At 41.9% G+C, this 128,632-nt stretch overlaps 1 protein-coding gene across 6 annotated transcripts; it reads left to right on the plus strand.

Moving 5' to 3' along the window:
* Positions 1 to 25,412: 25,412 nt before the first annotated feature.
* On the plus strand, positions 25,413 to 104,369 carry FBXO25 (F-box protein 25). 6 transcript variants are annotated; one of them, XM_005289665.3, is made up of 11 exons: positions 25,413 to 25,547; positions 30,745 to 30,891; positions 55,668 to 55,771; positions 56,853 to 56,902; positions 65,407 to 65,499; positions 80,045 to 80,138; positions 80,945 to 81,129; positions 84,769 to 84,951; positions 91,998 to 92,141; positions 97,495 to 97,521; positions 103,077 to 104,369. In XM_005289665.3, the coding sequence occupies exons 2-11, from the start codon at positions 30,752 to 30,754 to the stop codon at positions 103,164 to 103,166; spliced, it is 1,110 nt and encodes a 369-aa protein (XP_005289722.2). In that variant the 5' UTR covers positions 25,413 to 25,547; positions 30,745 to 30,751; the 3' UTR covers positions 103,167 to 104,369. The 6 variants fall into 6 exon arrangements, with proteins under 6 accessions (XP_005289722.2, XP_005289724.2, XP_042704710.2 ...); XM_005289666.5 differs by having other exon boundaries at positions 25,519 to 25,637; XM_005289667.3 differs by lacking the exon at positions 97,495 to 97,521.
* The last annotated feature ends 24,263 nt before the right edge of the window (positions 104,370 to 128,632 follow it).

Below are 128,632 nucleotides of genomic sequence, written 5' to 3' on the forward strand. Positions count from 1 at the left end.
TCATATGGATTGAGAAAGCGCAAAGATGGGCTAACCTTGTCCCCCATCCTCCAGGCACTCTGCTATGCACAGCTTGTACAGATCCAAGGACTGGAATCAGACGATTCAGTATGTTGAATCCAGATAACTTCCTTCTTTAGATTTTATTTAAATTGGATCGAATATCTAAATATAAACATATTCCAAAGCATACAAAAATAGTACCTTGTGTATGTTGACATTTTAGAAATTGGAGCATTTGTAACAGAAAATTCTTGCTTTAATGCAAACGAATACAGGAAAACAACTACAGGCTTCTTAAATTTAACATTGAGAATCTTCTCCTTTATTTTGCTGAAATGCATAATATCTTTCAAGTTTGTAAATCAAGAAGATGTGATGAATCTAATTATCAATATTTAATTGCTGCATCTTTCCAAAGTTGAAGAATTAATATGATGGTTGAGGTTAATGGTGACAAGTTCTAGTGTAAATGTCAATATGTTCTGTTAAACATATTGATTTAAAAATAAGATGGATCACATACAGCAGAATCCAATTAGGGCTTGATCCTGTAGCTGTTACTTAGGCAAAACTCCCGTTAACTTTAATATAGGTTTTCCTTGCTCCAGGACTGCAGAATTGGACCCTTAACCTTAAAGATAATAGCCAAATCAAGAGGATCAGGTCTTGCCATCTTTTATCAAGTTGAGTGGTATCTTACTCTATGTGTAGTCTCATATTACTCACCTCAAGTAAAGGTGGCACATCCTGACCCAAAGTACAACCCCCTTCCCCAACCTCTTAAGGGTTGTATAAGAGGTGATATGGTGAGAGAAGGAGTGTGAGGGAAGCTGGTCTGGGGCAGCCTGCCCATTCTCTCGGTAGGTTGATGAAGAACAGAATCCACCATGGAACCTAGAGTATGGCTACACTGCAGCTGGGAGCAAGCCTCCTAGGGTGGGTAGACGGACTCACGCTAGCTTAGCTCAAGTTAGCATACTAAAAATAGCAGTGTGGACATTGCACCTCCAGCAGAGGCTCAGGCTCCCCACCTGAGTCCAAGCCTATCTGACCCCCTGGGTCTGAGCTCAGTGGCTTGCCCAAGTCACCACCAGACCCACAACATCCACACAGCTATTTTTAGCACACTCGCTCAAGTGAGTTTGTTTGTCTGTACTGGGAGACACGTTCTCATCTGCCATCAACATGACGTTGTCTACCTGCTATAACATAGAGAGAGAGATTGAGAGAGAGAGGGTGTGTGTGTGTAAAAGCTAGGGGGTTCCAGCTGTCAAAGAGAAGACAAGAAGAGAATGGTAAGCTATTAAATGTGGCATCTGTCCCTCACCTTAGACCTGTAAAGATGTGTTTATGCATCCTTTGGGAGTTAAGAATTTAACCAGCACTTTCACAAATGGTATGCTCACTTAATTGGGATGGAGACAAGACAAAAAATGTAATGTAATGTATTTCAGTGGCTCTAGACAGTGGGAGAACTGTATATCCAGCTGTGCTAAGTCAGTTTAAATAGCATGCCTGATGCTATCTGCATGCCTATTCACAGTTGTTTATTGGTGTTTGCTAGCATAAATTTCGTACTCGAAGGCAATTTGTTCACTTCATGCTGCTTCTCTGTTCTAATATGTCTGTAAATGAGTCAGTTTTATTTTAATAGTTTTAAAAAATAATTTAATGTTTTGCACATTGCCGTATTTAAAGGAATTAATGAAGTAAGAGTGATTATCTCCTAACACTAGGAGCCTTTGACAATGAGATATACTTAACTGGCACATTTTCCTTTCTACCAAGGTGTGCCAGGGAAAGGGATTATACTGTATAGGGCCAAGGCAACTGGATTGTCTCCCCTAAAGGTTCCTAAGCCTTCATTTCCATTTAATAAGATAGTGATTGAATATTTAAAAGCTACATGTAAAAATCAAATTATAAATATTACCAATTGAGAGGGAGAGAGAAGGTATATTCAAGATCAACTGCTATGGACCCTTGTTTAGGGCTACAGCATGGGAATCATAGAACTGGAGAGACCTCGAGAGGTCATCTAGTCCAGTCCCCTGCACTCATGGGGGATGAGTGTGCCCTGAGCTAGGTGCAGCATGTATGTGTGTGGCCCCAGGGGCAGACCAAGGACCTATTTGTGACTCAGAGTCACAATTTTGTCCTTGTTTCTGCATTGCTCCTAGGGTGAAACAAGCTTTTTAACACCACCTGAGTCTTGTCAACCCTACAGATTTAGGGTAACCTGATGCCCCGATTTTATAGGGACAGTCCCGATATTTGGGATTTTTTCTTATATAGGCTCCTATTACCCCCGACCCCCTGTCCCGATTTTTCACACTTTCTATCTGGTCACCCTATACAGCTTCCACCATTGTTGGGCTAGTGTTGAATTACAGATACAAAGTTTACTAGCGTAGATGCAACCCAGGTGTATCTTAGGGCCAGGCACTCAGCAATGAACTGCAAAAATAACCCATCTGTGTGTAATTAAGTTTATTACACCATGAGCCTGATCTTGTTCCACTGAAATCAAGGGCAAAACTTCTACCGGCCTCAGTGGGCGTGGGGTAGTTCTTATGAGAGTACTGGATGCAAAGTGGCGATCATATTAACACAGTAAGCAGAGAATAAGCAACTAAAACCCAGGGAGTTATAGGTGACTTTTTTATTGGACTCACAATAATAATAAAAAAGCTAGCTTTCTACACTCTTCAGTAGGCAATGGGAATTTAGAGACTGTAATTAAATGGTGAATGAGGCTGGGAATAAAGATAATAAATGTATATTGTATCCCAATTTTTAAATGTATATTACTTGAAATGCTTTCTCGATCCAGCACTTCCAAAGGGGAACTCTATTCCAGTTGCAAGAGTTTATAGGGTTAGTAACCGTAAGTTATTACTGTATTTCTGCAGTGGGTTTTGGAGCAGTCTAATTAGCTTCACATACAGTAACTCATATCTTATTTGACCTTCAGGTTTTAATTTCATTCTAATTAGAATCACTTATCTTCATGTCTTTCAAAGAGAGACTAAAATTATTCTGAGCTTCTTCGCTTTAATACCTTCAAAGCTTATCAGCCACAGGGCTTGTAGGAACTGCATCTATCAGCTTGCCTATTCTCTCTGTGCTTTCTCATCTCTGGTGAGATTGATATTCCACTAGTGCAGCTCTCCTTCTGCAGCACTACAAGTTACTCCTTAAAAAACAACTTGACAATGTTAATTATAACACATTTTATTTATTTTAAGGACTAATAGTTGGGTTTATATGAGTGGAAAGATCAGATATACTTAGTCTCCCACAGCTGTCAGGGACTGCAGGGACAGTGCACTCAGCTTCAAGAGGGAATGAGAACCTCTTTATATTTGCAAGTGAATCCTCTGGCCAGTGCCCCTAACGGTGTTGAAGAGCTCAGGAATGAGCTAATCTGCATCTCATCATTGGAGGGAAGGCCATCATAACTCCGCACCTTCTGAGAAAAGAGAGAGTAAAAATGGGAGGGAAAGAGGCTTCAAAGTGGTTCAGTGGACTCCTGGATGGTGAGGGTTGAAGACAAACTATGTCTGTCATTGCATACAACAGCAATAATGCATCCTGAAGAGCAGCAATGAAAATGAATCTGAAAGATACTGAGATATCTACAAGACAGCACCAGCACTCACTGCTCCCTTTCCATTGAAATGTCAATTGCATAAGGGGTTGTCACAAAGTCATCCAATCTGATTTTTTTAAATTTTAAGGTGAGGTAATAAATATAACTAAGGGTATTTGTTACCTTTCCAATAAAATAAAAATGATCAGCAGCCTAAGTCTGGAGCCCATGTAGTACATACATTCAGCAGCATAATATAAAATGCATTAGAGTACGCCAAAGGTCTGAACATCAAAAAACCTAACTCTACCACTAATTTCCATCAAAGGTATTACCCACATTTATAGTGACAGAACTGCAAAAAGAACAAAAGAAACTACCAAGAACTAAAGAAATTATAGCCAAGAAAGAGGAGGGGTAAAATGCATGTCTCCACATACCACCTGTATCCATTAAATTGCACATCCAAAATTTCTCATTTATAAAGAATGGTAGAAAATTTACCAATTCTGATAAATCATTTGGGTGTGACAGTGAAGAGGCAGATGAAATAATAAGAAAATAGATTAATTCATTTAGGATCTAATCCAAAATCCCCTGAAGTCAATGGAAAGACTCTCATTGACTTAAATGGGCATTGGATCAAGCTTTTATTATACAGTCTCTCTCCCTTCCCTTCCTCTTTCTGGCTCCATGCCCATTGTTTACTTACATTAACGGACATTTGAAGGGGAACACTTAGGCTACATCTACACTACGGGGGGGGTGGGTGTCGATTTAAGATACGCAAATTCAGCTACGCGAATAGCGTAGCTGAATTCGATGTATCGCAGCCGACTTACCCCGCTGTAGGGACGGCGGCAAAATTGACCTCTGCGGCTTCCCGTTGACGGTGCTTACTCCCACCTCCGCTGGTGGAGTAAGAGCGTCGATTCGGGGATCGATTGTCGCGTCCATAAATCAATCCCCGAGAGGTCGATTTCTACCCGCCGTTTCAGGCGGGTAGTGTAGACCCAGCCTTAGAGAACTAGGGCTACATTTCATTAACATCAGTGGGGCTGTATTGCTGTAATTGACCCCATGTCTAGACTGGGAAAACGGATGATGTTTTGACATGGGTTAGTAAACATTTTAATTAACAGATTACAAACAGGACTTTCCACCCAGTGTAACTAGAACAAGTCATCATCGAAAATCTGTGAATTTGTTGTCATAAACCTTAGGGATAAGCCATAATACCTGATTCTATTCCCACAGATCTGATGTAAGTCAGGAATAACTCCACTGAAGTCAATGGAGCTACATCAGTGGAAGTGAAAGCAGTAAAAGGCTCATAATCATGTATCCCTCCTGCTATGTTGCATTGGCAGCAACAAGGGCCAAATTCAGGTTCCTCTTAACATTACAAAACAAAACTGGCTCAAACCCCCACCCAGAAATCTTGGAAAACTAAACACCACCCCAGAGTGCCTCTAAGAGGCAATAATTCCCCACTTGCAAGCACTTACTAAAAATAGAAGATGTAGCAGGGTGCTGGTGCAAAAGCACCTAATTAGCCCCTTCCCAGTCAGCTCCAATCAAGGGAAGCAGATTGGGGCTGATGGAAAAGGCCTGATGCCGGCCTGAGGATTGGCAACACCTGCTGGCCTGACAAGCCAAGGGCTATAAAGGCTGGGAGGGAGGGAGCTAGAGAGAACTGAGGGAATGAACTAACTAACTGCCTCCTAGTTGAAGGCTGACTCTGCCTGTAAAAGAGGGTGAATAATCCTGTAAAGCTTGTAAATAGTTAAGACACTAGTGGTGGGATAACTGTAGGTAAATAAAGACATGGGTGTTGCACAACTCTGAAGCCTCTCTGAGCCTTATTGGGGCAGCAAGCGGGCCCCAGGAAGAGGGGTGGGTTCTGAACCCTGTTACACTGTGTTAATTTGGGAAAACACTGAACAATAACTCAAAAGTAAGTAAACAATAATAAAGTAACAATAAGTAAAACACCTGCCCCACATTATCTTGGGCAGTATCCTTTGCCTCAGTTTCCCATCTTGTGTGTGAATGTCCCCTTAACACACCACTTCCCTTTTCCCTCTGCAGCATCCCACTCATGCTTTGTTGTCTAAGGTCAGCAAAATCCCAGAATTCAAGAGTGCATTTACAGGGTGGGGGAGTGTCAAGCAATGCCTCTACTGCTCATGCTGCCTGTTACAATGCCATATTCTGAGGTTCCACCACTTAGCCTAGCTCTTAGGTGATTTCAGCAGGTAGTGGGTAACCTCACTGCTACTGCAGCCTCTGCGATGTCTTTCACTGCAACACTCCCAACACCAAGTCTAAGGTTATGTCTACACTGGAAACTTCAAAGCGCTGCCGCAGGAACACTCCTGCGGCAGCGCTCTGAAGTGTGCATGTGGTAGCGCGTGAGGGCTGGGAGAGAGCTCTCCCAGCACTCCTGGTATTCCATCTCTACAAGGGGATTAGCTCTGAGCCAGCAAGTTAGAGCACTATAAAATGTAAGTGTAGACAAGCCCTAAGGTTCAGCCCCCTAGACTTGTTCATCAGTGATTTCACCTCTAGTTATACCTGAGCAGAAGCCAGAAGTCTAAATTGACTCTGATCAGCTCTTTCTTTAAAGACTGGAAGGGGAGTGTAGATAAATGGGGCAAGGATGGTACTCAAACCGAGTTTACACTGCCAGGTAGGAACACCCAGTGCTTAATTTATGCCAGAGCTGACTCCCGGCACCTCTAGGCTTGGCAGTTCATAGCCCCAGCACCTCTGGGCTTGCTGCATCAGTTATGAATGTAAAAAAAAATTGGTTGAGCTCTGGTACCTAAGTGCTTGAGTCCCAGCACCTCTTTCATTACAAATTAAGCACTGGGAACATCTCTCTCTCTGACTTTCAATTGGATTTGCATGACTACCACACGCTTAGTGAGTGAGGTTACATTTAAAATTACCTCCTCAAGTAGAGCATATTAAGTATGAAGCTCTATTGCCCTTAGTCATACAATAAGGATAACAACATTTCATTACCCCTACATCCACGACTAAATTGAATTTTAACCCAAATCAGTCAAAATTGATCACTTTAACAAAGCAGGTCTATCAGTTGATCGCCTAGGTAAATATGGTCTGCTCCTGTGGTCTTTTCCCACAGTTTACCAACAGATGTCAGGGAAGAGCTCATTCAGCCCCTGATTACAGCTACAAATGTATTTTTCCATTGTGGTCAATTTGCTTCCTGTCTGATCCTGTTTATCCAGAGAATGATTCTATTGTAACAGATATGGTTACAACCTTTGAGACATTGATAGCATCACTCATAACAATACTTATCCAGTTTGGTTTTACATTATTCTATTAAGCAATGATTATTTTAGAAGAGAGATTGCTAGATAGGAGATAAACGTGATATGGTTAGATACTTTAATTATGGCTAGATATAGAAAGTAATACAGTATGAATGGAAATAAATTAAAATAGTACCTCTTGCAGGGGCTGGAACACAGGAATTAAAAGTGTATGACTGTAGGAAGTTGAAGTGATTCAAGGAAATCTTAATTATAGTGCACTGTCTTTGTTACATACTACTTTTTTGTTTTTAATTGTCTCTTTAAAGACAGAGAGATGTCAGATAGGAAAGGAGCGGGAGAGAGAGAGAAGATAAAATATTATATTTTAAGCACAACCTGACACAATATAGGAACACTCACCACACCACTAAAATCTATTGTCCAATGTAGGCCCTGCTGCTGCCAAAACTGATATAATTTATTTCAGTAAAGACCCCTCAGGAAATCATAATATTTAAACAGACAAATTACAGAAAGGGAAAGCTTTTAACCCTGCTTCCTCATTAACATCATCTCCAAAAAGGAAGAAACAATTTCCCAGCCTCCCAAAGAGAAAATCTGTAGTTTCAGACCCTGCAATGCCCAAAAGTAATGGGATAAAATTGAACACTGCCCTCATTCTCCCATCACAACCACATTCCCCTCTTGCCAAGCAGCTTTAAATGGTGTTCCCACTGCTGATAAATTGGCCTCTTATCATTCCACCCCTCCATCTTGTAATCTAAAGCAACATTTGACACAATTTTACCAGCTGTTAATGCTTTAGAAACACATTTTAAGTCTTTGACCATAAAATAGATTTATTGGTTCACAGGATGAATTTTTAGAATCAAATGTGTAAAAATCTGGAGGAAGTAGTCAAATCCAATCAGATACTGTAGCTCTAAGACTCTTTATTGGTATCTTGAGAGAAGACAATATTGTACTTTATGTAGGTCACCAGGGAAGCTCCCGCTATGCTTCATAAGCACCAAAACCATGAATCTGGTTCTCTTAGTAACTTGACTCCCATTGATTTCTCCACTGAATCCAGCCACAATCCACCCAGCATAGCAATTTTCTAGAAGAATGTATTACTGCTCTTAAAACACAGTTATTTCATTACAGCATCAGTACAGACATTAATTTGGAAAGTTTAAAATTTCTGCTCTAAATCTTTTCTCACATCTCATTTTTTCCTACTTTGAATTAACCAGTGTTACCATGCAGCCTGCCTTTTATCAACCAGTGCAATTTCTGTTAATTTCCCAGTACTTTCATTTTAATATGTCTCTCCAGATAAATACTCACTGTACTTAACATTTTCTCCAGTGTTTTACTATCAATATTCCTCTCAGCATGGCTTAAATTCTCATAGATTATTTTCCAGTGGGGTTGAAAATATTTACCAGAGCTCCACTCCGGACAGCTCTGGCTGAATTTAAGCCCTGCCTCTCAGGGAGGAACCAGGGTTTCTAATGCATTACTGGACTCACTCTGCTTCACCTTTACTACTATTTCCCTTGCAAATTGTTGCCAATTTACTCTCAGAACAATAATCAGTTCTCAAAAATCTTTGCCCAATACTTACCTCTAATTTTTCCCACCAGGACAAGTCAACATCCAGCCATAAGTTATTTCTAATAAACCTCCTTTTATACTAAATCCTACCTACAATACTTTTGTTTATGCATCATTACCAAAAATACTTGCATCTTTTGATAACTCTTAGTGTCCCTCAGGACAAAATGTTTATTAGGATTTAAAACCAAAAACAAACAAAAAAGCCTACAAAGCTCTAATTTTCTGAGATGTTGCTTTCTTTGGTATGTTTGCTGTTACTTATTTTCCTCTTAGACAGCAGTTTCTCTTTTCTTTAAGTAATTTTTTTATCCTAGAAATTTTTTTTTGCAAAATTTTTATATAAAGTTTAGAATTCCCTGGATACCCCATTTCCCTCTCCGTTTACAACTCTTAGAATTGCAGCACAGATATTTTCAGAGATTAGAAATTTATGGAAAACTCCTTTTTTCACTTTTTAAGTGTCCTGTTTTGTTGCTGCTTCTTTCATAGAACTCTAACTGAATTCAACAGAAAATCTATGGGCAGAGTGGTGACAATATTGGACCAATGCATTATGGGTAAACTTGGATTTCTTGGGACATATTAGATATGAGGACAAACTTTAGACTAGGCAAAGTTTTAGTTATGTGTGTGTGAATCTGCAGAATATTTCAATTAGCAAAGAAAAACTTGACCATAAAAACTTAGAAAGAGGAAAGTTGAAATTGACTAGGATAATCAACATAGTTGTATATTGTTTCTTTGCTCATTATTTCATTTTGAAATGTTAACATATGACTTTTCCTCTGAATTATATAGAGAAAAGGTGCATCAAGGGTCTTACCCAAGAAGGGATAGAGGGCATTGCTGACAATCCTGACTGAGTATCATGGGGCAGCTCTGCCCTGAGCACCCTTCAGAGACAGAACAGGTGCATGTCTGCCTCAGTTTCCTCAGGACCTACACACAGGCTTTCTTGTCTTAATAATACCCCTCTTTGGAGCCAGTTTATTACCAAAATATAGTTCAAATAATCCATAATAAAAGTTCCAAACATAGTCCATTTCTCACACCCAGAGTATATAGTCCTTAAAACTCCACATCCTCTGGTCCAGTGGTGGGCAACCTGCGGCACGCGGTCTGCCAGACAGTTTGTTTACATTTGCACGGCCGCCCGCAGCTCGCAATGGCCGCGGTTCACTGTTCCCGGTCAATGGGAACTGTAGGAAGCAGCACAGGCTGCAGGGATTTGCTGGCCGCCACTTCTCGCAGCTCCCGTTGGCCGGAAACAGTGAACTGCGACCACTGGGAGCTGCTGGCGGCCGTGCAAATGTAAACGAACTGTCTGGCGGCCCGCCAGCAGATTACCCTGATGGGCCGCATGCAGCCCATGGGCCGCAGGTTGCCCACCAGTGCTCTAGTCCATGAACATAGCATAACCACACTCCTGCATCTTCCACCACACCTAGGCTCTTCTTCAGTCCTCTCCTGTCCTTTTTAAAGAACAGCCACTCCAGCCCTTCCAGCTGGACTGCAAACTCGCTCTTTCCAATAGGTACTCCCCACAGCCTCTCATCTGTGAGTTCATCTTCACCAGGGGAGCATCCCTCACTCCCGCTGGTCCTCAGACCTCTCTACCCCTCTGGCACCAGCATGGAGCATCAGCAGGTAATCCCCTCTGCTGATCCCCTTCCTTCAGCCCTCTCCATCTTAGAAATCAGCAGGTAACTCCCTTTGCTGCTCTTTGGTCTTCAACCTCTCCCCAGAACAACCTACAGCTTCCTTCAGAGCACTCCTACAGACTCCTTTTCATTTCAAAAGGGCAGAGTTTGGGATATTAAAGGGATTAGATAAAGAAGCCAGCTGGACTGAAGACCTCAAGGATTTAAATGTGCAGGAAGTTTTGAATTTCTTCAAATCAGCTATATAAAAACTATATGAAATTTGCTTCTCAAGCAAGGGAAAAAAATTTGTAGGGAAAGGCTCCAGACCCAGCTGGATGAATAAGCACCCCCAAGAGGTTATTAGGAGTAGGCAGAGAGCCTGTTTGGAATGGGAAAAAGGGGTCAGTCAGCAAAGAAAGCTGCATTGTGGAGATTAGGAAATATAGGAATAAAGTGAGAATTGCTAAAAGTCAAGGAGAATTAGCTCTTGCCAAGGAAATTAAAATAAATAATAGTTTTTTTAGTTATATAAATAAAAAGAAAAGACAGAAGGATGAGGCTGGGCTGCTAAGATGGAAAGGAGATTAAAGATAATCTAGGTATGGCCCAAAAAATAAATGAATATTTTGTCTCCGTTTTCAATAATGAAGATGATATGGAACATGTGCATGAAGGCAGTCCAGCTGATGGAAATGAGTGTCTAGAAATGGAAATTATCATATCTGTGGTGGAAGAAAATCTTAAAGAGCTTAAAGCACTCAAATTGGGGGGACTGGATAATTTCCAATGCAGACTACTGAATGAACTGGCACATGAGATTGCTAGTCCAATAGCAAGGATTTTTAATGAATCTATCTTTTGGGGGTGATATGAATGGAGAATGGCTAATGTTGTACCTACATATAAGAAACAGGAAAAAAGAGTGATCAGACCTGTTAGCCTTGCAAGATTTTGCAGTAGTAATGCAAGGTTTTAGAACAAATTGCATCAGAAAGAATAATTAAATGCATAGAAGTAATTAGTAAAGAGAATGTAATGCAATATGGATGTACATACCAAATATAGATCACACCAGACTGACCTGATCTCCTTCTTTGAGAAAAAAACTGATTAGATAAGGCAGGTGCAGTCCTAATATATTTGGACTTCAGGTAAGCATTGGACACAGTACCACCTGGAGAATTATTATTTAAATTAGGGGAGATGGGGATTAGTACAAGCACTGTAAGATAGGTAAGGATTTGGATAAAGGGGGAAAGGCAATGGGTTGTGCTGAAAGGTGAATTATCAGACTGGAGGGAGGTTACTAGAGGAGTGCCTCAAGAATCTGTCTTGGTACCAATCAAATTCAATATTTTTATTAATGTCCTTGGTACAAAACGTAGGAGTGTGCTAATTAAATTTGCTGACGATACAAAATTGGGAGGCATCATCAAGACTGAGGAGGATCAGAATATTATACAGAAAGATTTGGATGACCTTGAAGTCAGGAGTGACAGAAATGGGTGAAATTCAATAGTACAAAGTGCAAGGTCATGCACTTAGGGTCTAATAATAAGAATTTCTGCAACAAGCTAGGGCTCATCAATAGAAAGCAACAGAGGAGGAGAGAGACCTATGTGTCTGGGTTGATCATAGGATGTCTATGAGCCACCAATGTGATGTGTCTGTGAAAAAGGTATATGTGATCCTACGATGTATTAGGCAAGGCATTTTCAGTAGAGTAGTATTAATGCCATTGTACAAGGCACTGGTAAGACCTCATTTGGAAAACTGTGTACAATTCTGGTCACCCATATTCAAGAATGATGAATTTAAACTAGAACAGGTACAGAAAAGAGCTACTAGAATGACATGAGGAATGGAAAGCCTATCTTATGAGAGCAGCAAAGAGTCCTGTGGCACCTTATAGACTAACAGACGTATTGGAGCATGAGCTTTCGTGGGTGAATACCCACTTCGTTGGATGAATACCCACTTTGTTGCATCCGACGAAGTGGGTATTCACCCACGAAAGCTCATGCTCCAATACGTCTGTTGGTCTATAAGGTGCCACAGGACTCTTTGCTGCTTTTACAGATCCAGACTAACATGGCTACCCCTCTGATACTATCTTATGAGAGGAGACTGTAAGACTTGGCTTGTTTGATCTAAAAAAAAGAATGAGAGGGGATATGACTCCTCTCTATAAATACATTAGAATGATAAATATCAGGGAGGGTGAAGGTCAATTTAAGCTATTTAAGATAAAGGACAATGTTGGCACAAGAGCAAATGGATATAAACTGGCCATGAACAAATTCAGGTGGGAAATTAGAAGGTTTCTAACCATCAGCGGGATGAGGTTCTGGAACAGCCTCCCAATAGGAGTTGTGAGGGAAAACAATCTAATTAATTTTAAGACAGAGCTGGGTGCAATTGTATGAAGGTTTGCTTGTGAAGGTAGGGGGCAGGGCTCAACAGCTCTGGGCTCACTTCCAGTTTATGTCTTATGTTCCTAAAGCTCATGCTTCAGGGTTTCAGCCAGCCAACTACTGGGATCAGGAAGGGATTCTCTCCCCTCACCCCATATATTCTGGGCAGGTTTTCTTATCTCCTTTCTCTGAAGCATCAGGATGGCCATGGCTGGAAATGGGACACTGGGCAGGGTGGGCCAGGGCTCTGAGGTGGCACCGAGCATTTCTTCTCTCAGGTGCTTGGCTGGCTGGTACTTGCTCACATGCTCAGGGTTTAGCTGATCACTGTATGTGAGATTGGGAAGGATTTTTCCCCAAGGTCAGATTGGCAGTGACCTTGTGAGCTTTTCACCTTCCTCTGAAATGTATGAGTGCATGTTACTTACCAGGATTATCTGTATACATCCCACTTAATCATTTCCTTGCCATTATCAAGGATGCAGGCACCTCCTATTCTCTGCCTGTGGCATGTAACAGTTTAGTCTCCTGTGGGTTGTAATATTTTGGTCTCATTTTGGTGTCAGATTTAGTGTGCGGGTGCTGGGTGGTGTTGGTGGCCTGTGAGAGAAGGTCAGACTGGATGATCTAGTGATCCCTTTTGGTCTTAAACTCTATGACTCCTGATCTCTGGCAGTTCCAATCTCTCCCCTCTAAGGCCCATATGTCCCTTTGAAGCCCAGTTGGCAGTCAGCTGACCAGTCACAGGTGCACTAGCCTCTTCTCTCTTAAAGGGCCATTGTCACCCTTATTGTTTTCTTAATCTGTGTGACCCAGAAATATTACGCTATCGTAATTTTGGCAGATTGGTAATATAGCATGTTCTGACAATGACGAAACAGTGGCAAGATGACCCTGGGTAGATGATGCTGATGGGAAGTGTTTGGAAAAGTTGATGCCAGCAGTGAAGAAAAGTTCTGAGGAACTGGTGTGATAGGTTGGAAAAAATACAATAAATAATCTTCAGGACAAATAAGGCTTTTGTCCAAGCTTTGTTCTTGTACTAGTTTGAGATTTTTCCTGAAAAAAATAAACACCTGTGCCAGCAAATCTTCAATTCCTTGGAATAGTGAAAACTTCCTGAATTAGCAATCCTTTTCCAACTTTTCTAGGAAACCCTAAGATATCTGTCTTTATAACTGCCATGGACTCTCTGCTGCTGTTTCCTGTTTTCTTGCTGCTCCATCACTTCCTTGTTTCTCACCAACTATAAGCATCACACGTCTTTGTGATGTCTTCATCAATCCCCTGGGGTCTGGATTTAGTCCAGTTGCTAAGTAACCAAATCAGCTCATGTTATTTTCTGCAGTTTCTCCCCTTATTTAAATATAAACATAGGTGAATCAACAGAATTCTTATAATATCAGCGGTGACTGTCTCAAAAGCAGTGAGGCTCAGTTAGAAATGTCCTAGGGGCATTCACCATAGACCTCATTCTCAGAAGGCTGGTCAGAAAATCAGGGTGACTATCCATCCCAATAAATCAGCAGTCAGCCTGATTTTAATGTAATCCTACAGTCTTCTCTGACCCAGCAAAACCAAAGGCTCTTGCACTAACACAGGGATCGGCAACCTTTGGCACATGGCCCACTAGGGTAAGGACCCTGGCGGGCCAGGCCGGTTTGTTTACCTGCTGCGTCCGCAGGTTCAGCCGATCGCAGCTCCCATTGGCTGCAGTTTGCCGCTCCAGGCCAATGGGGGCTGCGGGAAGCGGCACGGGACAAGGGCTGTGCTGGCCACTGCTTCCTGCAGCCCCCATTGGCCTGGAGTGGCGAACTGCGGCCAGTGGGAGACGCAATCGGCCGAACCTGCGGACGCAGCAGGTAAACAAACTGGCCCGGCCCACGAGGGTGCTTACCCTAGTGGGCCGCATGCCAAAGGTTGCCGATCCCTGCACTAACAGATCTATTGACTCAGCATTCCCCTCTATAAGCAATGAGCACTTGGGGAAACTGTAGTCCCAAAATGCTTTAGGATTTGATCAAATGTGATGGGTACCAGGAGAAACCGCAAGAGTGGGGGGCTGAACAGTGGAGGTTGGCACAAATGTGATGGCCATCCAGGGACTTGGGAAGTAGTGGTTGAAAGAGGGTCAGAGTCTTTCCATACCTTCTCCAATACTGTCAAATTCCTAAATTCCTTCAGCATACCTTAGGAGCTTCATGCTGTTGTTAAGTGCTAAGGAATGTTGTTGCTGCTGCAGCACTGTTACTGTTCTTGGAGCACTGATGTCAGCTGCACTAGCAGACAGTGCAGCATGGTAATTCAGCAGACCTCACTGTTATTCAGAAGAAAGGCCACGGGATCAGTTCAATGGCAAAGGCACTCGGCCAGGTTTATTGTCGACAAAGCACAGTATTCGTGCCCTATACGAGCTACAGGTACACTAACATAGGGTTACCATTCGTCCGGATTCCCCCGGACATGTCCAGCTTTTTTGAGTTAAAAATAGCGTCCGGGGGGAATTTGTCAATGTCCGGATTTCCCCCCGGACATGTCCAGCTTTTTTGAGTTAAAAATAGCGTCCGGGGGGAATTTGTCAATGTCCGGATTTCCTCCCATGCAGAGCGTGCGCGGCTTACAGGGCAGCCGGCCGGATTGAGCCACTCGCACGGGGCTCCGGCAGCCTGAGCCCTTCCTCCACTTCCCCCTCCTCTCCCCTGCAACTTGACACCACTCCCCTCCTCTCTCTCCCTCCCCCTCCCTCCCTGCATTTGCAGATGGCCGGCCGGCCGTTCGCCTCGGGCAGTCTGGAGCTCTGACCCTGCTCCCCTCCCCCGCTGTCGAGCACGCCGCTCTGCAGCACGGTATGGGGGCCAGAGAAGCGGCAGGGAGGTTCTGGGGGGGGTAGTCAAGAGATAGGAAGCAGGGGGGAGGGTTGGATGGGTCAGGAGTTCGGGGGGGGCTGTCTGGGGGTTGGGGGTGTAAGGTTTTGGGCAGTCAGAGTACAGGTGGGGGGGTCTCAGGAGGGGGCAGTTAGGGGACAAGGCACAGGGAGGCTTAGGTAGGGGGTGGGGTTCTGGAGGGCAGTTAGGATCAGGGGTCCCAGGAGGGGGCAGTCAGAGGACAAGGGGGGGTGTTTGGGAGTTCTGGGGGGGGGCTATCAGGGGGCAGGGGTGGGGAGAGGGATCGGAGCAGTCAGGGGACAGGGAGCAGAGGGGTTTAGATGGGTCAGGAGTTCTGGCGGGGGCTGTCTGGGGGTGGGGGTGTGGATAAGGGTTGGGGCAGTCAGGGGACATGTAGGGGGTAGGGTCCTAGGAGGCCAGTTAGGATGTGGGGAAGGTCTCAGGAGGGGGCAGTCAGGGGACAAGGAGCAGGGAGGCTTAGGTGGGGGGGGGAGTCCTGGGGGGCAGTTAGGGGCAGGGGTCCCAGGAGGGGGCAGTCAGGGGACAAGGCGTGGGGGAGAGGGTTGGGGGTTCTGAGGGGGCGGGAAGTGGGAGGGAGTGGAAGGGGCAGGGGCAGGGCTAGGGCAGGACAGGGGTGGGGCTAGGGCGGGGCTCCTCCCGTCCTCTTTTTTGATTGTTGAAATATGGTAACCCTAACTAACACATGTTTGCCTGTGACAACAGTACCAGCTCAGTCAGCACACCAGGATGCTGTCCCCTATGCTGGCCAACAGTGTCCTTTGTAAGACGTCTCCTTTTATACATTGATACAAACAAGTTACACTCCTTATCTGATTAGTTACCAATCCTACACCTTGCATCTCTGCTAGTTCAAATAAAACATCCTTATCCATTATCCTGTCATCCCATCCTTATCTTACAAGAGGTCGCTGTGCTCCTGTACCATGTCTTAAGAATGTGTTTACTTAGTTACTTGGGAACTCTGGGTGTTCTTGTACCGTCCTCTCTGGTCAGGAATGTGCTTATTTGGTTAGCCAATACCTAGTGTGTTGTTATTTTGCCAAAACCAGGCCTACTCTGGTTCACAGCCTTTGCTTCACACTGTTAGTTATGCCTAGGGCTCCAGTAAACCTACACATGCTCACTGCTATGGTACTGGATCAAAGGGGAAAGAGGAGGAGGAGGAGAGCCAAGAAGAGGCTGGAGCAGCAGTCACTGAAGTCAGGAAACTGATCAAAGTGTGGACAGGGGCCAAAGGCTATTCCCCAGTTCCAGCATACTGTGGAGCTCCTAAAGTGAGCAGAAAGCCTTCAGAGGGATCCCCATTCCTGCAGGGCTTTGGAGCGGAGCCCGGAGCTGGAGCGCGGAGCAGCTTCGGAGCAGTGGAGCTGCAGGTTTTTGCCTGGAGCTGGAGCGGAGACAGAGCACAGCTCCAAAGCCCTGCGTCCTGAAAACTTTTGTAAGTCTATAGTAGGATTGCTACACTCCTGCAGACAACAGAAAGTCCACTGGAGGCCATCCCATTTCTGAGAACTTTAGGAGGTTTGCAGAAGCAAAGTCTTTCTTCCATGGAGCAGGGGACTCCTGGAGGTTAGACCCACACCTGCGGACCTTAAATGGCTCACAGAAGGAGAATACATGCGACTGAACCTCAATGGAAGAATAGTCACTAAGTCTCAGAGCACTTGCTCCTTTGGAGTTAGGAGCTCCAGGATGATTCCTTCCTCCAGCATGACCGAAATTTCTGTATTATCTGACTCCTTAGGGCTATCCAGTATCCTCCCATGCTCACCTGCCCCAACCTAGCTCTCATATGGATTTTAGGAGGGACACTAGATTTAAGACAAAGGATTGGCAAATATTATAAGGAATCAGGCAAATTTCCTAACGCTGATTGGAGCCCTCTTAATAATTTCTCAAATTAAATAGACTATTCTTATACTCCCAAACTGAAAATGAATGACTTATTAAATTTGCTTTTCTACATCCCAGGCATTGTTCTACATCTTGCCAAGATCTTTCAAATACATTTTATTTGAAGACTCTCAGACAAATTGTTTTGTAGCTAGGAGTTGGCAAAAAAGTATTAGAATTTCAAACATGAACATGATTATCACTTATTTTTTCTACGTCCTATCTCTCAAAAATGACTTTTCTGAAGAATGTCAAATTTAGTCAAAATATTGTCAGATGGTCATAGAACAAACATGCCAAATTTGAAGCCAAAAGGACTTTTATTGGGGTACAAAGACTGCCAAAATTATCCTTAAAATGGAAAGGATGTCTCAACACTAACTATGGTGTTGGCAACAGTCATTCTATAATAAGTACATTTATTCGGTAAAAGTTTTTGATCCATTTGGATTAAAATGCTGGACACACAAAAGGTTAAAGTTACTGTCCCAAACAACTAACATTCTTGTGCTAGAACAAATATAATTACCAAAAGAGGCACGTTGTTATAATTCCCACAAATGTATAACTAGGGTAAAAAGGCTGAAGACAAGGGAAAAATACTGTAATAGTTGGCACCAAGTCAAACCTCTTAATTATTGTCTACAATCAAGGAGGAAGGGAGTTGGCACGTATGTGTCACTCCAGCAAGTCAACAATTAGTAGCAGCCACAAACATATTAATTCAACAACTGTCAAAGGAAAAAAAGGAAAGCATAAAGCATATTATCCTATAAACAATTTGCCAGCTTATATTCAAATGTCAAACATATTATTCACTTGGGTCCCTCACAGTTCTACCAAGATTATAACAAAGATACAATTAAGTAATAGCCTGTTCCAGATAATTTAAAAGGTAGCATACAATGTGTGCAAGAATATTATATTCCTGCTTTCTTCACAGTTATTGGATGAAGCATAAAACTATAAAGCAGGGATCGGCAACCTTTGGCACGCAGTCCATCAGGGAAATCTGCTGGCGGGCCAGTTTGTTTACCTGCAGCATCCGTGGGTTTGGCCGATCGCAGCTCCCACTGGCTGCGGTTCACCGTTCCAGGCCAATGGGGCTGCAGGAAGCAGTGGCCAGCACATCCCTCGGTCCATGCCACTTCCCGCAGCTCCCATTGGCCTGGAACGGTGAACCGTGGCCAGTGGGAGCTGCGATCGGCCAAACCTTTGGACGCTGCAGGTAAACAAACTGTCCTGGCCTGCCAGCGGCTTTCCCTGATGGGCCGCGTGCCAAAGGCTGCCGATCCCTGCTATAAAAGGTGCAAACATCTACCTTTCACCTTACCAGTTATTTGGGGCATTTGTTTATTTGGTTATGACTGGGAAGTCTGACTAGAAAAGGTTTGATTTTAGCATGACTCGATCACATTTATAATGTGCAAGCAGAATAAAATCCAGACCAGTAATAGATATATTTATATATATATAATTGGCTTTAATAGGGCCAACTGAACAAAGCTGAAAACAATTATGAGCTAAATCAGCTGGGAAGAAGAATTTAATCAGAAAAATTTGAATGATAATTGGGAAATGTTTAAGAACACTTTACTAGAAGCCCAAAAATCCACAATCCCAGAATCAAGGAAGAAGGTTGTGCTGGTTAAAAAACTGACCTGGTTTAGAAGGAAAGAGAAGGCAGGTGTAAAAAACAAAAAACATATATATAACAAATGGAAGAAAGGGGAAGCTGATAGTAATTAAATCAGAAGTTATTAATTATAGTAAATTGATAAGGGAAGCCAAGGAACACAAGGCGAACTCAATGGCCAGAAGTGTTAAGGAAAATAAGGAGGTTTTTTAATATATTAGGATCAAAAAGAATCCTGACAATGGTATTCATCCCTTACTAAATGGAAATAGTAGAATTATCAATAATAATGCAGGAACGGCAGAAGTGTTCAATAAATTTCTGCTCTGCATTTGGGGAAAAAACAGATGATATAGTCTCATCATATGGTGATAATACTCTTTCCATTCCACTAGTATCTCTGGAGGATCTTAAACAGAAGTTACTGAAGTTAGACATTTTTAAATCACCAGGTCCAGATAACTTGCATTCAAGAGTCTTAAAAGAGATGGCTGAGGAGCTCACTTGACCATTAATATTGCTTTTTAATAAGAACTGGAGCGATGGGAAGTTCCAGAAGACTGGAAGAAAGCTAAAGTTGTGCAAACTTTTTTAAAAGGGTAAACGAGCTGACCTGGGTAATTATAGGCCTCTCAGCCTGACATTCATCCTGAGCAAGATAATGGAGTGACTGATATGAGACTCAATTAATAAAGAACTAAATGAAGGTAATGTAATTCAATGTTAATTTACATTGTTTATGGAAAACAGATCCTGTCAAACTAACTTGATATATTTTTTGATGAGATTATAAGATTGGTTGATAAAGGTTACAGTGTTGACATGCTATATTTAGACTTCTCTAAGGCATTTGACTTGGTACCAAACCGCATTTTGATTAAAAAACTAAAATGATATAAAATTAACATGCCACATTTTACATGGATTAAAAACTGGCTAACTATTAGGTCTCAAACTATAACTGTAAACAAGGAATCGTCATTGAGCAGATATGTTTCGGTGAGATACCACAGGGATTGGTTCTTGGTCCTGTGCCATTTAACATTTTTGGACAAAATCATAAAAATCATCAGTGATAACACATCTGTGCAGATGACACAAAAATTGGGGGAGTGGTGAAATAATGGAGAGGACAGATGACTGATACAGAGCGATTTGGATCGCTTGGTAAACTGGATGCAAGCAAACAACATGCATTTCAATACAGCTAATATAAATGGATACATCTAGGAACAAAGAATGTAGCCATAGGTACAGGATGGGACTCTATTCTGAGAAGCAGTGACTCTGAAAAAGATTTGGGGGTCGTGGTGCATAATTAGTTGAACATCAGCTCTCAGTGTGATAGTATGGCCAAAAGAGCTAATGCGATCCTGGGATGCATAAACAGGGGAATTTCAAGTAGGAGTAGAGAGATTATTTCGCCTCTGTATGTGGCACTGGTCCAACCAGTGCTAGACTACTGTGTCCAGTTCTGGTGTCCACAATTTAAGAATGATGTTGATAAATTGGAAAGGGTTCAGAAAAGAGTCACAAGAATGACTGAAGGATTGCAATTACTGTAGTGATAGACTCAAGGAGCTCGCTCTATTTCACTTAACAAAGAGAAGATTAATGGGTGACTTGATTACAGTCTATAAGTACCTACATGGGGAACAAATATTTAATAATGGGCTCATCAATCTAGCAGAGAAAGGTATAATAGAATCCAATAGCTGGAAGTTGAAGGTGGACCAATTCAGACTGGAAATAAGGAGTAAGTTTTTAATGGTGAGAATAATTAACAATGGTTACTCACTGACATTTTAAAAATCAAAATAGGACGTTTTTCTAAAAGCTATGCTCTAAGCATCATTTTGGGGAAGTTCTATGGACTGTGATATGCAGGAGATCAGACTAGATGATCATAATTGTCCCTTCCAGCCTTAAAAATCTCTGAATCTCTGAAATGGGACTGGTGCTAATTTCACTTACACCAGTATGTAAGTCAGTGGAGTCACTTCTGAATTACACCAAGATAAGTGAGAACACAATCAGTTCCTTTACTTTCTGTAATAACAATACCCTCTGTAATAAGACAGTTTCTATCCTCTGCATCCCATCTCTTCCCCTTCATCGCCCATAATATCCAAGGGAATTATAGTTCTGAAGACTAAATATTAATAATGGCCACTTAATCACTGGCTTCTCTGTTGAGGCATCCACCATTACATCAAATATGAGGGTGGTTTTGATGCTAGTCCACCAGGAACTAAGAGTGAAATCATCAAACTGTTTCACATCAGCCACCAAAGAGCAACAGCTTTCTATCTTTTGACAAGGATCACCTCTGGACTGGATTTAGAAAATTATTATAAATTTACAAAGCAGGAAAGAATAATTTCTTCCACTGCAGCCATTACTGGGGGAGGTACTGTGGCCCATGTGATGCAGGAGGCGTGGATTTAAAGGGCCCAGAGCTCCTGCGGCTGCGGGGAGCCCTGAGCCTTGCCGGGCTGGGGCCGGGATTTAAAGGGCTTGGGGCTCCCTGCTGCTGCGGGAGCTCCGGGCCTTTTGAATCCCCGCCCGAGCCCGGCTGCTGGGCTGGGGCCGGGGTTTAAAGGGCCCAGAGCTCCTGCCGCTGCGGGGAGCCCAGAGCCCTTTAAATCCCCGCCACGGAAGCTGGTGCGGTCCGGCACGGTGTACTGGCTCTTGCCGGTACACCAGACCGGACCGGCTTACTTTCACCTCTGGCTACAGCTCTGTATTTTAATGGGGCTTCATGAAAATTCAGGGATACTTCCTTTGGGAGCTAGTGGCAGGATTGGGGCCTACTATACTGGAAGATGGGAAGATGACATTGCTAAACATTTCGGACGAACATGGAGAAGAAAGGCAAGAATGCGAGAAGAATAGCGGATGTGTTGTGATAGGCACAGTCTTAACGACAGCTGAAGACCAATCGATCCAGGTGATCCAGGTGAACGTCGCACATATCCTCACTCTCCCATGACTCAAATCCTCTCACATGCACACTCAGTGCGCTTGCGTGTTGGTGGGCAAACAGCTGCTGTGTTTTTAACAGTTTTGATCTATCACTGTCTTAAACTACGGAAGTGGGAGCACTGCAGCATCTTTAGTTGGATACCTAAACTTTTTACATTAGCTAAAACTCAGTGTATTGTAATGATAATGCAAATCTTTAGACACATGGGAAAAGAAAAGGCAGCTTAAATTATTTTTCTGGCAACTCCATAAAAAAACAGCCAGGCCAGTCAAATACTGGCCAGCTGGTAACCCTACCCAAAGTCCAAGCGCCAGCAAGGGTGCCATGCAGGTAGGGCAGAGGAGGGCTGTTTCATACTGTTTCATACCCAGGCAGAGCTCTTAACTGCTCAGTATTAGTGTGGAATATGAGTTCTACAGAGAGACGCTTCTCCCAGCTTGTGTCCCTGGAGCGGGGAGTCAGTGTTTTGTTTACAGAGGCAGGGTGATTAAAATAAGAAAAGGCTGGTACTATAATTAAATTAAGGATCTGGAAGTCCTTAGATGAACCTGTAAAACAGGAATCCCTCTGGGGGTGGAGGGGGGGAGGGGAGTTGAAGAGGGGACACAGGGGACTCATAAGAAATACAGCCAAGCTTTCTGAGCCAACGTTACATTCAGAAAAGAGGAAGATGTGAGGGGCGTAGGTGAAAAGAAGGGGCCAAAACCCAGGGAAGGGATAGCAGTGGTATAGAGAAGTTCCCACTCCGCTCAGATACTTCTGTGGCCCCATCACCATAGTATCTGAGCGCCTCACATCTCAGCCCCTTAGTGAGGTAGCAGTGCTGTTATCCCCACTGTACAAGTGGGGCACTGAGGCACAGAGAGACTAACAGCCAGATTTTCAAAGGCATTTAGGCACCCAGTGGGATTTTCAAAAGTCCCTAAGGCACTGACCTGAGGTCATACAGGAAGTCCATGAGGGTGGAGGGGAAAGTAGAACCCAGGTCTCTCAGGGCTAGCTCCCTATCCTCTGGACCAGCCTTTCTCTCTGCTGCATGCTGCAAAAAGGAGGCCTCTGATGGATGGGAGCAAAACCTAGAAGGCCAGTTCTTTGAGACTCCAGCACATGGTCCCAGATGATTCAGAACGATGTCATAGTTGACAGTATCAAAAGCAGCACAGAGGTCAGGAAGGATGAAGAAAGAAAGAGAATGAGAGTCAGATGAGAGGAGAGCACTTAACTGCCAGTGGGTGGCAGATTCTGCCCCAGGCTGAGTTGTACAGCAATGCCTGCTGTGCAATTTTAGATTTTGACTGAAAACCATTTTGTTTTGTCTTTTTTTGTTCTGAGTTTGAGAAAAGGAAGGAACGAGAAAGTGTCATGAGTATCAGATGTGATTATACATCAAATTCTTAGGGTTTCAGCTGTATCCAGGCCAAAGAACAGAAATTGCACCCACAGAGTCTATAAAGTCGACCATTATTGTCATGATTTGTGTTACTCACTGGGCACAATCTGTGTGCTCAGCACTGTTCAGAATACACCAGAAAATGTAGTTCCTGAGTCAATGCATACAAGATGCGTAACTCTGGATAAGATGGCTCTGATATTTAAGTATGAAGTGTATAGTTATTGACTACTCATGTTATCACATGGTCATTGTGGCGTTTATATCTATGAGTGGAGGCACTGATGGCAATAGAAGTTTTACTTGATTAAGGACTAGAAGATTTGACCCTCCAACTTTCTTTTAAGAGGAAGAGCTGCCCAGAGCTCTTGTGCCTGTTTATTTTCCTTTCCTGCCTGCAGTGGCCCTGATATACCTCAGATGTCTCAATTTTTTCCGCAACTTTAAAACGTTGAATTTTCTTGGTGTTTGATTTAAAATATTCTCCTGTAAAAACTGCAACTCGATCACTGTAGTGTTGTGTTTAAGAGCCTTCTAGAAAGTAACTAGCCTTTAAAAAGAAAGCAGTGTTGCCAACTCTCATGATTTTGTCAGGAGTCTCATAATTATTGTTTTCCTTAAAGCCCCAGCTGCTGGAGTCAAGTAATATGTGATGATTTCAGCCTTCATTCTTAAAGAAAAATGAAGTTTCTAGCCCTTGCGGCTGTGGAGAAAGCTTCAAAATGCGACCCCAGTGCACCTTAAATGCTCAAAAAGCAGAATGTAAATAAAAAGAACACCAAATCTATTAATTTTACATAATCTCATTATTTTAAAGCCAATTTTGTGGTTTTTGGTGAGCCTGATTCTTAATTTTTGAACATTTGGGGTTGGCAATACTATGAAAGTTACTTGAAAGTGTCAGTTTCACTCCTTTTTAAAGTCATTTTCTAGTCTATTATTTGTAGTGGGGTAACACCCCTAGAGCCCCAGGCAAGTGCAATATAAACTCACAGGGCCTTGCCCTAATAGGATGTCTCCAAAAGTTAAATGATCTACTCCAAGCTTGATGAACTGCAAAAAAGTGATAGAAAGTAATCTAGTTTTTTTCTACAATTGTTTAAATTGTTGTAACAAAGTAAGAATATATTAATTTTTTAAACCTAACCAGGGTCACCTTAAGTGAACTGACACAAGATGTCAAAACATGTTAGGATTAGAGCGGAGTCGGTCTAATATTTAATTTTCTTTCTTTATATAAGAATTAGACATTATTATCTAACAGGCGCACTGTATCTAAGTTGTTATCTGCAAAAAACAAGAAAATTTTCAGGTGCCCAAGCAGCCTTTGGAATCCCAGTTAAAGTTGCTCTCCTCCCCCAATCTGAAATGGTGCCTAGTGCCCGGAGGTCTAGTCAGCTGCCACGGGCGGGTTTTTGATTGCAGTGCAGACACACCTTTTAGGGCAGGTTTGAGACCGTGGAACTTACCACCCCAGGAACTAAGCCCTCACCACCTATTGCTCCAAGCATATTGCTTTGCCCAGACCTTCTCTACCATAAGTACACAGCAACGTGGATAGTCCAAACCCAACCACTCCTCTGCGCGCCCAGCTGCCCCCGCAGGAGCCAAGCGCCACACAGGTCACATGCCGCTCAGGCACCAAGTCACGTGCGGGGCAGAAACGAGCCCGAGCAGAAAGGCTCTCGCACCCAGGGTGGTCTGTTACCGCCCCAGCCACTCTCCTAGGGGGCTCAATGGGAGCCGCTGCCTCACCCAAGTCACCCAGGAGCAGGGCCGAGCTCCAGCTCGCGACCCTAGGGCAAGGGGCAGATCTGGTGACATCACAATGGGAGAACAGACTCTTCCAGCTGTGCGCGAGCGGTGACCAGGTTCCAACAGCCTCAGACCCTGGGACACGCCCCCTGCCCCGCCCAGCCCGCTCACAGCGGGGCCGGGCCTCTCCCCCGCCAACCAAAACATTGACATGTGCTTCTGGCTCTCCTCAGTCACGTGACGCGGGCGGCTTAGAAAGCCCGTGACGACACAAACACCGTAACCAATCGAAAATCATGCTGCTGGGTAGCAACAAGCGCCGCGGTAAGCGGCCAATCAGCGGTAGCGGGAGGGTGGGGATTTCAGTCCCAATGTTAGTTCCGTCAACAGCCCTGTAGCCGTCTGGGTTCCGTCAGGTGAGCGCTGCGCTTCCGCGGGCCTGCCGCAGGGCCAGGGCAGCTGGAGGAGCCGAGAGGGGCAGCGGGAGCCAGGCTGGGGTTTGCGGGGTAGGGCTGCTGAGGGCGGGGCTGACGCTGAATGGGGTGGGGGCCTGGGTGGGTTGGAACCGGAGCAGGAGGGGGCTGGGGCAGGGGAGCTGGGGCAAGAGGAGGCAGGGGGTGGCGGCTGGAAGAGGAGAGGACAGGGATAGAGGGAAGGGAGCAGGGGTTGGGGGCAGGGGCTGGGACAGGGATTTGGGGGGTATGACAGGAGGGACAGGGATCGAGAGGGCTGGGACAGGGGTTTGGGGGTGGGGCAAGGATCGGGAGGGCTGGACTGTGACAGGAGCGGGCAACGGTGTTGTTGGGGTGGAGCTGAACATGGGGAGGGGGTTCCTGGGACCAAGGGGCTGGGGCTGCACTAGGGTGGGGATATCTAGAGGAGCAAGGAATAGGATAGCAGTGGGCTGTATGGTTGGGCAATGTGAGGCGTGAAGGCAGTTGGGGGAACAGATTTTTACCCCAGGTTGTTGGGGGCAGGAGTTGCTGGAGTTAGAAACAGGGTACATTTAGGAGTCTGCAGATTAGGGAAATGGAGTAGATGGGGAAGTGGTGAATTAGAGGCATAGGCCTAGTGGTCCAGGGTAGAGAGTGGCAGATGGGTTTCTGGGTTTGAGCAAGGCAGCTGTCTGTGATGAGGAGGTATGGGAGACTTGGGATGGGAGGATTCAAGGGAGGATGCCATATTCCTTGGTTGCTGAGAAGGAGCCGGGGAGTGAGCAGGGCTGATGAAGGAAAATGTGGAGATGGCTTTTCAGCAGGGAAGTCCTCATGGTGCAGAGTCCAGAGTGCTGAACGGGGAGGATGGAGTAGCGTAGGATCACATTTTCCTAACTTTGTCTGATGAGGGATTTTCTGTTCTGAATGGGACTTCACGTGCTATCATGTTTGATGCTTTATCCACCCCACCAAAAGCAGAACAATCTCAGAAATGCCTTCAAATTGTTTAGCCTGTCAAAATTTTCCATTTCTTTTGAGGAAAGGGTGGGAGACCCAAAAAAACCCAAACAATAAATTAACTCTCATTTGTGCTTCCAGTGGTTGGAAACCAAGAAGCTAAACAATATCTGTTTTGTAGTGCCAATAGCTGCAAATCAAATAACCAAGTTTATTGTAAGTTATCTGTTATGTGAAGTTGGAGGATAAGTTTTTTTAGTGAAAGAGATGTGAGGAAAACAAAAACATAATTCAGAAGTCTAGAGAACTCTATTCTTGCTGTGGTAGTGCAAAGGAGTTTTCTCTGCATGAGGTAATGAGATAATGAAAATCTCACTCTATGTAAGAGGTATGTAAAATCGCATAAAGTTCATGTGGGCTGGCAGCTCTTTAAACTGGTGAGTTCAGGAATGGCCAAACTTTGTTCAGTTCAGGGCTATGTTAGTAATTTTCCAGGAGATGATGAGGATCAAAGCTAAGCCCCAATTCTGCAACTGTACCACTTTTTAATGTAGAGCCCCATTGGCTCTGATTTCCTTAAATGCAGGTTCTCTTGTTTTCTGAAATGTCTGTAAGAGTTTTGAGCCTGAAATGCTCAAGGAGAGAAGCCATGTCCCACAAAAGCAGATCACTGCATAGCAGGTTGTAGTCTCCATGGTATATGTATCTCAACTAAAGATGGGTGAGAAGCATGTTGCAGAATTTTTAGCTAGAACTAGACAGATAGTTCTAATATTGCACAAGATGGAAGTATTTTTGTTCTCTTTTTCTAATAGAAAATTCAGGTCATCATGTGCTGATCTCACATGGAGATATTGACTTTCTGTGGCTGTCTCTCACTATGGCTTTCTCAACAAGGGTTTTATTGCTAATTAAATTGGTGGTTTCCTAGTGATTTTTTGTTTTTGTTTTTCCACCCCTGAAGTATAAATGTGCTTACTTATACTTTTATGACTCCCATGTTTAGGGCAAGAAAGAAAGCCCTACGTGATCCAGATTCTAGATACAAGTTTCTAAGTTTATGTAGGAGCAGCACAAGTATTGTCTGTTGACGTGTGCATGTGGCTGCCACTTCCGTTAGTATTTTTTAAAACCTTTAATCCAGTTATCAGTTTTGTAGGGGTAGAGAAAACATTTTCTGAATTTATATTTCCTAATGAAGACTTTCATTTCAGTCCCATTGGTTTGCAGGTCATCTTTAAGGCTATAAAGTAATCAAGAGTTTATTGACCATGTATACTAAGGCATGTTGTTTTGAAACAGACACGACTTTTATAGGAGCGTTTATGCATAATTGTACTGACTCAGTTTGACTGCTGGAAGTTCTCAAAGTTCAAGAGCTTAAAAAAAACAAATTTAACTTTTTTTTAAAATAATTGAATTTATTCACTGTTTTACTAGGGTTTCACTGATAATCAGTTTTTCCACTTTATATCTTTCCTGTTTGATGTAAAATTTGAATGACACAGTTTTAGGTTCCAGTCTTACCCATACTTGCACACCTGCTTACCTTTATGGATGTGAGGAAGCCCATTGCTTGATATGGGCTTTACATTTATTTGTGGAGAAAACTATGGTAATCCCAGAAGCCAATGTAGCTCTTTGTCATCTTTAGAATCTTTAATATCAGTACTTCTGCTACCAGTGAAGTAAATAAGTATTCTAGGTTCAAGACATTAAAAGAAAGTTCGATTTCTTCTTTTTCAAAACAATGTGATGCTAGTAGTAACTATAATCAAGCCCTACACAAGATCACAAGCAATACCTGAACCTCTCTGTATTGTATCAGAGGGGTAGCTGTGTTAGTCTGAATCTGTAAAAAGCAACAGAGGGTCCTGTGGCACCTTTGAGGCTAACAGAAGTATTGGGAGCATAAGCTTTCGTGGGTAAGAACCTCACTTCTTCAGATGCAAGCCTTGCATCTGAAGAAGTGAGGTTCTTACCCACGAAAGCTTATGCTCCCAATACTTCTGTTAGCCTCAAAGGTGCCACAGGACCCTCTGTTGCTCCTCTCTGTATTGAATTTCTTCGCTGCCTTAATGTTCCCATTCATGTTCTTAATAACTTTAGTGGGACTATTCACATGCATTCCATCCAGTCTCTAATGATGTAGGATGCTCTGAATTCATTACCAGAAAGATACTGACAACCTGGAAGGAGGTGTCCAAAATCAAACATTAACTGGTGATTACTTTGTCTATGTTCCAGTTCTTTCTGCAGCACTTAACACATTGACTTAATGTAGCAGGATCTATTTTTTTTCTTTTACACTCTAATAGCATAGCTCAGATGGTGACTGTCACAAACACCTGAATGCCAGATATTTGATAAGAAAGGTAAAACAGCCTTTTATAGGAACAACATTGCCTTCAGTGCAGCACAATGTATGCAGTTTAAAGAAATTATTGAAAAACTCTGCCTTGGAGAGACATGCACTCATGCGGACAGATTTAAAATGGAAATCCACCTAAAAGAAGCTGCAAGTAAAGAAACAGGAGAAATTAAAGGCAGAACTAAAAGTAGGAACATTGACGTTAGTACGAGATGGTTTGAAGATGAGAAGCGTCCTGATTAAGGCTTCCCATGCTACTATTTAATGCTATTGATTTTAGGGTTGCCAGCCCTCCAGGATTGTTCTGGAGTCTCCAAAAATTAAAGATTAATCTTTAATTAAAGATTATGTCATGTGATGAAACCTTCAGGAACCTCCAACCAAAATTGGCAGCCATAATTGACTTTCTCTCTCTCTCTCCTAAAAAGAAAACAAAAAACCCTACAGAATATTGCCATTAAGGAGTCCAGGAAAATATAACTGCAGCTTATGCCATTGGCACAACCTATACTATGTAGTTGTTCAGCACACTATTTAAAACTCATGGAGGAAAATATGGGTAACACCTCCCTCACTAGAACTGTTTAATATTTTCAACCAAACATTTGCCCATTAGAAAAATGAAGGGGGTTTTATCAAACAAATTTGAGGTGTATATTCCCCTGCAAAAATCAGGAAACATCAAAATGGAAATTTTTCGCTTCAAATTGGAATTTTTTGTTTGGTTTTCAGGTTTTGAAAATCAGATTTTTTTAAAAAAATTTTTTTAAAGAGTTTTGGACTTTGTCTTTTCCATTTCTCACTTTTCTTTTTTTTCTTTGTTACTCCAAACAATAAAATGAAATCTAGACTTTTTTCCTTTTGACATTTTGTAAATTTTCAAACCTTTTCCAAAGTTGGAGAAGTTAGTGGCAAAAGGAAAAATGAAACAGAGTAAATTTGACACTCTGTCAAAGAAAGAGAAACAAGTCCAATATTTAGAAAATTCATTTTTTTCCCCAAAAGTATTTTGTTTAACATTTTTGGAAAAAAGAAATTATTCCATTTGAAATCCTATGAAATGGGGAAATTTTTAACATATCTCAAAATTATTTTTCAATTTTTTACCAGATCTCTACAACAGATTGTAGAATTTCAAAAATATAAAATGAATATAACCCATTATCAGCCTTATGTGTGAGAGGTGTGTGTGTGCCCTTTTGCTGATTTATTAGATAACTGAATTTTAAAAGTCCCCCACAATTTTCAAACATATGTGCTGCATTTGTGCCTTAGAAATATCATGAATGCCATGTTTAATCTTGCCTGTTTTCTGGAGAGAGAACTTGGAAAATCAAGAATTGTGGATTGGAAATTCACTAACTCCTTAATGGAAGGAGCTTTTGAATCTTTAACAGGTTTTTCTTTCATCTTTTTGACTTGTTTGCGTTAAATACATGTTAACAAAACAGCTCTTAAATTATCCGAATAAAAATCACTTCCTTTCTCAATTTAATCAGCTTTCAGTTCTGTTGTATCTTTGTCTAACTTACTAGTTCTCCATCTCTTTCAGAATTCTAGGGAGGAGAAAGGTACATGACTCCTGAATTTCTAATGCAGTAAAAAGTTTATTTTATAAAATTTCAGGTCATCCTTTTATGTATCACGAAGGAGAAAAGGGAACAGCTTTTTCTTTGCCAGACACCATTAACTGTAGAAACCTAATTTTTCTGAAACTTGATTGCTCCGTTTAAAATGAGGGAAGGTGAAATAATGAATTAGGAAGTGTGAGGGAGGTTCTGAAACATTTTCAGGAATATTTAAATTAAATATCATACCTGTCGTGAATAAACTACTTATTGCTTATAGGGAAACCATGCCATTTTTGGGCCAAGACTGGAGATCTCCAGGATGGAGATGGATTAAAACAGAAGATGGTTGGAAAAGATGCGAGTCCTTCAGTCCAGAACTTGAGGATGAGAACAGCCAGCTCAATAACAACATCAGTCACGCTGTGTAAGTTTCAGAACAAAGATTAATAGAATTCAACCAGGAAGTAGGAGGGATTGTGCTCACAGTTTAAAGTTTGCTATAACAGGGCGTGTCTTATTCAAAATCAGACATTTTTTGTGTTCCACACATTCTTCGCATCTGCACTCATTAGCAATACAGAGCTGTAATCATAAGCACCTTGGGCAGGGAATGTCAATCAGCATTTTGATGAAAGGAAATTATTTGAAACTCCCAACTGTGCGGAGGCAGGGAAGCAGCTCACTTGATATGTGATTAATTTATATATTCAAAACTTATAGTCTCCTTGAATAATGGGAAAACATTACAATAACTTTTAATCAATATTTTAATGAAGATCATGTGATTGTTTAGAGTGTAGCAATAATACAAGGTAGTTGGTAAAATTTATTTATTTATTTATTTTTAAATAACATCTGTCCACCATGGGATGATGTCCATTTGCCAAATAGCTGCTCTAGATATCTTAGTAAACTTGGATAATGTACATACTTAATAGTATATTACAAGTAAAAGGTATACAACTTTTGCAGTACTTCTAGTATTTTCATGTGTCAGGACAAGGTGGAATAGTGTGTTAGTTTATCATCTCTTGAAAACTGGGGTCAAATTTAGCCACTGTTACAAGTGAAAGTTGATGGCCTCATATTAGTCCTTATTGGAATGTTGCCCAGATCACAACTACCATGCAATATGTCATGAATGGCAGTCTTCTCTTAGAGAGACAACGTGGTTGAGATAATATCTTTTATTGAACCAACTTCTGTTGGTGAGAGAGACAAGCTTTTGAGCTACAGAGAGCTCTTCTTCAGACCTGAAGCTTGTCTCTCTCTCAGCAACAGAAATTGGTCCAATAAAAGATATTACCTCACCCAGCTTGTCTCTCTAATATCCTGGGACTGACATGGCTACAACTACAGTCTTCTCTTAGGACAGTCATTGAAATTTATTCTAAGTAGGAGCACTACAGATTAAGATGCTTTAATAGTGCTGTATGAAGCTTTCAGAACTCTTGCCCACATTAAGCCTGTTTTTAGCCACCATTGGTTATATCTGACTTACTTGCCAAAGTCATCCTCAGACAGCATTGATAGCATTTTCAGGATTCAAATGTTAGGCATTAAAACCCTGGTCCACCAACTTCAATGGGAGCTGGAAGACTTTCTGTTAACTTTAATTGGCATTTGATCAGACCCTAATTTAAAGCTGCCACATAGTGCCTTTAACCCATATGCAAACTTCATTGATATTAATGAAAATTCTCTGCAATGAGTCAAGAGTGCATTTGACTCTTTGGATCTATTGAGAAATAAACCTGTTAAATATGTTAGCTAATTTGAGAGTGGAATAATATATATTGCAAATTTTAGTAAACTTTTATGGAATAAATTATCTTTCTGTAGTTCTGTTCTTGCTGAATTTATATTAGTTCCTTTCCCCAAAAATTAGCCAGAGGACAGTGCTCTTGGTTAGGACCTCCGGTGTAACCAGTTTGCCATCCTGAGGAAAGGGAGCAGATAGTGTTCAAGTTGTTAGTTCATTGAGAACTGCAATTAATGTACAAATGAGAACAGTATGTTAATTGATTTGGGTGTGGAAAAAATTAACTGAAAAGAGAATTTATTAGCAAACATGGAAAACCTTGCGTAGATTTGCACCCGGTGCTCTAAAAATGCCTCAACTGGTCATGTGCAAAATGCAATCCTAAATTGCTGAGTGACCAAAGAGTGAGTGATGTGCCCGTCTCTTTTAAATCTGTCTTGAGACTTGCTTACATCTCAGACCTTGCTGCTTTCTACATACCATCCTTCTCTCTGTGCTTATCTACCACAGACCTTTCTGGTTTTTCAGACAGTTTGCTCACATGAGTGTGAAAGGCTCCTTTTCTGTAGTTGCTCTTGTTGTCTGGAACAGTATTCAGTTATCCTTTCATCTTATCAACTCTTGCCTTCAGATATCTTCTGAAACAGATCCTTTCTCCTTTGCCTGTATCCCTTAAATAATAGTTGCAGTTGAAAAATGGAAACAGGAGGCTTAACTCAAGCATTTTGTGAAAGACACTATATATGATGTTATGTAATACTTGTAGAGAATATCTTTGTGTTAACTTAATGGAAGTTTCCTGGTACTGTACGTATGATATGAATTATATCTTTGTGTTCTTGTAAGCAAACATTTAAATTGTCAAGGACTTTATTCTGCTTGTATCTTCATATCTCATATTTGTTTCCAGTGTTGACTAAAAAAAAATCCTTAATTTCTTTTGTACTTACGTCTCCTCTTCACAGTTAGGAAATGGTCCAGCTTGATCTCTTAAGTCTATTGATCTTGAAATTCTATAGCTTTCTTTTCAAAGGAACTAATCTGCTGCTATTTAAAAGATTTTTTTCCTTAAGTATCTGTTAATCTTAACATGAAACTAGATATATTTGTAGAAGGATGATTGTAAGTTTTTAAAGTTCTAGACAGATGCAGTGGAGCACTCATACCCTTCCAAGTGATTGCATATGAAATACTTAGAGTTACTGTGGACTTTGCATCTGTCCTGTAATAATTTGTTGAATTCCCTTTAAACTTGAATGTCCATCTATAGAATTCCATTTTCACTGTTAAACACCATATATGTAGTTATTTATGCAACATGAAACAATACATCCAATTTTGCTTACTGATTCTAAAATAGCACTTTAAGCTCCTTTGAAACAAAAAACAAACAAAAAAAAAAACCAAATACAGAAATTGAAGGACAACTAATCCCATCAACCCCTCTTTTTACTTTTGAAAATGGAATGTAGCACTAAATGAGGAAGAATAAAGCTTGATTAAATGTGGGACAGTTAATTCCAGCTAATAGAAGTAGCATGTTGTAAGTGGTCCTTGAGTAGCAGTATATTTTACTGCATCCGTGAATTGTTGTGTGCTTTCTTTACAAAGGGACTACTGTGCTTAGTGGTCTGACTGTTCCCTTGCAGTCTGTGAAAGTGGGTAGACAAGAGCTAAACTCATTTTACACAGATTTCTAACAAGTCTATTCTCCAAAAGTGGATTTACCCCCCCCCCCAAAAAAAAAATTGCAGTAATGCTAATGATAGTACTTGGATGTTTGCTGGCATTGGGGAACATCACTTTCAAATGAGAACTTTTGTTGGCTTTTATATATAAAATTCAAACAGTCTTTCAAAGACAGTTACTATGTAATGGTAATGGATTATTTCCTTAGGTTTAAATTGCAATATAAGGTAATTGTGATGCTATTTCCCTCTCTCTAAAATCCATCATTGGGAGAGGAATGGAAGTGAATGGGGGTGAGTGACGTTGCTTAACTTGCTTTGTGAAGTTTGAGAAAGTGTATTAGGTTTATTCATTTTTCACGTTCAGTTCAGTTTTGTTTATTATATATAGAGAGAGCTTGAATTTAACTGACTGAAAATTGTTGTACTGTTTACTGTTGCTGGTATTCTTGTTATATTTGAGGTAAGGGGTAGATGTAGGCATTGATACTTTTGATTCAGAGTTTTTTAATGCCCCTGAGGAAGTTAAACACAATGCTTTTTTAGTATAAAAATTTATGAACGAATAAGTTTCTTTACTTCTGACTGCCAGAAGCTAGGGCTTGACGATAAAGGATGGATCACTCAATAATTACCCTGTTCTGTTCATTCCTTCTGAATTATCTGGCACCAGCCACTGTCAGAAGACAGGATACTGGGCTAGATGGACCATTGGTATGACCCAGGAGGCCATCCTTATGTTCTTAATTTGGGGAAAATATTCAGTTTTGTCTTTTATTTGATCCTGTCTTTGTAAATAATTTGGGACACTTTTGGCACTTATTCATAATCTTCAATTAAAGGAGAATAATTATCTAATGGTTAGAGCATGGGGTTCTCTTGGAAACTGAGGGACTGGTCAGTGACTCGGTTAAACATCTCTTGCCTCAGGTAATTCAGTTGTAAACTGGCTAAAAAACAGTACCTAATGAAAACTATAGTCTGGAGCAAACAGCCATTTAACTGTAAATAAACAGCATTATGCAGAAACAATTTGAGGATTATTCCTAAACCCTTAAGTTGTTGGATATAATTTAAATACATTTATGGAAACTGGGATGGAAAAATAGAGACTCCAATTTTGCAGCCCTTTTGCTGGTTGGTGTGAGTAAGGGGCGTAAAATTGTACCCATCATGTCCAAGACACTGAAGTATTTAGAAACGAGTGTGCTGATGGAGGCAATACCACTTTAGTTTGATGAACAGGGTACTACTGTTAAGGATGGAAATTAGTGACAAAACTTTTTTCTGTAAAAGAATAGTGAAAATCACAGAAATACTCTTCCGCCTGACTGACAGCTATAGTTGCCACAGGGTTTACATAAGACCAAAATGCAGGCACTCTTTACTAAAATCTGGTCCATACTGTGAAAAGTCTGAAGTTCCAGTTTAGATGATCTTCTCGGACAAAGTTTCAACCTTCTAGGGAAGTTTCTCTTCATACAGCCAGGAGAGAAACGTCCCTGCCACATGACTGGAATATCCACAAAAAGAAATGCTCACCTATTCTATCCTAAAGCCCTATTAATCTTGGAGCCCAGAGTCATACAGTGCAGAGATTAATTTTCTAGCAGTGAAGAAATTGCAGGGAACCATTCAAGCACTTCTTCTACAGTTGATGCAGGTTACTGTCTTTCATGGGGAGAGTCTTTCAGATTGTGCTTTGCTACCTTTCCTCAGAAAACACTATTGTAGGTTGGAAAGACTTCATTCTGAGAAAGAAACGACTAGGCACATGTTTTGCTTAGCAGCCAGAATGAGGCACCTTGAGCTTATAAAATGCACTTAAACATTAGATATAAAACTAGCTGTTGGTTGAACATTGACATATCTCTTGCAGTTTGTCTCTGCAAATTCCTCCTAAAGGCATATCATTCCCTTGAGAATATTTTTTTTTTCCTGGAAGAGGAATTTTGGAGAAAACCATGCAGTCCTTTGGACAGTGCAGAATGGCTGAAAAGTGGGAGCTGTGTGTGAATATCTCCCAGATAGAAGAACTTTACCACTACATTGAGTGCAACTCTTACATATGTCTTACAGGTAAAAAAAAAAAAGGGCTGGTATGTTTTAAGTCAGTAGAGATGGGCTAATAAAGAAAGGGTTTCCTCCTTTGTTACTTAAAGCCTGTGATAATTGAAGGGGGAGTGGAGGGGAGAGCTCCCTTTTATGGACACCTAGCCAGCCCGTTAGCTACAAAAACCTGTTAGTAGCTATTCTCTACTTGCTTTACTTGTAAAGGGTTAAAAAAAATCATAGGTAAAAGGAAGAGAGTGGGCACCTGACCAAACGAGCTAATGGGAGGGCTTGAAGTTTTTAAAATTGGGAAAGAACTTTCCCTTTGTCTGTCTGTTTGTTTGTTCTCTGGAGAGAGGGGACAAAGCAGAAACAGGGCTGAATCTATGCTGTAAAAAGCTGTAAACCAGGTATGAAAATCACCAGATCATACCTAGAACTACTCAATTTGAACCCCCAGATATGTAAGTAGCTCAGAAAATGTCTAGAAAGACGCGAATAGGTTTCTCTCTTTTATTTCTGTAAGGCTTATGGACTTCTCTGTGCTAACCTCCAAATGCTTTTGTTTTGCTTGTAACCATTAAGCTGGACCTCAAGAAAACCATTCTTGATAGTTGATTATTATATTTGCTCTTTTAAAATCTAGCAATAGCCTAAGTTCCAGATGTATTTTCTTTCTTTTTGTTTTTAATAACATTTACCTTTTTTAAGAACAAGATTGGTTTTTTTGTGTCCTAAGGGGTTTGTGCATATGTTGTTTAATTAGCTGGTGGCAACAGCTGATTTTCATTGTTTTCTTTCTCGACCCTTCCCTGGATTGGGGGTGAAAGGGCTTGAGGGTACCCCACAGGGAGGAATTCCCAAGTGCGCCTTCCTGGGTCCAAAGGGTTTTTTTTTTTTTTTTGCTCTTGGATGGTGGCAGCATCTACCCATCCAAGGTCAGAGAGAAGCTGTGACCTTGGGAGTTTAATACCAGCCTGGAGTGGCCAGTATTAATTTTTAGAATCCTTGTGGGCCCCCACCTTCTGCACTCAAAGTGTCCGAGTGGGGAATCAGCCTTGACAAAGCATCTTACCGGTTAGGCCATTTAAAAAAAAAAGCATTGGTTTTTGCTCTGCAGGAAATAGTTTGCCATTAGTTAGGTGTTTTGTCAACAAAAGAAGGGCTGTGGTATTAGAGAGGCATCTGTAGATTTGGTCCTACTCTCAGTTAATACTACAGGGGCATGAAATAAATTTGCTGTAACAAGCACTCTCTCTTTGTGAGGTATCTCTAGTCTGTGTGTTGCAGTTAACATACCATTCTCTCATATTGTGTTCAGTTGCAGCTAACAAGCTCTTAGTGGGTTTTGGTTCACTCACTTACAGACCATTCGCTGGTTGTTACTGTGTGCTGAAAGAAGCATGTTTCACTAGTGGAGTGATTTATGTGGTTTGGATGGTCCTGTCAAGTATTTCTAATGTTTAAATTACTTCTTAACACGGCTTTACGCAAAGTCCTTATGAGAGCACTGTTACTATATTATGACTCTGTGAAGGAAGCCCATCATCTGGCATTTTGATATGCTACACTATTTGTAGGTTTATGGGCTCCCCACTTTACCAAGAAATTCATTTGTACTTTTTACTTAAAATTTAAGAAGTAGAATTTTCAGAAGCACAGGGGTTTGTCTGCCAGAGCACATTGCAGGATTAGAGTCCAAAATCTCGTTTTCTGTTTAAATTGGACTCTTAGTTCTTCTAACAGAAGTATTGGAGCATAAGCTTTTGTGGGTGAATGCCCACTTCATCAGAGGCAAGTAATGGGCTCCAATACTTCTGTTAGTCTTAAAGGTGCCACAGGACCCTCTGTTGCTTTTTACAGATTCAGACTAACACGGCTACCCCTCTGATACTTAGTTCAGCTCTGAAAGTCTAGAAGAGTCTGTTTCTGTGACTTGAATTTCTGCAGGGCAAAAGCTAAACATAGTTTTTGCTGAATAGGACAATATTTCTGGTGTGAAAAAGATCTTCCTCTTAAAGCTTTTGGTACCCTGAGTTATATCACTTTGATAAAAAATAGTTTAACGCTCAATCCTGGATTTAACTAGTATCAACAAATAGCCATGGATTGATGTAATTTAATGTTTGCCATTTAATGCCTAGGCGTGGGTTGTTTTCAAATGCGCTTTTACTTGCGCAGGTGATTTACAACATCTAGGCTATTGCTGACGCTTCTTAAATCTAAACTGACAATGAAAAATAGATTCATATGGCAAACTCAGCTGTTTTAATAAAAGTGAATACTCATGAGTGGTATAAGGCTTGTATATACTTTTTCTATCAAAGAATGATGCTGGGGAAATAAAAGCAATTTTACTTATTGTTGAGCTTCAGTGTCCTATAGCTTTAGCGATTCTGCTTATCTACACAAGGTTGGCTGCCTTCACAGTGAAGACAATCTTAGTTATCAGTGTTTTGAAAAGTAAAGACTCATGCTTATCTTTATGTCTTTGTATGGTTAGCGTTGCAGTTTCCTCTAGTTATCTTCCGACCTGGAAAGCAAAGCCTTACTTTAAGAAACGGCATTGACTTTATGCTGTGCTATGGAGTTTTTTCCAAGCTTTTTTTTTAAAAAAAAAAAAAGTTTTTAGTGTACAGGTGAGTAGTTTTTTTCTTTGTTTTAAATAAATGTGATAAAAAGAGGAATGGGAGCAGGAGGGACTCTAATTTTTTGCTTCTCAAGAATATTTTAAGTATATAAAACCATTGCAAAACAGCATGATCACAGCATCTAATATAGTTCTACAGATAATCTTCTTGGGTCACGCTCTGGACTATATATACACGTCATTTAAAGTTGTGACAATTTGGGGAATCTGTTTATGTAGAACTTGTGAATTGTGGTGATGTTGTACTATTAAATGCCTCTATGCAGATGTGAAATACACCATTTGGTGACAGCTGTAGCATGTCTCTCCCAGACTACATACAGTGATGGATTGTTAGTCTTGTAATAGTCACCTAGTCAGGTGGAAGCACTTTGGCACAATGGGTTGGCTGAAGCCCAGGAGAACCAGTTCAACTGTGTCTCTCTGCAGGGGGTTGGAGAAGTGGAAAGAAGAAAATTCCCAGCAATTACAACAAAGGAACCAGGTGCTGGTGGTGGGACATATAAACTCAAGAGATTAACTGAGACAGGAAACTTTGGGCAGGAGATGGGAAGAAATTGGCATGCTTTTGTGGGAGGGTTGTGTGTGTGTTTGCGGAACCAGTCAAGGCAGAGAAAGCTAGCCAACCTAGGAATGCACCATGATTTTGAAGAGACCCATGAGCTGCAGGAGAAGGATCCCAGACACTGCAGAAAGCTCTGGCCAAGCCCAAAGAAATCTCCAGAATGGCAAGGAACCTGAAGTAGGGAAAAGCACACAGGTGTGTTCATTGTTTTTTTTTTTTTTTTTTATAGATCTATATATTTCTTGTGCTACATAAGTGAAGAGTGATGATATTTGATAATCTTGTACAAAGTCTGTCTCTCTGTTTGCTTTCAATATTTTGTACCCCTAAGAGGTGAACTGCAAACAGAAGGTTCCCATCTTCAGTGAGATTCTGAGGAACACTCAGAAACTGCTGCAGGAGGCAATGGGAAGACATCACTAGTTGCAGGGCCTTAGGCAATTGGACTGCAGGATTTCCACTACAAAAAGTAGTGTCAGACATGAGGTCTGCTACCTGGAGTGCGTGCCTAGAGGCGCAAAGCCTGGGACAGTGCCTAAGCTCTGCCTAACACCATCAAGCTAGGGGCAGATGGGATTCAGGATTGGATCTCCTCACAGCAGTCTGGCAAGTGTCCAGCTGGAGGAGCTCAGCCAAATCAGTGACAGGTATTAAATTTTTATCAATAAGGTAGATATTTTATTAAAGCTGTTTATTTGTAAATGCCTTTACTCCCTTACTTGTGTAACTTAAACTAAGGGGTTTTTTATTTGTGTTTTGACATTAATGTATAATATTACATTTCCAGTTTCTTGTCTTGAATGACTGGCTGAAACAGTCTCATGTGGTTTACTGTTCAATATTATTGGCTGTAAAATCAGTGGGTAATTAAATAAATCAGGCAATAAAATCTGCCCTTGGTCAGAATTGCTGCTTTTAAAGTTATCTGATCTGTATCGCGTCTCTCATTTGATCACTCTCCAAGAAGGATTTACTACCTTAAAAGGTAAAAACAACTACTGTTTTTTCTTAAGCAGTAGTTGTGTAAAAACTACCCTTCAGTCAGAAATTTCCCTTCTGCAAAATAACTCTCTAAATCTTTGTTTTGGGAGAATTGTATCACTGTCTTGCTAAGTTTTCTGTATCTTAGACATAATTGTAACACCTTTGCTTTAAAATAAATCACAATTTAGCACAATAGATATGTTGTAATTTGTGTTAAAATGTATTCAAGTAGTGGATGAAGCACTTAGATCAAGGCACAAAACTGTGCATTGTGTTACAAACCTCATTACTTTGCATTAGCATTTTATTCTTTGCATTTAGCAGAGCAGATACAGTATTGTCATGGATCAAACACTGGCAGGGCTGGTATAGCTGAAAGGGTACAACTTCTCTAGTGTGGACGCAGGTATAAAGGTGTTTATACCAGAAAAGTTTTTATTCCCACAAGGAAAGGGAAATAAGCAATAGTGGGGTAAGGCATCTTAATATCGATGTATCTGTGTCCACACTGGAGGGGTTGTACCACTGTAACTGTGCAACTTTGGGGCTAGGGGTTTGTCCCCAGGAGAGAGTTGCACTGGTCTAACTTACGGTATTAATTGAAACCAATAAAGGTATAGATGTAATTGTTTTGTAAAAAATCACACCCCTGATTGACCTAGTTTTACTCGTGCATAACCTGTTTAGAGACCAGGCCTCAGTCCTGGTCTACCCAGGAAAGTTTTTTTTCGGTATGAACTAAGGTGTGATTTTAAACAGATAAAGTTCTCCCAGTATCACACACACACACCCCTCCATTGTGGATGTTCTTATTCTAGTATAAGGGTGTTTACACAGTGGTGGGATATGCTGATAAAACTTTCCCAAGTAGCAAAGGTCTGAGTGCCTCAGAGCAGAGACCATATCTTCTGTGTATTTACAGAGCTGAGCCTATGGTCAGTGCTTAACAAGTAATTAATAAGCTGCATCTCTTACTCTGGCCATAGATGCATGTACAGACTGTGGAATGTTGTACAACTGTACACAGTTGTTGCATGATCATGTAATGAAACAACTTGTAATATAGATAGGAGAAGGCCTGTTAAGTCCCCTCTGGTCCATCTACCAGGGCTAGCACAGGTTTGGCCCCCACAGGAAATTTTCTAGGGGTTTGTAGCGACCCTTCCGCTTAGCTGTTCACAACCTTTTTTTCTCTTTCTCCTCCCTTTTGTTGGTCTTTTAGTTCTTACTTTAAACTTAAATTATCCCACAGTGTAAGTTATTATTTCTGGTCATTTCATTTCTGGGTAGGGAAGGAGAAAAATTAACCCAAACAATTTGATACATTGGTACTTTTTGTCAGGTGTGTTTTCCTTGGGTGGGGCTGACTTTGGATTGATTTGTATACTTCCTCTGTTGATTTGCATATGTGAATGTTAGGGGGGGGGTTGGTTTGGTTCGGGTGGGGAGAGTTGGTTGGGGAGAGGAAAGCAGTTGCATATTTATTCCTTCTGGATCCAGTATGCTCAAGTTACATGTCAGAAGACAGTTTCTCTCTCTGCTGATTCTGCAAACTCCATCTGAGAGCTGAGACTCCAGCTGGGCTTTTACTGCCTCTCAAACAAGAATATAGCTGTTGATTCTGTCAATGCTGTGTGAGACAAAACCGAAGGCACCTTCTGCCCACCACCTGTCACCAATCCTCCTCACTCTGCTTAGACCCCTTTTCTTCCTTCACCCATCTCAATAACTATGGTTCCATATGCTCTTGTGCCCAACTTTTGGTCCACGACTGTTTTTGTGTTTCTATTCAGGCTCTCCAGGGAGGGATATTGTCTTAGTATTTGTTTAATAAAGTGTTGGGCACATTTCTGGCACTCTGTTATTAACAGCTTCAGGCCTGATAGGAGTAAAAATTTGTTTGTGTCATTGTAGTCAGCCAATATGACTCAGTGACATAGGGAGTGGAGATGGTGAGTAAGAAGAGTCTGTTTTTACATAGTCACTTTTCTGACCACAGTTTAAAGGTGACTGAGAATCTGTGTTAGCTGATTTTGGGTTTTTTAAGCTTCTCAACTTTGTTATCTTAATAACAATTACCTGCCAGAGAGACGGGGGACGGATAACAATTCCTAGTCCATACAGCTGACGTTCCTGCCAGTGCAATTGTGTGTAAGCAAACTATATGTTTAAAATCAACAGACTTGCACACTTAGACATCAGGGTGTTTGGGATTAATCTAGGACTCTGATCTAGAGTTTGACGTGGATCAAGACTGTGGATGAGATTTGGATTTAGCGGACTCTTTCTTCAGTTTTTGTTGTTGTTTTCCCCCACTTCCCATCCCCACCCAGAACCTTTGGTTGTGGGCCAGTTTTGGAGGCAGGCATATTCTTCAGCCTTTGTTTTAAGAACTGTTAATTACTGACAGTTAATGATCACTACTCTCTCTGGACTGAGACATCCCCCTGGTTAGAGCATATCCCAGGAGGGTCAGAAGCTGATACTTCTTGAGGCCTTTAGGGAAATTCAAGAGACTGATTAGTTGATCCTTTATTGAGATGAGATGTCTGTCTCAGTAGCTAGGGCCCTGGTTTATGACCCATATCGTTTGACAGCACTGTTGCCTACAGAATTTTGTAGCCATTTAGTAGCTGGGTCAGGCTACGTATCAGAAAGAAAACCCCGTTTCCCTGTGGCTTTAATGCTGGATTAACGGCACAACTCTGCTGTGTAATCAGTCAATGGTGGTTTTGTTACTAAACCTGAGAGAAATTCTTGGGCTGATTAGAGATGCTGTGATTGTGACTTGCAGGGAAATTCAAGGACAGTCTCACTGGTGATTCAGGAAGTAAGAAGGGCCATGAGAACAGCTAGTGTGAGGAGGCTGTGGCAGCAGGCATGGAGACAGCCCTGACCCAAAAGGAGGAAATGAAAAAGGCAGAGTTTTATCTTTAGAAATGATTCAGAGTGATAGATGATGAAAGTGGATGTCACACATTGTACACAGAGCCTGAAACAAATCTAATGGGAGACTGGGAAGGTTAGAGAAGGGAAATGCTAGAAAGTAGGGGCCAGTGCACGTGAAAAACACTGCACTATTTCAGTGTCTGTTAGAGTGGATGGAAATCTTTCCATTTATTTCAGATCAGATTAGGCCCACTTTGAGAACATTCTCACTGGCCCTTGTGGATCCAGAGTTGTTTTTCCCATCTCCTGAATGTTCTTTTGACTGACAAGTCACTGGGTTTCCATTGGCCACTCATATCTACCTATATTTGCAATATTTTAAGCATATTAAGGGGCATGTACTTGATTTGGGGGTCACTTTGTGAGGGTGCTTATCATTTGTGTTCTTATGGAGAGGTTGGTGCTCTGAGTGCTTCATTAGATTAGTATGAGCAAGGAGCTCATTAACTGAAGATACACGGGTTTGATTATTGGATCTTGGTTGGTTATGGGTAGGATAGAGGGGCTTTAGCAGAGTGATTGAGGCCACTCAAGACAATGTACGACCCTAGGCAAAACTTCGGTGTGCCACCCTGCATCCTACACCCTAGAACAGAGGTTCTCAGCCAAGAGGACAAGGACTTTCTGTGGGGGGTGCGGTGAGCCTTCTGATGGTTCAATGGTTATGGCAGAAGTGGAGGGCCCAAGCACCAGGTCGCAGTGCCACTCACTCAGGTTTGGCCTGGCCACCACCTCACGATGGGAGGACGGCTGGGTGAAATTTGAGTGGGTGGCATTGCAACCTGGTGCATGTGGTCATAGGACCACTCAGGTTTGGCCCTGCTGCCCTAGGCAGAATCTGCTGCTTTGTTACCTGCACACATTAGGGCACCCCACCTTTTCCCAGACCGTAGGGCTTCAGGCCTAGCCCAGTTAATTTAGGCACCCCCACCTTTTCCCAATTTGTAGGGCTCCAGGCGAAAAGCATCTACTCTTACCCAATTCGTAGGGCTCAGGGTGTAACTAACCTGGACAACTTACTCACAACCTTTCCAAATACCTAGGGCTCCGGTTGTATACTGCTTCTGCAGGCGTGCAGGACCTTTTGCCAGTGAAAGAGCCTTACACGCTAATATCCTTAACCTCTATTAACAATCACCAAAAAACAGAATGCACATGCTATACGTACACTGCTCATCACTCCCAGATGAACTTTTCTTGATGACCAGTCAGGATCAGGTCCATCTGGGGGACTCCAGTTTCTGCACAGCGTCATTGGCAGAGTGCTGAGGTCTGGCAGCTCTGGTCTTTGGGGTTGTGTCCTGGAGTTGGTGTCAAAGAACTTCCTTTTGGACCCCAGTTTATATAGTGAAATTTGAATCCTTTTTAGCTATACTTTAACCAATCATTATACTAAAATTTTATTAACCAATCCCAACATAGTGTCACAAAATTCTTTAACCAATCCTACCCCACCACCTTAATTAATTTACACCTAGCAAAATTAATTATGTAACGGAGAGAAAGAATTAAAGAACCAGACAGAGATCGTACAGATAAAAAATAGGAAAGTGGGGACCATAATGACAAAAAATAAAGAAATGAGGATTTCACAACTACAGCTATTGATAAGTGATTTCTTGAGAGATAGAATGCTATCAAACTAAGTTTTCTTTAACCATCTTAAGATCTGTTTCTTTATCTGGCGATAGTGGGTGCCATTAGGACGGGGTCTCCTTCTAAACAGCCGGATATTCCATTGTTTTTACATAATTTAGATGGAATGTGAGGATGTGACTTCCTGCTTCTTAGCTAATGGCTGCTGCTTGGCTGTCTTTTAATCTGGCTGCAGACGAAAGCCTTCGGCTTTAGGCCTTACAATATGGCTGCAGACAAAGGCCTTATCCTTACAGCCTAGGCAGCTGCTTTGTTTGCCTATAGAGTGGCCCCTGCCCAGGACTGGAATAGAAGGGAGTGTTTCAGGGGAGGACTGAAGGGCACTGACAGAGCAGTGTATGACCCGACTGTAACAGCAGAGGGTTCTTTCCAACAAGGCTTTGGAGTGGATGCCAGAGCGCGGAGTAGTGGAGCGCAGGTTTTCGCCTGGAGCTGGAGCGGAGCCGGAGCACAGCTCCAAAGCCCTGCTTTCCAAAGTGTACTTTCCAAAGATGCTGGAAACTTCCACTCTCATTTCTACCTACTCTGCTCACACTTGCCTCAGAGCCAGATGCCTCCCTCTCCATTTAATTCTAATTCTCTTGTCATCCCTGGGCATTTCTGACATCCACCCCTTAAGAAAACAACTTCTTCTCTTGACTTCCTTTCCTATGGCTTGACCCTATTTTCTCTGCCTTTTGCTCCCTGTTCTCACCACCTACTGCAGGAGGTGGACATGCGTCTTTGCTAGTAACTTGTGTAACTCTCTCAAATATGCCACGGTCTATTCCTTCCCTGACATGCTTCTCTTCTGCCCATCCTCCATGCTTAGCCTTCTAGTTGACTCTTACCAAAGTGCTTGAGATACTCTTGCCCTGGTCTTTTTTTTTTTTTTTTTTTTTTAGTTACAGTTAATTTAGAACTCAACGTCTATGAATACATCAAATTATTTCTTATTGTACAGTACCTTGTATTTGTGAACACTGACAAAATAAGTATTTAATGCCACTTTTGCTTCATTCATCGCTAAAAAGGTAAATTGTGGCCAGATGCTTCACACAATTAATATTAACAAAGGGAGAGAACAGAGGGCAGAATCGGGAAGGTACAAGTTAAATAATATTTAGATGTACCCAGTTGAAAAGGCCTGATAAAATTTTCCCTACAGTACTTAAAAAAAATCCAAAGTAATCTCTGAACCATCAGCAATTATCTTTGAGAATTCACGGAGGATGGGTGAGGTTCCAGAGAACTGGAGAAGGGCAAACATAGTACCTATCTTTAAAAAGGGGAACAAAAATAGACCTGTCAGCCTCATTTTTGATACCTGGAAAGATACTGGAACAAATTATTAAACAATCTGTTTGTGAGCACCTAGAGTATAACAAGATGATAAGTAATAGCCAAGATGGATTTGTCAAGAACAAATCATGCCAAACCAAACTAATTTCTTCTTTGACAGGGTAACAAGACTAGAAGATTGGAGGGGGCGGGAAGAAGGGGGAGAGAAGCAGTAGACATGATATATCTTTAGTATGGCTTTTGACATAGTCTCACATGACATTCTCATAAGCAAACTAAGGAAATATGGTCCAGATGAAATTACTATAAGGTGGGTGCACAACTGATTGTAAAACAATACTCAGAGTAGTTATCAATGGTTTGCTGTCAAACTGGGAAGACACATCAAGTCAGATCCTGCAGAGGTCTGTCCTGGGTGATGGACTGGAAGTACACTTACAATATTTGTGGATCACAACACTCTGGGAGGGGTTGCAAGCACTTTGGAGGACAGAATTAAAAGTCAAAATTACCTTGATAAACTGGAGAATTGGCCTAAAATCAGTAGAATAAAATTCAATAAAGGCAAGTGCAAAATACTACACTTAGATAGGAAAATCAAATGCACAAAACCAGATTGGGAATAACTGGCTGGGCAGCAGCACTGCAGAAAAGGATCTGGGGATTAAGGTGAATCACAAATTGAATATGAGTCAACAATGCAATGCTGTTGTGAAAAAGGGGAAATGTAATTCTGGGGATGTATTATCAGGGCAGTCATATGTAAGACGTGGGAGGTAATTGTCCCACTTTACTGTGCACTGGTAAGGCTTCATGGAGTATTATGTCCAATTCTGGGCCCCACGCTTTAAGAAAGATGTGGACAAATTTGAGAGAGTCCAGAATAGAGCAACAAAAGTAGGAGGTTGGAAAACATGACTTATGAGGAAAGATTGAAAGAACTGGGCATGTTTAGTCCAAAGGAAAGAAGGCTCAGGGGTGAGCTAAGTCTTCACATGTGTAAAAAGTTGTTGTAAAGAGGACAGTGATCAATTGTTCTCCATGTCCACCAATGATAGAACAAGAATTGGCTTTGTTTGCAGCAAGGGAGGCTTAAGCTGTATATTAAGATTTAGGCTGTATATTAGGAAAAACTTTCTACGTATAAGGATAGTTAAGCTTAAGCAATGAAACAGGCTACTTAGGGAGGTTGGGGAATCCCCATCATTAGACGTTCTAAAGAAGAGATTAGACGAGCATCTGTCAGGGATGGTCTATGTATACTTGGTCCTGCCTCAGTGCAGGGGGGTGGACTAGATGACCTCTTGAGTTTCCTCCCATCCCTACATTGCTGTGATTATATGCCTGAATTTTATCTGCCATCATATGGCCCATTTTTCTAGCTTTCCGAGGTCCTTCTGATGATGTTCATGTCTTTTCTGGCCTTGACTAACCTAAATAATTTTATGTCATTTGCAAATTTTGCTACTTGAATGCACACCTCCTCTTCAGGATCATTAATAATAAAATCTTAAGTTGCCCCACTGTTTATCTTTTGCCATGCTACAAATTGGCCATTTATTTCTATTCTTTGTTTTCTTTTTCTTAACTCATCTTTAATTCACACAGTGCTTTACCTTCCACTCCACGACTTAGTTTCCTTAATAGTCATGTGGGGGACTTTGCCAAAGGCTTTTTGAAAGTCCAGATAACCTATATTGACTTGTTCTCCCTTTAATTACTATTTTGCTGACATGTTAGAAGAATTTGAATAGAACTGCAATAGAATAGATAGTAATGTAATCACAAGGTGATCTATTATCCTTGCCATACTCCACCTCACTCCAAACCCACCTTGCAGTTTATTACCCATTGCATCACTGCTAAATGCAGACTGTAAATGTGTTGGGGCAGGTTCCCTTGTCCTTTTTGTCTCTGTTCAGAGTTTAGCATAACTTTAGTCTCTTTAAAAATAACAGAATAATCTGAATTTCAATCTCATCTACAAACCATTGTTTTCTCCCTTACCTTTGCCCCTGCATTTTTCTCTTCCTTGGCTGTTATTTAACTTTGGTAAAGCATTTTGAAATACACCTCTACCCCGATATAACGCTGTCCTCGGGAGCCAAAAAATTTACCGCGTTATAGGTGAAACCGTGTTATAGCGAACTTGCTTTGATCCACCAGAGTGCGCAGCCCCGCCCCTCCCGGAGCACTGCTTTACCGTGTTATATTTGAATTCGTGTTATATCGGGTCGTGTTATATCAGGGTAGAGGTGTACTTTTGTATCGAAGACACTAACGTTATGTTGTATCATAATTATAGGAACTGCAGACCAGCCGTTTGAGGTGCACTGGCAAAGTTGTGTGGGGCTGAGGACTGGGGAAGCAGGTGGAGCTGCAGGTCAGGAATAAGGTGCTTTGACAGAGCTGTGTTGTAGAAAGGTCTGCACCATTTTTGCCTGGCTTTAGGGAGCATTGTTTGTCCTTCTCTTACATAGGGTGCCCAGATGTCCCGCTTTTATAGGGACAGTCCCGATTTTTGGGTCTTTTTCTTATATAGGCTCCTATTACGCCCCCATCTCTGTCCCGATTTTTCACACTTGCTGTCTGGGGACCCTACCCTTACATGAGAATCAAACTTCGGCCCAATCATCTGACAAGAATGCTAAATCTAGAGTAAAAAAAGACAAACATACGTGGTAGGAATTGAGCTGTGTCACAGTCATACAATTAAGGTGGATTTTCTTCTCTCTTGAGGAGTGTTTGTCAATGAGGATATAATGGAGCCAAAGAACCAATGTCAAGTACTCTGCTGTGCTTGTGAGTGACAGGGCTGGATTCCAGAGAGAAGTTGGACTCTCAGGTAGAGCACTATTAACCTCTAAGAGCATGTTCCACAGGGGAAATTCAAGCCCAAGAAATCTTTCCTTCTGATTCTGCTGCTTGACTCCTTTGCTCAGGAATGTGCTCCCTGAAAGATAGGCCATTACTTCCTTATACCTCAGCTGAACTTTGAGCTGCTTGTTCAATGTTGGAAGGCAATTAAACTAACATATAGCCAAGTCCACGTTGGCGGGTTTATGATGTTTAATGTTTATACAATACAGATAACACAATATCATTAAAATCAGCTGTAGGTCATAAACCAGCTATAGACAATAAACTATCAACAACTTGTTCCTAGTGCTGGTGGTTATTAGTCCCCAGTGATGGCAGCTGACAATATTGACTGCAAATCCTTTTTAAAAGAAGCCAACCCTGAAGAAATCCACTTGCCTCCATTTGAGCACTATGGCAGAACAATGTTTGTAAATACCATAGGAGTAGAACTGTATGGAGGACAGAAATTCTGTTTCGTGGAGGATTTAAAGATTTTGAAATATGGCTTTATTCTCCATCAGAATGAAAACCCAAAACTTAGAAATTCTCCCTGAAGGAAAACTTGGGTTGATCAAAATGTTTTGTTTGGACAAGATTGAAAAGTTTTGGTTTTGACTTTTAAAATGCTTTGTTGTATTATAGTATATAAAGTAAAAAAATTCAAAATCAAAAAGTTGTTTCAAAACAAAAAATATCAAAATGTTTCATTCAGAAGGTGTCAAAATGGGACACTCTGACATTGTTGGGACTCTGTTTCCGTCCAAAAATAAATTCGGGTGAAATTGGGTAAATTGGACAAAGCATTTAGATTCAAGGAACTGCGCATTCTGACAAAATATGGTTCCATAGATGTTTCTCCAACACATCTACATTGGAACTTAGCCTCAGGAGGGCAGGAGCATCACTCCAAAACCCTGCATGCACTGGTATTGAATGGGATAAAGCTTCTGGCTAGTGACTTGTTGCATGATGTCTTGAGGATTAGAAGAGCTAGCCTGCATCAGCAGCATCAAGGCAGTAGGGCAGCCATCACACAAGGGATTGCAGCTCTGTTGTATGGTGTCCCAGATTGCACTGCATGAGGATGTCACAATTTGGAGTAAGGGAAGTGGAAGCTCAAATGCCACAGGTTTGCTATTGCAGAGCAGAGCCAAGACAGAGTTTATTGTTATGACTGGGCAGCCCTTCCTATACTGATGTTCTTCCATCAACATAAATAAAAGGAATCCATCCAACGTACATTAAGCCACATTCATGCTTTGTTTTTTATCCTTTCTTCTTTCACACATGAGACAGACCGAGGATGTTTTCCTGGCACTTGCGCTGTGTTCAATCTGATATTCATGGATTTGAGAAGTTCTGTTTCCTTCAGCAGTAGGAAGCCAGAGACTGCTCTAAACAGGCCTTCCCTCCCCAATCTATTATTCAGAGTGGGATGGGGGATGTTCTCTTGGCCTAATCTTCCTATCCCTATTTAACTTTTCTCTTTTGGGGTAGGACCTGGACTAGGAGAATCTGCCCTCCTAATTCCCTTTCTTTGTGCTCCCCTTCTGCACAGTCAGGAGGTAGCTTTGTCCAGGAGAGGCTGCAACCTCTAGCTTATCTCCTTCAGTAAATTCCAATTCAATAATACTTTTTGTCATGATACCTATGATGAATGTGACAAATATGTAAGAGAGCCAACCCTCTGAGAGCTCTGTTAGAGGTGGATACAGTATCTCAAGCATCTGCCAAGATGAGGCTTCAGTGTATTTGGATTTCTGTGTGACTTCGTGTCATTATTGCCCATACCTGATTCAGTTTGCTACATAGTGTAATGCTGTATCTCTCTGTTTCTTCACTTATTCCTCATTGCTTTTAATTTAAGAGCCTTTTAAATTTCCTGACAGATTGAAACATCTTTCTTGCACTGGGTATTAGAGTAGAAGATTTGTGTGTGTGCCTCAGTTTTTCTTATCTCACTTTGTTTGCAGTCATTATTGTCTTGAGTTATGCCTGGTATCTTCCACTTTCCACTCCTAGTTTATGGTCTCTGATATTGTATTTGGTGAAAGTCTGTCTTATGTCACCATAGCATAATATGCAGAAGTATCTTCTAGTGTGATCATTCTGCGTAAGGCTCTCCTGTGCAGGGGTAGTCAATTTTTTTTGTCAAGGTCCAAATTTCTTGGTCAAGGTATAGTCAAGGGCCAGACTCCAGAGAAAATAATAATAAAAATTTAACAATAATAATAATAATTAGTAATTAATAAATAAATAAAAAAACATTTTGAGGTCCATTCAAAAGCATCTGGTGGTCCAGATTTGGCCTGTGGTCCGCCTATTGACTGTCGCTGGTCTACTGTGTTTAAGTGTTAGAGTATCTTGAGCATCAGTTGGCTTTGGATGAGGTTATTTGCGCCTACTGATCAGGAGCTTAAAGTGCCCAGACCTAATTGTAATGTACAGGTCTGTCTCATCTTACGCAGGGGTTCCGTTCCGCGGTTAGCATGTAAAACGAAAACCACGTATAGCCAAAATTCCATTGAGTTCAATGGCGGGCGAAATTGCCCGCACTACAGGTATAGTATTAAAATTGTTATTTTTCTCTTTTTGTTTGTTTGTTTTTGTTTTTGCCGACCGCGTAAAGTTGAAATCATGCATGTTAAATGCGCGTAAGATGCGACAGACCTGTATAATTTTTTTTTGTAAAAATTTAAATGAAAAATCAAAATTTGGAAAAATTCAGCTCTAGGGTCTGCAGTGTTTTTCTCCCAACACCCTATTGACAATTCTTTCATTAATTGTAGAGAAGATAAAAGTAGTCCAGGATTTTGGGGATATAAAACTTGCTTTAGTTGTTACCAAACACTTCAGCAATTTTTTTGGCAGGGAAGCTTAACTGTGTAGTGAATTACTAAACAAGAATAGACTTTAAGGTCCATTATGGTACGTGTTTCCATATTGCTGTTATCTTACTGTTTTTTATTTATATTTTTATATATATATATATATATATATATATATACACACACAGTTACTATGTGAAAGTCAAAATACTTCACTAAAATTAATTTCCCACCTCAACACAAGCATGGTGTTTAGAAAAAAATGATTCTCCTTTTTTGTTTACTTCATAGGGGCATATCATGCAGACATACATTGTTGAGGATAATGATGACACTTTGCAATTAGATTGCTCCAACCCCATCCAACCCCACCCCTGAAAATCTCCAGTACAATAGCACTTTCCTCAATATTGTAGTGATAGCCTAAAACAACTAATGTTGTGATCCTACTCAGATAATCTCTGCTACAATGAACACCTCATTGAAAGCTTTGCAATGGTGTTTCAGTCTTATACTGTATTTCTGTGGCACTTAGTAAATGGAAAAAACATAGTCTCATCAGTTTTTGCTGTAAGAGATCATGTTCCCTTAGAGTGCAAAAGCTTGTTACTGGCCTTCCTCAAAATAATATATATGAATGGAAGAAAAGGGAAGTTGATAGTAATGAGAAACTAGGAATTGTAAAAAATTGATAAAGGAAGCAAATGGACACTGCAATATCCGTGGCCGGTAGAGTTAAAAAAAAATAAGAAGGAGTTTAAGCATATTAGAAATAAAAAGAATCCTAACAATGGTATTCATAGAATATTACGGTTGGAAGAGACCTCAGGAGGTCATCTAGTCCAATCCTCTGCTCAAAGCAGGACCAACACCAACTAAATCATCCCAACCAGGGCTTTGTCAAGCCAGGCCTTAAAAACCTCTAAGGATGGAGATTCCACCACCTCCCTAGGTAACCCATTCCAGTGCTTCACCACCCTCCTAGTGAAATAGTGTTTCCTAATATCCAACCTAGACCTCCCCCACTGCAACTTCAGACCATTGCTTCTTATTCTGTTATCTGCCACCACTGAGAACAGCCTACCTCCATCCTCTTTGGAAACCCCCTTCAGGTAATTGCAGGCAGCTATCAAATCTCCCCTCACTCTTCTCTTCTGCAGATTAAACAAGCCCAGTTCCCTCAGCCTCTCCTCATAAATCATGTGCCTCAGCCTCCTAATCATTTTTGTTACCTTCTGCTGGACTCTCTCCAGTTTGTCCACATCCCTTCTGTAGTGGGGGGGCCCAAAACTGGACGCAATACTCCAGGTGTGGCCTCACCAGTGCCAAATAGAGAGGAATAATCATTTCCCTCGATCTGCTGGCAGTGCTGCTACTAATGCAGCCCAATATGCCATTGGCCTTCCTGGCAACAAGGGCACACTGCTGTCTCATATCCAGCTTCTCATCCACTGTAATCCCCAGGTCCTTTTCTGCAGAACTGCTGCTTAGACAGTCGGTCCCCAGCCTGTAGCGGTGCATGGGATTCTTCCTTCTTAAGTGCAGGACTCTGCACTTGTCCTTGTTGAACCTCATCAGATGTTTGGTTTTTTTTTTTTTTGGCCTAATCCTCCAATTTGTCTAGGTCACTCTGGACCCTATCCCTATCCCTTCCCTTCCCCTCCCAAGTTTAGTGTTATCTGCAAATTTGCTGAGAGTGCAATTCATCCCATCATCCAGATCATTAATAAAGATGTTTAACAAAACCGGCCCCAGGCCCGACCCCTGGGACACTCTGCTTGATACCTGCTGCCAACTAGACACTGAGCCATTGATCACTACCCGTTGAGCTCGACAATCTAGCCAGCTTTCTATCTTGGTCTATTACTATATGGAAATCATAGAATTATCAATAATAATGCAGAAAAGGCTGAAAGGGTCAATAAATATGTCTCTTCTGTATTTGGGGGGGGAGGAGGGGGGAACTGATATCACTCTTTCCATTCCACTAGTATCTCAGCAGGATGTTAAACAGCAGCTACCAAAGTTAGACGTTTTTAAATCAGCAAGTGTGATAACTTGTGTCCCAAGAGTTTTAAAAGAGCGGGCTGAGGAGCTTACTGGACCTTAAAGTTGCTTTCACTAAGTCTTGGAACACCAGGAAAGTTCCAGAAGACAGGAAGGAAGCTAATGTTGTGCTAATGTTTTAAAAAGGGTAAATAGGATGACCTGGGTAATTATAAGCCTGTCAGTATGATATCGATCCCAATCAAGATAATGAGGTGGCTGATGTGAGACTCAGTTAAGAAATAAAGGAGAATAATATAATTCATGCCAATCAGCATGGGTTTATGAAAAAACAGATTCTGTCAAACTAACTCATTACCTTTTTTTTTGATGATCTTACAAGCTTGGTTGATAAAGGAAATAGTGTGTTAATTGTAATATACTTCAATTTCTGTAAGTCATTTGATTTGGTATCGCATGATATTGTGATTGAAAAGCTAGAACGATCTAAAATTAACTTTGCACACATTAAATGGATTAAAAACTGACTAACTCATAAGTGTCACAATGTAGTTTTAAATGGTGAATCATCTTTAAATGGTGTGGTGTTAAGGGTGTTGAGATTGGTTCTTTACTATATGCTGCTTAACATTTTTATTAATGACCTGGAAGAAAACATTAAATCATCATTGATAAAGTTTGCAGATGACTCAAATTGTGGGAGTGGCAAATAATGAAGATGACAGGTACCCTACACAGAGCAATCTGGATCACTTGGTAAGCTGGGTGCAATAAAACAGTGTGTTTTAATATGGCTATAAGTAAATGCCTACATCTAGAAACAAAGAATGTAGGCCATGCATTCAGGACAGGGGACTCTATCCTGGGAAGGGAGCGACTCTGAAAAAGGTTTGGAGGTCATGGTGGATAATCAGCTGAACATGAACTCCCAGTGCAATGCTATGGCTAATGCAATCATTGGATCCATGAATGGGTATCTCAAATAGGAGTAGAGAAGTTATTTTACTTCTCTGTTTAGTACAACCACTGCTGGAATACTGTGTCCAGTTCAGGTATCCACAATTCAAGAAAGATAAATTGATAAATTGGAGAGATTTCAAAGAAAAGCCACAAGAAAGATTAAAGGATTAGAAAACATGCTTTATAGCGATAGACCGTCGAAGCTCAATCTATGTAGCTTAACAAAGAGAATGAGAAGGGGTAACTTGATTACAGTTTATAAGTACCTACATGGGGAACAAATATTTAATAATGGGCTCTTCAGTCTAACAGAGAAAGGTATGACTTCATTTTAATGGCCGGAAGTTGAAACTAGACAAATTCAGACTGGATATAAGCTATACATTTTTAACAGTGAGAGTGAGTAATCATTGAAGCAATTTCCCAAGAGTCGTGAGGTGTTCTCCATCACAACAATTTTTAAATCAAGACTGGATGCTTTATGCATTACTTTGGGAATTTCTATGGGCTATGTTACACAGGAGGGCAAACTAGATGATCACAGTGGTCCTTTCTGGCCTTGGAATCTGAGAACCTTGATATACTGCAGTGGTTTCCAGACTGTAGTCCATCAGCCAGTGGTGATCTATGCACACACAATAGCAGTTTGAAGAAAGGTGTTTGGTCATATAGTGCTGGCTCCTCATTAGTTCCTCCTCCTAAATTACACTTTTTAAGGTTTTAAATATGTCCGTAATATGAATTTCCTATGGAAGCTATTATATATTTGAAACAAGGATACTACACAATTATGAAAATGAGAGAGGAGGTGCTGAACATGACAATTTCTCTGCTAAGGTCCCTGACATAATATTCTCTTTAAATTATGAATTTCCAATTGGCAGAGTGAGGTGCAAGCCCTCTATAGTTAAATACTTATTAGACGGTTCTTTAGTTAAATGTGTGTTTTATTTCAGCATCTTAACTGATGATGATGAAGAAATCTACAGAACTGAAGATTGTGAATTTGCAGCCAAGAAAAGGAAAAAAGACCATTTTCGGAATCACGCAAAATCACAATGTAAGACTAGATTGCTTTTAGTTCTAGTTTGGACGATGTTTTATAACTTTGAAGTATTTAAATATTTCTCTTAAGCTTACTCATAAGGACATAATTCGCTAATCCTTATTAGTACTGCTTTTACAAAAACTCAGTATTAATAATGCATACATAAATGATACAGCTTTTCTAAACTACTCTATCATTAATCAGTGAGCATAAGATCTTGATGATCCCATGAAATTACATTTGTGAATTGTGAAATCACTTTAATAATCAAAGTCTACTGATGCTGCTTTTATTTTCTTTTTCTGGGGGAATTTTACTTTAAACTGAGGTTCTTCTGAATACGTAAGCTTACTTTTTAGTTACTGCCTTTATAAGCATGTGCTAATCTTGTATGTAATTTTAATTCAAGTTGTCAGTAGTGAAACAGCTCTTGGAAAAATGAATTTTTATGGGTCCCCCCCCTTTACTTTTAATCACAGCATCTAGGGTACTTAATGATTTAAAAAAAACCTGGGGGATACAGTGATCCACAATCCTTGAAGACACAGAGCATGGAGGGACAGAAAGGGGCATACAGAACACTGGAGGGGGGGCACAAATTGTTTGGGGTTGAGGGGACAACACGGGAACCCTGGGACAAAGACTGTTCCTGGGGAGACAGCAGAGTATGTGCACAGAATGAGGGTGGGGCCCTGTGTAAATTATGAGATCATGTAATTAAAACCGTATCCTAATATATACTCACAAGAGGGCAGAATATAGCTTGCTGGTGCAGCCTAAAATCTGGAGTTTCCTTACTTTTGAATGCTTGGCTTTGCAACCTAAATAATTTTCTTTTTGTTTAGTTTTTTTGTATGTGTAATTTACTACATGGTATAAAATTTTTGTAAGTGCCTAAGTCACTTAGGTACTTTTGGAATTGTTTATCCATCAGCTGTTTCAAACTTTTGTAAGTAGCCTTCATCTTAATATCTTAAAAAAACCTCTCATTTGCAGAGTTTTATCAAGAATGATACATTTGCGTAAATTATGTAATAAATATTACCCAATGTGCTGAAAGTTAAAATTGTTACATTAATTTATTTGTTTTTAGGTTTTTATCGTGAAAAATGGATCTATGTTCACAAAGAAAGCACCAGAGAAGTAAGTGCCCTAAGCTGTCTTGCAGTCCTTATTTACTGCCTGATTACATGTGGTGTTTAAGTATACATCTTAAGCTTTATCTTCACTGTATGTTAACCTCATGATCAACCCTGGGTCATCGTCCCCCCAGCCCTCCCAACACTGTATTCATTCAGACAGTCTTACGGTGGGGCAGCCATCACACTCGGAACAATAGGGCAGACCACAAGATAATTTTTAACACGTTGCTACCACAAGGTCAGCATAGTTAAAACAAGGGTATCTGTAGCCAGGACCGGCTCCAGGGTTTTTGCCACCCCAAGCGGCGGCAAAAAAGAAAATAAAGCCGTGATTGCGATCGGCGGCAGCTCCACTGCTCCGCTTTCTTCTTCGGTGGCAATTCGGCGGCAGGTCCTTCCCTCCAAGAGGGACAGGGACCCTCCGCCAAATTGCCACCGAAGAGCCCAACGTGCCACCCCTTTCCCTTGGCCGCCCCAAGCACCTGCTTGCTGAGCTGGTGCCTGGAGACGCCCTGTCTGTAGCTGCTCAACAATTGAGATACCATGGTCCTTCAATTAATTCCCATAAGCCCGTTGGGTACATATTCATGTGTTCTATCTTGCCATCTCCCTGAGCCCTGACCAGAAATGGTCTACCTTCACTTCCTTCTACTTAAGAAAGTGCATAGTCCCACCCTGCTTGCAGTTTCCCCAGCTATCCTATCCCCAGTGTTTGAAACAGTGGCCCCTAAGAAGCATGTGTATTGGTATGCAGCCTCCTGGCCTTACAAACGTACCAGAATCTTGGTGCAGCTTTGGACTGAAGTAAACCCACATCTTTAACTGTACAAAGAAGAATGTCAAACTGTACAAAAGGTATATCTGAGGAGCTGCAGGCTCATCAGAGGACTGAGCAGACCAAACAGCAGTGCAGAGAGAGAATAAAGGGGCTCGAGGTAAGCTATTGGAAGACCAGGAAAAAGAATAAGAAGTGTGGTAGTGCCCCAGCAACATGTTCATTTTACAATGAAATGGACTGTGTTCTGAGCAGCCCTGTGAGGAGCATGTAGACCCGTTTCAGCCTGGACTCATTTGCGGAGCTAGGAGGCGTGTGGGTTCAGAATTTGGATGTCCATGGAGATGTGACCTAGCCCAGACAGCAAGGAGAGGGAGAGGCAGAGGAGGATGGCTCTAGCCTGGTCCACAAGTTTGTCTCCGATTCACAAGAGCTGTTCCCTTAAACATCCCAGGAAGAGCACAGTGTATTAGAGGGTATCCACACTGACGAAGCAGGGGAGAAGTCGGCATCTTATCTGATTGCCAACAGATCTGCAGCAGTCTGAAGTTGGCAGTTTACACGGTGCAATGGAAACGCACTTCTAAACCATTATTCGTTCTCACATCTGGGTGCTCTGTCTCTTAAGCGCCAGGGAAGCACCTTACTCAGTTCCATGAATGTGTTTTTCTTCATGTGAAAGTTCTGGGGTCATGGCTAGTCATCCCATGTTTCCGTCATAATGTGCTTGTGTTCCTACCCAGAAGCAATGGTCTGTGAAAGTTCTGGCCTCATGGCTAAGGCTACATTTTCGTCATGGGTATTTTTAGTAAGTCATGGACGGTGCTGACCCTGTTACAGTAGTCCAGCACTAGAGAAGTCATGGTGTTGGGTGGAAGGGGGCCAGGCCACGCGATGCTGGGAGGGGAAGGTTAGTGGGGCTGGCAGGCTCCCTACCTGGCTCACGTGTCCGTGCAGCTCCGAGGCAGTGGAGGGGGACAGGAGGATCAGCGCACTGCTCCCACCACAAGCACTGGCTGCGCAGCTCGCAGCCAATGAGAGCTGCGGGGGCAGGTCCTGTGGGTGCGGGCAGCACGCGGAGCCCCCTGATCTCTCCGCCTAGGAACTGCAGGGCCATGCCAGTGGGAGCTGGGGAGCCCCACCCCCACCCTCTGCCCCTAACCCTGAACCCCCTCCCACACACCCAAACTGCTGCTGCTGGCTGCTGCAGAAGTTACAGAAAGTCATGGATTCCATGACCTCTGTGACAGCCTCACAGCTTACTCATGACCAGTCATCCCATGTTTCCATCATCATGTGCTCCTACCAGCGTGTGCCTGTGCTCCTACCCCGAAGTAGGGGTTATCTGCCATTTAAAAACAGCATAGTCTCAGTCTATACCTCCATGTCCACTTAGCCCTGTTCAATTGCTTTGATGCTACTTCTGGCTGCAAGCTGCTACCTCAATCTCCTCTAGCCCCAAAACAGCCTCTGAAGTCCCTGCCCACATCTAACAGCTAGTGCAGAGACACAAAAACAAAACATCGCATCAATAAAAAGGAGTAGTTCTTGGCCCTGGTGATTAGGTAGCCAAACGGCACACTACTACATCAGCTTGGTTACTGCCAGTAAGTGAATTTTGTGGTCCTAGACTATTTCCTCCCACAATCCCAAGAGCGAACAGACAAGTTGTCCTACAGCACCCTGCAAATGTAAGCACAGAGTGACACAATTAATCTTAAGATACAAGCCAAGATAACTGTATTGCTTGTCACTGCCACATACAATGCCAGTACAGACATAGGATGTGACAGCAGTGTACTGATATCTACAACAATTGTGTAGTAGTGGGGTAGGCTACCAGGCACTTACAAGCACATGTTTACTTACCCCATGGTTCCTGATGAAATTGTGCGCCATTGTAAATGCAGAATTTGCACAGAATTAATGTTCCTTGTGGAATTTTATTTTTCATGCAGAATTTGCGATTTCCACCAAACTGTTTCCATTTTCCAGTTGTGTGTGTTTCAGTTGTATTAGTTATGTATAAATGTAAAGTCTTTGCGAACACATGAGCCTGAACCCACCGCCTCCATTCCCACTTATCACGGTACCTCTCCAGCAGTCCTGCCCACGCCTGGCACAGGGCATGCATACCACCTTCAGAGACAAAAGGGTGTTGGCTGGTGAACCATGTACATGACCCAGCCCACACAAACACACATGTGCGCAATCACTCCAACACACACTCTACCTGGGTTCTCCATTTCCCCATGCTAACCACCATTATCCTACAACTAAACTACCACTAACTCACCAACCCCCCTCCTGCTACAGTGGCGTGACCGTAAAACCTTAAAATACACACAGAAGTTTGAACTTGGACAGGACGTGACAGACAGACACAAAACAGTCCTTAAGGATGCTAGCACTCCCTTACGCCAGGTCGTTACAGTACGTTTGTATAATGACTTTGTTTAAATGAAATATTTAATTTCACTGAAATAGATAACAGTCAACAAAGATACATCAAGTTCTGTAATAATATGCCTAGTAAAAAAATCTGTTTGTCAAAAAACATTTCCTGAATCTTTTTTGTTGTCTCTGTTGTTACAGACATACTTGCTAACAGGTCTTTTGAAATAAATTGCCAAAATAATTGAAACTGGTATGATTAAATTGTTATTTTGACAAATAAAATACACAGAATTTTAAAATATTGTGCACAGAATTTTTTATTTTTGGTTCAGAATTGTCCCAGGAGAATTCACTTGTAATGAAGATAAGGCCTTACTAATGTGTGGCATCACTTAGATACCTTTTAGTTCAAAATGGAGCAGTTGTAGTTTCCTCATCTGCTCTCTAAGGCCTGGTCTACACTAGGAGGTTATGTCGAATTTAGCAGCATTAACTCAAATTAACCTTGCACCCGTCCACACAACGAAGCTATTTATTTCAACATAGAGGTCTCTTTAAATCAATTTCTGTACTCCTCCCTGACGAAGGAAGTAGCGCTAAATTTGACATGGCCATGTCGAATTAGGGTAGGTGTGGATGGAATTCGACGCTAAAAGCTCCAGGAGCTATCCCACAGTGCACCGCTCTGTTGATGCTCTGGACAGCAGTCTGAGCTCGGATGCTCTGACCAGCCACCAGCCACACAGGAAAAGCCCAGGGAAAATTTGAATTCCTTTTCCTGTCTGGCCAGTTTGAATCTCATTTCCTGTTTGGACATCGTGGTGAGCTCAGCAGCACTGGCAACGATGCAGAGCTCTCCAGCAGAGGTGACCATGCAATCGCAGAATAGAAAGAGGGCCCCAGCATGGACTGATCGGGAAGTCTTGGATCTGATCACTGTGTGGGGCGATGAGTCCGTGCTTTCAGAACTGCGATCGAAAAAACGGAATGCGAAGATCTACGAGAAGATCTCAAAAGCCATGACGGAGAGAGGATACAGCCGGGATGCAACGCAGTGCCGCGTGAAAATCAAGGAGCTGAGACAAGGCTACCAGAAGACCAAAGAGTCAGACGGCCGCTCCGAATCCCAGCCCGAGACATGCCGTTTCTATGAGGCACTGCATTCCATTCTAGGTGCGGCCACCACCACTACCCCACCACTGTCCGTGGACTCTGACGATAGGGTATTGTCGACGGCCGCTTCCTCAGAGCTGTTCGCGGATGGGGAAGATAAGGAAGGAGATGAGGATGACGAGGCAGTCTACAGCGCTTTCAACGGTGATTTCCCCGACAGCAAGGATCTCTTCATCACCCTCACGGAGACCCCTGCCAACCCTCCCAAGGCGGTAACCCGGCCCATGAATCAGGGGAAGGATCAGTAGGTAAGTGTTTTTAAACATTTATTTTGAACTGAATAGGAATGGTATCTTAACAATGGGTTTTTCATGATTAGTTTGCCCTAGGCGCTTTAGTTTTTAGTCCTTGTCAGTGCAACTACTGGAAAAGTTTGTCAACATGTCCGGGGATAGAGCAGAAATCCTCCTGGGACATCTCCACGAAGCTCTCCTGGAGGTATTGTGAAAGCCTTTGCATCAGGTTCCTGGGGAAAGTGGCCTTATTGCGTCCTCTATGGTAGGAAACTTTTCCACGCCAGGCTAGCAGCAAGTACTCCGGGATCATTGCCTCGCAAAGCATGGCGGCATACGGCCCTGGTGTTTGCTGGCATTCACGCAGCATGTGGTCTTTCTCTGTCTCCGAAATCCTCATCAGAGTGATATCACTCATGGTGACCTGCTTTGAATTAGGGGAATATTAGTATTGGGACTGATTGCCTGTTCCTTTACATAACTGTAACAGGTGGTTTACAGCCATGCGGTGGAGGCGGGACAGGGGCAGCATGCAGGGATCTTTCCCGGGGACAGCCACGAGGGGGGGTGGGACGGGCAGAGTTCATGCTGGCCGGATTGCCGGCAGCAGGAACTGACCAACGCTAGGAGCATTGCTTGGAACTTGAAAGGAGGGCACTACTATAAATTAAGCTTTAAGTAGCCAAAAGTCTACAGCTTACCATGTCCTCCTGCTAGCTGAATTCTGTTGTCCGGCCCTGCTTGTGTGATCTGTACAGCAAGACCCCAGGCACTCAATGGGAAGGCCAAAAATTCAACTTTGTACTGAGTGTGCATGTGATAGGTACTGTGCATGGTCTTGTTCACAGAGAAAAGACTATGTTCATTGTTCACAAAAAATTATCTTTGTGAGGAATTCACTCCCTTTTTCCCATCCCACAGCTGCGAGTGTCTCCCGAGCTACCCCGGCATCCCCCTCCCAGAGGCTGGCGCAGATCAGGTGACGAAAGAAAAGGACACAGGACGAGATGTTTTCAGAACTTATGGGCTGCTCCTGAGCCAAGTAGACCCAGTGGAGGGAGAACATGTCGCAATACCAGCGATCACACAGCGAACGGGAGGACAGGTGGCGGCAGGAAGACCAGCAGGCAACTCAAACGCTGCTTGGACTAATGAGGGAACAAACGGACATGGTCCGGCGCCTTGTAGATGTTCTGCAGGGCAGGAGGACAGAGCCCCACTGCTTTCTATCTCTAACCGGCCTCCCCCGCCACAAAGTCCCATCCCCCCCCTTACCCAAAGTCCCAAGAAGGAGGGGCGGCAGGGGCCGTGAAAACAGTCACTCCACCCCTGCAGACTGCTCAAGTAGCAGAAGACTCTCATTCCCAAAAGCACCTCACCCAAGCCCCCGTCCCAGTTTCATCCCCTAACTGTGTAGTTGTTAATAAAAAATACGTTTCTGTTCATTACTGTTTCCGTCATGTTCTTTTAGAGGAGAGTGTTGGAAGGGGGTTGGTAATTGGAGAGGACAGTCACCTTTACCAGGGTACAGACACGGGAGCAGGTTCAGTAGAAGGTCACACACACATTGCAGTCACTAGACACCCTGGTCAGTCTGGGAGGTGGTTTTCATGTTCTGTGTGGGGGCGCTATGTGAGTTTGTGGTGGGGGAGGGCGGTTACAGATCTTATGCAGCAGTCCTTAGACTGGATGACAGAGCCACACAGCAGGGGATCTGTAACCGCCCTCCCCCGCCACAAAGTCACATAGCCCCCACACACAGAGTCTCAAAAAGGAGGGGTGGCAGGCTCCGTTGAAACAACCAGTCCACCACTGCAGACCGCTCTAGGAGCAGGAGCCTGTCATTCCTCGAGTTTAGAAGCATGCGTTCCATCACTACACCCGCTTCCCACCACAGTCTGTGTCCCAGTTTCAACACTTTACCACGAAATCTTTAATAAAGAAAACTGTGTTAATGAACAAAGTTTCATTTATTTTATTTTTAAAGGTGTGTGGGAAGGGGGTTGGTAACTGGAGAGGATAGTCAACATTAACTGGATAAAGAAACGGGGGCAGGTTCAGCTTCTGTTTAAACAAACTTAATAGTCAGTTACCCTGCTCACTCTGGAACCTAGCTTTCAAAGCTTCCCAGATGCACAGTACGTCCCGCTGGGCTCTTCTAATCACCCAGCTGTCTGGCTGGGCGTAATCAGCAGCTAGGCGATTTGCCTCAACCTCCCACCTCGCCATAAACGTCTTCCCCCTTGCTCTCACAGAGATTGTGGAGCACACAGCAAGCTGCAATAACAATGGGGATATTGGTTTTGCTGAGATCAGAGCGAGTCATTAAGCTTCTCCATCTCCCCTTCAGACATCCAAAAGCACCCCCCACCACCATTCTGCACTTGCTCAGCCGGTAGTTGAAGAGTTCCTTTTCACTGTCCAGGGCGCCTGTATAGGGCTTCATGAGCCAGGGCATTAGCGGGTAGGCTGGGTCCCCAAGGATCACTATAGGCATCTCCACATCCCCAGCAGTTATTTTGTGGTCCGGGAAGTAAATACCTTCCTGCAGCCGTCTAAACAGACCAGAGTTCCTGAAAACGCGAGCATCATGAACCTTGCCCGGCCATCCGACGTTGATGTTGGTAAAACATCCCCTATGGTCCACCAGTGCTTGCAGCACCATTGAAAATTAGCCCTTTCGGTTAATGTACTGGCTGGCCTGGTGGTCGGGTCCCAAAATAAGGATGTGAGTTCCATCTATAGCCCCACCGCAGTTTGGGAATCCCATCGCAGCGAAGCCCTCTATGATCACCTGCACGTTTCCCAGGGTCACTACCTTTGAGAGCAGTAGCTCAACTATTGTGTTGGCTACTTGCATCACAGCAACCCCCACGGTAGGTTTGCCCACTCCAAATTGGTTTGCGACTGACCAGTAGCTGTCTGGCGTTGCAAGCTTCCAGAGGGCTATGGCCACTCGCTTCTGGACAGTCAGGGCTGCTCGCACCCAGGTGTCCTTGCGCTTCAGGGCAGGGGACAGCAACTCACAAAGTTCCAGGAATGTTCCCTTATGTATCCGAAAGTTTCGCAACCACTGTGATTCATCCCAGACCTGCAGCACTATGCGGTCCCACCAGTCCGTGCTTGTTTCCTGGGCCCAGAATCGCCGTTCCACAGCATCAACATGACCCATTGCCACCATGATGTTCACGGTGCGGGATCCCGTGCTTTGTGAGAGGTCTGTGCCCCTCTCAGACTTAATGTCCTCACCACGCTGCCATAGCCTCCTCGCCCGATTTCTCAGCATCTGCTTCTGAAAAAGGTGGATGATAAGGTGCGAGGTGTTGACAACGGCCATAACTGCAGCGATGATCGCAGCGGGCTCCATGCTCGCAGTGCTTTGGCATCCACGCTGTCAATCACCAGAAAAGTGCGCGAACTGATTGCCTGCCGGCGCTTTCACGGAGGGAGAGCGGGAGTGAGGTTTGAATGACGACAGTTACCCAAAACCACCCTTGACACATTTTTTGCCCCAGCAGGCATTGAGGGCTCGACCCAGAATTCCAGTGGGCAGCGGGGACTGCAGGAACTGTGGGATAGCTGCCCACAGTGCACCGCTTCCAATGTCGACGCTTGCCCCGTTAGTGTGGACTCACAAAGTCGAATTACTGTCCTTAATGTGGATACACACATTCGACTTTAATATCGGTTCCACAAATTCGCTTTAAGCAAAATCGAACTACTCTCATAGTGTAGACATACCCTAAGAAATCAAATGAATGCTTGGCCTAGATTCAGGAAAGTATCCCTGTTCCATAAGGGTGCTTAGATTTATGTTTTCCTTTAAGTACATGCTTAAGTGCGTTCTTGAATCAGAACATTAGTGATGATTAACTGAACCAGTTTTTTCTTTGTTTGCTCTAAAAGTATGTTTTCTTCTTTTTCAAGAGACATGGCTATTGCACATTGGGAGAAGCTTTTAATCGCTTAGATTTTTCAAGTGCAATTCAGGACATCAGAAGGTTCAATTATGTGGTCAAAGTAAGCTGTTTATATTTATTTCATAAATGTTTTGCTGGTTTGTCTGGTATAATTATACACTGGCAATTTGTAACTACATAAATAAGCTGTTTGCATAAAAATATGCATTTAAAATGTATAAAATCCAAGTTCTGGAGTAAACTTTGATTTTGTGTGTGTTGAAAACTGATTTATTATATTGTGAAACTCCTCAGACAGCAGAAGGAAGAAAATAGGCCAATAACTCTTTTCTGATGGCTTTTCAGAGAAACATTGGTAACTTCAGTAGTTACTTTTTTGCATTATAAAAAAAATTCATAAAACAGCAAATTAAGACCCCGCTATTAATATTCTGCAAAATAAACTATAATACATCATGTTTGTTTAACTTTTTTTCACAATTGCAATTTTAACAATTTTTGATAATGCATTATGAATTAGTACATTTTCTGTAGCGTATTTGTTTCTGAAAACAATGAAGTGTTAGTGAGTAGGGTTGCCAGGTGTCTGGTTTTTGACAGGAATGTCCAGTGCTGACCGGACGCTAAAAGTCCACTTGACCGCAGTAACTGGTCTCTGCCACTGGGGGAGGCGGGGAGAGGAGCTGTTGTGGCTGGAGCCACATGGAGGAGCTTAGGGTGACCGGACAGCAAGTGTGAAGAATTAGGACAGGGGGTGGGGGGTAATAGGCGCCTATAGAAGAAAAAGCCCCACATACCAGGACTGTCCCTATCTGGTCACCCTAGATAGAGGAGCTTGCTCTCTGCTCAGCTGCCTGACAGAGTGTTGGCTTGTTTCCGGACCAGGTTCCAAGAGGTAGGTCCCGCCACCCGGGGGGATCCTGTCCATCCCCCTTTCTGCCCCAACATTCCTTGATTCCCCCAACCCTAACCCCTCGCTATGGGGACTGACCTCCCCCCCCCCCCCAGCTTCTTGCTCCGGGGATCGACCTCTGCTGTGCCCTGATTTTGCAGATGGGCAGGTTCCATGTCAGCTCCTCCCAGCCTGACTCTGCAGGCAGCAGGTGAGTCCCGTGAGGGGGGAAGTGAGCAAAGTGGGGGGTGGAGAGCGAGCGACTGAGGGAGGGGGATGAGGAGTGAGCAGAGTCTCAGGAGAAGAAGCAGGATGGGGTGGGGCAAGGGTGTTTAGTTTTCTGTATTTAGAAAGTTGGCAACCCTAGCTAGGGGTGTAAATACACCCATCTGTCAATCTTTGCTGCTCCACATGCTTTATAAGTGGCAGGTACTTAGTGAGATAGTAGAAAGGGAATACCAGTTATTATTTCCTCTAAAACTTTGGGAACAGCACCCAGATTTTAAAAAATCTTCTAGCCTGTCCATCTTCCAAAAATGGCTTTAATGAGAAGCTGTTCTTGTCATGTTTGTCTTCATCTATTTCACAAATGACACAACAAGGCAAAGTTTTTAAGAGAAACAATTTCTCAACACCTTTAGTGATTGCTTCTTGGAACAATTTGTCCTAGAGCATCCAACAAGAGAGGCTAGCCTTAACTTAGTTTTAAGCAACACACTGTATCTAGATTCAAAAGCCAAGGGGCAGGTAGTGTACTATAAAGTGACAGTGACATTAAACTTGAGAAAATGAGGTTTTAGTCAAATGAGAAGGTTAGTCAAAAAGGCCCTGAAGTTAAAAATAAAGGAATTTAAATCCTTGGTGAATGCAGGGGTGGTACTTAAAAACAGTAACAGTCTCAGAAAATGTTTACTGCGAGAAAGCGAAGAGTGTTTAAACGAATATGGCTAAATGACAGTACTTGAGCAAACAGAAATACTTCGAAACTTGGAAATCTGACTATAGTAAAACCAATAAACAGGCATAAATTACAGCAGCCAATAAGAGATGGAACTAGAAGGACCAAAATTGATTTAAAAGAGCAAACAGCTAAAGGTAAAAAAGGGTTTTGGTTTTTTTTAAGTATCGGAAGCAGGAAGCCTGCAGAAGAATCAATGTGTCCACTAAATCATCAATAGTTGAAGGGGGCAATTAAGGACGATAAGGACATTTCTTTGCATCAATCTTCACCACCGAGAATGCTGAAGAGCTTCTTAGCCAGGACCTGCTCTTTTCTTGTAATAAAGGTGATATATTCAGAGGTGTCAGAATAGGTGTTGGAGCAAATTGTTAATTTAAAAAGCAGTAAGTTACCAGACCCAAATGGTAAATCGAGAGTTCTGAAGAAGTCTAAGCAGAAGTAGCTGAGCTGTTAACAAAAACATGCAATAATTAAAAACAGCCATTGTTCAGAGGATTGGAGGATAACCAGCTTTAAAAAAAAACAAAACAAAAAAAACCCACCACCTCTAGAGGTTGATCCAGTGAATTTACAGTCCAGTAAGCCTTACATATGTACCTCTCCAATTGGTTGAAACAATAATTTAGCAAAAGTTTAACAAAGCACATGGCAGATCATGATATAATAGAGTCTAGGCATCTGGGTTTTTGCAAACAACTAATCAAAGAACATGTCAAAAGTAGTAAATAAAGGAGAACTAGTTGGCATTATAAGCAGTGCAACCAGATCTGCATTAGTTAAGGTTACATAATTCTTCCCATTTATAGACCCTGTTTTCAGTGACTTATAGCTTTTCCAAAATTTAACTGTGTGCTGAAGGGGAGAGACAAGACTGGGACTGATTCAGGAGGGTTCAGGTTTGGTGGGTGAAACAGTGGCATGTACACCCATTCCCCTCCAGAATCTGGAATGGAACCCAAGATTCCTTAGTATTACCATTCCTCTGTCAACAAATCTCTGTGAAAGCCCCTGGCAAAGTGTGTGTCCCGGTTCTTCTCTAATACTGGACTACTGTAACGGGGTCAGCAGTCGCCTCTCGTGCATGGCCCCTTTTTTGTCTGGCTGATAGTACCTGCAAACACAGTTCTTTTCATGGGGGTGGGAGGGGGACCCACCTCTTGTGGATGGCCCCCTTTCTCTCGGTTAGGTATGAGCTGGCACCTGCCTCTCACGAGCACCGACCCCTTCTCTTGGCTGGTCTTCGGCAGGTCAGCCCTCCGGCTGAGCCGCACACGCTGTCACCCCCTTCCGGTGTATACAGTCCAAGTTCTTTCTTGGCCCTGGTATAGGGTCGTAGCTCTAAGGCTTCTTCTCAGAGGCACTGCCTCCTTCAATCACCCAGCTGGGGCCCATGTCGGTACCCTCAGCTGGTGTCCTTTTCAGCAGTCCTCTCTGGGCTCAGTCTGCAACGAGACCAGCAGGGCCCATCTCAGTACCCTCATTTGGTCTGGCCAGGTCCTGGTCTCAGCCTGCCCACACTGACCTTTTCATGGTCCTGCTGCTACTCTGTCCATCCAGCAAGGCACCTGGTCTTTGGCAGCCAATCATGGGCTCAGTTCTGCCTGGTGAACTCTCTGCAGTGAGCTGCCCTTGTCTAACCAGCCAGGCACCTGGTCCTCCCTCATCAAGCTCCACACAACAACTGAAGGCTTTGCTCTGCTGCTTGCCTTTTATCTATCTCTTCTGGCCCCTTATTGGTCACTCCAGCAGCCCCTGTGATTGGCCGCTCTTCTGCAGCCACTCTGGACTGCCTGGAGGACTTCTCACTGGTCTATTCTGGGACAGGGTGATGCAGGCCACGAGGCAGACTTGGGGTGGTGGTTCTTCCACTCAGTATTTTCTCAAGCCCCGTTAGTCAGGTTGTACTTGGCTTGGGCTACCTCTGCCTCCCTTCGGCCTCTGCCTCTGGCTCTACCCCATAAATAATTAAAATCTTGCCTGTTTTCCATGGCTGCCTCTGGTCCTCCTTTGACCTTTGCCTCTGACCTCACACAATAAAACAGTTAAAAGCTTGTCCCAGTAGAACAGTTAATTCTGATCCAACCCTCTTTAGACAAGGTTGGTCTGAAGATCCCACTTCTGGTACCATAATGTAACGGAGTCAGCACCTGCCTCTTGTGCGTGCCCCCTTTTTTTTGGCCGGTAGTTCCTACAAACACAATTCTAGGCTCCTGGAGGACTTCTCGCTGCTCTATTCTGGGACAGGGTGATGCAGGGCCATGAGTCCTCCAGCAGGGGGCCTCTGGACCTAGTCCACCCTGCCACAACTACACAGGAGGACATCCTACTACTATTGATTTACTCCATTAGCTCAAGTGTTAGAGGTCTGTGCTGTGAATCTAAAGATTCCAATCCTGCTACTGACCCATGCTGGAATCAGTATGATGCAATGTGATATAATTTTGTTTTTTCAGTTTTCTTTGTTAAAAATCTAGGAAACTATACACAAAAATATTACATTAAAAGTTGGCACAGTCAACCTTAATTGCAGCATTTCTTAATCTGAGTGCTTGGACTGTAACCTTAATATTTCTGATGTAGTTTTTGTATATAACCATTTCTTCAGATTTCCAAAAAGCAGTTGACAAGGTCCCAAACAAGAGGCTACTAAAGAAGTGAAGTAGTCACAGGGTAACAGGCAACATATTGCCATGGATTAAAAACTAGCTGGGAGACAGAAAACTAAAAGAGTAAAATTAAATGGTTAATTTTCATCATGGCAAAAGATTCCCAGCAGGGTATCTCAAGGTTCCATTCTAGGTTCTGTGATTAATGCATTTATTAATTATCTGGAAATGGCAGCAAGTAATGAGATAGTAACATTTGCAAATATTACTAATAGGGCTGTCAGGCAATTAATCGCGCAATTAAAAAAAGTAATTGCGCGATTAATTGCATTGGTAAACAGTAATAGAATACCATTTATTTAAATATTTATGGATGTTTTCTACATTTTTGAATATATTCATTTCAATTATAACACATAATACAAAGTGTACAGTGCTCACTTTATATTTGTTTTTGATTACAAATATTTGCACTGTAAAAAACAAGAGTATTTTTCAATTCACCTAATACAAGTACTGTAGTGCAATCTCTTTATCATGAAAGTTGAACTTACAAATGTAGACTTTATGTACAAAAAAACTGCATTCAAAAAATAAAAGAATGTAAAACTTTAGAGCCTACAAATCCACTCAGTCCTATTTCTTGTTCAGCCAATCACTCAAACACATTTGTTTACATTTGGAGGAGATAATGCTCCCCGCTTCTTGTTCACAGTGTCACCTGAAAGTGAGAATAGGTGTTCTCATGGCACTGTTGTAGCCGGCGTCGCAAGATATTTACATGCCAGATGCACTAAAGAGTCATATGACCCTTCATGCTTCGACCACCATTCCAGAGGACATTCATGCATGCTGATGATGGGTTCTGCTTAATAACAATCCAAAACAGTGCAGACTGACACATGTTCATTTTCATCATCTGAGTCAGATGCCACCAGCAGAAGGTTGATTTTCTCTTTTGGTGGTTCGGTTTCTGTAGTTTCTGCATCAGAGTGTTGCTCTTTTAAGACTTCTGAAAGCATGCTCCACACCTCATCCTTCTCAGATTTTGGAAGGCACTTCAGATTCTTAAACCCTGGGTCGAGTGCTGTAACTATCTTTAGAAATCTCACATCAGTACCTTCTTTGCATTTTGTTAAATGTGCAGCGAAAGTGTTCTTAAAATGAACAACGTGCTGACTCATCATCCGACACTACTATAATATGAAATCTATGGTAGAATGCAGCTAAAATAGAGCCAGAGACATACAATTCTCCCCCAAGGAGTTCAGTCACAAATTTAATTAACACATTTATTTTAACAAGCGTCATCAGCATGGAAGCATGTCCTCTGGAATGGTGGCCGAAGCATGAAGGGGCATACAAATGTTTAGCATATCTGGCACATAAATACCAGCTACAAAAGTGCCATGCTAACGTCTGTTCTCACTTTCTGGTGACACTGTAAATAAGAAGCGGGTAGTATTATCTCCTGTAAACGTAAACAAACTTGTTTGTCTTAGTGATTGGCTGAATGAGAAGTAGGACTGACTGGACTTGTAGGCTTTAAAGTTTTGCTTTTGAGTGCAGTTATGTAACCAAAAAAATCTACCTTTGTAAGTTGCACTTTCACGATAAAGAGGTTGCACTACAGTACTTGTATGAGGTGAATTGAAGAATACTATTTCTTTTGTTTATCATTTTCACAGTGCAAATATTTGTAATAAAAAATACTATAAAGTGAGCACTGTACACTTTGTATTCTGTGTTGTAACTGAAATCAATATATTTGAAAATGTAGAAAAACATCCAAAAATATTTAATAAATTTCAATTGGTATTCTATTGTTTAACAATGTGATCAAAACTCTGATTAATCGTGATTAAAAAACTTAATCTCATGAGTTAACTGCAATTAATCAACAGCCCTAGTTACTAAGTTACTTAGGTTAGGCAGGAATGGCAATATGATGGCATATACAATTAAATGTTGATGAATGCAAACTAATGCACATTGGAGGGAAAAATTTAAATGTGCACACCTTAAAAGGTTCTAAATTAGCAGTATCAAATCAAGAAAGGGACATGGGTGTCATTGTAGAGATCTCAAAGCTTGGATGCATAAGGATTGCAGTGAATAATATGAAAAATATTAAAATGTCTCTATATAGAACAGGTGTGGCTTCCTCTGAAACACTGTGTGCAGTACTAGTCACCCCATCTCAGAAAGAACATTGCACAACTAGAGAGCGTTCAGAGAAAGATGCCAAGAACAATCAAGGGCATGGAAAAACTTTCATAACAAGAGTGAGTGAAAAGATTGTGTTTGTTTACTCTAGAAAAGAGATGAGTAAGAGGGGTGTAACATCTTGAGGTTCAGCCCAGACCATTGAGAGGTTATGTCACTGCTTGCCATGGTCTTCTGCTATGGCTCACAGCCCGGATACCAATAGCCAACAGAGAAGCATGTAGATAGTTTCCCTGAGTCTGTATGCTGTACAGCCCTGGTGCAACCCCAGCAGCCCGTGGTCTTCACCAGTCTTCATTACTACTTGCAGGGTGATTCCAGTGCACCCCCAGTCCCAAATTTCCCCACAACCATCTGCCCTGAAGTGTCCAGCCCTCTTCTGGCACACGCAGAGAAATAATAAGGTTCGATGCTCTTTTAAAGAGACCAAAGTACAGCTTATCACTTTAACTGGAGTTAAGAATCACTTAAATTCAAATACAGCACTGGGTTGGTTTAGATTAAAAGTAAAACAAGTTCATTAACAAAAGGACATGGGTTAAGTGATACAAAGTAGAAGATATTGGAGGTAGGATAGGTTACAAACAAACCAAAGTTAAAATACGCTTTCTAATGGCTAAGACCTACCTTAAAAAGCTACAGACTTTGCTCCAGGTAGTTTTCTCACCAGTCATTCTTTGGCCAGGACCCAACACATGGAACACAAACTGCTTGGTTTCTTTTTCCCTGCGAGGTAAGATAAAGATGGAGTCTCTATCTGTCCCTTACATTCCCAAAAGTATTGTTTTTTGTTTTGAAAGTCAGGAAGGTCTCCTAGAGATTCAGTCTCCTATGTCTCTCTGTGGTGCAGGAGCTATGCTAATTCTCCATCTCTTGAGTTCAGTCTCAGGGTATTCCCTGCTGGTTTCGCTTGATGGCTTTGTTTACTGCTAATATGTAAATGGAGGTAAACCCACATTTCTTTGTCTAGGACAAACCTGTTTATTACCTCTTCCCAGGCTAAGCCGCCTGGTTTTAAACACGTTCTAGTAACATCACACAGAGAGAATTCATAACTTTACATATGATGATATTGACCACTGTGATAATATTTTTCAAATGATACCTCACAATGCATATTTTGTACAAATATCATTGCAGTAGTGTGTAGCAGGTGAACACAGAGATATCCTGTCCTTTTGTGACCCAAGGTAAAAGTATCTAAAATAAATAATAGAAAGTAATTAGGAACCTAGGCTTTTGCTGTCTCATAACATAAGAACAAAGGAACATTGAATTAAGGTAAGAGTTGGGGAAGTAAATAACCAATAAAAAGAAATACTTTTTTCACATAACCTATAATTAAGCTGTGGAACTCTTAACCACAGGAAGTTGTTGAGGCCAAGAACTTATCAAGGTTCAAATGGGATTGGATATTTATATGGATATCAATAATATCCAAAGTAGTGATATTTTATGAAAAATTTTGGAAGTGGTATTATACCTCATGCTTCAGTGTTTAAGCCTATCTTTTTTTAACTATTGGAAATCAGAAAAAGACCTAATGCAGGGGGGCAGATTACCCCACATCTTCCTGTTGCAGAGTTCTTACATCTTCTACTGAAGCTTCTGGTGTTGGCCTCTCTTGGAGAGAGAATAGTGGACTAGATGATCCTCAGTTCTGATTCAGTAGGACAGTTCCTATGTTGCAGTCTTCTTCTGGTGTCCAAGAGTAACCTTTAGTTGTCAATGGACCTAATGCTGACTATGTTTATACAGTGTGTTTGTAACATACTTCTGTTTGCTGTGTCAAGTTAAAGCAGTATGATGTAATTAAAGAATTTCTTCCATTGTCATGTGGAATGAAGTAACTCTTCTGAGGCACCAGTCCAGCTCTATGTAGGTGCCTGTATTATGGCAAAGTGTAAACAAACACAGAACAGTCATCTGACTTTTTTATTGTCAAATTAGTAAGAAAATCAGAAAAGCTGACTTTGTGAGAAACAGCATTTTCCAACCAGAGCTGCTGCTCTCTCAATTAAGACTTTATTTCCAAAATAATTAATATGGGGAAAGTTCTTGTCCTGACATGGGGATGGTGAGCAGAATGTGCAGTACAATGAAAATGTTTGGCCAGAAGGGGAAGACATCATTCTTTATGGTTAGGGTTACCAACCTTCCCGGTTTCACCAGGAGTCTCCCGGAATCGGGCTCTATCTCCCGGAGGCTACTGAAGCCAAACCGGGAGATTTTAGGCCGCCAAAAGTCTGGCAGTGCAGCGGGGCTAAGGCAGGCCCACTGGCTCCGCGACGCTCCCGAAAGCTGCTGGCACATCCCTGCGGCCCTTGTGGGTGGGGTGGCAGGGAGCTCCACACACTGTGCGTGCCCGCAAGTGCCACCGTCACAGCTCCCATTGGCCACTGTTCCCAGCCAAGGGGAGCTGCAGAGTCAGCGCTCAGGGCAGGGGCAGTACACAGAGACCCCCCCCCCCCCGGCCGCACCTCCCCCTAGGAGCCGCTGCCGGATGTGCCGGCCGCTTCCAGGAGCAGCATGGAGCCAGGGCAGGCTGTACCACCGACCGGGAGCAGCATGAGGTAAGCGCCATGTGGCTGGAGCCTGCACCCCTCATCCCCTTCCACACTCCAACCCCCTGCCCCAGCCCGGAGCCCCCTCCTGCACCCAAACTCCCTCCCAGAGCCCGCACCCCACATCCCCTCCTGCACTCCTACCCCATCCTGGAGCCTCTTCCTGTGCCCAAATTCACTCTCAGAGCCCGCACCCCCTCCTTGCATCCCGCACCCCTTGCCTCAGGCTCAGCCCCAAGCCCCCTTCCATACTCCAAACCCCTCGGCCCCAGCCCAGAGCCCGCACCCCAATCCCCTGCCTCAGCCTGGTGAAAGTGAGTGAGGGTGTGGGAAAGCAAGTGACAGAGGGAAGGGGGATGGAATGAGCAGAGCGTGGCCTCGGAGAAGGGGCAGGGCAGGAGTGGGGCCTCAAGGAAGGGGTGGGGCAGGCAAGAGTGTTTGGGTTTGTGTGATTAGACAGTTGGCAAACCTATTGATGGTGTGGGGAATGACACTTGTTTTGTTGAAAAATTGTAAAAGCCCCTTTCTGGATGTCTCAGGGCTCTCAATAAAAACACAATCACGCTTCAAGTTTCTACTTCATTCCTTTCTTAGGTCTATTGTGACAACATTGGAATCCCCCAACAGTCAGTGATGTCGGCAAATCTCTGCAATATTTGGAAAAGGGTCAACCAATTACGAAGCTCATACTATGTAGGAAACCTTAGAGTTTCATTTTCCTCCACTTATCTGCATCATTCTGCAGTGGAGTTTATAGGCGTGTCTAGAAAATGTTTTAAAATCTCATCCTAAATACATCTTTTAAGCTCTTGTGCTCTGTGCTTTTGCATTCCTAAAAAACTGCCACATCTTGTGCATTTGCATTCAGTGGTGTCGAAGAGAGGGGAGAAGCAGTCAGCCCTTAGCTCAGCAGATAGTGGTTGATTTGGTCTAGGATTTGCTGACTCTCTTATCTCCCTAGCTGGTCACTACAAATTGCCTGCACATTTGCTGTAGCAGGGATCGGCAACCTTTGGCATGCAGCCCGCCAGGGTAAGCACCCTGGCAGGCCGAGCCGGTTTGTTTACCTTCCGCCTCCGCAGGTTCAGCCGAACGCTGCTCCCGCTGGCCACGGTTCGCCGCTCCAGGCCGATGGGGGCTGCGGGAAGCAGCGCAGGCCGAAGGATGTGCTGGCCACCACTTCCCGCAGCCCCCATTGTCCTGGAGCGGCAAACCGCGGCCAGTGGAATCCACGATCGGCCAAACCTGCGGAGGCGGCAGGTAAACAAACCGGCCCAGCCCGCCAGGGGGCTTAGCCTGGTGAACCATGTGCCAATGGTTGCCGATCCCTGTGCTGCATCAAGGTCCAAATGCTTCATGTGGATTTGCTTGAAATAAAATAGTTCCCAATTATCAGTTGCTCACCGTTCCAATTTTATCTAAATTGAGTTAGTGTTTCATGAAGTGGCATTATTTCTCCTTTTTCTTCCCCTTAGGTGCCAGAAGGGTATTCTCTATCTCTGTTATTTTTTTATTCCTACTTAATGACCTAATGCATCTCTCCTTTGGTAGGAATTTATCTTCTCTGAGAGGAAGCTAGAAATTAATATTTCAGGAGCATAAATGAAAGCCCCATACAAAAACTACAGTCCTAATCTGTATTAAAAATCCCCAGCAAACCTAGCAGTCTGTTCCCCCTACTTCTCAAGCAAGTATTTAGTAGAGTTTTGTAGTGAGGGTTTATAATAAAGTCTTATGACATCACTTATATTTGTAAAATATGCTTTAATACATTATACAGTAAGAAAACAACCACTATAGACCAGAACAATAAAATGTATTTTTAATTGTACTTTAAAAGCTTTAATGCATTTATTTGTTCACCTTCAAAATGGCAATGGGCTTCCCACTTATTAGCACCAATTAGAAAGGTACTATAGTATAGAATAAAACTGTCCGTACGGCTTTTCAAGGGGATCGGGAATACCACCTTTGAAGTGTTAGATCCTGTAAAATGATTAATTGAGCTTTGCTGAAATTGTCCAGTCCCAAGTTCAAAAAGTTCTCTCTCATAATGTGACTTAACTACAGTGTAGTCAAAAAGAATTGACCTTGGATCTCCTTTTTAAAGTAATGAAATTAAAAAGGCTGAGCACACTTAGTGCACATTAGTTAAACGTCAGTTTGTGAATGCTGGAAATTGTAACTTCTGCCTTTTTCCTTTAGGAAAAAGTCTATCTAAACAAGCTCTTTATATGCATATAACTCTTCTATTATGAATACAGAAAATTTATGAGAAATTAAGAGAATCAGTAGTGTGAGTAGCAAACTATCCAGTTTTCCCATTGTGGTATGGTAGGAGATGAGTGTGAATTCAATCAACACATCTAGAAAGCTGATATGTAAAAGCATTTTAATATAGTGATTGCAGCTGTGAATAAGGTTTTTGTTCTGATGTCTCACTATGCAAACAAATTATTTGTGCCAATATCAAAATTCTATAGTGTCTCATTTCCATCTCCAACTTCTGATTTATCATTAATGTAGGCCCCAACATGTAACTTATCTTATTTTCTACCTTACGTTTAATGTGATTTTATGTTAATTGTGACAAAAAGCAATTTTTTCCCCTTAGACATGCCTTCTGGTCTTTGTAACAGAACTGTCTAAAGAGCTCAGTGGAAATGGGTTTTAGTGGTGTCTCTTGCACCAGGATTTCCCTTCCATGCATTTAAATTGAAGCGTCTTTATACCACTTAAGGGCTCAGAGCAGCCTATTTGTCCAGGAGATAGCCCCTTCTTCAGCTTCAAAACAAGGGAAGCCTACAAGTACAGCTTGAAAGAGAGCGAGAGAGAGAGAGAGAGAGAGAAAAAACACAGAGGGGAAAAATCGCTCCTGACTTTTTAAAAGCTGGACATTCATGTGCAGAAGGACTTTGATCGTCTCTGGCTGCTTCCCCTTTCAGGCCAGTCCCAACCCTTCTTCTAGCTGATCAGATGGCAAGTGTGAAAAATCGGGACAGAGGGTGGGGGGTAATAGGAGCCTATATAAGAAAAAGCCCCAAATATGGGGACTTTCCTTATAAAATTGGAACATCTGGTCACCCTACCTTCTTCTCACCACCCACCTATCATTGAGAGGGGCTGGAGTACATGACTTATGAGGAGAGGCTGAGGGAAATGGGATTGTTTAGTCTGCAGAAGAGAAGAATGAGGGGGGGATTTGATAGCTGCTTTAAACTACAGTGAAACCCAGCTATAATGCGATGATTAGGGTCCAAAAAATTCGATCGCGATAAATGCAGGGTCGCGGTATAGCGGGGTAACGAAAAGTTTACCATTTAAAGCCGGTCAGTTCCAAGCCGGTCAATTTCTCTTGGGCAGAGAGCAGGGGAGATGTGAAAGGGACAGAGGAAGAGTGAGGAGCAGCTGGGGAGGAGAATGGCTCTTCCCGCCAAAAGGAGAAGCAGGGGTAAGGGGGAAGAGGCAGTAGGGAAGGCACGTTGCTTTTTTTTTTTGCACGCTTGGGGCGGCGGGAGCCACCTTATGATCGCACTATATCCGAATTCGCATTATTGCGGAGCGCGTTATAGCGGGGTTTCCCTGTACCTGAAAGGGGGGTCCAAAGAGGATGGATATAGATTGTTCTCAGTGTTACCAGATGACAGAACAAGGAGTAATGGTCTCAAGTTGCAGAGTGGGAAGTTTAGGTTGGATATTAAGAAAAATATTTTCACTAAGAGGGTGATGAAGCACTGGAATGGGTTACCTAGGGAGGTGGTGGAATCTCCATCCTTAGAGGTTTTTAAGGTCAGGCTTGACGAAGCCCTGGCTGGGATGATTTAGTTGGGAATTGGTCCTGCTTTGAGCAGGGGGTCGGACTAGATGACCTCCTGAGGTCCCTCCAAACTCTGATATTCTGTGATTCCATGATTCTGTTGTGCAATATTGCTGTAAGCCTGTGACCAGGAATGAGCAGCTAAGAGCAATGCCCTAAAGAGTCTAATGCTGGTATATGTTTTGCATGTCTCGGAATGGTGATAAGACTGTGAGATCTGCATGTGTTTCTCCAGCAGTGCGATTGCAAATGAGAGTCATCTCAGAGACAGAAGCTGCATTTTCTTTCCTTGGTGGTCCTTTCTCTAGACTTTAACAAGAGCAACAATGACAGCTTCAGCCCATCTCAACTAACTTCTTTTCCCAAAAAGTACAGCTTTGCAAATCTGCAGATATCCACTTATATTCACAGATCTCCACATCCGGGCATGTGGATATCCACGGATCGGATGCGGATATAAATTTCATATCCGCTCAGGGCTCTACCAGAAAGGATTGTTATTGCCATCTTTGATACCATCTAAAAGACAGTCGAACACAGGGTATATTTTTCTTCTGAAAACTTTCTGTAGCTAAAGAGAAAGGGAAGTTGTTAAAATGAAAGCCTTATGTAATACTCTACATTTCAAATGCTTTAACTGTTTTTCCTTCTTTTCTATAACTTCAGTAAAAAGTTTAAAGTAGATTTAATTTTTTTTACTAGGGTACTATGCAGGCTGAAGTCTCAGTTTTAAACAAGGTTCAGGGTTTGATACACAATTTGAATGTTGGATAGTGACTGAGTTATGCTAATGCCTTTGGCCTGTGTATTCTATCTAAAGTAATGCAACTCCATGATGTTCAGTGGACCTCAGTAGGCAAATGTAATTTATCTCATGAGCAATTGAACACTGCGATCATGGAGTTGCAGAAAGCCCTTAGATGCACAGCTACCCTTTCTGAGAATTCGCAGCAGTAGCGCCTTTCAGACAGCTATATGGCTTCTGTTAACATTGTTTAGAGTCAGTCCTTCAATTTGAATTTTGAATATGGCATAGCAATTTAAAATAAAATCAGAATGTTAAGATTTAAAAGGGAAAAAATTATGACCATCAGTGTACATGCTCTGTCAGAAAACTTAACACTTAAAGCAAGTTTTGAATTATGTGCCCTTTGCAGTTGTACATGGTAGCTTTTCTTGTACATGGTAGCTTTTCTAAGAACTAAGGTGAAGAGAGGAATTACCCCATGAGCTGCAAGAAATGTAACTATATTTTACTAATCTTAGACTATGTGGATTTTTTTCTGAAGTCTATTTGGAACTATAGAAATATAATTAATATTTGTACAGTACAATGAAAATGTATGTCGCAATGTGAGTTACTAATGGGAGGTTATTTAAATAGTTAGTGGAACCTTCTGTATACTTTCAGTTTTCTTTAATTTATATCCTATTTTTTTTCTCTCCCTAGCACTGTAGCTACTAAAGTTTTTTCATAAGCCATAACTGTGATGCTACAGTCTTTCATAGAAGAATATCTATTTAAAGCATGCTTGATTTTGAAGTCCTTCATTCTAATGTTAATTTTTTTCTGTTCTAGTTGTTGCAGTTAATTGCAAAATCTCAGCTAACCTCACTGAGTGGTGCAGCACAGAAGAACTACTTTAATATTTTGGACAAAATTGTACGAAAGGGTATGTTCAGGGTTCATTAGCATTAACTGAGTTGCTTTTCTGACCTTTGAATTAGTTTCATTATTTTTATATGTACTGCTTATGTCACAAAACAAAGGTAATGGCATATTTAATTAGTGGAAATCTAATATACTTTTTAACCAGTTTCTTTACATTGAAGAATATCATTTAAAACAAATGTATAAAGTGAAATCAGAGATTATCCTTCACGGTCAGAAGTTCATGGTTTCTCTTTTACTATTCTGTACTCTTTATGAAATCTAAAATTTCTTAGTTCTGAACAAAACTATTCCTGTTTTTATTAACATGAATACATGTGTATGTCTTTTTTTTTTAATTCCTTTGCATGGTGAACTAAAACATTTTAGTCCAAATTTGCCAAGTTACCCAACAGAGGTATGCAAGAAACTGCAGTTATTCCCAGTGTGTATAATAAGGAAACTGGGCTCTTGCATATTAATGTTGGAAAATGTTGGGTTTTTTTAAAGGTGACCACTGTATATGGAAGACATTTAATACTATCTATTGAAAATAGGAAATCCACTTGAATAACTAAGATACAGCATTAATTTTATTAACACATGGCATGAAATGTTGCACTGATACCTTGATAGCAGTATTGTCTTAAGCATCAATCCTGCACCTGTGGGACCTACCAGAGCAAATTCCATTGTGGGATCAGGGCATTTAGTTTGGAAGTGAAACCACTGCTCAACTGCAGTTTGAGTTAGTTTAGATAGGGAAATGTCAATAACTTGGGTTAAATGTAACAAATCAAAAGAGTACCTCTTATTCTTCTTTTCCAGTTTTGGAAGACCAACACAATCCACGCTTAATCAAAGATCTTCTTCAGGATCTGAGTTCTACTCTCTGTATACTAATTAGGGGAGTAGGGAAATCTGTGTTGGTGGGGAACATCAATATTTGGATTTGCCGATTAGAAACTATCCTTACATGGCAACAACAGCTAAAAAATCTTCAGATGAACAAGGTATATTAAATTTGTTAAATCAGAAATATGAGGTAAAAAGGGAGAAAGTGCTTTTGAATACTGGCTTTTGATCTTTGTACAAGCAAAGTTTTAAATATGTCTAAAGCCATTTTTACTTGAGTTCATTAGTTATTCTGCACAAATGATGATATCAAGATATAAAATTAAAGTTCAATTATTTTACACTCACTAAGCATTTTAATATCCTTTTTTTGTGAAAAGAACAACAGTAACTTTAAACTTTAGCAACATGCATTAAATGACTGCTGGCAGATGTTCACAGACTTAATTTTCTGATAGCCCAACCATAAATTTCAAAACTGATAGCTCTCTGTCGACCTTAATCTGACTATTTAGAGATAATTCTTCACTGGTCAGACAGATACAATAACTCTACCTTACTAAGGAGACACAGACCTGAAATCCAAGACTAGAGAAGGACCAAGAAAACATGAATAAAGCATTGAAGTAGTGATTCCAAAGCTATGCAAGCCAACGGGGTGTTTTTTTCTATGAAACTAGGTAAGACTTCTGGAAGCAAAGTTTGGATCTGGGTCACAGCTTTTTTTTTCTTTTTAAGCATTCTGTAGGGGGCAACAGAGGGTTAGGAGAGACAGCAAAGGGAGGTACTGAGACTCGGGGGGGGGAGTAGGAGGAAGGGCACTCAGCTGCAGGCTGGGAAGGAGAGTCCCAGGTATTTCTCTCTGCTTCTGGGCTCTTGCCTCCTCCAGCCCCCTCCTCCTTGAGGTGTGTGCAAGTTTACCTAGGGGTGGAATACTAGCCCCCCATCTCACCCAGTTCCACTACCCACCCCAATGCTGTGTCTATCACTTTAAGCATGTACAATGGCAATTTTTGAAAATAAGATAAGATGTCTGAAGTTTCTAAGGGTCTGTGTGATAATCATGGGGGATACACATTTATTTAAAAAAAAATCAATTTAAATCACATTGTTTTGGTTTAAATCGGATTTAAATTAAATGCATTTTTCTTTTTAAAAATAAACCCGTTTAGAACTAAATTTTAAATGGATTACATATGTTAAGGCCTACATTTATTATAATCTCTTAAAATCATATTGAACAGCACACATTTGCTAGTGAAGTTTTAAAGAAAGTGAAACCACCAAACTGGTAGAAGTCACTGATGAAGCACCTAGAACCAGAGTGTGTTGATGCTTTTGACAGCACTAGCCTCTTCTGGAGGTGGAAAGGGAATATTTTCTTCATTTCAGTTTATTTGAGTTTCAGTTCAATGACTAGTTCATTCAAAGTTAAGAAACCAATTGGGAGTTGAAAAAGCAGGAAAACTTGTTTTCCTCTTCCAGTCTAGGAAGAGAAACTAGGTGTGGGGGAGGATGAGACCTACTGGTTCTAAAGTCTTGAAGGACATAGTGACTAGAAACAGGGAGTTTAATTCACTAACTACAGATAATACTTCTTTTGTTTAATCGGTCAGTTTTAAATGCAAAGCATGTTTTGATAACTTTTTTTATAATAATCCAGTACAATTAAGGTAGTTTAATTTAATGAACAAAAACACTTTTAAAATTCTGTTTTTGTGCATTTTTAATTCAATTCCAATTTCCAAATAGAGCTTGACACAAATCACGAGTAAACAGTCATCTAGTAAATGAGAAGTGTATCATTCACCATTTTCTAACATTATAAAAAATAAGAATGAATAAATGTATGTTAAGCTATCTAATTGCTTAAATAAATGAGGATAGATACATTGTGTCTCCTGGTTAGCAAAAAGAAGTAGCAAATTTAGTGTAAAAGCTATATTTAGCTGCAAATCAACATGTGTTAATGGACACCAACCAATGAGAATAGACTTTAGTTATTTTCCTAAAGAAAGAAGTATCAGTGCAAAACATGATTAAAATAGATTATTTAAATCAATCCACTCTGAAGCAAAGTTACAAGATCTTGGCAGCAATAAACTAATATAACTGCTTATCTAATATGCAACTTTGCTTATTTGGTGGGTAGTGGGGATGGAATCAGGAATTTACTCTTACTTGTTACTTTATCATTCTGCCCTGAATAAATCACAACAAATTTTTAAATAGAAGATAGATCACACTAAAAAAAAACGGGAAATTCAGCCTTGAAGATATTTGTCATGTGGCCAACAAACCAAAACACCATCCTTGCTTGACAGATAGTTGCTTGACTTGTTATTTCCTTTATTTTATATCAGTAACTTCCACTGAGTGCTTTTGCTTTAGTTATGTATTACAAATGCAAGATTGGAGTCATTATGTTCACAGATGCCTGAGCATGATGTTCTCTGAAAAACTATACACAAGATGTCACTACAGAAAGTATATTCTATAAGCAAGACTAATAAGTGTAAAGAACTAAATTGTGGCATTAAGCTAGAGCTGTCTATTGGACCCAGCCACCCTAGGGAGTGCAACTGCTGTAATACGATTGAAGAGAATGATGCATATGCTTCCCTTTGCATCTGGTCAGTTCCACTAGGTGGGGCCACTGTCATCCCTCGCACAAAACAGTGACAGCAGTGCTAGCTCTATATAGTCCCTAACGATGTCTCTTATTGTGCCCAGCCCCTTCCAGTAGGTTCAAATAGAGAAAAGGACGAGGCACTTTTTACATCTCCCATGCCCCTGCTGCAAGGAAGAGAACCTCTTTAGTACCCTAGGTGCTGCTACACAGAGACCCCCATAGAAGAGGACTCTGGTCAGTGATACATACTCCTTTGGGTCGCCCACTCTATATTCGCTCTCCTATCAGTGTGGCAGAATCACTATTTCATCTGTTGGGGGCTCTCTGCAGAGGTGGGATTTGTCCTACCCTCTTCCCTCCGACTCCTACATTCCATATCTATTGCATATCCTGTTGAGTAATTGACATAAACGTCAGTGCTTTTTAATAACGGTTTCTCTTATTTCTGATTGTCCAATTAACTATAATAAGGTTCAGGATTGACTATAGTGCAGGGAAACTATGGGTACGTTTTTAACGTGTGCATTCTTCTGAAAGTTGGTGTTGTATGCAACTTTTAACTAATTTTCAGACTGCTTTCCAAAAGCTTTTTCATCCAAAGCATAACTTTAGGTTCTAAGAATTCTCATTCACTTAACACCAGAAAAACTAAGAGCTGCAAAACCACATTTTCAACTTCTGTTCCTTGAGGTATTTAATTTTCAATAACAAACTTGCAGAATAATCTAACAAGTGTTGAAAACCAAATGATCAAAATATCAAACTGGCAAAAAAAAAAAAAAAAAAACCTGGTCCATATTTTTTCAGGGAAACACACACACACACACACACACACACACACACACACACACACACACACACATATATATATATATAAAATTATAAAAAATATTAAATTTTAAAAGGTGAAATAAAAAAAACGGAGGTAGCTTTATTGGTTTAAACCTAAAATTGAAAACCCTACTTCTTGCATCTGAAGAAGTGAGGTTTTTACCCACGAAAGCTTATGCCCAAATAAATCTGCTAGTCTTTAAGGTGCCACCAGACTCCTTGTTGTTTCTGTAGATACAGACTAACACGGCTACCCCCTGATACTTGAAACCCTACTTATGTTATACTAACAACTCCATGCAGTTAAAAGTTAACTCTTTTTTTTTTTTTTCAGCAAGTCAACAATGGTCTCACGCTCAGCGATCTCCCTCTGCATATGCTGAATAACATTTTATACAGGTTCTCAGATGGCTGGGACATTATTACGCTAGGTCAAGTGACCCCAACACTGTACATGCTCAGCGAAGACAGGCAGTTGTGGAAAAAACTTTGCCAGTACCATTTTGCAGAAAAACAGGTAACAAGAGAGAGAGTTGTGTGTGTGTGTTAAATCTGATACTGTTTTCTGTCATACTGGATGAAGATGATCTCAGTATGAATTCCTCAGTGAATCTGCCCTTGCTTTCACGTTGAACTATGGCAGTGTGGGTAACAGGAAAGTGATCTGTTTTTTTCAGAGGTGGTGTCTAACCTCAGTTCCCATTGATTTCTGTGAGAAATGTGCTCTCTACATCAACCCAAGAGACTTTATCTGGATGTTCCCCATGCAGTGGTGGGGAGGACAGTGGAGGCACTAAGAAGAACAGGAGTACTTGTGGCACCTTAGAGACTAACAAATTTATTAGAGCATAAGCTTTCGTGGACTACAGCCCACTTCTTCGGATGCATATAGAGTGGAATAAATATTGAGGAGATATATATACACACATACAGAGAGCATGAATAGGTGGGAGTTGTCTTACCAACTCTGAGAGGCCAATTAAGTAAGAGAAAAAAAACTTTTGGAGTGATAATCAAGATAGCCCAGTACAGACAGTTTGATAAGAAGTGTGAGAATACTTACAAGGGGAGATAGATTCAATGTTTGTAATGGCTCAGCCATTCCCAGTCCTTATTCAATCCTGTGTTGATTGTGTCTAGTTTGCATATCAATTCCAGCTCAGCAGTCTCTCGTTGGAGTCTGTTTTTGAAGTTTTTCTGTTGTAAGATAGCCACCCTCAGGTCTGACATTGAATGGCCAGACGCAGTGTCTACACTAAGCTTTTTTTCCTCCATTTTTCCCACCATTCCTGTCAACTGTGGCAGATTGGACTCTTAAAGCTTTACTATATGCATTTTAGATGCCAAGGTAATAGGTGCTTCAAGCTAAGATTTTTCATAAATTATACAAATCTGAACAGTCAGCCATGAGCTTCTAGATTATATTTCTCTACCTAGACTATTATGAGTAGATTTTCTTGTATACACGTAACTTTTACCATGCATGCATTAGTCTCAGCATTCACCTAATAACATTGATATTCATGACCATCTGGACTTTAACCTCGAGGCATCTAGATAGACTTATGTGTAGTACTGGGGAGGAGCCAGTGCTACATGTAGGTACTAATGACATAGGGAAGGGTCGGAGAGATGTCGTGGAGGCCACATTTAGGCTGCTAGGAAAGAGACTGACATCCAGGACCTCTATGGTGGCATTCTCAGAAATGCTTCCAGTTCCACGCCAGGTAGGCAGGCAGAGCTTCAGAGTCTCAATGCGTGAGATGTAAGGAGGAGGGGTTTAGATTTAATAGGAACTGAGGAAACTTTTGGGATGGGGGGAGCCTATCCAGGAAGGATGGGCTCCACCTAAACCAAAGTGGATCCAGACTGCTGGCACTTAACATTAAAAAGGTTGCAGAGCAGTTTTTAAACTAAGAAATGGAGGAAAGCCAATTGCTGCAGAGGAGCACGTGGATCGGACAGAGACGTCTCTTAGAGGCGAGTCTATTGATAGAGATTCTCTAGGTTTTAGTCAGGAGGAGAGGATGGATGAGGATAAAGTAGGGGCCAGATCAGACGAGAAATATTCACATAAAAAAGAATCTGACACATCAGAAAAGGGCAGACAAATAAACAGGGACAAGTTTTTTAAAATGCTTGTACACAAATGCTAGAAGTCTAAATAGTAAGATGGGTGAACTAGAGTGCCTCGTGATAAAGGAGGATATTAATATAATAGGCATCACAGAAACCTGGTGGAGTGAGGACAATAAATGGGACACAATCATTCCAGGGTACAAAATATATCGGAAGGACAGAACAGGTTGTGCGGGGTGTGGTGGGGGGTAGCACTATATGTGAAAGAAAATGTAGAATCAAATGAAGTAAAAATCTTAAATGAATTCACGTGTTCCATAGAAGCTCTATGGATAGTAATTCCATGATCTAGTAAGAATATAACAATAGGGATCTATTATCAACCACCTGACCAGGATAGTGATAGTGACTATGAAATGTTAACGGAGATTAGAGAAGCTATCAAAATAAAGAACTCAACAATAGTGGGGGATTTCAGTTATCCCCATATTGACTGGGTACATGTCACCTCAGGACGACATGCAGAGACAAAATTTCTCAATACTTTAAATGACTGCTTCTTGGAGCAGCTGGTACAGGAACTCACAAGGGGAGAGACAATTCTCGATTTAGTCCTGAGTGGAACACAGGATCTGGTCCAAGAGGTAACTATAACAAGACTGCTTGGAAATAGTGACCATAATATAATAACATTTAACATTCCTGTGGTGGGAAGAACACCTCAGCAGCTCAACACCGTGGCATTTAATTTCAGAAAGTAGAACTATGCAAAAATGAGGAGGTTATTTAAACAGAAATTAAAAGCTACAGTGACTAGGGTGAAATCCCTGCAAGCTGTATGGACACTTTTCAAAGACACCATAATAGAGGCCCAACTTAAATGTATATCTCAAATTAAAAAACACAGTAAAAGAACTAAAAAAGAGCCACCGTGGCTTAACAACCACGTAAAAGAAGCAGTGAGAGATAAAAAGGCATCTTTTAAAAAGTGGAAGTCAAATCCTAATGAGGTAAATAGAAAGGAGCATAAACACTGCCAAATTAAATGTAAAAATGTAATAAGAAAAGCCAAAAAGGAGTTTGAAGAACAGCTAGCCAAAAACTCCAAAGGTAATAACAAAATGTTTTTTAAGTACATCAGAAGCAGGAAGCCTGTTAAACAATCAGTGGGGCCCCTGGACGATTGAGATACAAAAGGAGCACTTAAAGACGATAAAGTCATTGCAGAGAAACTAAATAAACTTTGCTTCAGTCTTCACAGCTGAGGATGTTAGGGAGATTCCCAAACCTGAGCCGTCCTTTGTAGGTGACAAATCCTGAGGAATTGTCACAGATTGAAGTGTTATTAGAGGAGGTTTTGGAATTAATTGATAAACTTAACAGTAACAAGTCACTGGGACCTAAGAGTTCTGAAAGATATCAAATGTGAAATTGTGCAACTATTGACTATGGTTTGTAATCTGTCCTTTAAATCCGCTTCTGTACCCAATGACCGGAAAATAGCTAATATAACGCCAATATTTAAAAAGGGCTCTAGAGGTGATCCTGACAATTACAGACCGGTAAGTCTAACGTCAGTACCGGGCAAATTAATTGAAACAATAGTAAAGAATAAAATTGTTAGATACATAGAAGAACATAAATTGTTGGGCAAAAGTCAAGATGGTTTCTGTAAAGGGAAATCATGTCTTGCTATTCTATTAGAGTTCTTTGAAGGGCTCAGCAAACATTTGGAGGAGGATCCAGTGGATATAGTGTACTTAGATTTCCAGAAAGCCTTTGACAAGGTCCCTCACCAAAGGCTCTTACGTAAATTAAGTTATCATAATATAAGAGGGAAGATCCTTTCATGGATTGAGAACTGGTTAAAAGACAGGGAACAAAGAGTAGGAATAAATGGTAAATTTTCAGAATGGAGAGGGGTAACTAGTGGTGTTCCCCAAGGGTCAGTCCTGGGACCAATCCTATTCAACTTATTCATAAATGAGCTGGAGAAAGGGGTAAACAGTGAGATGGCAAAGTTTGCAGATGATACTAAACTGCTCAAGATAGTTAAGACCAAAGCAGACTGTGAAGAACTTCAAAAAGATCTCACAAAACTAAGTGATTGGGCAACAAAATGGCAAATGAAATTTATTGTGGATAAATGTAAAGTAATGCACATTGGAAAAAATAAACCCAAATATACATACAATTTGATGGGGGCTAATTTAGCTTCAGCTAATCAGGAAAGAGATCTTGGAGTCATCGTGAATAGTTCTCTGAAGACGTCCCCGCAGTGTGCAGCGGCAGTCAAAAAAGCAAACAGGATGTTAGGAATCATTAAAAAGGGGATAGAGAATAAGACGGAGAATATCTTATTGCCCTTATTTAAATCTATGGTATGCCCACATCTTGAATACTGCATACAGATGTGGTCTCCTCATCTCAAAAAAGATATACTGGCATTAGAAAAGGTTCAGAGAAGGGCAACTAAAATGATTAGGGGTTTGGAACGGGTCCCATATGAGGAGAGATTAAAGAGGCTAGAACTTTTCAGCTTGGAAAAGAGGAGACTAAGGGGGGATATGATAGAGATATATAAAATCATGAGTGGTGTGGAGAAAGTGAATAAGGAAAAGTTATTTACTTGTTCCCATAAGAACTAGGGGCCACCAAATGAAATTAATGGGCAGCAGGTTTAAAACAAATAAAAGGAAGTTCTTCTTCACACAGCACACAGTCAACCTGTGGATCTCTTTGTCTGAGGAGTTTGTGAAGGACTATAACAGGGTTTAATAGAGAACTAGATAAATTCATGGAGGTTAAGTCTATTAATGGCTATTAGCCAGGATGGGTCAGGAATGGTGTCCCTAGCCTCTGTTTGTCAGAGGGAGGAGATGGATGGCAGGAGAGAGAACACTTGATCATTACCTGTTAGGTTCACTCCCTCTGGGGCACCTGGTATTGGCCACTGTCGGCAGACAGGATACTGGGCTGGATGGACCTTTGATCTAAAGCAGTATGGCCATTCTTATGTTGTTATGTTAACCTACCCATTCTTTAAACCCCCACTAGTGGTGTGTGTTTGTGTGTCACGCACCCTTGCCCTTTAACACACAAGGCTAAGAGTTTAAGAACTGCTTTCCAAACAACTGTCAAAGAAATTCCTGTACTGGCTGGAAGTCAGTCAGAATAGCCTCTTCCTGTTACATTGGGTGAACTCTAAGGCCTTAGACCAAACTTAGAAAAATTAACCCTCCTTCCACTCCTAATAGTCAAAGAGAAGAATAGTGTAGAACTTCATGTCTGACCATTCGTGGCTTTATACAAACACTGAGCTAAATTACTACTTAATGTTGTAATAAACTAAATTACTACTTAATGTTGAATATATGTACAAAATACAGTGCACCCTGTTCGAAAATAGATATAAAGAGATACAGAGGGCAAGAATGAAGGCCTGATCAGATGAATAGTAAATATTCCACTACAGGAAATTCTGGGATTCTCAAGAAGTTGCAAGCCTGAGGTAGGCATGGCCACTGTTTTGTGAAGATTTGAGAGGGGTGTTTTCCAGGTGGCACTCTTGCAAACATCATGGAGAAGAGCTGACCAGAAATTGTTCTCTAATCATTGGGCTGAGCTAATCCAGTTGTACCAATGTTTTATTCTTTCAGGATAAAGTCCCACATTAGTATTACTGTATTCCTTGAATGCCATCAGTGTGCTTTCTGCCATTCAAAGCATTAAAGAAGGCATCAATGCCACCTCAAAAAATACTAAATTCAGTGAATTATACAAACTGGCCACAACAAATTATCTCTGATGATAAAAAAAAATCTGTACTGTTTTGAGATTGTTTGTAATCCAGCAAGGTGATATTAATGTGAATATCTTCATAGAGGCAGTGGTTCTAAAGACTTGCTAATTCCACATGCTCACAAGAAACGTTGATTTTAAATGTCCCTTCATCGTCTGAGTTGCCCAGCATATCCCATCCTGTCTCCTCTGTCTTTAAGACTGTAAACTCCTTGGGGCAAAATGGTTTTATTTTATTGACTATATAGCACTGAGCTCAAAATGGATCTTAACTAATAAATAAATGGTGATTGTTTCACAAGGAGGGGGATGGAAGGAGTCCCAAACTGACATGGCATCTTGGCAAAAGATGCAAAGGCAGGGGAATAGAAGTAGTATGCCAAAGGAGAGCTTAGGAGGGTGATTTGTGGGAAATGTAGGCTATGGGAGCAGGCGTAGGAAGAACAATAGCTAAGAAGTAGGCAGGGTGGGGTTGAGCATTTTGAATTTGATGTACAAAGTCAGGGAATTTTGAAGAGGGGAAGAGGAGAAAGATTCTGAACAAAGATCACAATGGCTGGAGAGGAAGCTGTTTTCTTAAAATAGTATAAGAAATAAAAATCACTCCAGCACATCAGTGTAACATGTCAGATTCAGGATCTCTACATACTAGTGTAAAAATACTTTTTTATTTTTATTTTTATTTATTTTTTTTAAGTATTTCTGAACACTAACATGGAGTTTCCAAGCAGCTTGTAAGTGGACTAATAACATAACTGAATCTATAGGGTTTTGGGGGGGCTATTAAACTGTAATTTGCCTCAGGTTAAAATTGTGTCCCTTTACAAGCAGCAATATGACCTTAACCTTCACCATGTTCCAATGTTTTCTGCTGTCTTCTCAATACACTAGTAGAAACCACATTGATTTGAAGGATTCTTGCACTGTTGCTTGGAAAAATTAGGCAGTACAGCTGTCCATGTGCTTCAATGTCCCATGCTTCCAAAAAGGATATACAAAGCATGTGCAAGTAAGACTAGCATGCATTTATTTAAAATTAAAAGAAAAACATTATTTAAGTTTCTAATAATAGTTGTGTAAAATACCTTAATTGTGAAAAATATGTAGCCTAAGGCTACATTTATAAAGTCTAAAGCCTTGGTTGCTTTGTCTGTACTTTAAAGGGGAGTGTTTTACAGCTACGGTCTTCACAATAAGCCACCAGTTGTAATACATGATCATCTTTCATCAGTTTAGAAGTGAAGAAAATATTCAGTGCAATATTTTTTCTATATAACTCTCAAAAAAATACTCGTATGCAACAAGAGAATTATTAACTTGGCCCTTTCACGTCAGTGGAGTTGCCCCAATTAGGAGTATGGCCCAATGTAGTTTAACAAATCTGTATTTTCTGTTTTGTATTGTTCTACCTAATTTAGTTTCATTGGGAAGGTCTCAAATATTTAGAGGGGTATGGACCAGAATATGGCATAAATCACCTTTATATGGATGGGTCTGTAAAACTGTGCTTCAGAGTTTCAAGTTGACAGTCCATGAAGTTGTGTATATGAGTCAGAATATTAGCCTGAGAGAGCCCCCATTATAAAATAATTTATGTTGAACTATTCTTTTATACTTAAGTCTTTGATTGACTTGATTACTTTCTGCTAACAATTTAAAGAAAAATATTAATTTTATGTCCAGTTCTGTAGGCATTTGATCCTGTCGGAAAAAGGTCACATTGACTGGAAGCTGATGTATTTTGCACTTCAGAAGTGTTATCCAATAAAGGAACAATATGGGGACACATTACATTTTTGTCGACATTGTAGTATTCTGTTTTGGAAGGTAAGAACTGGCAATGTATAAATTAACATTAGAAAATACTTTGAGAATTAGCTACTGAAAAAAATATAGTTGACAGGGAAAATGTTAGTGTCGCATAATTGTGTGCCATCTCAGGTGGAAAGTAATTGGGCCTTAAATCAAACTAAGTAAAGTAGTCACACCTACAGAGCTTGGTGTGTTGTTCCAAAAGAGGATTCCAGACAAAATGAAAAATCAGAAGTTCAATTCTGTGCTATATTTAGTTTTAAAATCTGTACCAGAAATTCATATTCTGTGCTTTTATAAAGAAAGGAGGGAAGAGTGTTACTCCCTACCTTCCAGCAGCCTTTTCGTTAGACAGCTGTAATGCACAAATGCTCAGGGATGAGGAGGAAGCAGGCAGAGGACTAACTTCAACATTATGGCAGCCAATAAAAAGGATCAATAGTAAAAACATTTTACCACAGTATTTCCACAGCAGTGATGTAATATTTTACATGATTTAGTAACCAGCTGTGTCTTGTGAAAAGCACTGAAGAACATGTTAGAAATGATCTTTCTAAACATGCATTTTGTGTTTCCCTTATCTTGCTCTTTGGTAGTAAGTACATTTGGCCTTGAAGAAGGATTTTGTTTCTCGAGGGTAATCTGCTTCTTAACTCTCACCTGAAGTCATAATAATCCTATTTTGGTTTAACATTTGATGGCTGGAAAAGTGGATTAGATGCCTCTTTCTGACTGACTTCAATTTGCAACCCAAAGACTACAGTAGATTATGATTTCAAATGGAAATTAAGAAGCAAGAGTTGCTTGGAAACCTTGAAAAATCTTCTCCTGAGAAATCATTTTGCTTTTATACATTATATTTTGTTCTTTTTCCATTATTCTGAAATTCTAAAGACATTTACATGAAAGCAAGACTGTGTAAGATTCCTTTTCTGCTCTTTCCTCCCTCTCCTCCCAAAGAAGATAATTCTTCTTGTGTGATGATGGGTCCTCTGTGTGACTTTATAATTTGTCCAATGAGGAGTAATAGCATGTATGCCAATAGCAATGTATGAATTATGTCATTCTGAATTTGAATATCCTTGTTATCTTGTCTGTACCTGCAGACACTAATAATTAAATCAGCAGTACAAAAACATACAGTCAGTATAGCCTTCTGCTTTAAAAAAGTCTAGACAACCTATTAATATATAGTTCTTGCACTTCTGATAAAGGTTTGCTAGGGAATAAAAGCTTTCCTTTGCAGTAGTTTCTGTCCTGTAACTTGCTGCCTAGTCAGTAGAAGACAGTTTTCCCTTGATAAAATGCCGCTGGTGACATAACGATGCAGTTATGAGAGAGTTGGATTTTTTAGTTCTTGTGTATACTAGTTCCCCTTCTAATTTCTAAAGGATTTTGTTGTTGGGGTATTCCTGTATAAGGGGATAACCATATACTATTTGACATTTTGCCTCCATTCAAATGTTTGCTAACTGTTGTGCTTCAGAGTGTATTTCATGCATTTAATGCTGGGAATGACCAGTTTCGTGGTATTCTTAAGCGTCTAGAACTTAAGTTGAAGGATCATGGAGGAGTATAGGAGGAAGCAGAAATGCCATGTACATGGATAGAATGGCTAGATACACCTCTACCCCAATATAACACGACCTGATATAACACGAATTCGGATATAACGTGGTAAAGCAGTGCTCCGAGGGGGCGGGACTGCGCGCTCGGGCGGATCAAAGCAAGTTCAATCTAACGCGGTTTCACCTATAACGCGGTAAGATTTTTTGGCTCCCGAGGACAGCGTTATATCGGGGTAGAGGTGTACTAAGAATTGTGGAGTATTCCATGCAAGTGTACTTATTGATTCCTTCCGCCTATGATAGGAGTTATGAATGCTGCTCTACAGATCAATTCCCAGGCAGGAGTAACAATAATTTCTTGGTGGCACTAGCACTAGTGATTGCTGTTGCAAGACTTCATATACAGAAGTGAGTTGTTTGATTGGACTGACTGTGGATTTTCATAACTTCTTTCAGACTGTTTTTAAACTGTTCTCAAATTAAGGAGTGGCTTTAGTTTTCAGGCTCTCAGAAAAAGCGGATATGGGAATGTGACAAAAAACTTCAACTTTTAAAATAAATTGTTAAAGTTTGCCAGTAGTGGAGAACTTCATTCTTTCTCTATGCAAAGTGGTCTAACAGCTCAGCTTAGTGCTACTAATTCTGTTTTGGTGGGACTTTTTATTGTTGTGTTATCTTAAGGTGGCTAGGTCAAAGAAGGGGTGTTTGCATTTGGTTCTGAAGGTACTGAAGTTTGTTGGCACCCTGATCTCATGAGGGAATAGGTTCAAAATTCATGGGCCTATGGGCAAAAAAACTGCATCTTCTGCATGTTTCACTTTGATGTTTCCAGTTCCACTGGAATGTAGGTTTCATGGGAGGTCATGATCATGCAGGATGGAGAGGTCCTGTTGGTAACTTGTGACAGTCACATCAAGACATTTGAAGAGGAGGATGAAAACCTTGAATCCAAGGGGAGCAAGAGCAGGAGGCAGAGCACCGGGCCACCATTGTGGCTGAGCAGAGAAGTTACTGTGTTCTGAACCAGTAGTAGCTTTTTAGTATTATTATTTATTTTGATGGTTTTGTACTTGGGTGCAGAGAATTACAATAGTCAAGCTTAGAGGTGATGAACATGCCAATCATTGGACACCGTGGCTAAATCTGAATAGGTTTCCCACCAGCTGTGAATGGAGAAGGAGCTTTTTGCAGCAATGGCAGTTTTGGCCTCCACAGGCCAAATGGTCACTGAGGCTATGAACTAAAACTATCTGAAAGTAGATGCCCTCAAAGGAAGATGGTGATGTAAAAATGGTTAGTTCTTTGGAGTGTTTCTGTCATTCCACCAGCATCATTTCAGTCTTTCCAGGATTCTGCTTCAGCCAGCTGCATTTCCTCCAGTTGCTGATATCAGCCAAGCTGTTTGTGTCTGATGTGAAGGTGCTGTAAAGTTGAGTGTCTTCTGTGTATTGTGTACCTTTTTAATTACTCCTCCAACCAGGGGTATGGCCAGTGTACCCAGGCTAATACCTTTTTCTTGTAGGAAGTGTAATAGGATTGCTAGTGACTCAGAATCTCTGGTGTGCATCATCCAAAAGATGGTAGCTGGAGCAGAACGAACACACACACACAACTTTGTTGTGGGTTATTGATTCAGCACTAAACCTGGGAAAAGAGGGCCACTTACTGAATTACTGGGGAGCATGGATCAGTATTCATGTCGCACTCCCAGTCAGTACCCAGCCAAACTAATGATCCAAGCAGAGGACCAAATTCGGTGGTGAATCCTAGTCACGTGTCACCTGAGGCATGTTGTGCATATGCTGAGAAGACTGAATTACCATTCCAGTACTGTGACCATGCCTGATTCTGCTGACTTGAGGGATCTAGTAGAAGTGGTATGACTGCAGAGTTAATAAACGCATTACTCCAAATGCAAATTTAGTAATCTTTGTGACACCATAATCACCTCCATAGCAACTGATCGTGATATCAGATAGGATTATGACTTCTGGTGTAGAATAAGCATGGATGTGTTTTGGGATTAGTGATGAGATATGGAGGTTTATCTCCTCTACAGCACTGGAATGTGAACCACATCAATAGCATCTAACAAATGTTTGACACTGCTGAAATAATTAGTGGTGTTACTCGTTTCTAAATGGATGATTTCTGCACTATAACTGGCACCCTTGTTGGCAGAGATGCCAAAGGCTTGATCAGCATAGAGCCTGAATTGCCTCCTTGCTCTGACCCTTTCACAAGCTGTTTAAGCAAAAAAAGAGAAATCAACCAAGGGAAATGAAACTTCTGCTCCTGTCATCTCTGATGAGCCTTTGTGCTCTTTGGAAACAGCTATCTTAACTGGAAAAAGAGGTATACCAGTTTAAATATATTAATGGTAGTAAACCTAGTTGTGACAAACGGTCTGTTAGGGTTTAGTGTGGTACATGGTTTTAACTTGGTGTCAATAAAATACACACAGTACAGTGGTTGACAAATATCATTATAGTATCTGTAATTAACACCTATTTTTTCCAAACTGAAACTTGATCCTTTACAATACTTTGGACACTTTCTAAATGTTTGATTTATTCTGTAACTTTAAAATTTCCATGTGTTTTTATTTTATTTTTTTAAAGGAAAAATGCTAGTTAGTTACTTTACATTTTGTGTGTGTGGGGAGGAACTGATGAGGCATTTACACTTTGTTAAATTATATATTATCAGTACATACTATGAAGAAAATAAAGGAAGATATTTTCTTAATTGAATGCCTATAATTCAAAAGCTGATCAATTTTTAAAAAGTTCAAAATAATTTTGTAGACTTTGCTCTTTTTTTGTTTTTGTTTTACAGTTGCTTTCCTATCTTAAAAAAAAAAGTTGTTTTATCTCCTGTTATGTGAAAAACACAAACAAAAAGGAGAATATCTGTCTGACTATACATGGAAGCAGTGACTTTTCAGTTTTTCAGTCATTCAGTTCTAGTAATCTCAGCTGTTATTTGTAGCAATAATAGTTTTAAAAAACCTTCAGACAGCAATGTATAGGGTTTTTTTTAATTGGTGGCATTCCTTTAAAACAAATGATCATAGAAATCTTAAATACAGCAGTGAAACCATTACTATCTACTTCATAGGAGGTGTGATAATATTTAAATTTAAATTTAAATATATACAAGAATATCTTGTACTCTTTAATATTAAAAGAGAAAATGAATATAGCGCACACTCATCACCTCAAATGACACTTTGAAAAGTGATTTTTTCAAAAAAAGACTGATGTTCATTTTTAATATAGACTAAATATGTAATTACTCAGTGGAGTAAAAATGCTGGCATCTAGTACTATTAAGTGATGCATTTTTGTGAGCGCTTTTTGTTTATATCATAACTCTTCCACATTATTATGTGGTGTCACCAATGTGGGTAAATTTCTTCCATTGCTAACTGGATGATACATTTCAGCAGGTCTAAAGATGGACAAGAATGATGAAGTATTTGTCCTTCTTTAATGGTAATTTTTTCAACGGTAGGCAGATCATTGAAGCACTACGCAGTGACTAAAAGCTATTTCAAGCAGATTATGCAATCTAACATCTGTTCTTACTCCTCTCAGAGTTTTAGCGGTAGTTTGTATGTGGGCTTTGTTTTCCAACAGATTAAAATAATCTAGTGCAGAATATTCCTGTGGTGAATAATAATCAAAATCATGTACTAAGATTTTTATTCTAAATGACAGCCAGTCCAATAAATCTTAATGTTTCCTCTCTTTTACTTTATTGCGCTCCTTCCTGCTTCTTCCTTCATGATCCCCAAGGACTACCACCTTGCTTTGTTACTCAAGGTATTTCATGTGTGTTTCATCCCTGCTTTTATCTGTGCTGGTTCTGTAATGTTGAAGTGAACAAGATGTTCAGTTGTAATTTGTTTCAGTTTGTCATGACTGGCTAAGAACAAGCTATTCCTGCAGCTGTTGACACTATGTTAGATACTCTCATCTTCCAACCTCAGTTTTGCACTTTTTGTTGTTGTTATTGCTATTTTTATTGCAGTGTTCCTCACTGTACTGTTTCAACTCAAGGGACTAAATTCAGCCTCTGATGTAAGCAGGTGCAGCTGTCACTGAATTCAGACAGTTATGCCCTTTTACACTAAGGATGAATTTTGCACAAAGTAGGCATTAATGGCTGTTTCCACATTCTAATGGATTTAGTTCCGCACTGAAATCTAAGAATAGTAAAGGCAACATCACAGAATTCTGTCTCTGCAGTATGAAACAAAGGTACTGAAATTGCTTTTACCCCACTGAATAATTTAATTACACTTTAACCTGTTTTACTCAAAGGCCTTCTACAAATAGTAGTTTTTTAAAGAAGACCTCTTGTGATTGGAGGAAAAGGAAATTATGACATTGCTTTCTGAATGAGAAATTTACAGAAAAGAATTACACAGAGGCCTATCGTTGTCATGGGAACTTCATAATTTGCAATTAAGCTGAAATTTGGGGAAGAAAACAATTATATTTGTCATTTGGTGCTCCTTGTAGACAGTGCACATTTTCATGCAACTTACATTTATTTTGATCTAGTTAAATAGATTTATTGAAATTTGATTGGAAGTGAATCATTATGCATGAGCAAGATTTTAAATTAAAATAACTCTCAGAAGCAAAAGCATTCAAAATCACCAGTGGATATGCAATGTCTTACCTCTGATAAAAAACATGCACATAGCTCTTCAAATCCATAGGCTCTTTCATAGTAAAATTGCTATCTGGGTTTAAAAAACAAAAATGGATTTTAGTTGAGATTGTTCTTCAGCTTCTCTTCCTGAATGAAAGGAGGAACTTGGGAGGGTGTTTTTCATGCTGTTGTGAAGAGCAAAATTGACAACACCTGACAGGCTATGCCTTAGAATTACATTTAGAAAGATTGTCGAGGGAAACAAAACTAACTCTTCTCCAAGAATCTAATTCTGGTGGCAATGAGGAGAAGATCGGAAATAGTTTTGGTGGCAATGGGGAGAAGGGGGGTGCTAGTTGGCTAGTTACAGTATCTGATTTTCAGGGAGAAAGACTCCTCTGCCATTGCAGTTTGTAGAAGAGCCCTTTGTAGAAGAGCCCTTCTCAAGAGAATAAGTGAGGTTCAGTTTTCATCTGATCCAAGCCCTTGGCATCTTTCTCTGCTGACTGCAGCATCTCCTCTTCTCCCTGTCTCTGAAGGTAGTTCAGTTAGGGACCTTATTGTTAGATGTTTGCTTTTTTAACGGCCTTTCTCCCTGCTTCCCTTGTCATTAAAAGAGCACCCTGCTCTCAGACTCTGTCCTTATGCAGTAAGCAAAAGAAGGAACATAAATAGATCTTAATTTTAAAATCTCATTTAACACGTTTTTTCTTTAAACCCAGACTAGGGTATTTATTTATAACTTTCAAAAGTTCCATGGCATCTAGACCCCCATTTAAAATGGATGCTTCATCCTTAGCTTGTACTATTGTGCCTACATATGTGTGCTTCCATACCTAGGTTTTAAGGAATTGAATTCAGAGCTCCCATTTAAAGTTCTTGCTTTCTATGAAATACAGTTCCTTTTTTTTCTCATTGACATGTCAGTGGAATACTTCCATCCACAGCAGTAGTGCATAACATTAATGGTAGAGGCTGTATGATTTCTTTAACGTGTTTTTACCTTCTTTGAACTTTCCTGCTCAACACAGTGGATTTATGGTTATACATAGCAAGTACACTAAAAAGCACGTGTTTATGAGCTTTATGAACGTTGTCTTTTAAGATATTTACTAACCTCACTATCCAGACTTGTTCAGGACTTTGTGCTTACTGCAGCTATAGCATTTCCTTCTGGTAATTGTCATTATAGGTTACAAAAGAGATGTTAGCATTTAATCATAAAATTAACTCAAATCCTGAGTTTTCAACAATACAAGAGCCTCATGCTGAGGCTAGGCTCTCAATAACAGTTTTAAAGCAGGACCAGATGGCTCAGTGGGATAGCATTGACTGAGCCTTTCAACTTGAAGTCACCAATTTAAACCCTGACCAGTCCAGTATTGATCAAAAGTCAGTGACTGAAAATGCCATATGCAAAACAAACTGGTGCTCTGTCAGCCATTCCTCCAGTGTCACAATTGACTGTATCTGCTGAGAAACTGAGAATTGGGTGTGAATTACACTCTCCTCACCCCTACTACAAATATTCTGCCTAGAACAAGGAAGCTTGCTCTGCTGCGGTCCTTCTTTTGTGTATATATGTGTGTGTGTGGGGGGGGGAGGGTTGTTTGGGGGGGGGAGGGCATGGGGGAGATGAGACATCAACCTTGTATCTTCCCCAATAACTAAATACAGTACTGTAAATGTGTGTGTGGCGGGGGTGAGGAGGAGTGATCCAATTTCTATGATTTTTCCACTGTTATGAAAGCTTGCATTTTAAAGTGCCAAATTTAGGCAAGCCTTTGATAGGATATTTTAGACTTGTTGAATTTAATCACTGAAAAGAATTATGCATGGTAAAATACTGAAGGTATGACTGGCATTTTAGGCATGCTTAGTATATGGTTGAGTATTTGCAAGATATATTAACCAGAATGCACATAACTTTAAAACACACCCTGTCTCACGTTCCTTCTGAATGCTGTTGCACAGGGATTGGCAACCTTTGGCATGCGGCCCGCCAGGGTAAGCCCCCTGGCAGGCTGAGCCAGTTTGTTTACCTGCCGCGTCCGCAGGTTCGGCCGATCGTGGCTCCCACTGGCTGCGGTTTGCTGCTCCAGGCCAAGGGGGACTGCGGGAAGCGGCGCGGGCCGAGGGATGTGCTGGCCGCTACTTCCCGCCGCCCCCATTGGCCTGGAGCAGTGAACCGCCACCAGTGGGAGCCGCAATCGGCCGAACCTGTGGACACGGCAGGCAAACAAACCAGCCCGGCCCACCAGGACCGTGTGCCAAAGGTTGCCGATCCCTGCGGTTGCATTTTATATTGGTACAGTGAAATATAAGAAAATAGTAAAATAACCATAGCAGGGCAGGAGTTCTTAAAAACTACATAGAAGTGTGCATGTTGGTCTCCTTACAGCTCAAAGCATGGAAATTAGGATGTGGCCCAGTTTATATAACTAATACATTTTGACAGTTTTTGTTTTCAGTTTTCTGTCATCCTTCTCCTGAAAGTAATCTTTTCAGACGATAAAGGAAATGTTGAAATGGAAAAACTAACGGAGCATAGCTTGTTGGCTATGAGTTAGAAGCGGCACAGGGATCAGCAATAAAAGTAGCTGCTTTCACCTCTGTCTCCTGTTACAATTTATGCTGCCACACACGGCTCTTTGTCCACAGTTTACCACTTAAGCATTAAGAGTGTGAAATCTTTAAAACTCAAAAGTGATGCTATTGAAATTATAAATGACAAACAATATGTACTCCTTGAGAGTTTCTCCCAAATGGATGTATGTGGCAATCCCCACTGCTTTTTAAGCCTCCTGGCATGCACAGGAAAGGGCCTTTTCCCCACTACAAATACAGCTAGCTCCAACACAAGAACTATGTTGTTACTGGTTCCTTCCAGTCCATAGTATTTGTAGAGGGGAAGAGCCCTGAGTTTCCTGCCGTAGATTCCCAACGGATCTGAGGAACAATTTGAAGTAGCTTTCAATGACTTGACCACTTCCTCCCTTGCAGAAGAGGAAAGGAAGTAGCACTGAAGCTCTTTAGAACTTGAGCCCATTGCAGAAGGAGAATCTGATTCTGCAGCATTTTCCACTTGTAAAGTTCCACATTGCTCCTGCGCTTACTCCTTTAAAAAAATGTTAAACCCTTTCCCCTCCCCCCCCCCCAGTAGTTAATACTAGAAGGGGAAAGTGGAGGAGGAGGGAAACAGCTTGGAAGAAAGGGAAAACAAGAAACAGATGTTTCCAGTATTTCTGTTTCTTCACGTGTAACCACGTTTGTTGTAGGGATTGTCTTGCTGAGCACATAGCTAGCACTAAAGTGAGAGAAGACAGGAAAAATAATTATATAGGGAGGAAGAAGAAAAAAGAAACACAAGTTGTGCTACTGTACAATTCTCCAAGAATGATATTGCTCCAAAACATATTGATCCACCAGTCGTGTTTGATAAACAATTGGTCATTCGGATTGATAAAATGTAAATGCTGCTACTTTTATTTAGCTGTCTCTACAGTTTTCTCTCCATTTCCTTTCCCCAGTCACTTTGCCTTAAGAGTGTTAACCATACCGTGTGTGTGTGTGTAAAGCCAATATTGTAATGTATGGTATCCAATACCGAAGCTCTAATTACAGTTCTTCTCCCATTTACTTGTGTACTCTCTCCTCTCTATAAATGATCTGCCCAAAAGTGAGTTAAGGCATATCACTAAAATACTAATTCATACCCATGCCATCTCTGACCTTTAATGCGACTCCTACCAACCATCACCACCACTGCCTTAGCACTTCTCTCTTTCCCTTCTAAGCCATTCAGAGTGTCATTGCCAAAATTATGCTCCTTGGTGGTTGATCAGACCATATCATTTCCCTTTTTGAAGCACACCATTGGCTTTGCCTTGGCCCCCATATCAAGATTAAAGCTCTCAACCTTGCCTTCAGAGTCCCACACAACTGTCTGCCTAGAGATCTAATCACTTACTGTATTCCCCATTCTCTCTTCCAGTGCCACCAGCCTTGCAAATCCCTACTTTCCATGCTGCACCTGCTCATGGTGGGTCATCCCTATTCCAGTGTGTGTGTACGTACGTACGTGTACACACACACACACCTTCCCCATTCGTATCCATCATAAAGGCCCACATTTTCCTTAAGGCCTAAAGCTAGGCAAAATTAGATTAGAGTAAAGATCTACGGTAACTATTTCCTCTGCACCACCCAGTGCATCTTCTCTGCTTTCTAGGTTGTAAGTTTGCTGGAGTACAGGCTGTCTCTGTCTGTTTTATACAGGGCCAAAAGCCCTTGGGACAAAGGGAGAGGGAATGTGGAAAAGCTTTTTGTTATGATTTCTTGTTTATATCACTGTAGTGGCTAGGAACCCCAATCAGGGCTTGGAGCCCCATTGTGTTGCTATATAGGCACTGTGTACACATAACAAGAGACGGTCATTGTCCCAAAGAGCTTACAATCTAAGTAACTGTATGTTCTTGGCAATTTTTTCTCTGTGAGGGCCTTGTAGGCTTTGAACCAGAGTCCCAAAAGGCCAGTGACTTAAAAACTGGTGTAGTCAGTTGCCCAGCTACTTAATTTGTCTTTTTAAAATGTAAAACTGAGGTGTGAATTCTTGCAATTCTTTTCTTTTAAAATCAATGCTCAGCAGCTTTTTGTTTTTGTGGGTATTTTTTTTAAAGGAGAAAATAACCTTTTCCCCTCCTCTTAATTTCACCAGGATACAGGGCATCCCTGCACAGCCAATGATCCAGACACCTGTTTCATGCCAGTTTCTCCGCAGCACTTCATTGATCTCTTCAAATTTTAAGAGGTGCAATAGCCTTGTTTTTGTTTTTGATCATCTTTGTGAAGAATCATGCAGTATGTATTATGCTTTGTGTGCAATATCTTTTTAAATGTACTTCATAGTAAAAAGGGATGTCTAGGAGGGAGGGGGGAAATTGGAGAGGTGTATTCCAAATGCTATTTGTGTGCAGAAATGAACTGAAGAGGGATAAATATCTCCAAAGAAGACACATTCTGTAGAGATGTCTACGAAAGGCTCTTTTGAATCCAAGAAAGAGTACATTTTTAGTCCTGCCTTTAAGTCCATTTTGTACTGATTTAACATTTCATTAAGGCTATTGAGACTTGGGGGGAGAGAGTTGTTGGAAGGGCTATTCTTGGAGTGACCAAAAGCAATTTGTCTTAATCCTTCACTCTCTTTATGCCACCATTTTCCAAGTACTTACATACAATTTGCACATTTATAAATATTCATCTGATTCCTTTTTGGACTCCTTCATAAATATCAAGTCAATTACCAAGGTGGCGTTAATCATTGTGAGTTTGTGTGTGAATAAAATATAGAGTTGTGATTATCTGTTGTTGAACCTGTTATGAAGGAAACCAACCTCTGTACATACATTATGCAGAATATTTATTTTTCTTAAAAGGTATTTTATTAACCACATCAAACCTGTTTTTAAAGACATCCTAAATAGTATGGGAGGCTGTTCAGTGGTTGCTGAAGAATGATGGGTTTTTCCAATGGTAGCCACAGTCTTTTTTATTTTTATCTAATTTTTATTTTTAGTTAGGTGTTAAACTATTGCAGAAGGACTTTTAGACATCCTTGAGAAAGGACACATTACTGAGCTTTAATGCAGAAAATGAATACAGTGTGTTGCTAGGCCACTAGTACAGTGGTGGTATTACATTGTTCTAGTAATGGAGGCTCTGAGTTGGAAATTCTTTGCACTAAAAGGCAGCTTGTTGATCTGAAGCACCTTCTGCTGACTAACCCCATAGTGACATGAATTCTGCAAGAAGCTACCTTCTTATACCTTGTAAATTACAGAGGCGCTGTCCAGAGATAGGAAAAAATAATTAAGTTGTTCACAAAGTTTTTTGGAGAGATCATTTACCAACTGTGTAATGTAAAGACAAAATACAAAACATATTATATATCACACTGCTTGTTTTCAATCTAGTTTTGTACACAATGTAATAAATCATGTTTTACCTATTATTCTTTAGCAATTTCTTTTGCATTTAGAAATTAGTCCGTCTGAATTTATAGCACTGGCTTCTGTGTCCATCACCAATACAGGTTAGCATTTGCTAACTGAACAAGAAAAATTTATATATCTACTGTTCCCATATCATTTTTAATTTATTTTAACAGAGCCAGAACTTTAGCACTAGTGGATTGTGCAGGAAAGAGAGAATATTTAAGTGCTTGAAAAGAAAAGTTAGCTTTTCACAATAAGTGAACTATTCTTCCCTGGATTTAATACCAATGACATGTCCTTATCAATGCAGATGTGAAAGGTCACAAACCTTTTTGCCCTAAAGCTTAAATAAATAAAAATCAGATGTTGAGCTCGTAAGACTCCCTCCTTGATGCAGTTGGTTTTGGGGTTGTGTTGGTGTTTGTTTTGAGTCTACATTCCAAGCATCCCAAGTAAAACGTTAAAGAAACTGAATCTGATGGTGAAGAAGCAAGGTTTACTATTTTTGCATTTACTGGATTGCTAACTGATTTTATTGCAAGTCTTGTGACATGATGTTTTCCTAAGTCCCAGCTTCTGGAGTCAGGTGACTTGTGTTAGAACCTCAGCTTTCATTAAAATTATGTTTCTATTCTTAGAGTTGTGGAGAAAAAGCTTGAAAATGGGACCCAAAAGGTTTCAATATCAGAGGTCAAATAAGAGTCCTCAAATAGATTTTAAAAAGAAATCTCATGATTTGTAAGCCAGTCTCATGGGGGGGGGGGAGGGCAGGGGCTCACTCATGATTTGTGAGCACTTGGGGTTGTCAGTGTAGTTAGTGGCTCTCAAAGCTCTTTACACACATTATTGAAGCTTCACAGTCCTGGGGATGTAGTTATAGCTTATCCCACATTTTACAATTGGGTCAACTGTAGGCAGAGAGAGGTTAAGTGACTTGTCCAAGGACATACAACATGTCCGTAATAAAGCATTAGCTCTTGCTCCCAGCTATACCCATTAACCAATGATTCTTTCATCAGGGGTTGGTCTGGCTACCTTCACTTCAACATCTACAGTCCCCCCTTGGACAGATAATGGCATGGCTGCCTCTGCTGCCAATCATACCCTATTTCATATTTAATTTTGTAGTGGTATAACCAGTGCTCTTCAACAAATACCTCAATACCTACAGGAGATCAGTAATTGGCTCAGACTCCATCTGGCAACCTTGAAGTGATGCTGATTGGCAGAGGGAAATACATCGAACTCAGGTTCACTTCTCTCTCCTTCTATCAAAGACATCTGCTCCGATTTGCCAGAGTGCTGCAAACTCTGTCCTGCTTGACTCATTGTTAAAGCTTAAGGATCAAGGAGCATGGTGATAAATGCTTTCTTCCACCCTCTAGGACAGGATCTGCCTAAAATTCTCAATCCATTCACCGCTTCCAGAATGGATTGTTGTAACTTGCTGTACACGGGGCTGAATGTGACACTGGGCGGAGACTCCAGTTGGTGCAGAATGCAGCTGCCACCTCCTCTACGGGACAGACCACCATACATATATAACCTTTGGGCTCCAATTACTCCACTGCACCGGTGACACTTCCTGCAGCTCCCATTGGCCGGTAATGGCGAACCACGGCCGCTGGGAGCGGCTGTACCTGCGGACGCTCAGGTGTGACAATGCGGTTCTGGCGGAACCCAACTGAGAGTCCCAACTCAGGACAAATTGCTAAAATAGGGCAGTTACAGCCCAAGGCTGGGGTATTTTCCACCTCTAAGGCAAACCAAACCAGCCAGACTAAGACTTCGGTCTCACCCCACTGGCTAACCGCAAGTCTCACAAGCAATCTCCTTAGACACTCCAGTTTCCCAGTATTACCACCAGTGCCATACGTTATGGGGACAAATGGTTATAAAAACCAATACCCCAGTAAAAGAAAAAGGTTCTCCTGATCCCAAAGGACCAAGCCCCAGACCCAGGTCAATATACAAGTCAGACCTTACCCACAAATCACGCTACTGCCAATCCTTTAGAATCTAAAATCTAAAGGTTTATTCATAAAAGGAAAAAGATAGAGATGAGAGTTAGAATTGGTTAAATGGAATCAATTACATACAGTAATGGCAAAGTTCTTGGTTCAGGCTTGCAGCAGCGATGGAATAAACTGCAGGTTCAAATCAAGTCTCTGGAATACATCCCCAGCTGGGATGGGTCATCAGTCCTTTGTTCAAAGCTTCAGTTTGTAGCGAAGTCCCTCCAGAGGTAAGAAGCAAGATTGAAGACAAGATGGAGATTAGGCATCAGCCTTATATAGTCCTTTCCAGGTGTAAGAACACCTCTTTGTTCTTACTGTGGAAAATTACAGCAAAATGGAGTCTGGAGTCACATGGGCCAGTCCCTGCATACTTTGCTGAGGTACAAGGCGTATCTGCCTTCTCTCAATGGGTCCATTGTATAGCTGATGGTCCTTAATGGGCCATCAAGCAGGCTAGGCAGAGCTAATCTCAGCTTGTCTGGGATGTCACCCAGAAGCATAGCATAAGTTTGCCATACAGACAGTATAGAGCCAATATTCATAACTTCGACTACAAAACTGATACATACATATAGACAGCATAATCATAACCAGTAAACCATAACCTTGTCCTAGACACCCCATTTGACCCCCTTTATACAAGATTTGGGTGCCACTACAGGACCTTGGTTGCAACAATGATCTATATGGTCCCAGTTTATGCCAATAACGTCACATCAGGTAAACAAAGTGTCTCGGGGCACATTAGGGGCTTACCCTGATCAAGCCGCGAACCAAGTTTGGGAACCCCTGGATTTGCACATTAGCATAAATTATAACAAATGTGTGCTCTGGCCTCTGGAGCATTGCACAGTAAATATTTATTAACTGCTTCACTGTACTTGACCTACTACAGATTGTCTGAGCTCGTGCTAGGTGGTTACTTTGTCTAGTGCTGTCAGCTGAGGTGCCCCGTGCATTACAAACATTGAATAAATCTCACACTCCTAGGTTACATCATCACTAGTGACTGTACACATGTTCATGCATGTGGTTGTGCCAGAAGCCCACTATTTTCCACCGCTAAATCCTGGAAACACGTAACTGCACGTAAGTACACGTGAATAAATTACCATGCCTGAGGGGTATATGTAAGGACCCATCGTGGGCTGTGGCATGGCCCTGTACATCTGCCGGTGGGCTGGGTGGATAGAGGCAATGGGCATGTACCTGGTTCTGCATTTCAGTAGTCCTCCAATACCCACAATGCATTGAACTCTTTTTTGTCTGTCCCTTACCCCATCCATAAAGATCCCTGTTGCTCCATTTTCACCAGTAGGAGCAAGCTGTGCTGACCCCACTAGAACCGTTCTCCACTGCACTCTTTTTACCAGTACCCATGAACATGGAGCCTGTTCTGAGAGCAGCCAGCTGGCCCCCAATCAGTGCGATTGGGGTATAGCATCCTCCACAACTTCTCCCGGAGCAAGGTTGGTGGATGTGGGCAACAGCGGACTCTGGCCCAGTGCTGGGAACACATCAAGCATGTGAGGCTCTTGTACAGGAGAGTAAAGACTCCAGCAGTCACTCTGGGAAGGCTCCTCGTTCATACCCCTTCTGTGATGAGCTGGACCAGGTGCCGTCCAGGGCTGCCAGTGCAGAGCCTGAAGTTGCTCACAACCCTCCACCCCCACCGCTGCCCAACCCTGCCAGCCTCATTGCTGGGATGCCAATGGAGACCAGGATGAGGTGGCAACAGGGACCGTGGAGGAGGTCCTTGAAGACTTGCAGGACATTGAGCATATGATTCTGCCCCCTCTACCCAGAGAAGCTGGTTGACGAAATCCACACACAGCCCGCCCCCGACAAACCTGAACCACAGCAGGACCTAAGGCTGGTGAGTTAGAATGGACTTCCTCACCCTCCCTGCCAATATCCCCTCTTGCTCTGGTGCTATAGTCCTAATTTTAAATCCAACTCCCCACTCCACTTCCATCTTTAGAGGGTCCCTGAGCAAAACCTAGCAATAAATTAATGATTTTACTGATTGCCAGTTAGCCCTTATTATGCATTTTGGAGAGGCAATAAAGCAGATTAACAAACAATCTCTGTTCATTTTTCAGCCAACATGCAGGCAGTGATGGTCTTGGTTCCGTGTGGCTCAGAGGAAGAGGGAGTGGGTTTAGAAAAATCCCAGTTGGGGGTGGGTCATTATAGAAAACATAGTAGTTTGTCTAAAGTTAGGAACAGCTGTCTTTTTTCCCTTGGAAGATTATACAGTTTCAGTTCCTCTCCCAGCCACGCCTGATCATGCTGTCCCCTTACAAACAGAAACCACCCAAGAATGGAGGCAGGGGTTGAGGTGGTTGATGGGGGTAGGCCCAGGAAGGAGAAGGGAACACTTTTCGGTTGTCTGAGGAAAAGTTAGTCACAACAGTCCTTTCTCACTTAGACTCAGGAATGGTAAAAATTCTGTTGTCTTCTGTCATTACCCCACACTGAGACATGCTGCACGAAATGGGACTGAGAGCAGGATCCTAACTGGCAGTTGCATAAACACAAGAGGATGTCCCTTTGCAGTGGAGAGGCAAGAGTGACCTGGTGCTGACCTGAAAGGTCAGGGAACAAAAATAAAGTTGTACTGTGTCTTTTTCTTTCTCTGTTTAATTCAGTGTTGTTAGGCAGCACAGGGGCAAGATTTTGTGGGGATGCCAGGGTGGATGAGAGGGGGTGGGCATTGTTCATATTTCCCTTTCCATCAAAGCTCCATATGCTAGCTGAGAATATAGTCTATTTCCAATTGACTTGCCTCCCAGTTCTGGAAGCATATTCCAGCAAACTTTTGGTGTAGCAAAAACTCCAGCTGCATCTTGAGCTTCAATGGAAGTGCAAATCGTTTTGGTCCATTGTGGTAGGTGACCAAACCCCTCCATTCAGCAATATGTAGAGGGTTGCCTGTTGGTATATAGGTCTGTTTGTTAGCCTGGAATAGAATTTTGATACTCTGATACTAATATGTGTAAACAAAGGACAAAGACACAGCGATGATGCTTCTGCCTAGTCAGATGGATTTGTTAGTACAATGGGAATAGATAAGAGCAGTTAAAGTGTTACTCAGAGCACACTTTAAGATTGCCTCAACCCCTATCTCAAAGCAAAATCAAGCAACCAGTCGGGAGGGGCAAAGGGACTTGGGGGGGGAAGGTATAAAACACTAAAAGACCAAAGAAATGCCTGTCTCTGAGCACAACCTCACTCCTTACCCCTGCCATGGGGTACAAAAGAGGTGGGATGAAGACCCTAGACCCAAAATGGAACATGACCCTAAGTTGTAAGGGCTGGGACTGTAGGCATGCATTTCCGGTATAGTTGCCTCCTCAGGAGGGGAGATGAGTCACTGGGAAACAAGGCTCTGCAGCCTCAGAGTTATGGAACATGTTTGCTGGAAACTAATCCCAATAAACACTGCATTGTCTACACTTCAGCCTTCTGCTTTCTGTCCGCGTGATAAGAACCAGGGGAGAGTGTGAAGGGAAAGCCCTCTAACATTGCCCCTTAGCAGAAACATCTCTCTGGCATAGGTTTCCTCCACAGAAGTGAAAAGCCACATCTCTTTTCAGCCTGGGTACCTTGAAAACATGCTATGTTCTCCAAAGGTAGCCCAGCCTTTAAAAAAAGAAATCACAAACTGGTAACTTGGAGGGAACTGTCACCCCCACCCCACCCTTTGAGACACTATGGAAATTTCATAAAACATTAGTACATGTATCTTACCCTTCGTAGCCACTGCTCCTTCCTCGTGGGCTGCAAAAGTCTGAAAATCCAGGGTAGTCTAACAGCCACAGCTCTGGAATGCTGAAAAGCATCAAGATTGTGGCCTTCCACAGCAAACTTACGTTGGGGAATTTCTTGGCTTCTTCCAAAGGACAAAAAATAATACTACCCTTGTCTTTGGACTGGCAGGATGTCTGGCTCCCAAGAGGGAAACCATTCCACCAGATGGACAGGAGCAGCACCACAGAGGGAGGAGAAGCTTGGAGGACCTGTTCATTGGCATGGACAGAAGAAACTAGGCTCAGGCTTTTCAGCAGGAAGACACACTGATGCATCAGTTCGTAGATCAGGTTGCACACCATAGGAAACAGGAGCCATGCCATAATGGAGAGACTGATAGACCTGGGGACCTAATGCGTTTGAGGTCCACTTGCTGCCACGGCCACTGTGTCTCTCCATGAATCACCACCACCACCTCTTCCCCGTCCACCCCTGAGCAACCAGGAGGAGCCTCCAGGATTTCCAGGACCACATCCCCCACTGGCACCCTAAACCAGGAGGAGAACAATAAGCCAGAAGGACTTCCTGAACCCCACCAAGTGCCCAACCCCCAAACCCCAGACAGGAGATGTCTCTGTTTGATCCCAGTCATCCCCCCCCTTGTTGGGCAAGGGCAAAGAGACAGGTACAGAGACATTAAAATTTGGCTGTTGTTCATGGAGTCAGTCCTGTTATGTTTTGCTGGTTTACATTGCCTTTTAAAACTATTTCAATTACCCATTCCATATAGTACTTTTAATAGATGTTATACTTTTCTTAACTTGTGTTAACTCCTTCTTCACTGTGATGAATGTAAGATGTTTTCAGGTTCTGGATTGGGTCACTTGAATCACAGCACGTGAATTGGAATTGTGTAACTATCTGGTGCCATCACAGTGCAACACAATTTTGTCCATCCCACACCGACAACTCCCGCCCGCTCCTCCCCTAGGTTAGGAAATAGCCACAGTCTGAAGGATACAGGGGCGGAATGGGAAAAGTTTGGTTAGTTTGATGTGCTTACAGAGAGCACTGCTAGTTTTAAATCAACAGAACTCAGTACTAAAAATAGGTAGAGAAATATCTTTATGGCTTGCTTCACATGCAGGAAAACAAAGCACAGTCCAAGTAACAATACAGGCCTCTGCCATTACCCTGTGATAAACAGCCCTTCTCTCCCCCGCCTTCCAAACTCTGGGCTGTTTCAGTTCTGGGATTCGTGCTCCATAACAGCCACTAAGTGCAGGTAGCACTGCTGTAAAGAATAGTTTAAAAAAGGGTTGGGTGCCCACACCACACTATCCCCATAAAGCAAATGTTGAGAAGGTCATTAGGAAGATTGAGTGCTCCCGATACCAGAGGTTTGGAAATAAGTGTGAAAAGTTAAGATGAAAGCTCTCCACAATCACTGCAGTACAACTCACCCACCACCCTGCACAGCACTAACACAACGCTAAGATGATAACACAGTAGAGATGCCCTCTTATAGTCTGTGATTTGTGAATTATCACAGGAACGAAGGGCTAATGATCTCCAGCTACAAATGAACAAAACCACGTAGCCCCACAAGTATGTGCCAATGTTCCATCATGTGCTTTTCCAGCAGCTGTGTAGTGGGTGACACTGTTCCTCAGCACAGGTAAACGTCATCCTCTGCCTCCCTGCTGTGCCAAGATATGTGCACATATGGCATCTCTGATTTCCCTTGACTTCTGGGACCCAGGACCAGCATGCATGTGGGTGAGATCTAGCTTCCTGTATAGAGTTTGTAAACCCAACTTATCCTGTGCCTACACAAGAGGCAAGTACTTCCTTTTACCTTCACAAACATTATGGAGAGTGCAGCGGGCAACAGTTATATGAATGTCATTGGCCACACTGGCATCCAGACGTGTGAGGACAGCACCACTGAGATTTCAGCCTACAAAACTCATATTCCACAATCATTCTGCAGCTATTGAGTTTGTAACTAAATTCCCTTATGTTGGGGTTTTACAAGCCAAATTAGGAGCAGGTATGCAGGATTCCTCCAAAATAACAGTTGGCACAGACATGCCGTAGAGAACAATATCATTTATGAGACGTTAAGTTCCTTCTTCAAGTACAATCCCGATCTCCTCAGCACCCTGGCATCATGAAACTTTCCAGTGTTTCCCACGATGGAACTGATGAATCTGCCTCTGTGGTCTACTAACCCTTGCAGAGTAAGTGAATGGTAACCATTTAGGTTCACATACTCGCCCCTTTTGGCGGGCACAGTATTGGGATGTGGGCACTATCGATGGCAGAGTTTGGAAACCTGATCCTCTGTAATTGAGCTATTAGTTCTGGAACTCTGCTTATGGCAACCACCCATGGGTAGATCAGTGTTAATTGTCTTGCAAACCTGCACAATCCTGACCCTGATAACAAAATTTCCAACCCTGAAGTGGTTTGCACTAAAGTTGTGGTGCAAGCCCCTCACACAGCTCCATGAAGGTCTGGTTCCTCATTCAGAAGTTCTGATGCCACTGCTGGTCATTCCAGGGGTCAGGGATGGTGCTCTGGAACAGCTCTGGAACAGTCCCTGGGAGGATTCCTTCAGTGTGACAGACCCTCTTAGGATCTCACTCTTTCACTAGGGTAAGCCACTTGGCTTCATCACCTCCTTGGACTGAACCTCCACACCTTCATCACCCCTGCTTCACACAGTGAGCTCCTGTCAGTGAGTCCATCTCAGATGGGCACCTGAGAGATACTTCTACACTCAAAGGCAGCAATGCCCCCCGCCTTCAGCATCTGCAGTGACTCTCAGCCAGTGTTGTAAAAGCAGTAGGGTTTATTAGATGTCTGGAACACAGCCTAGAAAGTCCTTGGTTAGCATAGAGAAAAAAGTTACAGCATGGTCCATTCTGGTTACCGAGGGTCTCAGCCAAGCCGTGTCCATCCTTGGCTCCCCCTCTGTCCTCTTTGTTCAAATTCCCAGGCCAGTCCCCACCTCAGTCCTTTGTTCCCAGCTGGTCAAACACAGCAGGCTTCCTGCAGAGGGGTGGACCATCCATGGTCTTTAGTTGCTAGGTAGCAAATGTCCTGGAGGTTGGCTTTGCCACTGTCTTCATGGACTCTCCAATGACATGGGCCTCAAACTCAAGACAGCCAGATATCAGTTACGCTTGCCTGAGAGTAAACAGCCTTTTCCCACCCCTTCAGGTGGAAAATGCAGGATATAGGGGAAACTGAGGTACACAATATTCATACAAATTATTTACAAAAAAATTCCCACTCTGTAACAGCAGGGTTCCAAAATGATGTAATCCCACTACACCATGCTGGTTCTTCTGCACCAGAAGCAACGGTCCACCCTGGGCAATTACCAGCGTTCACCATATCTACCTTGGGAACCAGATGAATTGTCATTCACCCTCAAAGTCAGCCTCCTTGGATGTGTCAGAAATTCCAGCCAGCATGTTGCCGATCACCTACTCCACTGCATAAACATTTGTCTCGCAACAGGAAGCAGGAGCAAAACCAGATCATTATCCAATTGCTATGTCTTCCACCCAGTTTGGCAGGAGGGACATATGAGCAAGTGTACAAAGGTCGAGGGAGGGAGGGGGAGACAGTATCAACACCACAAAGTAAAGAAGTTCCTAGAGTGTCTCCCTGTGATGCACTAAACCCTGGGATACCATCCCTGAAATGGTAGTGCTGATGTCACATAATAATAGTGACAGTGTGGATGCAGGTATACATATATATGTAGTGTTATGCCCATTTCTAGCACAACATACGTGGACAAACTGCAGGAGGAAGGGAACATGTGTGAGCATGCATACGATCAAGTATCCAAGCATGCGTGCCAGTGTAGGCGTAGCCATAGGGGGAGGTATGATACCTATTTTAAAGATGGGAAAACTGAGCCAGTTAGTAATTGAGGTGGGGCAGTAAACTAGAACTCCCAGCTCGCAGTCCAACTCTTGGGCGATGCTGTATCTTCTACACAGGCTATACATGTCCTTTCTCTTGTGAAGCACTTATACTTGTCTAATTGTCTTTCAGTCATTCTGCTAATAACACTTAGCTAACAAATGGCTTTGAATGTTTTCCCCAATTTTGTTTCTGTATAAGTTCTGTTTAAAATATGATTAAAACTTGCTCAGGCATCCATTTCTAAGGGATTATTGCACTTTATGGGTAATTTTAACTTTCAGCTCTAAAGCGGTGTAAAAATCCCTGAGGCATGCACAAACTGTTACTGCTTAATTCTGAACTTACTTAAAGTTGGACGTATTTAATTTTTCTATAGTCTCTTTCCACTTGAATGGTCCCTTTTTCTATATTATTTAAAACTAAGTAATAATGGAGGAAATGTAATTAATTTGCCAAAGTCATACTTCTCTGTTCCCATACAATGATCAGATTGTGGATCAAAATTCCTCATTCACAAAGCATTTTTTCTACTTTGCTTTAATACCCTTTATCCTGACAAGCATGGGGCAGGGGCTGTGATTCTCAGACTTTTTCCTCCTGGGATCCACTAACACCACGGACTCTTTTGTGTACACTCCCTTCCTAAAGTGGATTACACAACTGCCGTGCAACAATATAATACGTTGTGGGCTAGATGAAAAAGTAATATTGTGACAGTAGGATGGAAAGAGAAGAAAAACAAATTTGTTTTAATACGATGCTTGCTGCTGTTTAGGTATATCTCTCATTTTGTACCTTGGCTGTTTTTCCTCATGTTAAATGTATGGTATTAGGACTGATCCTCTCTCCCTGCCAGGGAGACCATCGCAGGCTTTTCCCTTGATGGAAGCCACCGAGACACTAACAGTAGCAGCTACAATACTGACTGGTGTAACCAGGGCTGTGCCAGTCCTGGGATCAGACTCAACAGACCCTTCCTAGGCGTGCCTCTTCTTCGAGTGCCCTTCAGCATCCTTGCCACAACTTGGTGCCTTGCCTGAAGATTTCAAAGGCCCCAGCCTGGAGTCATTCAAAGACTTACCGAATATTTTCTTCAGTACCAGTAAGGGTGACCTGCTTATAGACTCAGCTAGACTAGCCTGACAGAATCAGATGTTCTGAGCAGGAATGTTCTGATGGAGGGCAGAACACAGGCTCCAGGAGGAAGTAGTTGAGCCTGGCAGCCTTAACCTTTTTGGAACAAGGTTTCAAACCTCTACCAATGTGACATTTGTCACCTATATGTGCCTCCCCCAGACATTTAAGGCAGCTGGGGTAAGGGTCACTCACTGGCATAGGTTTGCCACAGGAGTGACAGGCCTGGAAGCCAGGAGAAAGCAGCATTAGTCTGGAACCAGACCCAGTACCCAAACAGGCACTGGAGACCGAGCTTAGTTAAGAAATGAACTAAACTTACTCTAGTCACTAAACATGTACAAAAACCACTACTCTAGGCTAAACTAACATGACAGGTACTATATAGACACAAGAAGGGAGGGAAAACTTGCAAATGCAAAGACCATGGGTCCAACAAACATCACTGGCGGTAGGAAAGAACTGAGGGAGGCATGGAAAGCATGGCCCTTTATACCTGTGTGCAGTGGGGTGAGAAAATCAGAAGGTGCTCACACTGCTGAAGGAAAAATCTCTTACAACTGTGCATGAGGTGTACACAAACCTGCAGTGGAATTCACATGCAAACACTCGAAGAAGGTGGTAAACTACCCTTTTAAATGATTTCACTTGGCATGTAAGAGAGCCTGTTTGGATATGCGTTTCAGCCTGTATTACAGCTCTTTCTGAAATATGGAGAAATGGAGTACAATTAATATAAGATGACATTGTATCAATAGAACATAAAAAGAGCAATCTCCAATTTTACATTCTCTCTTGCTCCCATTTCCTTACTCCTCACCATACCTTCATTCGTTCCTTATGCCAGCACATCCGCTCCATCACTTGTCCTTAACATTCCTTTTTTCCTCCACACCTAGCTCCCACAGTACTATACGGGTGATGAGTTCAGGGCCTCCACCCCAGTCTCAAATATTTGAAATCAGCTGTCAAATCAGGCCGCCGCCCACTTTCTATGGGCCTGATTCAGCACAATCTATGTAATGTGCCATTCATGCTGGGTGCAGTATGGCAACACATCCTACATGAGAACACTATCAGAGCTGAAGAGATGAGCAAAGAACGATGGCTCAGTAGGAATGGTGGGGTTTGCTTTTTTGTTTTTAGTTTGTTTTAAAGCTAAAAGCAGAACAGAGATCCCTCTGCCTCCGCCAACATTCCCCTCTCTTCCCTTCTCCATCCTCACAGTGCAACATTGGAGGGAAGATTCTAGGTTATAGCAACAATATTTTTACATCCTGCAGATGCACATTTCAGTTAGCACTTCTAGTAAGTTAGATTTAACAATTTCATAGAATCGTAGGACTGGAAGGGACCTTGAAAGGTCTTCTAGTCCAGTCCCCTGCACTCAAGGCAGGACTACGTATTATCTAGACCAGTGGTTCTCAAACTTTTTGTATTGGTGACTCCTTTCACATGGCAAGCCGCTGAGTGCAACCCCCCTTATAAATTAAAAACATTGTTATTGCTATTATAAATGCTAAATTTATAACCCTATAGTTTAAAATGAGTTTATCTTCTCTCACAGCTATTAAGACTAAAACACACTTCTATCCAATTATTGTTATAAGCAGAAAAGTTTTAACTACTTAGTGTTTAATACTACAAAGGCCACAAACACGTTGTCAATATCACTTTTCACAACAGATTTACTAGTGCAGACTTCGCAGCAGACTTGCTAGCAGTTGCTCTGTTTCGTGCATGTACTCGCAACCCCCATGCAATAATCTCATGACCCCCTGAGGGGTTGCAACCCCCCAGTTTAAGAACCCCTAATCTAGACCATCCCTGACATCACAGGTGCCCACCGGCAGCCAAGCTCCCCCCTTTCCTCCCTCACTCCCACCCGTGGCCCCTGCCAATCAACTCCTCCCCCTCCCTCCCAGTGCCTCCTGCACACCATGGAACAGCTGTTCCACAGTATGCAGGAGGCGTTTGGGGGGAAGGGGAGGAGCAGGGATGAGGCACGCTTTGGGGAGGAGGGAAAAAGAGGCAGGGAAGAGGTGGGGTGGGAGTGGGGCGGGGCCTTGGGGGAAGGGGTGGAGGTGGAGCCTGGGGCTGAGCGGGGGTTGAGCACCCCAGGGAAAATTAGAAGCCAGTGCCTGTGCATGACAGGTATTTGTCTAACATGTTCTTAACAATCTCCAATGACAGAGATTCCACAACCTCCCTGAGCAATTTATTCCAGTGCTTGATTACCTTGACAGTTAGGAGGCTTTTCCTAATGTCCAACCTAAACTGCCCTTTTCAATTTAAGCCCATTGCTTCTTGTTCTATCCTCAGAGATGAACAAGAACAATTTACCTCCCTCCTCCCTGTAACAACCTTTTACATATTCAAAACTGTTATGTCCCCCCTCAATCTTCTCTTCTCCAGCCTAAACAAATCCAACTTTTCAAATCTTCCTTCATAGGTCATGTTTTCTAGACCTTTAATCATTTTTGTTGCTCTTCTCTGGACTCCCTCCAGTTTGTCCACATCTTTCCTGAAATGTGGCACCCAGAACTGTACATGATACTCCAGTTGAGGCCTAATCAGCACAGAGTAGAGTGGAAGAATTACTTCTCGTGTATTGCTTACAACACTCCTGCTAATACATCCCAGAATTATGCTAGCTTTTTTTGCAACAGTGTTACACTGTTGACTCATATTTAGCTTGTGATCCACTGTGATTCCTAGATCCCTTTCCACAGTGCTCCATCTTAGGCAGTTATTTCTCATTTTGTATGTGTGCAACTGATTGTTTCTTCCTAAGTGGAGAACTTTGCATTTTTCCTTATTGAATTTCATCCTATTTTCTTCATATAAATTTCTCCAGTTTGTCCAGATCATTTTGAATTTTAATCCCATCTTCCAAAGCACTTGCAACCCCTCTCTCTTGGTATTGTCCACAAACTTTGTAAGTGTACTCTTTATGCCACTATCTAAATCACTAATGAAGATATTGAACAGAACCAGACCCAGAACTGATCCCTGTAGGAACCCACTAGATATGCCCTTCCATTTTGACTGTGAACCACTACTCTCTGGAAATGGTTTTCTAACCAGTTATGCACCCACCTTATAGTAGCTCAATCCAGACTGTATTTCCCCAGTTTGTGTATGAGAAAGTCATGCGAGACAGTGTCAAAAGATATACCACATCTATCACTGATCCTGTATCCTCAAGGCTTGTTACTCTGTCAAACAAACCTATTAGGCTGATTTGACATGATTTGTTCTTGACAAATCCATGGTTACTGTTACTTATCACCTTATTATATTTAGGTGTTTGCAAACTGATTGCTTAATTATTTGCTCCATTATCTTTCCAGGTACTGAATTGAAACTGACTGGTCTGTAATTCTCAAGATTGTCTTATTTCCCTTTTCATAGATGGGCACTATATTTGCCCTTTTCCAGTCCTCTATAACCTCTCCTGTCTTCTATGACAATTCAAAGATAATTTCAAACCTCCTCAGTCAGAAATTGATACTTAAATTTCAAGCAAATTACATCTATTTTGATACATGTTGCAGTTTTATATGAAAATCCTATTTATTTTGCAGTAAAGTTTTACTAGATCGGTAGTATGAATTTTATAATCCTTTTAAGAATTTAGGGAAATGAAGGTCCTCATCCTATGAAACAACAGTTTACTTCCTAATGGGAAGTGATACTTGATTTGTTTCCCTTTGTTTGCCTCTCTCATATGCTGGAATGCAAGTTATTGTCTGAATGTTTAAAAGGTAAACAGTTTACCGGAGTCAACCCGAATGTAAGCCCATCTGCAGAAAGGGGAGGTTACTTATCTGTAACTAGAGGTTCTTCTAGATGTGTGAACTTTCTCTGTATTCCACTGAGAGTTATGCGCATGTGCCATGCGCCCAGAGCCAGAGCTTTTGAAAGTAGTATCATTCGGCGGTCCATGTATGCGCCTTTTATATTTCTTCATGGTTTCTCGAGGCGATAAAGGGCAGGGCAAACCACCAGCATCTCCAGTTCCTTCTCCATCACAGACCTATCAGATCCGCAGCAGAGGGGAAGGAAAATGGGATCAGAATACACATAGGGACCACACATCTCGAAGAATCTCCAGTTGCAGGTAAGTAACTTCTTCTTCAAGTGATGGTCCTTATTGCAATTCCACTCAGGGTGATTGACAAGCAGTACCTAGATACAAGGATGCGAGGAAAATGATGGAACCTTAGAACAGAGGACCATTGTGCTGAACGAGGCATCTGTTGGGGAATCACATACTAGAGCATAGTGAGAGGGAAAGGTCTGTGCCAAACTCCATGTGGCCACCTTGCGTATGTCCGCAAGTGACATGTTGTGGAGCACAGCTATGGTTGATGCTTGTGCTCTTGTGGAATGGGCTCATATCCCATCTGGTGGGGAATGCCCTGACAATTGATAGCAGCGTGTAATGCACCCCAAGACCCACTTAGAGATTCTCTGGGTGCAAAGGGCATGTCCTTTAATTCTCTCTGCTATGGTGATAAATAGCCTGGGAAACTTCTAGAATGGCTTTGTACTTTGTAGGTAAAAGGCCAGGGCCCAACACACATCGAGGGAATGAAGCCACCATTCCTCATTCAAGGCATGTGGTTTTGGAAAGAAGGTTGGCAGATGTATGGGTTGGTTCAGATGGAATTGGGAAACCATCTTTACCAGAAACTTGGGATTCAATCATAAAGACCTTGTCCATATGGAACGTGATGAAAGGATTGGGGGGGGAGGGTTGTCACCATGGCTCCCAGCTCACCAATCTTCCTCACTGAGGTAATGGCAATAAGAAAGGGACCTTCATGGAGACGAGAGAGAGGGCAGGAGGCCAGGGTTCAAAGGGAGAATTCATTAAACAGGTAAGGACTAGGTTGAGATCCCATTTGGCTGAATGGGTGGATATTTATGTAAAAGGCCCTTCCAGAAATTGAATTCCCTTCGACTGGCGGATGGAAAGTGCTGATAGAGCTGAGAGCAAGTCCCAGAGTTTTCAGATGGAGGAAATAGTCTAAGAGCATGGGGATGCCCAGAAGGTGAGCCATGTTCATTTGGCCTGATACGATCACCTCGTGGAGTCCTTTCAGCTACTGGAGAGGATGTCTTGCACCGCCAATGAACATTCTCTTGTCCATTCAAAAACCATGCTGTCCGGTGTAGCATCCATGGATCTGGATGACAGTCTGCCATTGCGTTGTGTCAGCAACTCTGGAAATGGCTACAGCAGGAGCGGAGGTTGTTTCAACATGTGAAGAAGAAGAGGGAACCAAATTTGGAAAAACCAGAATGAGAATGACTGTCATTTTCTCCTGCTGGAGTTCGTAGAGGGCATGGGGTAGGAGTGGTGGTGGGGGAGAAGGTGTAGTTTGTCCTGTCTGACTAAATCGACAACCAGAGCGTCACCCAATGAGTGGGCACCGAGTCCTTCCCTGGAGCAATATTGGGTGCACTTGGTGCTGTGAGATGCAAAGAGATCTCTGATTGGTGTACCCCAGTGACCAAAGATGTCCATGATTATAGTGTTGTGCAACTCCCATTTGTGGTCGCTTGCAAAGTTCCTGCTGAAAGAATCTGCAATCACATTCTTGGTGCCTGACAGGTAGGCTGCTGACAAAAGGATATGTTGTTTGATGCACCATTCCCAAAGGTGAATCATCTCCATTACAGCACTGGGGACCTCATGCCCCCTTGTATGTTTATGTAGTATACTGTGGTGGTGGTAGCTGACATGACGAGGACGTGGTGATAGAGGATAGTTGGTAAGAACACGTGGCATGCTTTGCGTACTGCCCAAAGTTCAAGAATGTTTATGTGCATCCTGGCCTCTCGCGTAGTGCAGGTGCCTTGTGTCATGTGATCTCCAATGTGAGCACCCCAGCCTGAGAGTGACACATTCATGATGACTGTCATGGTCAGCAAGGATGAGAGGAAGGGTATCCCAGAGCAGACTTGATCTACCATCAAAGAGAAGAGATGACCTCTGGTGAATATTGAGTATGATGTCCATTGACTAGTACATAAGGGAATAGACTTTTTGCAGTCATAGCTGTAGACAGCAAAGTTATATGCGGGCGAAGGGCATGACGAATGTGCACACTGCCACGTGACCTAGGATGGAGAGTCAGGTCCTTGCTGAGACAAAAGGGTTGGAGGTTATCAGGCCTATTTGGTCCAGTAGTCTGTTCTTTGACAGATAAGCTTGTGGGGAGGTTGAATTCCAGGGACTGAGTAAGGTGCAACGTTGATTTTTCAACATTGATGATCACTCCTACGGAGGAGAGGAGTAGAAGAAGCTGGGAGATTGATGCTCGAGCTTCCTATTTGGGCCAGACTGCCAGTAGCCAGTCATCCAGGTATGGGAAGACAAGGATTCCCTGATGTCATAGATGCATCGCTACCACAGAGAAAACCTTTGTAAAAACTCGTGGGACAGTGGTGAGGCCGAATGGGAGAACCTTGTATTGGAGGTGTCAATGCCCCACTTTGAACCTCAGGAACTTTTTGTGGGTCGAATGTGTAGTATGGAAGTAGGCATCTTGCATGTCGAGAGCTGTAAACCACATGCCCTTTTCTAGTGAGGGAACGATGGCTGCAAGCATGACCATACAGAATTTCGGCTTGCTAATTGAGCTGTTGAGGTGTCAGAGATCCAAGATTGGTCTGCATCCCCCTTTCTTTTTGGATACCAGGAAAAGTTGGAATAGAACCCTATGCCCCGAAAGGCTTCAGGGACTGGCTCTACTGCTCCTCTCTATAGAAGGGAGTCTACCTCTAGGTTAAGAATACTGTTGTGAGAGGGATCTCTGAGGAGGGTTGGAATGGGATATGTGGAGGAGGATTCGTCATAAACCTCTAGTGTAGCCACATCGAACAACGTCCAAGACCCCCTTGTCCATTGTTATAGCTCTCCAAGCCGGTAGAAAGTTTGAGATGACCCCCAAAAGGTGTGGCAGGTAAAAGCACTGGTGTACAAAGTGGTTGACAGCTCTCTAGGCATCAATTTTGCAATGACTAAGTGTGTTCTGCAGAGGTCTGCATTGCCAGAACAGGCGGACAGGCTCTGTGTACCTGAGGGTGCTTCTGAGGAGGTTCATAGGCCCATTGGTGGTAGAAGTGAGGAGTTCTATAGCATTGGACTGGTGGTGAGTGATAAAGTTTTCTCCTTGGTGCTGGTATATATATGCCTAAGGTGGCTCTGGAGTCTTTTAGAGAGTGAAAGGAACCATCTGTTTTCTGGTCAAAGAGGTGTGATTCATCAAAGGAAAGATCCTCAGTTGTGTTCTGCACATCTCTAGGGAAACCTGAGGAGTGTAACCAGGATTCCCTCCTGATGACAATTCCATTCACCAATACACGCGAGGACATGTCTGCTGAATCAACTGCAGCCTCAAGTATAGACCTGGCAACCAACTTGCCCTCTTGTAAAATCATTTGGAATCGAGTACGATCTGGCAGAGATAGCTTATCTGCAAATTCCTCCATCCAGCCATAGTTTATAAAGTCATACTTGGCCATCAGTGCCAAGTAGTTAGAGATCTGGAACTGTAGTCCAGCCAAGGAGAAGACCTTTCAACCCATGAGGTGTAGTCTCTTATCCTACCTGTCTGCCGAGGTAAAGTGTGGGTGGTGTTTGGATTGCTCTGACACAGCCTGTATCACCAAGGAGTTAGGTGGAAGATTGTGAAAATAGAAATTCTGACCCCTTATGGGGGGACACAGTATCTTTCTTGACCCCCTTTGAGGTTGGCGCACACATGGCTGGGGTATGCCACACAGCGTGCACTGATTGAAGAATGGCCTCATTGATTGGCAGAGTCACCCTTGCCAGTACTGATGCATGCAGAATGTCTAGTGACTGATGCTGACTGTCTTGCATCTCTTCTAGTGGATCTCAAGAGCACTGGCTATCATCCATAGCAGCTCTTGAAACTGTGAGTAGTCGTCTGGTGGAGAGGAAGGTTCGGTGACATGGCAGCGTCTGGAGACAACGAAGGGAGTCTCTCTGGATTCGCTGGTACCATCAGAGTTGGGCTAATCATCTAACCCCATTTCTGAATGTCTACCAGACAAAGGTTGTGGGGGCAAGATGATGGAGTCCTCCCGAGTTGAACAGGACCACTCTGAAAACGAATACTGAGGCCATGAGCTCCACTATGACCAACCCACAAAAACAACGAGGAGTCTAGTGGCACCTTAAAGACTAACATTTATTTGGGCATAAGCTTTAGTGGGTAAAAAACCCACTTAAGTTTATGGTCTCAACCCAAGAAAGCTTATGCCCAAATAAATCTGTTAGTCTTTAAAGTGCCACCAGACTCCTCATTGTTTTTGTGGATATAGACTGACACGGCTATCCCTCTGATACTTATGACAAACGCAGTTGATCCTGCTGTTGCTGAGCCTGTGTCCAAGGAGCTGGGTACCAGCTCTGTTGGTAAGCCAATGTGGGGAACTGCTACAGTGCCATTGGAACCCTTCAGTAGTCACGCTTCCAGAATGAGAGCAGTGGACCATGTTGAATATTTGTATCCTTAGAATTGGAGAAATCTGAGACCTCCATTAAAGGTAGCCAACAAAGCCGTCAGAACCATATTCAAATTACAATAGTTAATTTTCATCTGTATTCTTTACTCTCAGACAGAATGGGTTGATTTAAATCAAAGTGATTTAAATCCTGATTTAAAATCAGCAAGCAGGAAATCTTTGATTTATGAGGATATATTAATAAGATGACTGGGACTTTTCAGTTTAGAAAAGGTCTATGAAATCATGACTGGTGTGGAGAAAGTAAATAAGGAAGTGTTATTTACTCCTTCTCATAACACAAGAACTAGGGATTACCAAATGAAATTAATAGGCAGCAGGTTTAAAACAAACACAAGGAAGTATTTCTTCATACAGCGCAAAGACAACCTGTGGAACTCTTTGCCAGAGGATGTTGTGAAGGCCAAGACTAAAACAAGGTTAAAAAAAGAACTAGATAAGTTCATGCAGGATAAGTCCATCAATGGCTATTAGCCAGGATGAGCAGGGATGCAAAACCATGTTCTGAATTGTCCCTAGCGTCTGTTTGCCAGAAGCTGTGAATGGGCAACAGGGGATGGATTACTTGATGATTACCTGTTCTGTTCATTCCCTCCAAAGCACCTGGCATTGGCCACTGTAGGAACACAGGATACTGGGCTAGATGGACCATTGGTTTGACCCAATATGGCTGTTCTTACGTAAATAATTTAAATCTTTTTTTGCATGTGTGTTTGAATAATTTTCCTAAAGAAAGGTTGATTCTTGTTAGTTGGTAACCATCAAACTGTGTTGATTTGAAACTATATATATACATACACACACACACACTTTACACTAAACTTGGTACTTTCTGCTAACCAGGAGGACATACCATGTATACAAATTTATTTAAGGTATTATATAGCTTAACATACATTTATTGAGAATCTTAATTTTTACAACTTTGAGTTATGTTACAAATATGGTAAATGATGCATTTCTTATTTATTAGATGATTAATTTTTTATTTGTGATTTATGTCAAGCTCTGTTTGGATAGAAATTGGAGTTCAATTAAAAATGTATAAAAATAGCATTTAAAACTTTTAATAGTTAAACTATCTTAAATGTGCTGGATACAAAAGAATGGTTTGCATTTAAAGCTAACTTATTTATTAAACAAAAGAAGTATTACCTGTAGGTAGTGAATCTAGCTGATTATTTCTGGTCATCATGTCCTTCAAGACTTTAGAACTTGTAAATCTCATCCCCACAACTAGTTTTTATTTATACACTGGAAGAGGAAAACAAGCTTTCCTGCTTTTTCAACTTCCAATCAGTTTCTTAACTTTAAATGAACTGAACTACCTAAATAAGTGAAATGAAGATATTGTTATCAAAAGCCGGTTTGGCACTTAAAAGCAAACAAACACACAGCACACACACAAAACCCAGATTTCATGTGCTTAGCCTGTTCATTAGTTTGGCTTGCTTTAAAACTTTGGCAACAAACAGATGTAAGCTAGGTCTAAATGAGTTCTTCCCTGACAGCTATCTGGGAGGAGGAGAGACTTCAGGAGCAAACTGTATTTACATGAACACACTGTAACGTTGTGCAGTCTATATGGTTTTATAAAAACTTGATAATAAGTCAATATAATGTAACTGAGATAGTTTTAGAGAAAATACGGTAATAAGTGAATGTAACGTAACTGGAATATGCTTCATGCAAAAGGTATCTTGTAAGGTATCATTACAAAGCTTATAATCTACTGAATATGATCATCTGATTTGTATAAATGTACCACTCTTGTATCTAAAACTAGAAATATAAAATGTAACTCTGAGGGCCTATTGTAATTGTGTAAAGTGTGGACCATTAATGATGGTTTGGAATCTTGATGATTCCCATTGTCTGCAGATGGCTGTATTTACCTGTGAGTCTTCCTGTATATGTGTGTGCTGGCAAGTGAGTAATGAAGTCTTGCAGTGACATGTGATCATGTCACCTGAACTGGAATCCATCTTTAACCTGGTGCTTTTCCAGTGAGGGAGGGTAGAAACCCAGAGAGACAAAGAGTTCCCACCTTATGCAAAAGATATATAAAGGGGGGGAAGAGAACAGAGAGAGAGAGGAGCCATCATGAAGAATTCCCTAGCTACCACCTGAGCTGCAACAAGAGCTGTATCAGGGGAAAGGATTGTGCCCAGGCCTGGAAGGTGTCCAGTCTGAGAAAAAACTTACTGAAGCATCTCTGAGGGTGAGATTATCTGTATTCAGTTTGATTAGGCATAGATTTGCGCATTTTATTTTATTTTGCTTGGTGACTTACTTTGTTCTGTCTGTTACTACTTTGAACCACTTAAATCCTACTGTCTGTATTTAATAAAATCACTTTCTATTTAGTAATTCACTCAGTATGTATTAATACCTGGGGGAGCAAACAGCTGTGCATATCTCTCTATCAGTGTTATAGAGGGCGAACAATTTATGAGTTTGCCCTGCATAAGCTTTATGCAGGGTAAAACGGATTTATCTGGGTTTAGACCCCACTGGCAGTTGGGCATCTGAGTGCTAAAGACAAGCACACTACTGTGAGCTGTTTTCAGGTAAACTTGCAGCTTTGGGACAAGTGATTCAGACCCTGGGTCTGTGTTGGAGCCAGACGGGAGTGTCTGGCTCAGCAAGACAGGGTGCTGGAGTCCTGAGCTGGCAGGGAAAACAGAAGCAGGGGTAGTCTTTGCACATCTGGTGGCAGCTCCCAAGAGGGTTTCTGTGATCCAACCCGTCACACACACCTACTTTGCATAGGTGTCCAGCAGACAGGAGCTGTGTGGCTCCACGTGATCAAGTTTGGCTAGTGTTGGGTTACAAATCACTTTAATACTGAATGCAGGGGTAGTGAAATTTTATTAGTGTTATTGTCTGTAATATATAAATAAAGGGGAGCAGAACTGTGCTTAACCTGTCCCAAATGAGGGGGTTGTCTTCAGCTGAAAGGGTGATTGAGCCAGGGGCTCAAATACTAGACCCCTGTGAAAGTAAGAGGGGTGGGGACAGCGAGCCAGGAGGAGTGGGTTCTCTCCAAGTGTCCCCGGTTTGGTTTAACCTGTTCCTTCCCACTTTTCAAAGATAGAGCTAAATAAGCTCCTTTAGGAGCCTTTTGTTATTTTAGGTGCTCTAAAGATCTGACAATCACTTGTGCTGGGACAGTGTTTCTGCCCAGCCTAAGAGCTGACTTGCAGAGGTCACAGCAGAGAGGCAGGTGGCAGAAGGTGACCAGTGAGTGGAATAGGGAGGCGGCAAGCAGAGTGAGCGGCTGGCAGGGAGTCAGCAGAGCAGAACGAGTGACTGACAGGGTGGCCAGCAAGAATAAGTGCTCAGAGCAAGCAAGGTGCTTTCTTCCCTGGGTGGGAGGTGAACTCACACAGATGTGCCTCTGAACCCTGGGTCCTCGGTGACCAAGGATAACCACTGTGAGCGGGATATGGTGAGGGAGCACAGAAGGTCACAGAAAAGGAACTTTTGGTTGTAGAACTCAAAAATATGAGGCAGAACGCACTGCCCCATGTACTCTGGAGTGGGTGTCCTATCACAGTTTTATGATTATGAATCCTGCTTGTAGCATTTTCCCTAATTAATGTCAGGTGACTTCTCTCCTTTCATTAAAAGTTTCTTTTCTACTCTCAGATTCTGTACTTGTGACTTGGGAAGTATTAAGCTTTCGTGAGTAAAAACCTCACTTCTTCGGATGCATCCGAAGAAGTCAGGTTTTTACTCACGAAAGCTTATGCCCAAATAAATCTGTTAGTCTTTAAGGTGCCACCAGACTCCTTGTTGTTTTTGTAGATACAGACTAACACGGCTACCCCCTGATACTTGGGAAGTATTGTCTCTCAGAGGTGCCCAGGGTTGCTGTGTAACTTTCCCAGGTTACTGGGTGGCGGGGGCTTGAGCTGGTTATGTGTTGTATCAATGGAAAGGAAAGGAACCCCTAGATATTGAACCCGGCCCTGGTTGCAGCCGGCGCCACCTGGCAGAAGGGTTACACAAGTACTGCTTAATTTTATTTATTTAAATTAATGTAATACATTACATTTAGGCTGTAACACAGGTTATTGATTTCAAAAAAATACTTTTAAATAGATTTTTAAAAGAAAAATATATGTGTATTAGAAATCTGATTTTTATAAATCATCCATTTTTATCCACCCTGCTCTCAGCAGCATAAAAGTTTAAACAACAGACAAGTTCTTGAACCGTTTAATAAACTGGTAAAGGGAAGACAATATAATTGTTTTCTTGTGTCTTTCAGTGAATGCTAAAATTTGATGCATCTGACTTCCCAAATTCCAAAGCAAATATCCTCTTCCATTTGAGATAGCGGACAAGTCTTTGTAATTTACTTTACAAGCAGTTCTTCTCCTTCCCTGTTAATCTAGCTCAGAGTTTACATGAGATTAAAGAGTATACAGGTATTTTAGTCCCTTTTGCCTGATTTTTCACCACATGCTCCATTGCCCTATTCCTACAGAGAAATCTGAAGTTAAGTGAAATGTACACTACATTCAATATCCTTTGTTTCTCAACATTGTGCTCTTTATCCATTTGTTGATTATCCAGCATGGAATGATAAAGGATACCAGTCTTACAATCCTACTAGTTGTGGCTGGGAAAAACAGTCAGCAAGGACAACCAAGCAAAAAAACTCAAAACAAAACAAAACATACAACAATAAAACCCACCAAACATCTCTCAGGCCTTCGTTATATATCACAATCCCAACAAAATCAGTAAACAAGCAAGGAGGAATCAGCATATTGAGATGTCCTTCCTACATAAAGATAGCATATTACTAACTTTGAAATCTTCAGAATTCAGTAGGGTACCATTCTGCT

Source organism: Chrysemys picta, chromosome 3 (genome assembly GCF_011386835.1).
Source record: "Chrysemys picta bellii isolate R12L10 chromosome 3, ASM1138683v2, whole genome shotgun sequence".
Lineage (NCBI taxonomy): Eukaryota > Metazoa > Chordata > Testudines > Emydidae > Chrysemys > Chrysemys picta.

What these genes read in the sequence shown, in the direction of transcription:
- FBXO25 (XM_005289665.3), top strand. Translation starts at nt 30,752, where the DNA reads ATGCCATTTTTGGGCCAAGACTGGAGATCTCCAGGATGGAGATGGATT. An exon ending in ACAAAGAAAGCACCAGAGAA is followed by an intron (nt 56,903 to 65,406) that starts GTAAGTGCCCTA and finishes TTCTTTTTCAAG; the next exon opens with AGACATGGCTATTGCACATT. An exon ending in ACCTTGCTTTGTTACTCAAG is followed by an intron (nt 97,522 to 103,076) that starts GTATTTCATGTG and finishes TAATTTCACCAG; the next exon opens with GATACAGGGCATCCCTGCAC.